Raw genomic sequence first — 102682 nt, 5'->3', positions numbered from 1 at the left:
AATGTATAGATAAATCATAATCCTTCAGTAATTCCAGCCACCTTCTCTGTCTCATGTTCAGCTCCTTCTGAGTGAAAAGATATTTCAAACTTTTATGATCAGTGAATACCTGGCATGTCTCTCCATACAGATAATGTCTCCAGATCTTTAAGGCAAAAACCACAGCTGCAAGCTCAAGATCATGAGTGGGATAATTCTCTTCATAGGGCTTAAGCTGTCGGGAGGCATAAGCAATAACCTTCCCATTTTGCATTAACACACAATCCAAACCCTTCTTGGAAGCATCACTGTAAATGGTAAAATCAGTACCGGTAACTGGTAGGGTCAGAATAGGTGCTGATACTAGACGGTGTTTCAATTTCTTGAAGCTTTTCTCACACTGATCCAACCATTCAAACTTCACTCCTTTGCGAGTGAGTCGAGTCAGGGGTCCGGCAATACTAGAGAAGCCCTCCACAAACCTTCTGTAATAACCGGCTAGTCCAAGGAAGCTGCGAATCTCAGACACATTACTCGGTCTGCTCCAATCAACCACAGCTTCAATCTTCTTTGGGTCAACCATAATTCCTTCCTTAGAGATAACATGCCCCAAAAAAATCACCCTATCCAACCAAAATTCACATTTCTTTAATTTACCATACAACTGATTCTACTTCAGAGTCTCCAAAACAATCTTCAAGTGATGCTCATGCTCTGCCTGACTCCTTGAATATATCAGAATATCATCAATAAATACTATCACAAATTTATCCAGAAAAGGCTTAAACACTCTGTTCATCAGGTCCATAAATGCTCCTGGTGCATTAGTCAAACCAAAAGGCATCACAAGAAACTCATAGTGTCCATATCTGGTACGGAAGGCAGTCTTGGCTATGTCAGACTCCTTTATCCTCAGCTGATGATATCCAGATCGAAGATCAATCTTGGAAAATACTTGAGCACCCTGAAGCTGGTCAAATAAATCATCGATCCGGGGTAGAGGGTACCTATTCTTAATAGTCACTTTATTAATTTTTCGGTAATCAATACACAATCTCATACTACCATCTTTCTTCCTTACAAATAATACTGGGGCACCCCATGGAGAGACACTAGGTCGAATGAAACCCAGATCCAATAACTCCTGTAATTGGTCCTTCAGCTCCTTTAGTTCAGCAGGGGCCATTCTATAAGGAGCTTTAGACAAAGGTGCAGTACTAGGGATTATATCAATAGCAAACTCGACATCTCTATCAGGAGGTAAGCCAGGCAGATCATCAGGAAAGACATCAGGGTACTCACTGACTACTGGTATATCTTCAATTCTCTGTTCAGATTGTTCAGAATCTGCAATTGCGGCCATGAAGATGGGAAACTCCTTTCTAAGAGATCTTATGCCCTGCATAGCAGATACTACCTGAGAAGAGACACCCCAGTCATCACCCATAAAACTGAACTCATCAATATCCGGGATCCGGAAGGTCACCCTCTTCAGAAAACAGTCTATGGTAGCGTGGTATGCAGCCAACCAATCCATACCCAAGATTACATCAAAATCATGCAGATTCATAACAATCTCTACCCTCAACTAGTACTGGGCAGGAAATGCAGATCTGACTAACTGTCATCGTACCCCCAGCTGGAGTACTAATGCATAATTTCCTCTCTAAGGAAGAGTAGTGTAAATCGCACTTATGCACATATGAAGATGAGATAAAAGAATGCGTAGCACCAGAATCAAATAACACATAAGCATAAGTGGAAGATACCAACAGTGTACCTGTCACTACAGTGTTGGATGCCTGAGCATCCTGCTGAGTCAGCGCATAAACTCGTCCCTGGGTACGAGATCCTCCTCTCCTTTGTGGCCTGGGGACAGCTGACTGGGTAGCCTGTACTGGAGTGAAGGAAGTCTGTCGTTGAGGAGCTACAGAACTCGGTGGCCTCTGCGCAGGTCTAGTACGAGGACAACTGGAAATCCTGTGACCCGGCTGACCACACCCGAAACAAACTCCAGAAACAGTCTGAGTCTGAGGGCACTCTGCTATCCGGTGGCCCTGCTAACCACACCTGAAACATGCTCCAATACCAGGCCGTGTCTGAAGACACTCAACAGCTCTATGTCCAATCTGGCCACACCTGAAGCACACTCCTGATATCCCCCTGCGATCCGGTGCAGTCCTTCCATATGGAACTCGCTGCCCTGCTCCTGGACGGAACTGCATAGGTCGGCGCAGATGCCGCTCACCGTCAGAATCAAAGTCCCTGGTCCTCTTCGACTTCCCTTTCTGAGCATCCTGTGTCTCCTTCCAGATGATCTCCATATTTTTAGCTCTGTCAACTAGGTCATCATAATCAGTCGAGTGAACAGCAGCTAAACCCTGACGCAGGCGAGGCCTCAGTCCTTCCTCAAATCTACTCATCCTAGATTTGGGATCTTGGACAAGAGATGGTGCAAAACGGGACAACCGATCAAACTCGGCCTCATAGTCCTCCACAGTCATACTCCCCTGAGAGAGGCTCAGAAACTCCCTCTCCAGCTCCCTGATACGACTGGAAGGAAAATACTTGGAGTAGAAGGCCATGCGGAATCCCGGCCAGGTCACTGATCCTGCATCCTGCATCATGGTCCTCTCCACAGACTCCCACCAATGATGAGCCCGGTCCTGAAGCATATATGTGGCAAATCTGATCTTTTCCTCCTCAGTACAACCCATGCCCCTGAAGGCCTTCTCCATCTCATCTATCCAACATTCGGCCTCTTGGGGATCGGTAGTTCCCTTGAAGGCCGGAGGAGCTAACTTCCTGAACTCCGCTATACTCCTCCCCTGATCTGAAGAACTAGCAGAGGGAAATAGCTGCTGTGGTCCCCTCTGCTGCCGAACTAACCCAACAACCTCTCTGATCAGCTCCATCACCTGGGTCGGTCCTCCCATCCTGCTCTCCTAGCCATGATCTGGTCCATCCAGTACTGTCTGATCAGTCTCGTCCTCCTGGACTCTCTCAGTCAGATGAGAAGTGGCTGGATCACTCCCGATAGTCTCGATCAAGCGGCGAGGTGCCACACGTGCACGGCGGGGCGGCATGCTGATACATACACAAGTAACACAACATCAGGGTTAGATCCATCCACTGTAAGATTTTCTACCCGACTATCATTTCTTCACATGTGTCCCTATATTCCTAAGTTTTTTTTTTTTTTCGAATAACACATCATTAGTGTTAGATCCACCCACCCATAAGATTTTCTACCCCACTCTCATTTCTTCACATGTGTCCCTATATTCCTAAGTTTTTTTTTTAATTTATTTATTTTTTTAATTATTATTAATTATTATTATATTTATTATGATTCTATTATAATGTCCCTAGTGATCTTTAACCTATGCTCTGATACCAATAAATCTGTCACGCCCTGTGGAGTGATTGATTATAACCCTATTTGATTTTGATGAGCTCAAAGCATTTGAGTATATCTTATGTTTACTAATGAATTCAATCTAGTGTTTCAGTGAAAATCTTGTGAATTTATGGTTAAGTGTCTCTAGATTTGGTTCAAGACATTTTGGATAAGTTAAGAAGTCAATTTGAACCAAAGTCTGAGACTCGAGTCGACTCCGAAATATTACGAGTCGACTCCAAGCGTATCAGAAGCACTGGCACAGGCTCGAGTCGACTCTGGAACATTACGAGTCGACTCCGACTGAGAACTGACAGACAAACAGAAAGACCCAACTCAAAACCTGTCAGCGAGTCGACTCCTGAAGTGCGCGAGTCGACTCCGATGCTTACCGAGTCGACTCCGGAGTAGTATGAGTCGACTCCAGGGAGTTACAGACAAAAAGTCAGAGAGCAATTTTCGGACCCTGAGAGCCGAGTCGACTCCTGAGGAACGCGAGTCGACTCCGATGGGTGGCAGGTCGACTCCAAAGAAAGCAAGAGTCGACTCTTAGTGTAATACAAGGCAAAAGTCAGAGAGCAACTTTCGGACACTGAGAGCCGAGTCGACTCCCGCAAAGCCCGAGTCGACTCCGAGACAGCGCGACCCCAAAAAGACAGAAGACAGTATTTTTTGTCTCTGAGACGCGAGTCGACTCCAAGACAGCTCGAGTCGACTCCAAGGCAGCGCTACTCCAAAAGGACAGAAGACTATTTTTCGGATACTGAGAGCCGAGTCGACTCCGGAACAGTTCGAGTCGACTCCAAGACTGCACGAGCAAAAAGACAGAAGATCGGGAGTTCGGGCTCTGAGCGCCGAGTCGACTCCCAGAATTTCCGAGTCGACTCGAGTGAGCAAAGTTGAAGTATAGCTCTATGGATTCCTTGGGATGAGCCGACTCCAAAAGTGTCAGGTCAGCTCCAGATTTTAGCGAGTCGACTCCGGGTTAAGTCGAGTCGACTCCCAGTCGAGAAGACCACTTTAATTCAAATCCGGAACAGTTGCCGAGCCGACTCCAGAAAAGCATGAGTCGACTCCTGCTACAGCCGAGTCGACTCCAGATCGCGCGAGTCGACTCCGATCCCAACGGACACATTGTCAGGATGTGCAGAATGTGCAGAACGGCTAGTAAAGTGTGTCTAACGGCTAGTTTCCGTGGGGAATGGCTTAAATAGCCACAGAGGACTGTAGCAAAGCAGGGTAGTAACATTCCACTCAAAGAAAACAAGAATCCTTCATCTGCAAACTGATTTTCAACGGAAAAGAAGGAAGAGGGCCATTAACTCCATTCAACCAACTCTTCCCAGCATTAAAGAAGTCTCCTCCTGCCTTCTAGTCTTCAAGACATTCAAGAGGAGACCCAAAGTTCGAGAAGCCCTCCTCTACATCATCATAAACTTGTTTGAGGGCTCTTAACTTTTTTCTTAATTATATCGCTGTATATCTGCTTATTTAGAAGCTGCATTTTTCTCTTTGTTCCTTCTTTCCATTTGTTCCTTACTTGATTCAATCAGGGGATTGAATCAAGGGTGTAAAGGTTTGTTGGTGAGCATAGGTTGAAACCAACGTGTGAGGGTTCGATTGTGATCCCGGAAAAACAATCGGGTGGTTCTAGTCGGTGAGCCTGGGAAAACCGACCGAGTTCGTTGTGACCTCGTAAAACAACAAGTTGGGTTGTGAGCTTGTAAAACAACCGGCTGTAATCCGAGGGGTTATAGTGAATTCCCAAGTGAGGCTTGGGGAGTGGACGTAGGAGCAAGGGTTAGCTCCGAACCACTATAAAATCATTGTGTTTGTGATTGCTTGTGTCTCTCTCTTACTTTCATTTCATTCACAGCACATAGCATCTAATTAATCAACTTGCAAAAAGTGTTAATTAGTATTTGACAAATCAAATAATTGTAATAATTATTTTAAAACCCAATTCACCCCCCCCTCTTGGGTTGTCTATCTGGGCAACAAGTGGTATCAGAGCCGGAACTCTTTTACCCAAAGAGTAAAAGATCAAAATGACAACCCCATTTGGATCTTCCCACATTGAGGGCCAGTCCACCCAAAGACCCCCATTCTTTAATGGATCCGACTACTCATATTGGAAGGCTAGGATGAGAATATTTATCCAAGCCCAAGACTATGAGATGTGGACCATTATACTAAATGGACCATACATCCCATCCATTTATGTAGAGGGTGTCACTGTACCCAAACTTGAAAGGGATTGGGATGACAATGACTTTAGGAAGGCACAACTCAATGCCAAAGCAATGAATGTGCTTTACTGTGCATTAGATAGAAATGAATTCAATAGAGACTCTACTTGCAATTCTGCAAAAGAGATTTGGGATAGACTTGAAGTGACCCATGAGGGAACGAATCAAGTCAAAGAATCCAAAATAAATATATTAGTTCATAAGTATGAATTGTTTAAGATGGATTCTAATGAAACAATCACTTGCATGTTCACTAGATTTACTGACATTGTCAATGGCCTAAAAAGCCTTGGCAAAAATTATACTAACAGTGAGCTTGTCAGGAAGATTCTTCGCTGTCTACCAAGGTCATGGGAAGCCAAGGTGACGGCAATCCAAGAAGCCAAGGACTTGAACAAGCTTCCACTTGAGGAGCTTCTTGGATCCCTAATGACGCACGAGCTCACAATGAAACAGCACAGCGAAGAAGAGTCCTCTCACAAGAAAAAGGTAATAGCATTAAAATCTGTTTCAACTAACAAAGACTTATCTTGCAGCAGTAGCAGTGAAGAGGAAGATAATGAGGGAGATGATGATGAGGCTCTCTTTGTAAGAAAATTCAGAAGATTCATCAACCGGAAGAAGTCCTCACATCAAAGGAGAGGCCCCTCAAGTTCCTATCACAAGGATAAAGGTAAGGAAAGGAAAAATGAGGGGATTGGATGTTATGAGTGTAAGAAGCCCGGGCACTTCAGAGCTGAGTGTCCTTTGCTGAAAAAGGGGAGCAAGTACAAGAAGAAGAAAGTCCTCGTCTCCACCCTATCGGACTCCGACACATCATCATCATCATCGGATGAAGAACAAGAAGAAAAGGCCAATCTGTGTTTTATGGCTAACGACAATGAGGTAACATCCGCAACACATTTAGATTTTACTTTCGATGAATTATATGATGCCTTCAATGAATTAATGGACGAGTACAAGACAATAAACCTTAAAAACAAAGAATTAAAACTAACTAACCAAACTCACCTCCGTAAGTATGATACATTAGTTAAAGAAAAAGATATTATTATCAAAGAAAATTCAGAACTCAAGACAAGCAATCAAATCTTAATTCAAAAGACTAATACCTTAACTAAAGATAACGATAGGCTGAACAAAGAAATATTAGAACTTAAAAACAATAATCATATCATAAAAGAGAGTCTCACAAAAGACCTAAATAATCTAAAAACAGAAAAACAAAAATTGACACTAGAACTTGAAAAGTACAAACCTTTTGTAGAAAAATTTACTTATAGCTCAGAAAAATTAGAGATGATACTTAATAGTCAACGAGCTGTATTCAATAGAGCTGGTTTAGGGTATAAACCTAAAAATAAGCAAAAACTCCTTAGTAATTTCTTTGTTAAAGCTGGGAAAAGTAAAACTAAGAAAGTAACATATTTTTGCTGTGGAACATTAGGACATAAAGCAAATGTGTGTGATTATAGAAAAGAAAAAACTAAAAGAAAAATTAAAAGGGTTTGGGTTCCAAAAGGAACCAACATTACTAACCATGAAGGATCCAAGAAAACTTGGGTACCTAAAATTGTATGATTTGCTTGTGTAGGAGTGTCTTGCAGCCAAGGTCGACAAAAATTGTTGGTACTTAGATAGTGGCTGCTCAAGACACATGACGGGTGACAAGGATCAATTCTTCACCCTTGAAGCTAAGAAGGGAGGTGCTGTGACTTTTGGAGACAATAACCAAGGTCACATCATTGGTATAGGTAAAGTACAAATTACCCCTTCAACCTTTATTGATAATGTTCGACATGTTGATGGTCTAAAGCATAATTTACTTAGCATTAGTCAATTGTGTGATAGAGGTTTTGATGTTTTGTTCAAACCATCACTATGCATCATAACCAACTCAAATGACAATAGTTTAGTTTTTAAAGGAATAAGACGTGGGAATGTGTATGTTGTAGACTTTGAGGATCTTGCCAAACATAACCCATGTTTAGTTGTTAATGAAACTAAGGATAATGATGCTAGTTGGTTATGGCACCGTAAGTTAGGTCATGCAAGCATGGACACAATATCAAAACTAGTTAAAAGAGATTCCGTGATAGGTTTGCCAAAACTAAAGTTTGAAAAGAATAAAATATGTGAAGCATGTCAATTTGGCAAACAATCAAGAAACTCCTTTAAATCTATAAATTGTGTCTCTACCTCTAGACCTCTAGAACTACTACACATGGATCTATTCGGACCAACTAGAACCACAAGTCTAGGTGGAAATAAATATGGTCTAGTTATTGTAGATGATTATTCTAGATACACTTGGGTCATGTTCTTAGCTCATAAGGATCAAGCATTTTTAATTTTCAAGAAATTTCATAAAGAAGTAACAAATGCTAGAGATACTTCAGTCATAGCTATTAGAAGTGACCATGGAACCGAATTTGAAAATTATTTATTTGATGAGTTTTGTAGTAAAAAGGGGATAACTCATAATTTTTCTGCACCTAAGACACCACAACAAAATGGAGTTGTGGAAAGAAAAAATAGAACTCTAGAGGAAATGGCTAGAACCATGTTATGTGAAAGTAACCTCCCTAAGTACTTTTGGGGAGAAGCCATCAATACCTCATGTCATATATTAAATAGAGTTTTATTGAGACCCATTATAAAGAAAACACCTTATGAACTTTGGAAAAACAGAAAACCAAAAGTGAACTATTTTCATGTCTTTGGATGTAGGTGTTTTGTTCATAATAATGGAAAAGATAATCTAGAAAAATTTGACTCTAAATCTGATTAGGGTATATTCTTGGGGTACTCTACAACTAGTAAAGCCTATAGAGTCTTTAATAAAAGAATCCTAGTTATAGAAGAATCCATACATGTTGTTTTTGATGATTCTAGTGATATCTCTTCTAGCAAGAGAGTTAATCTTGATGATGATGCTGAAATTCTTGAAGAAAAGATTGATGAGATGACATTACAAGATGATGAACAAAAATTAATTGGAAATGCATCATCAAGCCAAGAGGCTATGGTGGATCATGGGCTGACTAAGGCTTGGAAGTATACTCACGGGCATCCTAAGGAATTAATTTTAGATGATCCATCTCAACCTGTTAGGACTAGAGCTTCTCTTAGGAACTTAAATAATCATCTAGCTTTTGTCTCACATTTTGAGCCCAAACACATAGAAGAAGCTGAAAAAGATGTAAATTAGATAAATGCAATGCAAGAAGAATTAAACCAATTTAGTAGAAACAAGGTATGGAATCTAGTTGAATGACCTTCTGAATATTCAATTATAGGTACCAAATGGATATATAAAAACAAACTTGATGAAAATGGAATTGTAATAAGGAATAAGGCTAGACTAGTAGCAAAGGGGTATAATCAAGAAGAAGGTATAGATTTTGATGAAACTTTTGCACCTGTAGCTAGACTCGAGGCAATTAGATTATTATTAGCATTTGCATGCTCTAAGGATTTCAAATTATTTCAAATGGATGTAAAAAGTGTATTTTTAAATGGGTATATTAATGAGGAAGTGTATGTAGAACAACCTCCTGGTTTTGAGAATCATCAATACCCTAATCATGTGTATAAACTGAACAAAGCACTTTATGGTTTGAAACAAGCACCTAGAGCATGGTATGAAAGGCTTAGCAAATTCTTACTAGAACATGAGTTCTCTAGGGGAAATGTAGATACAACACTGTTTCTAAAGAAGAAAAACAAAGATATGTTATTAGTGCAGATTTATGTTGATGATATTATTTTCGGTGCTACTAACAATCGCCTCTGCGAAGAATTTGCTGACTTGATGCAGAGTGAGTTTGAGATGAGCATGATGGGAGAGCTGAACTATTTCCTCGGGCTTCAAATCAAACAATCTGAAGAAGGGATCTTCATCAATCAAGCTAAATACATCAAGGAGATGCTTAAGAAGTTTGATATGGAGGGAAACAAGTCAATCAGCACACCCATGAGCTCATCTTGCAAATTAGACCAAGATAAATCAGGTAAATCTGTAGATCAAAAGTTGTATAGAGGTATGATAGGATCTTTATTGTATCTCACTGCAAGTAGACCTGATATCATGTTTAGTGTATGCATGTGTGCTAGATATCAGTCTAATCCTAAGAAATCTCATCTAATTGCAGTCAAGAGAATCTTTAAATACCTAATAGGAACAAAGAATATAGGTTTATGGTATTTTAAAGAATCTAGCCTGAACTTAATAGGATACACAGATTCAGACTTTGCTGGTTGTAAACTTGATAGAAAAAGCACCAGCGGGTCATGTCAATTCCTAGAAGAAAATTTAATCTCATGGTTTAGCAAGAAACAAAACTCGGTTGCACTATCTACTGCTGAAGCTGAATATATTGCAGCAGGGAGTTGTTGTGCTCAAATCATGTGGATCAAACAACAATTGAAAGATTATGGAATTAAGCAAGATAAAATTCTTATTAATTGTGATAACACAAGTGCTATTAATCTAACTAAAAATCCAATTCAGCATTCAAGAGCTAAACATATTGAGATAAGACATCACTTCATAAGAGATCATGTATTGAATGGTGATGTGACACTTCAATTTGTTTGCACTGATGATCAATTAGCTGATATCTTCACAAAACCCTTGAGTGAAGAGAGATTTAGTGTGCTTAGGAGAGGATTAGGAGTGATTGATCCATCCTAGTGATATTCTCTTCTAGTTCATTGATTTTGATGATTAGCTTGTGTTAAATATGGAGTTTCTCATCTATAATCATCAAATCAGATAATAACTTAGTGATTGTCCCTTAGTTGGTACGAAATAGCATGATTTTTAGGTGCGTGCCAGAGTTCGAGTCGACTCGAGTAAGTTTCAGAGTCGGCTCATACGGGGGAGTCGACTCGCACATAGACAGGAGTCGACTCGAGATCGATGGCAGCATAAGGGGAGTCGACTCGCCCATAGATGGGAGTCGACTCGAGGTCGATGACAGCATTAGGGGAGTCGACTCGCGCATTTTTGGGAGTCGACTCGAGGTCGAGTCGACTCGCGACTTACTGGAGTCGACTCGCGGTCGGGATCCGAGTTTTTAACCCTAATCCAAGCGTTTAATCAAAACTTCTATTCACCGTCGCCACTGTCCCACATCGTCTCCGACCGTCCTTAGGGTTTTTCCCGTCGATCTTCTTCCGTCCTTTAGGTTTCATTCCTCTTCCCTATGTCAAGAATGCCTCGTAAATCGGTTGTCTCAAGCCGGAAGAGGCCCCAACCCGCGACCGGTGCCGAGCGACGGTCCAAAGCTCGGAACGATCCCGTGAGGCCACAACCTCCGGTTCGTTCCCCGCCGAGGGAGGTTTCCTCGCGACCGTGCGCCGGGAAGGCGGTCTCCACCGGAAGATACGTCAACTTCGACTATCTCTCCCGGGAGGGCTTCACCATAGGAGAGAGGTTGAGGGCCCAAGGTTTAGAGTTCTTTTGTTCCTTAGATCTCCCCACATACCCAGATCTAGTTAGGGAGTTCTATGGAACAGTGCATAGGGGCAATGGGGGGATAGAGGGAACCGTAGCGGGTGTCCCATTATTTATTTCGGAGGATTTCATTGCTCAAATCCTCCATCTTCCCCAAGTAGGGGTATCTCCCACTCATCCCGAGGACAGGACTGAGGCCCTTACGGCCATTTTAGGGAGTCCACCCCAGTCCCCCCAAGATGAGGTGTCCGCTAGCTCACTTTCAGTTGAGATGCGGCTCCTCCTGAGCATTATTTCTAGGACACTATTCCCTAAAACCGGCCGTTTTGACTTTGTGTCTGAGAGGGACCTAGCCCTTATGTTCTACCTCCTTCAGGATACTCCAATAAACTTCCCCAAACTCATTTACAGATACCTATGTGAGCCACTAGACAGACCTAGGCTCACCCTCCCTTATGGGATGCTATACACTCTTATCTTTAGGGAGTCTGAGATCCCCATTCCTGAGGGGGAACCCTCTCGCGCACTGCGATGGACAGATCGCATGGGTGAGGGAATCCTACACAGGATGGGATTTCATAAGGTAGAGGGAAACTGGATTAGGAAACCATCCTCCTCCACACCTACCACTAGACGCTCCCCCAGTCCTGATCTAGATTCAGATTATCCCACCTTTCCCTCCACCTCAGCTCCCACCACCTCAGCCGGACCCTCCTCCTCAGCTCCACCCACTCAGCCGATGGAGGTTCGGATTTCTCCTGAGCAGCTCCGGGAGTTGCGGCAGGAGATTGTTCGGGATCTTCGGGACGACCTGCTGAGGGAGCTCCGAGGTCCAGCCCCTGCACCTTCTTCTGCATTGGTTCCCTCCCTATCAGCCGTGACCGAGATGACGGCTCATCTGAGGGAAGAGATCTTCAATGTCAGAAGCCTGATACAAGCCCAGTTCTCCAACATGAGCGATGTCACAAGCAACACACGGAAGATGCGAGATGACATCCGACACGATATGGGCACTACTAGTCAGGGGGCCGAGCGCTTGGCGAATGTGCTGATCGCCAAGCTGGATACACTTCAGGAGACTCTGACCGAGCTATCCACGACGCACAGTACGGCCACCTCGGCCATCATCACCCAGCTGGAGAACGTCACGGATGGAGTCAGTCTCCTTATGGAGCAATCCAGACTGAGCCGAGGAGCCACATCCTCGAGGAAGCCCTAGCTGATTATGTTTACTTTGACATGTATTTACTGCTTTACTTATTGTATTCACAAATGTACTTACATATACATCAATACAATGAGTAGACAAATTTCTTCAAAATTGTGCACATTGATCTCTGCTTGTTTGTGTGTTCTGCTTTCTTCCTTTTTGATACGATGACAAAAAGGGGGAGAAATATGTAATAGATATGTAAAAGGAATCAATGAAAATCAATAAAAAGAAAAATTTTTAAAACACACAATAATTTGTTCTAAGTGGATTCGATACCTCGAGGCTCATTATCTCTCTGTTGGGGCTCCTAATGGAGTAATCTCCAGAATCTATTCAAGGGATATTCGGAGATTAGTTGAATCCTACTCAAGAACAAATTGACAGATTTTCCCTCTAAAAACCAAAAATTCAGTTCAAAAGCTTCAATGCACTAAAAGAAAATTCAGAGAATCAAAACAAAGTTGAATGCATATGCTGAAGGGGAGAATCTGAATTTTTAAGAAAGCAAAATCATTAAAGATATATAAGCCAAACAATTGATTGCATGACATGAAGGCTTATATAATTCCAAATGAAAGGGGGAGCTTTAACTCCAAAATTTATTGTTTCACACCTTTCAATTCTGGATAAATTGAATAACCAGACACTTGAATTCATTCTAAAATATTATTATAAATTTCCTTGTTTGTTGAGCAATTCACTTTACATATACTCAATGTTTTGTCATCATCAAAAAGGGGGAGATTGTGGAGTGATTGATTATAACCCTATTTGATTTTGATGAGCTCAAAGCATTTGAGTATATCTTATGTTTACTAATGAATTCAATCTAGTGTTTCAGTGAAAATCTTGTGAATTTATGGTTAAGTGTCTCTAGATTTGGTTCAAGACATTTTGGATAAGTTAAGAAGTCAATTTGAACCAAAGTCTGAGACTCGAGTCGACTCCGGGATATTACGAGTCGACTCCAAGCGTATCAGAAGCACTGGCACAGGCTCGAGTCGACTCTGGAACATTACGAGTCGACTCCGACTGAGAACTGACAGACAAACAGAAAGACCCAACTCAAAACCTGTCAGCGAGTCGACTCCTGAAGTGCGCGAGTCGACTCCGATGCTTACCGAGTCGACTCCGGAGTAGTATGAGTCGACTCCAGGGAGTTACAGACAAAAAGTCAGAGAGAAATTTTCGGACCCTGAGAGCCGAGTCGACTCCTGAGGAACGCGAGTCGACTCCGATGGGTGGCAGGTCGACTCCAAAGAAAGCAAGAGTCGACTCTCAGTGTAATACAAGGCAAAAGTCAGAGAGCAACTTTCGGACACTGAGAGCCGAGTCAACTCCCGCAAAGCTCGAGTCGACTCCGAGACAGCGCGACCCCAAAAAGACAGAAGACCGTATTTTTTGTCTCTGAGACGCGAGTCGACTCCAAGACAGCTCGAGTCGACTCCAAGGCAGCGCTACTCCAAAAGGACAGAAGACTGTTTTTCGGATACTGAGAGCCGAGTCGACTTCGGAACAGTTCGAGTCGACTCCAAGACTGCACGAGCAAAAAGACAGAAGATCGGGAGTTCGGGCTCTGAGCGCCGAGTCGACTCCCAGAATTTCCGAGTCGACTCGAGTGAGCAAAGTTGAAGTATAGCTCTATGGATTCCTTGGGATGAGCCGACTCCAAAAGTGCCAGGTCAGCTCCAGATTTTAGCGAGTCGACTCTGGGTTAAGTCGAGTCGACTCCCAGTCGAGAAGACCACTTTAATTCAAATCCGGAACAGTTGCCGAGCCGACTCCAGAAAAGCATGAGTCGACTCCTGCTACAGCCGAGTCGACTCCAGATCGCGCGAGTCGACTCCGATCCCAACGGACACATTGTCAGGATGTGCAGAATGTGCAGAACGGCTAGTAAAGTGTGTCTAACGGCTAGTTTCCGTGGGGAATGGCTTAAATAGCCACAGAGGACTGTAGCAAAGCAGGGTAGTAACATTCCACTCAAAGAAAACAAGAATCCTTCATCTGCAAACTGATTTTCAACGGAAAAGAAGGAAGAGGACCATTAACTCCATTCAACCAACTCTTTCCAGCATTAAAGAAGTCTCCTCCTGCCTTCTAGTCTTCAAGACATTCAAGAGGAGACCCAAAGTTCGAGAAGCCCTCCTCTACATCATCATAAACTTGTTTGAGGGCTCTTAACTTTTCTCTTAATTATATCGCTGTATATCTGCTTATTTAGAAGCTGTATTTTTCTCTTTGTTCCTTCTTTCCATTTGTTCCTTACTTGATTCAATCAGGGGATTGAATCAAGGGTGTAAAGGTTTGTTGGTGAGCCTAGGTTGAAACCAACGTGTGAGGGTTCGATTGTGATCCCGGGAAAACAATCGGGTGGTTCTAGTCGGTGAGCCTGGGAAAACCGACCGAGTTCGTTGTGACCTCGTAAAACAACAAGTTGGGTTGTGAGCTTGTAAAACAACCGGCTGTAATCCGAGGGGTTATAGTGAATTCCCAAGTGAGGCTTGGGGAGTGGACGTAGGAGCAAGGATTAGCTCCGAACCACTATAAAATCATTGTGTTTGTGATTGCTTGTGTCTCTCTCTTACTTTCATTTCATTCACAGCACATAGCATCTAATTAATCAACTTGCAAAAAGTGTTAATTAGTATTTCACAAATCAAATAATTGTAATAATTATTTTAAAACCCAATTCACCCCCCCTCTTGGGTTGTCTATCTGGGCAACACGCCCCGAACCCGGGGCCCGGGGCGCGAACAGACGCCGCGCACCTGCAGGGCGGACCCCGCAGGCACGCAAGGCAGATAAATCAGATCAACCATCAATAACTAATTAAAGATAATTTCTAGTTTCCATATCAAATGTCCATATATATACATAAAAAAAATTGATCTATGTTGTCTTGCTCACCTCCGGTCGTTGACGAGTGGTTCCCCGGCGGCGATGGCGGCTCCGGCGGTGACGGGGCTCCGGCGACGGCAGCGGCAGCGGCTCTCAAGGAAGGGGAAAGAGGAGGAAAAGATGATTTTTTTTGAGGGATGGGCTCTCAGAGAAGAGAAAGAGAGAGAGAGAGAGAGAGAGAAAGAGGGGAAGAGGGAAGAGGGGGGTGATGCGGTGATTTCGCTGGCCGTTCGGCCGGCGTGGTCATCGTGGTCACCCCACGATGACCCAGCTGAAGTCGGCACCCCTTGCCGACTTCAGTTCGTTGGGCCCTAGAACGGGCCCAATTCAAGTCTTCACACCGTGATCAGCCCAAATAGATCCGTGCTGCAGTGTCCCCTAGTCCACATAGGTTATGGGCCGGGTCCGCTCTGATACCATTTGTAACAACCCAGGACCTCATCCAAAATGGCTAGCCGGAAGTTATTATTTGGGTTCCTTGATCCTGTATAAGTACCCAAGATTTACCCAACGAATAACCGATGTGGGACTAAACACACGCCCGCACGGGTCCTCACAATCTCAATGCCTGGGAGTTTCTCATAGGGTCGTTCGATGGAATGGCTACACCAGCGATCGGCCTCATCTCCGGTGGCAGGAGGTGGAGGAGAAGACGAATGCGGTAGAAGAATACATCGCAGTAGAAAAATACATGCATGCCATAAACTAACAAGAAGTCGAAAGCACCCATGAATGCCTTTGTACATACTGGTCATGGAACCCTTTCACATCTGCCTAACTCCGCTGAGGGAGCTGGAAGACACCATATCAAAGGATGAAGGATATGAGTTGCGTGATGCCAAGGAATCCGTTTCTGAGAACACAAGGGCCATATCATCTGCGAGACTGTCATCCCCGTTGAGATATTGGATCACCTGCCTCATGGTAGGCCTGACCTCTGGAATGGACTGAGAACAGACCAGTCCTAGCTTAAGCACCAGCTCAACTTCCTCCCTCACATAGGACTCCCCAAGCTTGGGATCCACAACCTCCAATAGCTGGCCTCTTATTTTGCACTCCCTCACCCAGTCCATCAGAAGTAGCTGTTCCGTTTCAGCAGTGGGCTCGATTGGCCTCCGACCGCACGCCACCTCTAAAAGCAATATACCATAAGCAAAGACATCCGAACTGGCCATGGCTGTTTGCCGGTGCGCGACAGTTCTGGTGCAATGTATCCTAAGGTTCCAACCACACGTGTCGTGTGAGGATTCTTCCCACGCTCGTACAATCTAGCAAGACCGAAGTCGCCCAACCTTCCATTCATTTCAGCATCCAATAGAACATTGCTAGACTTGATGTCTCTGTGGACAACCACTTGCTCCCATTCTTCATGTAGGTAGACGAGTCCCAAAGCAATTCCCTTGAGGATCTTAAACCGTTGATCCCAACTCAACAGCCCACACTTCTCACTTTCGAAGAGGAAGGTGTCAAGGCTGCCATTGGGCATGAACTCATAGACCAGAAGGAGGTCTTCGTTTCGCTTGCACCATCCTTGGAGCTGCACCAAGTTCCTGTGCCTCATGCGGCCCAAGCACGCCACCTCTGCTATGAATTCTCTCACTCCTTGCCTGGAATTACCAGAGATCTTCTTGACTGCAACTTCTTCTCCAGTGCGTGGTAGGGTTCCCTTGTACACAAGGCCGAAGCCACCCGACCCGAGGAGCTCTGTCTCTTTGAATCCTTTGGTTGCCTTGTAAAGGTCCTTATATGGGAACCTATGAGGATAATCTAATTCCCAGTCCTCAAGAGTCTCTGCAAGCTTTGCCCTCTGCCATAAGTGCCAGGAAACAGAGAATGCAACCGCCACCAAGAGAAGGGTAGCAAGAGAAGATATGACCCCAATTTTGATTCCAGAGGCTTTGGAAATAGACGAAGATTTCGCTGGTTGTGGAGGAAGGGGTAGGCGAGATAGATCAAGGGAGCGCGCCACTCCGTTGGTCCGAAAGCTCCATCCCAAGATGTAATGAGAACTTGAGAGCTTCCCCGTCGATGAAGAGAAACCAACATACATGTATTCCTTAAGAATTGAAGACAGATCGATGGCGTATGATATGAGAGGTCGGCTTGGTTTGCCTACAGAGACGGGAGAAATGGCCACATTCAGAATTTTTGCAACACCATCGTAGTCTATCCAGGCCTGAATTGGCTGCCCACTCTCCAGTTCAAAATCTACCATCTTGGAATTACTGGTGTAGTAGGAGGCAGTTTTCGAAACATTGGAAACAAGGCTGTTTATGTCGACACCAACGTGGTTGCCATCGATGTCCTTCAACAGATTAGATGCCTGAACGGTATCAAACTCCACCGCAAAGACATGGTTGGAAGAATTGCCATTGTTCCTGCTATTTGTTGGGGCCAAAACAGGGATATTGCGGAATAAACTAGGGCAAAACCAAAGCCAACTAGAAGCAATATTCACACAGGCAATATATCAAACACCTAAAGAGCAAAAAGAAAAACACACCAAATTTACGTGGAAAAACCCTCCAGTGTAGAGGGAAAAAACCACGGGGCAAATCCAATCAATCCACTATAATAAATATAGAGTTTACAATCCTCAAGTTTATGCCCAAAACTTGAGTTCACAACAAATTGGGAAAACTCCAATATCACCTCCCTAAGAGTAACAATGATCTCATCCAAACCACCACAGTATGATGAACTCAAGAATGTAATGAGATCCCTAGCAATGAATACTATAAACTCCCTATAGCATCCAATACAACTCTTAGATTATAACCCAATTTGTTAAATCTCCATGTGAAAATCACATCCAGAAAAAAAAAAAAAAAGAACAAGAAAAAGAACCTGTTTCTTTTTCCGTAGGGCGTGCGCAAATCTTTGGATTTTTCTCTCGCGCCCTTCTCCTTTTTTTTTTCCTTTTTCTCTGCCGTATTCTCCTTCCTTTCTCTGTTTTCTTTTCCGTGTTTCTCAGCCGCAAGCCCTTCAGTTTTTATGTTTGATGTGCCGCCAGCCTCAGGTTCACACGTCCCTTTATTTCATCACGCGGTCTCCCAAGCGGTCCTACAAAAAAAACAAGGATTAAGCCCTAATGGGCTATTGGGCCTCCTCAAGTGGGCTGGACCCACTTACAATCTCCCCCTCCAGCCCACAGAGGAAGGAGACTGTACTCTAACTTGCTAGTTAGAATCCATGCCGGCCAATCCGGCACAAAGTTTCAGCTTCTCTCTTGTCACAACTTTTGTCATCATGTCAGCTGGATTCTTGTCAGTGTGAATCTTCTGTAGTGATACTAACTGTTCTGCAACTACCTGACGTAGCCAATGATATCTCACATCTATGTGCTTCGTACGTGAATGATATGTGGCATTCTTGCTCAAATCTAATGCACTTTGACTGTCACAATGAACTACGTACTCATCTTGCTTCAAACCCAAATCTTGGAGAAACCGTCTCATCCAAAGCATCTCTTTCCCTGCTTCAGTAGCTGCAATATACTCAGCCTCAGTGGTAGATAAGGCAACACACTTCTGCAGTTTCGACTGCCAAGATACAGCTCCCCCTGCAAAAGTAAACAAATACCCTGAAGTAGATTTTCTTCCATCAAGATCACCTGCCATATCTGAATCTGTATAGCCCTCCAAAATTGGTTTTGAGCCCCCAAAAGTCAAGCACATCTTGGAGCTACCTCTCAAGTATCTGAAGATCCACTTCACTGCTTGCCAGTGATCTTTCCCAGGATTAACAAGGAACCTGCTAACAACTCCAACGGCATGAGCAATGTCTGGGCGTGTGCAAACCATGGCATACATCAAACTTCCAACCGCAGAGGAGTAAGGAACTACTGCCATGCTATCTTTCTCTTCCTTTGTAGAAGGACAAGTCTTCTTACTCAGTCTGAAGTGACTACCAAGAGGTGTACTGACTGGTTTAGCCTGCTTCATGTTAAACCTTTCAAGTACTCGCTCAATATACTTCTCCTGTGATAACCACAGCTTCTTAGCTTTTCTGTCACGAAAAATCTGCATACCCAAAATCTGTTGTGCTGCACCAAGATCTTTCATGTCAAAGTACTTGGATAACTCTACCTTCAAACTGCGAATCAACTGAACATCTTGTCCTACTATCAACATGTCATCTACATATAACAAGAGAATAATGAATTTACCATCAGAAAATTTTCTGACATACACACAATGATCTGCCTCTGTCTTGGTATAGCCATGACCCACCATGAATGAATCAAACTTCTTATACCATTGCCTTGGAGCCTGCTTTAACCCATACAGACTCTTCTTCAACCTGCAAACCATGTGCTCTTTTTCCTTTACTTCAAATCCTTCTGGCTGAACCATGTAGATCTCTTCCTCCAAATCACCATGGAGAAAAGCAGTCTTCACATCTAATTGCTCAAGTTCAAGATCTAAGCTAGCTGCCAAACCTAGAACAACTCGAATGGAACTCATCTTGACAACTGGAGAGAATATCTCATCAAAGTCAATACCTTTCTTCTGCTTGAAGCCTTTTACCACCAATCGAGCTTTGTACCTCACTAACTTTTCACCATCCATCTTTCGCTTGAACACCCATTTGTTTCCTAGAGCCCTTTTACCTTTAGGAAGCTCTACCAACTCATAAGTGTCATTCTTCTGTAGAGAACTCATCTCTTCTTGCATAGCCGTCACCCAGCTCTGCTTGTCCTTATGAGTCTGCACTTCTTGAAAGCTCTCTGGCTCCCCCTCCTCAGTAAGCAAAACAAACTCTGATTCAGGGTATCTAGTTGATGAACGACGCTCCCTGGTAGACCTCCTAACCCGAGGCTCTACCGCAGTAGGCTGCTCCCCCTGCTCATCACTCTCTGGCAGAGTAGACTGCTCCCTCTGCTCAAACAAATCGTCCTCATCAACAACTGGCCCATCACCTTGGTCTTCAACTTGCATCTCTTCTCTATCAGTGGCACTTTCTGGAGGCAAAGAGATAGATGTAAAGTCAGGAACACCTTCAACTGTTTGACTGGGCTTCTCTACTTTTTCAAAATCTGCCAAGGTTTGGTCTTCATGAAAAACCACATCTCTGCTTCTGATGATCTTCTTCTTCTCTAGATCCCATAGCCTGTAGCCAAATTCTGCATCTCCATAACCAACAAATATGTAAGGAATAGCCTTATCATCAAGCTTTGCTCGTTGTTCCTTAGGCACATGTGCAAATGCCTTGCACCCAAATACCTTCAAATGAGAGTAGAAAATATCCTTCCCTGTCCACACTTTTTCAGGAATATCAAAACCTAAAGGAACAGATGGAGACCGGTTGATTAAATAGCACGCAGTAAGTACAGCTTCACCCCAGAATGACTTAGGCAGTTTAGCCATCCTCAACATACATCTGACCTTTTCTATAATGGTGCGATTCATCCTCTCTGCAACACCATTATGCTGTGGGGTACCAGGAACTGTCTTCTCATGTCTAATACCATGCTCTGAACAGTAATTCTCAAACTCATTAGATGTGTACTCACCTCCATTATCTGTACGAAGACACTTCAATTGCTTCTCTGTTTCTCTCTCCACCAAGGCATGAAACTGCTTGAAGCACTGAAATACCTGGTCTTTTGTTCTTAAAACATAAACCCACACTTTTCGTGAAGCATCATCAATAAAGGTAATAAAATATTTACGACCACCTAAGGACTCTACTTCAATGGGACCACATACATCAGAATATACCAAATCCAATATATTGGGTTTTCTACTAGAGGCTTTTTGAAAAGAAATTCTATGATGCTTGCCAAGTAAACAATAATCACAGGGATTCAATGACATACCTGTATGGAAAGGAATGAGGGACTTCCTTCCCAAAATCTGCAATCCCTTCTCACTCATGTGAGCCAGCCGTCTGTGCCACAGATCTGGTAAAGCATCGTCTTCAGTCATATTCACTGTACCACCGCACAACTTTACTTGTGTTTTATAAAGTGTACAGCAAAGCTTTCCTCTAGCAAATACCATGGACCCCTTCGATAGTTTCCATCTCCTGTTGCCAAAATAATTATCATACCCAGCTATATCAAGAGCATTAGTAGAGATCAGATTCAGACGCATATCTGGAACATGTCGCACATCCTTGAGTGTAAAGGAGCATCCAACATTGGTAACAAAACAGATATCACCAATTCCCACAATATCAGCATAACTGTCATTTCCCATCTTCACCCTGCCAAATTTACCTGCTCTATAAGTAGTGAAGAGCTCTCTCCTTGGAGTGATATGACAGGAACATGCCGAGTCAATTACCCACTCCACATCAGGATCTGCAACATGACAACACTGGTCCTCTCCCACACAGAGAACTGCCACTGCTTCATCTGAAACACAAACAGTGGTGTCTTCATTGTTGGCCTTCTTCTGATTCTTTTCCTCTTTCAATTTCTTTTTCCAAGCCTTGCAGTGTTTCTTCATATGACCCTCTTTATTACAGTAGTAGCACTTGATTTTTCCTCTTGTACTAGACCGACTTCTGTAAGTACCGCGCCCCTTGAAATCTCTGCTCTTACCTCTTCCCCTATTTTCTGTAACAAGAGCCTGTGCACTGTCCTTACCCATGTCTCTTCTTCTTGTTTCTTCATTAAACAGACTATCTTTCACCAGAGTAAGTTGTAGCACCCCATCAGGAGCAGAGTTGCTAAGTGACACCACCAAAGTCTCCCAACTCTCGGGCAATGAACTCAACAGTAATAATGCCTGCAACTCATCATCTAGCACTATCTTCATTGTGGTCAACTGATTCACCAAGTCTTGGAACTCACTCAAATGCTCAGCAACAGATTTTTCCTCTTTCAACTTCAAATTCACAAGCCTCCTAATTGCAAAGGCTTTGTTTTGGGCTGTCTTCCTCTCATAGAGACCCTCTAACTTCATCCAAAGACTGTAGGCATCTGTCTCTTGAGATACATGATGGAACACACTGAGATCAATCCACTGTCTGATATACCCAATAGCTTTCCTGTGCATCTTCTTCCAGTCACTATCACTAATGTCCTTTGGCTTAGCATTAGCACCTTCAATGGGCTCATGTAAATCCTTACAGTAAAGGATATCCTCCATCATAGGCTTCCAAATAGAATAATTAGAAGCACTAAGTTTCATCATAGTACCAGAAGAATTCTCCATCTACTTCCACAATATCTCCACACCCACACAACCTCAGCTCTGATACCACTTGTTGGGGCCAAAACAGGGATATTGCGGAATAAACTAGGGCAAAACCAAAGCCAACTAGAAGCAATATTCACACAGGCAATATATCAAACACCTAAAGAGCAAAAAGAAAAACACACCAAATTTACGTGGAAAAACCCTCCAGTGTAGAGGAAAAAAACCACGGGGCAAATCCAATCAATCCACTATAATAAATATAGAGTTTACAATCCTCAAGTTTATGCCCAAAACTTGAGTTCACAACAAATTGGGAAAACTCCAATATCACCTCCCTAAGAGTAACAATGATCTCATCCAAACCACCACAGTATGATGAACTCAAGAATGTAATGAGATCCCTAGCAATGAATACTATAAACTCCCTATAGCATCCAATACAACTCTTAGATTATAACCCAATTTGTTAAATCTCCATATGAAAATCACATCCAGAAAAAAAAAAAAGAACAAGAAAAAGAACCTGTTTCTTTTTCCGTAGGGCGTGCGCAAATCTTTGGATTTTTCTCTCGCGCCCTTCTCCTTTTTTTTTTTCCTTTTTCTCTGCCGTATTCTCCTTCCTTTCTCTGTTTTCTTTTCCGTGTTTCTCAGCCGCAAGCCCTTCAGTTTTTATGTTTGATGTGCCGCCAGCCTCAGGTTCACACGTCCCTTTATTTCATCACGCGGTCTCCCAAGCGGTCCTACAAAAAAAACAAGGATTAAGCCCTAATGGGCTATTGGGCCTCCTCAAGTGGGCTGGACCCACTTACAATCTCCCCCTCCAGCCCACAGAGGAAGGAGACTGTACTCTAACTTGCTAGTTAGAATCCATGCCGGCCAATCCGGCACAAAGTTTCAGCTTCTCTCTTGTCACAACTTTTGTCATCATGTCAGCTGGATTCTTGTCAGTGTGAATCTTCTGTAGTGATACTAACTGTTCTGCAACTACCTGACGTAGCCAATGATATCTCACATCTATGTGCTTCGTACGTGAATGATATGTGGCATTCTTGCTCAAATCTAATGCACTTTGACTGTCACAATGAACTACGTACTCATCTTGCTTCAAACCCAAATCTTGGAGAAACCGTCTCATCCAAAGCATCTCTTTCCCTGCTTCAGTAGCTGCAATATACTCAGCCTCAGTGGTAGATAAGGCAACACACTTCTGCAGTTTCGACTGCCAAGATACAGCTCCCCCTGCAAAAGTAAACAAATACCCTGAAGTAGATTTTCTTCCATCAAGATCACCTGCCATATCTGAATCTGTATAGCCCTCCAAAATTGGTTTTGAGCCCCCAAAAATCAAGCACATCTTGGAGCTACCTCTCAAGTATCTGAAGATCCACTTCACTGCTTGCCAGTGATCTTTCCCAGGATTAACAAGGAACCTGCTAACAACTCCAACGGCATGAGCAATGTCTGGGCGTGTGCAAACCATGGCATACATCAAACTTCCAACTGCAGAGGAGTAAGGAACTACTGCCATGCTATCTTTCTCTTCCTTTGTAGAAGGACAAGTCTTCTTACTCAGTCTGAAGTGACTACCAAGAGGTGTACTGACTGGTTTAGCCTGCTTCATGTTAAACCTTTCAAGTACTCGCTCAATATACTTCTCCTGTGATAACCACAGCTTCTTAGCTTTTCTGTCACGAAAAATCTGCATACCCAAAATCTGTTGTGCTGCACCAAGATCTTTCATGTCAAAGTACTTGGACAACTCTACCTTCAAACTGCGAATCAACTGAACATCTTGTCCTACTATCAACATGTCATCTACATATAACAAGAGAATAATGAATTTACCATCAGAAAATTTTCTGACATACACACAATGATCTGCCTCTGTCTTGGTATAGCCATGACCCACCATGAATGAATCAAACTTCTTATACCATTGCCTTGGAGCCTGCTTTAACCCATACAGACTCTTCTTCAACCTGCAAACCATGTGCTCTTTTTCCTTTACTTCAAATCCTTCTGGCTGAACCATGTAGATCTCTTCCTCCAAATCACCATGGAGAAAAGCAGTCTTCACATCTAATTGCTCAAGTTCAAGATCTAAGCTAGCTGCCAAACCTAGAACAACTCGAATGGAACTCATCTTGACAACTGGAGAGAATATCTCATCAAAGTCAATACCTTTCTTCTGCTTGAAGCCTTTTACCACCAATCGAGCTTTGTACCTCACTAACTTTTCACCATCCATCTTTCGCTTGAACACCCATTTGTTTCCTAGAGCCCTTTTACCTTTAGGAAGCTCTACCAACTCATAAGTGTCATTCTTCTGTAGAGAACTCATCTCTTCTTGCATAGCCGTCACCCAGCTCTGCTTGTCCTTATGAGTCTGCACTTCTTGAAAGCTCTCTGGCTCCCCCTCCTCAGTAAGCAAAACAAACTCTGATTCAGGGTATCTAGTTGATGAACGACGCTCCCTGGTAGACCTCCTAACCCGAGGCTCTACCGCAGTAGGCTGCTCCCCCTGCTCAACACTCTCTGGCAGAGTAGACTGCTCCCTCTGCTCAAACAAATCGTCCTCATCAACAACTGGCCCATCACCTTGGTCTTCAACTTGCATCTCTTCTCTATCAGTGGCACTTTCTGGAGGCAAAGAGATAGATGTAAAGTCAGGAACACCTTCAACTGTTTGACTGGGCTTCTCTACTTTTTCAAAATCTGCCAAGGTTTGGTCTTCATGAAAAACCACATCTCTGCTTCTGATGATCTTCTTCTTCTCTAGATCCCATAGCCTGTAGCCAAATTCTGCATCTCCATAACCAACAAATATGTAAGGAATAGCCTTATCATCAAGCTTTGCTCGTTGTTCCTTAGGCACATGTGCAAATGCCTTGCACCCAAATACCTTCAAATGAGAGTAGAAAATATCCTTCCCTGTCCACACTTTTTCAGGAATATCAAAACCTAAAGGAACAGATGGAGACCGGTTGATTAAATAGCACGCAGTAAGTACAGCTTCACCCCAGAATGACTTAGGCAGTTTAGCCATCCTCAACATACATCTGACCTTTTCTATAATGGTGCGATTCATCCTCTCTGCAACACCATTATGCTGTGGGGTACCAGGAACTGTCTTCTCATGTCTAATACCATGCTCTGAACAGTAATTCTCAAACTCATTAGATGTGTACTCACCTCCATTATCTGTACGAAGACACTTCAATTGCTTCTCTGTTTCTCTCTCCACCAAGGCATGAAACTGCTTGAAGCACTGAAATACCTGGTCTTTTGTTCTTAAAACATAAACCCACACTTTTCGTGAAGCATCATCAATAAAGGTAATAAAATATTTACGACCACCTAAGGACTCTACTTCAATGGGACCACATACATCAGAATATACCAAATCCAATATATTGGGTTTTCTACTAGAGGCTTTTTGAAAAGAAATTCTATGATGCTTGCCAAGTAAACAATAATCACAGGGATTCAATGACATACCTGTATGGAAAGGAATGAGGGACTTCCTTCCCAAAATCTGCAATCCCTTCTCACTCATGTGAGCCAGCCGTCTGTGCCACAGATCTGGTAAAGCATCGTCTTCAGTCATATTCACTGTACCACCGCACAACTTTACTTGTGTTTTATAAAGTGTACAGCAAAGCTTTCCTCTAGCAAATACCATGGACCCCTTCGATAGTTTCCATCTCCTATTGCCAAAATAATTATCATACCCAGCTATATCAAGAGCATTAGTAGAGATCAGATTCAGACGCATATCTGGAACATGTCGCACATCCTTGAGTGTAAAGGAGCATCCAACATTGGTAACAAAACAGATATCACCAATTCCCACAATATCAGCATAACTGTCATTTCCCATCTTCACCCTGCCAAATTTACCTGCTCTATAAGTAGTGAAGAGCTCTCTCCTTGGAGTGATATGACAGGAACATGCCGAGTCAATTACCCACTCCACATCAGGATCTGCAACATGACAACACTGGTCCTCTCCCACACAGAGAACTGCCACTGCTTCATCTGAAACACAAACAGTGGTGTCTTCATTGTTGGCCTTCTTCTGATTCTTTTCCTCTTTCAATTTCTTTTTCCAAGCCTTGCAGTGTTTCTTCATATGACCCTCTTTATTACAGTAGTAGCACTTGATTTTTCCTCTTGTACTAGACCGACTTCTGTAAGTACCGCGCCCCTTGAAATCTCTGCTCTTACCTCTTCCCCTATTTTCTGTAACAAGAGCCTGTGCACTGTCCTTACCCATGTCTCTTCTTCTTGTTTCTTCATTAAACAGACTATCTTTCACCAGAGTAAGTTGTAGCACCCCATCAGGAGCAGAGTTGCTAAGTGACACCACCAAAGTCTCCCAACTCTCGGGCAATGAACTCAACAGTAATAATGCCTGCAACTCATCATCTAGCACTATCTTCATTGTGGTCAACTGATTCACCAAGTCTTGGAACTCACTCAAATGCTCAGCAACAGATTTTCCCTCTTTCAACTTCAAATTCACAAGCCTCCTAATTGCAAAGGCTTTGTTTTGGGCTGTCTTCCTCTCATAGAGACCCTCTAACTTCATCCAAAGACTGTAGGCATCTGTCTCTTGAGATACATGATGGAACACACTGAGATCAATCCACTGTCTGATATACCCAATAGCTTTCCTGTGCATCTTCTTCCAGTCACTATCACTAATGTCCTTTGGCTTAGCATTAGCACCTTCAATGGGCTCATGTAAATCCTTACAGTAAAGGATATCCTCCATCATAGGCTTCCAAATAGAATAATTAGAAGCACTAAGTTTCATCATAGTACCAGAAGAATTCTCCATCTACTTCCACAATATCTCCACACCCACACAACCTCAGCTCTGATACCACTTGTTGGGGCCAAAACAGGGATATTGCGGAATAAACTAGGGCAAAACCAAAGCCAACTAGAAGCAATATTCACACAGGCAATATATCAAACACCTAAAGAGCAAAAAGAAAAACACACCAAATTTACGTGGAAAAACCCTCCAGTGTAGAGGGAAAAAACCACGGGGCAAATCCAATCAATCCACTATAATAAATATAGAGTTTACAATCCTCAAGTTTATGCCCAAAACTTGAGTTCACAACAAATTGGGAAAACTCCAATATCACCTCCCTAAGAGTAACAATGATCTCATCCAAACCACCACAGTATGATGAACTCAAGAATGTAATGAGATCCCTAGCAATGAATACTATAAACTCCCTATAGCATCCAATACAACTCTTAGATTATAACCCAATTTGTTAAATCTCCATGTGAAAATCACATCCAGAAAAAAAAAAAAAAGAACAAGAAAAAGAACCTGTTTCTTTTTCCGTAGGGCGTGCGCAAATCTTTGGATTTTTCTCTCGCGCCCTTCTCCTTTTTTTTTTTCCTTTTTCTCTGCCGTATTCTCCTTCCTTTCTCTGTTTTCTTTTCCGTGTTTCTCAGCCGCAAGCCCTTCAGTTTTTATGTTTGATGTGCCGCCAGCCTCAGGTTCACACGTCCCTTTATTTCATCACGCGGTCTCCCAAGCGGTCCTACAAAAAAAACAAGGATTAAGCCCTAATGGGCTATTGGGCCTCCTCAAGTGGGCTGGACCCACTTACACTATTGAGGAGGCCAAGGTACTGGCAACAACTGCCTTCGAGAGCCTTTGTAGGGGCCACGGCGAAGGCCAAGCCATGGCCGCCTCCGTTCCCAACAGCGATGATGTCGAAGACGAAAGTGGTGCTGAAGGAGTTTGTAGTCGGTGTCATGGAGCGAGTGTTGAGCAGCATTTGAATTGGTGAGGAGAAGAAGGCATGGCCCGTCACTTCTTTGGTGTCATTGGTGAGCTGAAGCACGCCATCGGATGTGATGCGAGCAGAGCCATCTAAGCTCAGATTGGTGGCTGATTTGAAACCATTGCAGGTAAAATCGATACTAACAGAGAGAGAAGAGAAGGCTAAGAGAAGAACGAGGAACGGAAGCACGATGGATGCTTCCATGATGGCTTGAGAAAAAAACCGGGAGAAGATAATGGAAATAGAGGGGCCTTTGCGGTTGACGACCTTGTCTGGAAGTCTTTTCGATTGAGTGCTTTTTCGACTAGGCAGCTTGTATTGGCTTGGCCGTTCTTATCCTTCAGCAAAGGCATCACTAATCAGAAGGTGACAAGCGGAAATGAAGTTTCCCACTAAGACGGCAAAGTGCGGGGTTCAGATGGAAAATAATTGCAGGCCATCAAATACCAGCCAAGACAACTTGTAAGACTTCCACTTGGAAGATAAAAGGTCTTGGAAGACATCTTCGAAGACTCCCTAACCATAAGTAATAATTGCAAGACAACCACGTAGCGGGGCCGTTTCACTCATTCTTTCATTTATTCAAGAGGATTTCTAGTCACTGAGATGGTAGCCTAGTGAGAGCGTGGCCTTACTTCCAATCAAATAGTTTCGAGTTCGAAACGCACGGACGTCAATTAAATTATGGAGACCGAATGCTTCCTGCTCGGACACGGGATCTGTAAGAGCATATCGCTCTGCTAGTAGCCTCGATGGTGCCAGGTGTGACATACTCACATGTGGTATTCGTGCCGAAGTCTTGAGGGGTAATCGAGTCGGACCCACGAGTGGGAAGGGTATGAGTAAAACCGGCCGGGGTGCCCAACACATGGTCATTTCTGCCCGCATCAAACATTCTTCTGGCGGGATGGGGGCCCAGTGGGGGTTGCTATGTGGGGGTGGGCTTGTCCCTTCCTCCCCCCCTCTCCTCTTTGCTTTAGCAAAAAAAAAAAAAAAAAAAAAGGACTTCCATAACAAGCGTGTCCATCGCAGAGAGAGCTAGCCAGCTTGCTGAACCCCACACTTAGCCATCGAAGTTTTTAATTCATTAGATGTCTTTTCCTAGGCTAACAACAATCTTTTGTTTTCATTAGATGCCTTTTTCCTTCAGTTCAGGTTTACAAGGGAATGGAAGCCGTGGAGCATGTTATGAGAGATTTCATGGTGGAAGCATCGGCATCCAGGTATCTCTTCGCTCTTTCATGTCGTGAATTTTCACCCGTCTGCATGTTTATATCTTGTGGAAAACCAAAATCTACAGTTCTACATGCATGTGTCAACAAATTCCATCTATTCATTGTGTAAATGAAACTCGACCTTCGTTGCATGGTTCATCAGATGAGCACTTGACTTTGGCCTACACAGGAATCAGGGGCTGCAGTGATCTGTGCAGTACGTACAAGAGAGAGAGAGAGGAAGTTGAGCCACAATCTCATTAGTGGGATTCATGATCCAAATCTCCTACTGATGCAAATTATGTGATGGACTATCCAAATTTAGAATCCAGATAGTTAATCATGTGTTGGGATATTTGGGAAGATTATGCATCACACGAACACAAAATGATAACTGATGATGATGCCATAACTGGTGATGATTTGGCCTGTTAAAACCAGAAAAGTCATGGTCCTTACACGTTTTGATATTGATGGTTGGGATTCTTGAAGCGTATAGCCACCCATGCTTTTGTTGCCCTGGCTCTTTCACTATTCCATATGATAATGCAATTAATTTGACTTTATTCGTAGTTGCAGTTTCCAAAATTTTCGTATTTAGTGCAGTATTATGACACTTTGCTAGGTGATCAATGTCTAATTCTTCCTGTAATAGTATCTGATTACTGCAAATATAATGAGAGGTTACCTACATAAATCTTTCTGTACTACTTTAGAGTTCATAGTTGAAAGTGATAAAGGTGAAGATGCAATGTTCTTTTTTAAATTTATTCCTCGCAGCTTAATTCTATAACTTCATAAACAACTTTTATGACCCATTATGTTTTTCAGCCGGTCTTACAGGGCCACCAGTTTCACCTAAATTGGTTAAGGTTTTATACTGCTCAGGAGTCAGGACACCCCGAAACATCAATTACTTCCTGAACTACTTACAGATTATCTTCTATTAGTTTCTTTTCTTATTGCCACTTATGTTCAATGATTTTAAGTTGTTAATTATAAATGATATTATATTTCAGTGAATTCTTTAGTGATGTTTGGATGGTATATCCAATGCAGTTTTACTGCATTATAGGTTTTGCCTTTTTTGCAATTTTAAGTTGTTAATAATAATAATAATAATAATAATAATAATATATTATGTTTGGTATATCATTTTTAAATTGAGAAACAAAAACTCTTTCCATGATTATATAAATTAATAAATTAATGAGTAGTAGCATTAATTACAGAAGTTCGTAGGCTAGAGATAGAGAAGGAAGAGATGAGGCAATGCCATCAGACAAAGATACAGTCCTTAAGAGCTCAACTTGATCAGATTATATCTTTATTACAGATATTTATCCCACCTCAGATGAATAACTATATCTATTTTTATATTTTATATAATTATCATGTATATTTTTGTATGGGCTTAATGATTTATAATACATTATGATTTTTGTATTTTCAACTTCTAAAGTTTCTATCTTTTTCTTACAAGTTTGCGATACTTCTAGCAATCATAGAGTTGATGATAATGTTGCTATGAACCACTGATAACCCTTAGACTTTTTTTTTGGCATTTTATATACGGTGTATCTTCTTATGTTTTTTGAGTTGTAATAGGCACTGAATTATGTTTGACAATGTAAATAGTTGCAATTTTTATATATGATACAAATGTTATACATGACTTTATTATATGATACAAGCATTTTTTGAGTTCTTTTATTTGTTTGTTATATGTGACCACTGAAACAAGTGTGTTTTGTATAGGTTTTGCTTCTTTTTTCCTTTTTGTTTAAAAAAAAATTATGCAAGTTGGTGACATTTTAAAGCATCCTGATATTCTAAATTAGATGATGTTTTAAAGCATCATCAAAAGATCCTGTAATGACGCTAATCATCATCATTAATTAGCGATAATGGGAAGCGTTGTTAATTAGCGATGCTAAATAGCAGCGTCGGAAGCCATTCTCATGCCCCCCCACCCCACGCCGTGTTTAACTTCCCAATGCTTAAAAACGTCGTTAGCCTAAAATTAAAATGGGCACGACCAAGAACTCAAGAAGCGTCGTTCCTTTTCTTTTCTACGCTTGCAAAGATGATGTTTCTTCGACACTTGCTGTAGCGTAGCGTCGGGGCTATATAGGTGACTTAAAAGCACCAAAATGTCTTCTTTTTTTTTTGTAGTATTTACACCATCACCCACCTCTTTCTCTATTTTATTAGAGATAGAAGCCGTCGCCCCCTTTAGATGGCTGAGATTTGGAAGCGCATCCATGGGATGTGGATGACATGCAGTCCCGTTCAATTGAATGGAGTGGCGGAAAGAAACCATCCATGGGGTGGTGGGCCCATGTTAGTGCAAGATTATCCCTTCTTTGCCGATTGTTGGTCCGCAAAGCATCCAAATAGCCACCAAGATGGTAGCTTGGTGCTAAAAGGGCTTGGACTCCACTTGAGTTATCCGGATTCGAAACGCACGGACGTCGATTAAATCAGGAGACCACATGCCCCACGCCCGAATGGCTCCGTGTGGATATGCTTTCCTTCCATCAGTGCTGAGGTGGCGCTGGGGTGACGTACCACACGTAGATGGCCTAGTGGGGTTTTTCATGGGTTGGGGAGAGCACGCGGAAACTTGCGACCCGCATCGAATATTTTCTAATAGAAGGGGGCCCAATGGGGGCTGCTACGCGGATGGGGTTCTGCCCCTCCGCCTCCCCTCCTTTCTTTTACCAAAAAAGCATCCAAATACATCCACACACACACACACACACACACACACATATATATATATATATAGACACACACCAATTTGCACATGAGAGAGAATATTTTCCATCAAAAGCAGTGATATCATGCCTTGATCTTTATTAGATATGTTAAATAGACAAAAAGTATCATGGCCAAATGTATGACCATAATGGTGATATTTCAAACACTGATGATGATATATAACAAGTTTAACATTGTGTTCGCTCGAACTTGCACCTTCCATATGCTGCAACAAGCATATAAGATATTTTTTAGCGCATCCTTCTAAAAAATTAAAAGCATCAATAACTAGAATATATGATTTTTCCAAAGAAGAGGATGTGGACTTTGCATGTAAATCAATACATAAAAAGATTAGCTTGTAACTTCCAAGGATCTGATTGAGATAACATTGCATCACCATCAAATTTACAATAGGATTATTGAGCCCCATTAGCATTGTAGTAGAGGTTATACAATACGGAAGCATGATTTTTGGAAGTGTTTGGATCAAAACAAGCACCACCTGGTTGTATAGAGCTACAATCGACCATTGTACATAGGAAAGCTACATCTTTTTCTAAATACAACTCTGAAGCCTGAGGATTTGCAATGCACCATGTCCTTGCCCGATAATTAATAGCTAGACAACTGATAATTTATGATAATATTCTCAATAGCTGGAATTTGTCAAACTTCTCTACATTCTAAAGCTTTCTCTGATCCACATCTCTAATAGTATTTATACTATCTCTTTGTTTGATTGGGGTTAGAGGAAGTTTTCTATCTGGAATTGAAATGTAGGACATAACTGACTGATTCTCCTTTGAATATCTCTAACTGTCTTCTTTAAATCTCAAAATACCTACACCAACCATGCAAGAAAATCATGAAGTCTAGGAGGGAAGATAAAAAGGCATTGCTTTATTCTTGTTGGGCCTTTGGTTGCTTCTCCTTGTTGGGATTGTCATTTTGGAAATCTCTTGAATGATTAGAACTTCTCCATAGCCAATGACTCTTAAGAGGCATTTGGTATAGTGTGATAACCCTAATACTAAGAGTTATGTGAGGAGGAGGCAACAAGAACATCGTGTTTGGTTGCACCATAGTGATTCTATGCGAGAGTGATCTTAAATCACCCCCACTCTTCAAATAACCATCCAACCCAGTGATGAAAACCCTATCCTTGAGGATGGATATCCAAGATCATTCCAAGGCAGTGATCATAGGCTGCAATTTAGGACAAAAATATCCCTCACTCCAATAAAAAATTTAATAATTATATCAATAAAAAATTTAATATCAATAATTCATAATTGATATATTATATCAATAATTTATATTACATTATATTGATATTACGTATATAGTATTTATGATATATTATATTATAGTATATTATTAATCATATTACTCTCATATTATTATTCAACTATTTTTTATAATTAAACAAAAATATAGTATTATATTTTATATTTATGTTATAAAATTATTTAATATTACTTCTATTTACCTTATTTTTTTAATCAAATAAATATTAATATTAAACTAATAATATATTATATGTATAAATAAAATTATTAATTTTATAATAACAATTAATATATTTTATAATATTAATAATTTATATGATTAATAAATATATTATTATGGAATATATTATTAGTCAATATATTAATGAATATATCAATAATTTATTATAATATATTTTTATATGATTAAAAATATATTTTTGTGGAATATATCAGGGATAGTTTTGGTACTATATGTTCAGTGATTTTGGATTTTCATAGAATACCAAACAGTTACTTGTGGATATTCAGCGGCCTTATTCTTTAGAAAACAGTATATCAAACATGGTGATCTTAGATTATTGGGGATCAGATTACTCAAGTGTAAGAATCACCAATGATCGATCTAAGTTCACCTTAGTGATCCCATTTTGTTGACCCCCTAATAGATTTTGATGAATACAAAACACTAGAGTAAAATTCCATTATATCTTAACAATTTAATTGAGGAATTCATGTGTCTTATTAAGAATATTGTTAAGAAATGTCTAGGCAAGTTCCCATAATTTTTATGAATTTATTGAAGAATATTTTGAGTTAAAGAAAATAGATCAGGGACAGCCGAGACGTCTCCGGATAGTTTCAGAGACGTCTCTGGCACAAACAGGAAGAACCGGCACACTTGGAGACGTCCCCGACACCTGCCGAGTCGTCCCCGCATTAGCGGAGTCGACTCTCTCAGTAGCGGAGTCGACTCTCTCAGTGGCGGCAGAAAGGCAGTTTTCAAGAGATATGCGCGAGACGTCCCCACAGTAAGCCGAGTCGTCCCCGCAAGTAAAAAGGAGACTTCCCGAGTCGTCCCCAAGATAGCGGAGACGGCTCTCTCAGGGTTTTCCAGAGAATGGTTTTTTGGGTGATAAGGAAGCGGAGTCGACCCTGAGACAGCGGAGTCGTCCCCATGCATAAAGTGCAGACAACCCGAGACGTCCCCTGAAGGAGCGGAGTCGACTCTATCAGGAAATACCAGAGGACATGTTCTTCGGAGATAAAGAAGAGGAGTCGTCCCCAGATCAGCGGAGTCGTCCCCATTCAAAAAGTGCAAACAAGCCGAGACGTCCCCTGAAAGTGCCGAGTCGACCCCAGACAACGGAAAAAGTAAAATCTTGTAGCCGAGACGTCTCCCGTTGAAGCGGAGACGTCCCCGGAGTGACTGGGACGCGACTGACAGCTTTTCAGGTTTGGTTTGAATTTCAAATCCTTCTTTCTTTGTCTCTAACGGCTATATTTGCTTTTTGGGCTATAAAAGGGACCTCTTAAGTGCTTCTCAACAACACTTCACCAACCCAAAGCTAGATCATTCAAGAGAGAAGTAAGAAAGAAAAGTTCAAGGGAGTGAGTGCATTCAAGTGAAGAAATCAAGTGTTTTCAAGCTTCCCAAGTGATTTCAAGCTCAATCACTCTCGTGCGCTTGAGATTCAAAGCTCACACTCAATCCTACGCGCTCCACATCGGAAGAATCAATATCTCCCATGCTTCCAACGGCAAAAGGATTCTTCCGGGTTCTATTGTTCATAATTGCAATATTTGCTTTTTAGAGCTTTTCCTTTCTTTTGTAAACTCTTTCGTTGTGGTGCTTGTTCCAGTCAAGGGACTTGGAACAAGGGAAAGGCGTCCCAAGCCTAAGTGAAATTGGGGGTTTTAGGGTTTGCTGTGAGCCCGGTGTAAAACAACGAGTTGGGTAGTAAACTCGCAAAACTACCGTACTGTAATCGTGGATTATAGTGGAAATTTCCAAAGGTGATTTAGGGAGTGGATGTAGGAGCAGTGGAAGCTCCGAACCACTATAAAACCTTATGTTTGCGATTGACCTTTCTCATTCCTCCTTCTTTACTTTAGTGCATATATTCGTGTGTTTTATTTTTAATTAGTCAAAAGTTTTTAAAACACCCAATTCACCCCCCTCTTGGGTGACCATCTCTGGACAACAAGTGGTATCAGAGCTGGTGCTCTGTGTATTTCTTGAAAGACCTAACCGTCTTAGCCAAAGATCCAGATGGCAACACCCTTTAACAATGTCCCTGCCGAGGGGCAAGCAACCAATAGACCTCCACTCTTCAATGGGACAAATTATACCTATTGGAAGACTAGAATGAGAATCTTCATTCAAGCACAAGACTATGCCTTGTGGAGGGTTATAGTCAAGGGACCACAAGAACCATCACATGTGGTTAATGGCATTCGAGTTCCCAAACCTGAGGAGGATTGGGATGAGAATGATGATAGGATGGCTCAACTCAATTCTAGAGCCATGAACTCACTATTTTGTTCTTTAGATGTAAATGAGTTCAATAGAGTCTCTACATGTAGTTCCGCTAAGGAAGTATGGGATAGGCTTGAAGTTACCCACGAGGGTACAAATCAAGTCAAAGAGTCCAAAGTGAACATTCTAGTTCACAAATATGAATTGTTTAAGATGGAACCTAATGAAACCATCACATGCATGTTTACACGTTTTACCGAAATTATTAATGGCCTAAAAAGCTTGGGCAAATCTTACACTAACCCCGAACTTGTGAGTAAAATTCTCAGGTCACTGCCAAAAGCATGGGAAGCAAAGGTCACGGCGATTGTAGAAGCCAAAGACCTCAACACTTTGGGGCTAGAACAACTCTTGGGCTCATTGATGACGCATGAGCTCACGATGAAGCAGCATGAAGAAGAGTTGCCAAAGAAAAAGACAATCGCACTCAAGGCTACCTCAAGTGTATGTGAAGAAGAGAGCAGTGAGAGTGAAGAAGAAAGTCAAGATGAGGACTTGGGTTTGATAGTAAGGAAGTTTAAAAAATTCATGAGAAGAAAGAAACCCTTCCCAAGAAAGAAATTTGGAGGGAGAAATGATTGGAAAAAAGAAAAGAAAAAAGAAAGAGACCCAATCGTATGCTATGATTGCAAGAGACCGGGACATATTCGTTCCGAATGCCCTCAACAAAAGAAGTATTTTGGAAAGAAGAAGAAGAAGGCATTGAAGGCAACATGGGATGATAGTGACACATCATCCTCCGAGGAAGAGAAGGAAGAGACCGCCAATCTATGCTTCATGGCGTTCGAAGACGACGAGGTATGTCAAAACCCAACCATAAATTTTACTTTAGAAGAATTATATGAGGCTTTTCAAGAACTTATGGGTGATTGTAGTATGTTAGGAGCAAAGAATAAAGAATTAAAAGCCTCCAATCAAAAACTAAAGGAAAATATTGAAAACTTATTAATTGAAAAGGAGAGCATTAAAAATATTAACACTACTAACCTAGAAATCAAAAATTCAAAACTGAGCATTGAAAATGAAAAGGCAAAAACACTAATTAAGGAATTAAATCTAAAAGTAAAATCCCTACTCGATAATAATACCTCACTTGCACAAAATGTTGAATCTCTTAAAAAGGATAAGGAAGAACTAGTCAAAGAAAATTTGAATCTTAAGAATGAGGTACATAAATACAAACCAATTGTTGAAAAATTTACACAAAGCTCTGAAAAATTAAATCTTATTCTTTCAAATCAAAGAGCTGTTTTTAATAAAGCCGGATTAGGATATAAAACTAATGAGCAACAAAAGTATCTAAAGAATTTCTTTGTAAAAGCAAAAGACGTAAAAACTGAAAAACCAACATACTTTCTTTGTGGAAAGAATGGACATAAAGCCTACTCTTGTATTCAAAGAAAAATCCAAACTAACAAGAATACATTTGTAAAAGCTAAAAGCATAACTAAAGTATGGGTGCCTAAGGGAACCAACTACACTAACCACGAAGGACCCAAGAAAACTTGGGTACCTAAGAGCTTCACATGATCATTTTGCAGGTATGCCTTGCAGCCGGGAATAAAAAGAGAATGTGGTATCTTGATAGTGGTTGCTCAAGGCATATGACCGGTGACAAGAGTCTCTTCGTCACCTTGGAATCAAAAGAAGGAGGAGTAGTCACATTTGGAGATAATGCTAAAGGCCGAATTATTGGTATGGGTAAAATCTCCATATCACCCTCCTCATTTATTAATAATGTATTGTTAGTTAATAGACTAAAACATAATTTATTAAGTATAAGTCAATTTTGTGACAAGGGCTTTAAAGTGTCATTTGAATCATCACTATGCATAATTAGTAGTCCAAATGATAATGAGATCATACTCACAGGACATAGGCATGGAAATGTTTACATGGTAGATCTTGATGATCTCACCATGAAGGATGGCCAATGTCTTGTAGCCATGAATCCCAAAGTCAATGAGACTAGTTGGTTATGGCATCGTAGGTTAGGGCATGCTAGCATGGACTTAATCTCCAAATTAATTACAAAAGATCTAGTCAAAGGACTACCAAAAATAGACTTTGAGAAGAATAAAATTTGCGCTGCATGTCAATTAGGGAAACAAACAAGAAGTTCCTTCAAGTCTAAGAATATAGTCTCAACAACAAAACCCTTAGAACTAATTCACATGGATTTGTTTGGACCCACTAGAACTGCTAGTCTAGGGGGTAAGAAATTTGGTCTTGTAATTGTTGATGATTTTTCACGTTTTACATGGGTTTCATTTCTTGCACATAAAGATGAGTCCTTTCCTGCTTTTATCAAGTTTCATAATAGGGTTTCGAATGAACTCAATCTTAAACTAAAAGCAATTAGGAGTGATCATGGTACCGAGTTTGAAAATCAGCACTTTGAAAAGTTTTGTGACGAAAATGGTATCAATCACAATTTCTCGGCACCTAGGACACCCCAACAAAATGGGGTGGTAGAAAGGAAGAATCGCACACTAGCAGATATGGCTCGTACCATGTTGTGCGAATCGGATCTACCAAAGTATTTTTGGGCTGAAGCAATAAATACTTCATGTTATATCTTAAATCGTGCTTTAGTTAGATCCATCTTAAAGAAAACACCGTATGAGTTGATAAAAGGTAAGAAACCAAATATAAGTTATTTTCATGTTTTCGGTTGTCGATGCTTTATTTTGAACAATGGAAAGGACAATCTCAGTAAATTTAGTGCTAAATCAGATGAGGGGATCTTCTTAGGTTACTCCTCATCTAGTAGAGCATACAGGGTCTTCAACAAGAGAACTCTCGTTGTTGAAGAATCCATTCATGTTGTTTTTGATGAAACTAATGGAGATTCTTCTAGAAAAGAAGTGATGTAGCACCAGTGCGGGGGAAGAGGAGAAGAAGGAAGAACAAGAGAAGGAGAAGGAAGAATAGGTTGTAGAGACGCAGGAAGAATAGAGAAGGAGAGGAGAAGAAGAGAAGAAAGAACGTAGGGAAAAGAAATTCTTAATCATTCATTAAACCCTAATCATGAAAATAGTTCCCTATATATAGGGCCCAAATACACAACTTGCATAAACCCCCCTTACACAGAAATAAATCCTAATGAACCCACAAATAACACAAATAAGCCCTAAAATGCAAATAAGCCCAGAAATAAAATAAACCACAAATAAACCCTAGAATGCAAATAAGCCCAAAAATAAAATAATAAAATAAATATGCAAATAAACGAGTCTGGCTCAATCCGGAGGCTCAGGATCATCTGGATGAAGGGCTCTGATGTCCCCATCAACTCCTCCCGGGTGAGAAAAACTCGACCCCGTCGAGTACAGGTCTGGCCGGCTGTCGTACTGCTCCAGAAGATCGGGGTCAATGCGCTGCAACTGTGCTTTGGAAATCCACGTCACATCAGACTTTGGTCGACCTTTCCACCGAACAAGGTAACGTTGGTAACCACCGTTCCTGCTTGAAATAACCTGCTCATCCAATATATGTTCTATTTGTTCTCTGCGTGCATGAAATTTGGGAGGTGGTGGCTCAACAGCAGGTAATAGGGCAGGGTATCCAACATAGGCAGGTATATCAATAAAGGGGTCAGAAGGCAGGAATATTATCTTTTTGTATGGGACTAAATCTTCAATATTAAATGTCGCACTAATCCCATAGTCATCAGGAAGATCCACAACATATGCATTCGAACTGGTTTTCTTTAAGATTTTGAACTGTTCTGCACTACAAATTTGCAATTTCTTAAACGTTTCCGAAGAAAGTCGTTCAAACCTAATTCTTATCATGATGTAATCTCTTTCACTTAACTCATTATAACGTCTGTGTAAATCAGCAAAGGATTTATATTTTAAGTTATTAAAGTGACTACAGTTGCTGATTTCTCGATGCAATGAATGTGGATGTGATACAATTGATTGTGCAAACTCAAAGACTCTATACTGATGAGACATGAAAAACAGGTCTATGGGTTGCCTAAGTTTGTAATCATGCACTACTTCGAATGGACTCATACCTATGGACTTGTTAACCGAACTATTACATGCAAACTCAACTGTCGGTAACATTAAATTTCAGGTCCTAGCATATGCATTCGGTCTGAGCCTATGATGTAGAAGGTTGGGCAGAGATGCTCCGGGAACTAGATCGATTGCGCGTTGGATATCATGCATTGGAGAAAGTGCATCCGGAAGATCATCAAGGAGTGCATCAGGAAACTCCTCTAGAAGGGAAACTACTACCGGGGAATGTTCAAGGTTGGACTCCGCATGGGTAACTTTAGCTACAAGTGCCAATTCAGATGATTGGCTCTCAATATCTGTCACTACCTCTTCCACAGTTGTGATGTGAAGTGGCTTGGTTGTACTTAGATCACTAGTCTCCCTTTGGGAATCATTTTGGACAAAGTCTAATTCTGTAGGTTCGTCTTCAAAGTCTTCTTCATAGTCTTCTATATTTGGTTCATAGACTTCTTCGACATATTCGGCCTCTTGGTTCCTAACTTCTGGTTCAGTAATCGGGTAGGTCTTAGTGGAACATTGGGGCGCTATATAGCCGAATTGTTGACACCTAGAGTATTGGGTTTGGTGCCTAGGAGAGTAGGGAAGGACTACAGGTGGTGCGACCAAACCGATTTTAGGTTGGGCTGTAACAGGGGTTGGCGATTTAGGGGTCCTAGAATGTTGCACGAGCTCACGGATCTCTTGTCTGAATTCTTTGTATCCAGCCCGTATGGCAACGATCTGTTCTAAGACAGACCTCAAAATGTCGGAATCCATGGTAGCTACAGGGGTTTTAGGTTGACTGAGATAGTACTCCATATCACTACAGGTTGGCATGCAATGATGACACTGGGTGATGATGTGAAATGCAGTGTCACTAATGAAACCTTAATAACTATAATGTAGGACCAAATTTGATGCAGGACAACCTACTAATGCAATCTATTATGATTTCAGAAATCAGCAAGTCTTCACAATAATAACTTAAAATTTAAATGTTGCTGATTTTTACTTCGGTTATTCAGAATTAAGGATTAAGATTATTCAATTTAAGAAGTTAGATTGCAATCAAGTAGTACAGTTGTTCTGATCCTAAATCAATATGATCGAAGAATGTTGAGAAGCATCCAGTTGTTAGGGTGTGCTAATTTAATATTTAGATTTTAACAAGGCAAATAGGATGGGTTTGAAAGTAGGGGTTCTATGTTCTGAATTTTGACAACAATATAAATTTTCAAGTATATGGCTATCATGCAAGAGAACTAGAACATAATTAAATGAACAAGTCCAAGAAAAAGTGGAAACCTATCACCTGTCGTGAAGTAGTCGACCAGAATCGTGTGCTCGTGGACTGGGGCGACGATCGGTGTGCGGCGAGTCGGCTCGTCAGATGGCACGAATCTAGTCGAATCACAGCAACTTGGTGGACCTGATATCAGCAACTTGGGGGCCTAATCAAAGAACTTCGATGGGTCTGATGATGGGCCTCAGGGGCATGGCTTGGGCCTGATGAGTTAGCTGGGCCGCAGGTGGGTTGAGGTTTGATGGGGCTCGGGTGAGTGCAAATACGGGAGTGGGCGGGTGAAATGGGTTGGGGTCCTGGGCGTGTCGTGTGACAGAGGGGAGGGTTTTCGATGGTAGTGGCCTGTGGAGTGAAGGAAGGGTGTCTCGGGTGAGTTACGGCTGAGAGGAGGGGGGAAAATAATGGGGAGATTGGGACCGGCGGCCGACGGAGAAAGAGGAGGCGGTGCGGTAGAGCAGCAGCAGCGGCGGTGATGGAGGCCGCGAGAGCGGCGGCGATGGCTCGAACTCCGGCAGGGAGGTGCGGCAGCTTCGACGATGAGGAGACTGAGCGGCACGGAGGTGGCGACGGCGAAGTGGCGGCGGCGTAGGCGGTGGCGGAGAAGCGACGGTGGAGAAGAGGGGCGGATCGTGGCGGCGGAAAGGGAGAAGATGAACAGGTGCTTCTCTCTCTCTTCTTCTTTTTTTTTTTCTCTTTTTTTTTTCTTCTCTTTTTTTTTTTAACTCGGATCCGTTAGGATCCGGATTATCGGGTTTGACCCGACCCTATACCCGTTACGGGTTTGTCACGTGAAATCACGTGCGTTTTTTTTTTTTTTTTTTTTTTTTTTTGGGGCTACCGGATTCGGCTTAACGGGTTTAGGCCTTACCCGTTAAACCTTTCTTCAACCTCCCGATGGGTTCGGGAGGATACGCCGATCTCGGCGGCGGCGATCGCGAGGCGGGGCGGCAATCACGGGCAGCGGCCGGTCACGAGCTCCGGCTGGTAGCGGCTGCGGACTTTTGGCGACAGACGGCGGCCACGGGCGGCGTCAACAGGCACGGGAACCCGGGCGGCGACGTTTCCGTGGGGATATGGCTCCTCCGACGGCGGGCTCGGACCTTCACTGGGCAGCGGCGGCGGCGAGAACGTCCGAAGGTGGCTCGGCTCTGCTGGCGGCGACTGGTGGCGGCGGTGGGCGCGGGTGAGGTGGTGGAGGCGGTGGCGACGACTGCTGGCGGGAGGATCCGGCGCAGGGCTTCTGTGTGGGAACCGTGAAAGAAGAAAGGGAAAAACAGAAGGTTTTTTTTTTTTTTTTTTTTTTTGCTCTGGTGAAAACACAGACCGAGAGAGAGGAAGGTTTGGATGCGGGTGGCTGTCGATCTGGGTCTTCACAGACTCGGCAGTGACCCCTTTTTTTTTTTTTTTTGAACAGACTGACAGAGGGAAAGAGGCCTGTTCTTGTTGTTGATGGTAACCGAGGGAAAGAAAAAAAAACTGTTGATGGATCGCGGCTTTGGCAATAGAAGCAAAACCGATAGCTCTGATACCAAGTTGATGTAGCACCAGTGCGGGGGAAGAGGAGAAGAAGGAAGAACAAGAGAAGGAGAAGGAAGAATAGGTTGTAGAGACGCAGGAAGAATAGAGAAGGAGAGGAGAAGAAGAGAAGAAAGAACGTAGGGAAAAGAAATTCTTAATCATTCATTAAACCCTAATCATGAAAATAGTTCCCTATATATAGGGCCCAAATACACAACTTGCATAAACCCCCCTTACACAGAAATAAATCCTAATGAACCCACAAATAACACAAATAAGCCCTAAAATGCAAATAAGCCCAGAAATAAAATAAACCACAAATAAACCCTAGAATGCAAATAAGCCCAAAAATAAAATAATAAAATAAATATGCAAATAAACGAGTCTGGCTCAATCCGGGGGCTCAGGATCATCTGGATGAAGGGCTCTGATGTCCCCATCAAGAAGAAGATGGTGATGTAGGTATACTTGAAGACCAAATGAAGGAACTCTCCACTCAAGACAAACAACATGAGGATGAGATCAAAGAAGATACAAATCAGCGAGATGAAGAAGATCAACCTCCATCAAGAAATCAAGATCTTCCTAAAGAATGGAGGTATGCACATGGTCATCCAAAGGATCTAATCCTTGGTGATCCTTCACAAGGTATAAGAACTAGATCCTCTTTAAGAAACACTAGTAATTATCTTGCCTTCGTTTCGCAAATAGAGCCTAAATCACTAGAAGAAGCTGAAAAAGATGATAATTGGATGAATGCTATGCAAGAGGAATTAAACCAATTCGAAAGAAATGAAGTTTGGACTCTAATGAAAAGACCCCCTAATGTTTCAATTATAGGCACCAAGTAGGTGTATAGAAATAAACTAGATGAAGATGGAATAGTAATAAGAAACAAAGCTAGGCTAGTGGCCAAAGGATATAATCAGGAGGAAGGAATAGATTTTGATGAAACTTTTGCTCCTGTTGCTAGGTTAGAGGCTATTAGACTGCTTTTAGCATATGCATGCTTCATGGATTTTAAACTCTATCAAATGGATGTAAAAAGTGCATTCTTAAATGGCTATATAATGGAGGAAGTTTATGTAGGACAACCTCCAGGTTTTGAAAATCACTTACATCCAGATTATGTGTACAAATTGCATAAAGCATTGTATGGACTTAAGCAAGCTCCTAGGGCATGGTATGAAAGATTAAGCAATTTCCTAATTGAGAACAAATTTAAGAGAGAAAATGTAGACAAAACCCTCTTTATTAAAAGAAAAGGAAATGACTTATTGCTTGTACAAATTTATGTGGATAATATAATTTTTGGTGCTACTAATGATAGTCTTTGTCAAGAGTTTGCCAAGCTTATGCAGGGAGAATTTGAAATGAGCATGATGGGTGAGCTCAACTTCTTCCTTGGGCTACAAATAAAACAATCAGAGGAAGGCATCTTCATCAGTCAGTCCAAATACATCAAGGAAATGCTGGAAAAATTCAAGATGAAGGATGCAAAGGAAATCAGCACACCCATGAGCTCAAGTTGCAAGCTTGACAAAGATGAAAAAGGTAAAAGTATAGACTGCAAATTGTACAGAGGTATGATAGGCTCTCTACTTTACCTTACTGCTAGTAGACCAGATATATTATTCAGTGTTTGTATGTGTGCTAGATACCAAGCATGTCCTAAGGAATCACACTTGCAAGCTGTTAAAAGAATATTTAGATATCTAGTAGGGACATCTAATGTAGGTTTATGGTATTCTAAACAATCTGACATAAACTTAATTGCTTATTCCGATGCTGATTTTGCCGGGTGCAAACTCGACAGAAAAAGCACAAGTGGCACATGTCAACTCTTGGGTGCCAATTTGGTTTCTTGGTTTAGCAAGAAACAAAATTCAGTTGCCTTGTCCACAGCTGAGGCTGAGTACATTGCAGCTGGAAGCTGTTGTGCCCAAGTTCTTTGGATTAAGCAACAACTTGAAGACTTCGGTATCAAAATGGATAATATACCAATTAAATGTGATAATACAAGTGCAATTAACTTAACAAAAAATCCTGTCCAACACTCTAAGTCAAAGCATATAGAGATTAGGCATCATTTTATTAGGGATCATGTGCTGAAAAATGATGTGATGATTGAATATGTATATACTGAAAATCAATTAGCTGATATCTTTACAAAACCCCTTTGTAAAGAAAGATTCAATTTCTTAAGGAATGCCTTGAGCTTTTATGATCCTAGCAAATGAGTTGAATTTGTATTGCATTGCTTTGCTACTCAAACTAATAATCAACCTCAAGGTAAACATAAGTGAAAACATGAATTCATCTAAGCTAAATGACGAACTGTTTGACTTTCCGGAGGATGGTTACCCTCCCTTGGACTCTTCATGGAGATATTTTCAGAGCCTATTTCATAGGTATTCGAAATTTGGTCAAACACTCCTCATTTCAATATTAATAATTCAAAAATCATTATCAAATTATTATAGGATGTATCATTAAGGGGGAGGATCACAAACAAATTCACTCTAAGTTTATCAAAAAAATCATGTTGATTAGGGAGATTAAACAAAAATTGGGAGAAGATAGAATTCAGTCTGAAATTTTTCAGTGCCGGAGACGTCTCTGGCAAATCGCAGAGACGTCCCCCCAGGGGAGACGTCTCGCCTTAGTCGCGGAGACGTCTCGGGGACCGAAGGAGGGCTTTTTAAATAGGTCGAAATCGCTCGAGCCGACTCGAGCTTTCTCCTTCATTTCCGACCAAAATGAAAAACCCTAGCCTCCATTTGCTCTCCACCTCAAATCCTAGCCTCCGTTTGCTCTACATCACAAACCCTAGCATCCATGGCACCAAAGAAGGCTAGGACGACCCGTGGAAGGCGACCTAGGGTAGCGGCCGACGGTGAGGAACGACGGGAAGAACCCTCCGCGCCGTCTCCTCCGGTTGCTCCGCCAACCACGACTATTTCCTGTGCAAATCGCACAGTCACGACAGGAAGGTACATAGATTTCTCCTTTTTAGATCATGAGGGGTTCTCTATTGGAGAGAGACTCCGAGCCCAAGGGTGGGAACACTTTTGTACCCTCAATACCTCGACCTACCCCGGCCTAGTTAGAGAACTTTTTAGCAATATGGCCTTAGGGGACCTAGGGTACACTGGATATGTCCAAGGGACATTAGTAGAAGTCAATGAAGATGTCCTATCCACTGTCTTACAAATTCCTAGGGACGGTGAGGCTCCAACCTCACATCCCCAAAGGGAGTCAGCCCTAAATTTACTTTTAGGAAGAGAGGACTGCGGCCCTCTTGATGTTGTCAATTTCCAGGACCTAAATGCAGAGATGAGACTTCTCTTAAGTATTGTCAACCGGGTCCTATTTCCTAAAATCGGTCGCTTCGATTTTGTTTCGGAGCGAGACTTAGTTATAATGCACCACATCCTACTAGGGATCCCTCTAAACCTCCCTAGACTCATGCTAAATTACATTGCCCTATGTCATAGGTATTCTAGGTTTAGTATACCCTATGGCATGATCTTTACCTTAATCTTTAAACACTTCAAGGTTCCCATTCCAACAAATGAACCTGCAAAGCCCTTGAGAAACACCGACTATTACAATGAGGGCACAATGAGAAGAATGGAATTTCATAAGATAGATGGATCGTGGGTCAAGGTACCAAAGAGAAAAACCCAAATCCTAGAGCCTGAGATCCCACATCATGAGTCTGACCATCACTCTCCTCCACCTAGCCACATGGATATCCCTGATATTCCCTCCAGCTCAGCTGGACCTTCCACATCCATGCCACCACCTCCTCCAGTTAGTGGGCCCTCCTTTCTGTCAGAAGATCAGATGCGCACCTTAGCATCTGCCATTTGCCAGCAGATGAGGGAGGAGATGAGATCCATGATCTCCACAGAGTTGGCCCCCATCAGAGCTTCACATGAAGGGCTTCTACAAGAGATGAAGGATATTAGAAGTCAAATTGAAGCTACAACACAAGAAATAATTGGTGTGGGTGCCACCCAAACCATCAGATCATTAGAGCTCAAGGACAGCTTGAAGAGCATTTCCAAGAGTCTTAAAGAGCTAACAAAACCAGATGGCAATGTGAGCACCTTAGTTGCCCAACTCAGAGGAAAAATTGAAATGGCAACTATAGAGTTTGAGGCACTTGTGGCAGGTTTCCACAAGTCACAGGGAGATCAATTTAAGACCCTCATGGATTCCATCAACACATTCATAGATGCAGCTTGTAAGGTTTATGAACAAAATACAGCTGGTAGGGCCCATGAGCAACGTCGCCGATGATGGATATCTTGTAGGATCTTCTTTTTGTAAATCCTAGGCTATTTTTGAAACACTTTTGTATTAGAAATCAATACTTGTAATGATTTCTTCTTTTTGACTATGTACTGACTTCAAAGGTTCACAATGATACATGAATACAATCCCTTTTGAAAACTGTGTACATTGCCAACTCTATGTATGTGTTTCTATGAATGTGAATGTGCCTCTTGATGTGTCATAAGAATCTCATAACATACATTAAGTATTCAGATTTGGCACAACGTATCAAAGCATATGAAACAGGGGGAGCACAACCTGAATATCAAAGGGGGAGTAAAATGAACACTGAATATATTGAATATAGAGATAATTTGTCCCCTTCATTGTTGATGACAAAAAGGGGGAGTAGATATTGAATGTAGAGATAGTGAAAGGGGGGAGCAGTTATATATATGGATATTGAATATGGATGCAAAATTTATAATCATACTCCAAAGTTGATTTAGAAATTGAAGAATATTGACCTTAAGATAATTGCCCTTCTGGAGAAGAAAGGGGGAGTCAAAAAGAATCTAGCTTTCAATTATCCTCAGCATCAATACTTCATTTTAACTTGATTCAAATTCAGTTGATATGCTAAAATCATTTAAGAACTAGAAAGATCAATCTTATGCACAAGGAAAGAACTGAAAATTGAATACTTTGAGTGATGCACATTGTATCTAGTTCTAATCAAAACATTATACTTGTACATCTGATCAAATACTGTGTATATGTTTAAATCTCAAATTTTGCATATACTTAGTGTTTTGTCATCATCAAAAAGGGGGAGATTGTTGACCCCCTAATAGATTTTGATGAATACAAAACACTAGAGTAAAATTCCATTATATCTTAACAATTTAATTGAGGAATTCGTGTGTCTTATTAAGAATATTGTTAAGAAATGTCTAGGCAAGTTCCCATAATTTTTATGAATTTATTGAAGAATATTTTGAGTTAAAGAAAACAGATCAGGGACAGCCGAGACGTCTCCGGATAGTTTCAGAGACGTCTCTGGCACAAACAGGAAGAACCGGCACACTTGGAGACGTCCCCGACACCTGCCGAGTCGTCCCCGCGTTAGCGGAGTCGACTCTCTCAGTAGCGGAGTCGACTCTCTCAGTGGCGGCAGAAAGGCAGTTTTCAAGAGATATGCGCGAGACGTCCCCACAGTAAGCCGAGTCGTCCCCGCAAGTAAAAAGGAGACTTCCCGAGTCGTCCCCAAGATAGCGGAGACGGCTCTCTCAGGATTTTCCAGAGAATGGTTTTTTGGGTGATAAGGAAGCGGAGTCGACCCTGAGACAGCGGAGTCGTCCCCATGCATAAAGTGCAGACAACCCGAGACGTCCCCTGAAGGAGCGGAGTCGACTCTCTCAGGAAATACCAGAGGACATGTTCTTCGGAGATAAAGAAGAGGAGTCGTCCCCAGATCAGCGGAGTCGTCCCCATTCAAAAAGTGCAAACAAGCCGAGACGTCCCCTGAAAGTGCCAAGTCGACCCCAGACAACGGAAAAAGTAAAATCTTGTAGCCGAGACGTCTCCCGTTGAAGCGGAGACGTCCCCGGAGTGACTGGGACGCGACTGACAGCTTTTCAGGTTTGGTTTGAATTTCAAATCCTTCTTTCTTTGTCTCTAACGGCTATATTTGCTTTTTGGGCTATAAAAGGGACCTCTTAAGTGCTTCTCAACAACACTTCACCAACCCAAAGCTAGATCATTCAAGAGAGAAGTAAGAAAGAAAAGTTCAAGGGAGTGAGTGCATTCAAGTGAAGAAATCAAGTGTTTTCAAGCTTCCCAAGTGATTTCAAGCTCAATCACTCTCGTGCGCTTGGGATTCAAAGCTCACACTCAATCCTACGCGCTCCACATCGGAAGAATCAATATCTCCCACGCTTCCAACGGTAAAAGGATTCTTCCGGGTTCTATTGTTCATAATTGCAATATTTGCTTTTTAGAGCTTTTCCTTTCTTTTGTAAACTCTTTCGTTGTGGTGCTTGTTCCAGTCAAGGGACTTGGAACAAGGGAAAGGCGTCCCAAGCCTAAGTGAAATTGGGGGTTTTAGGGTTTGTTGTGAGCCCGGTGTAAAACAACGAGTTGGGTAGTAAACTCGCAAAACTACCGTACTGTAATCGTGGATTATAGTGGAAATTCCCAAAGGTGATTTGGGGAGTGGATGTAGGAGCAGTGGAAGCTTCGAACCACTATAAAACCTTGTGTTTGCGATTGACCTTTCTCATTCCTCCTTCTTTACTTTAGTGCATATATTCGTGTGTTTTATTTTTAATTAGTCAAAAGTTTTTAAAACACCCAATTCACCCCCCTCTTGGGTGACCATCTCTGGGCAACACATTTGGATCACTAATTGCCAGCTTAACATCTAACAAGCTACTGCACGAACACCAAATTTACATGTAGGGATAAGAGATGGATGGTACTGTTGCAAAGTTGGAAGGAACTAGAGCTGAGTATCAAGGGCAGCAAACTATATATTATGCATACACTATACAATGGCGAGGTGAGAAAGGGTGACAAGGAAGAGCTGCGCACAGGCATGCGCATAAATTGCAAGATCTTTTCCTTGTTTTCTTAGGTCAAAGAGATAAAAGAGTCGGCCTTCAGTCTGTAGAGGACATCCAACCAATCTAACTGGACGTGGTAATATTGGTTTGGAGAGCTGTTATAATTCCAATCAAATCCTACGGCTGCAAAGGCTTGTTGAGAGTAGTTGATTGGTTGATGTCTAAAGATTAGGATAGAATAGATATCTGATGTTTTAAGGTATTATTTGAAGGCTTCGATTGTCTCTCGAAAGAAATTATTAGAACTCCTGTATATAGTATTTAAGACCTACGATTTTTGACAACATATTTAAGGAAAAGTTTGGTCAGGCTAGTGAAATCGATCCTAGCCCGATGCAACATGACAAGCGTTACTAGGCCTGATCACAACGAGGTTGGGCTGAGCAAGCATTTTTGTATTGTCGAATTATTACCAAAATCTTGCTCCTTAAACTAGAATTTCTTCTTTGGCATTTAAATAGAAGAAAATTATTATTTTAGGTGAAAGGATCCAGCGATTTTGGATGGATCCTCTATGCGAATGTAGAAGAGTACTGTTCGATCAATACCGGCACCATCTACTTTGCAACTGCACCAGTAATCTGATATTCTGATTTATCTACTTTGCACCATCGCCAGTCTCTTTCTCTAATTTATCAGAGATAGAAGCCATCAACCCTTCAGACGGTCGAGTTTCGGAAGTTCGTCCACACGATGTGGATGACACACGGGCCATGCATTGCCATTCAATCGAACGGAGTGGGTGACAAGAAACCATATGATATATGATGCTAGTATGATGTATGTGGTGTGGTGTGCCCAAGTTAGAACAAGACGATCCCATTTAGCTTCAGTTATGTGTCAGTTCTGGGCCTCCCTGAAGGACCCTTCTTTGTCTGATGTTGGTCCGCATAGCATCCAAACACATGTACATATGCCAATTTGCACATAAGAGAGAATATTTTCCATCGAAAGATGCTCCGACTTTTATTAGATAAGTTGAATGGACAAGGAGTATCATGACCAAAATATGACCATGATGGTAAGCTTTATTTCATCAGATAACACAAGCGGGGAGCCTTATGCATTTCCAAGACTGATGATGATTTATTCCAAGTTTAACATCGCGTTTACTCGAACTTGCACGTTCCATATGCTGCAACAAATATATATGATATCTTTTAGTACATCCTTCTCAAAAATTGAAAGCATCAATAACCGGAAGATAAGATTTTCCCAAAGAAGAGGATGTGGACTTTGCATGTAAATCAATACATGAAGAGATTAGCTTAACTTACAAGGATCTGATAGAGATAGCATGGCATCACCACCAAATTTGCAATAGGATTCTTGAGCCCCATGAGCCTTGTAGTAAAGGTTGAACAACACGGAAGCATGATTCTGGAAAGTGTTTGGATTAAAACAAGCACCGCCGGGTCTTATAGAGCTACAGTCGACATTTGTGCATAGGAAAGCTATATCCCTCTGTAAATTGGTCTTTAGAGACAGAGGATTTGCAATGCACCATGTCCTTGGCTGTAACAGTAAATGCTAGCATCTTAGGAAAAAAAAAACAAAAAATGCAACCAATATAAAGATGTTAGTTTTATCACAACTACATTAGTATACATCCTTTGTTAAATAGTTCTACGCTTAGTTTCTTTTAGGCATTTTCCATTAAAGAAAAGAAGAAAATGAATTCTTTTGTATGGAATAATTAGGAGATTATTGGGTGGATTCAAATATACCATAGTTTGTCAATAATATGAACAAAAAAAAACTTTTTATTTTGTTTGTATTAAAACATTATGAATAATTGTTATTAAGTCATCTGCAGAAAGTGGATAAGTAAACTTACAATATCGCGATCCGTTCCAACGCTTGTTGATACTGCATAAGTGAGACAAATAGTTAATCAAGTTGATGAATGTAGTGATGGAACCAAGAACTCACTTTGGGGGTGGGAGATTGATAAGGTTTTGAAAAACTATTTTAGATTTATAATCGCACATGACTTTATAAGATATATGGAGGAGGACCAACCATACATACACAACAAGAATAATAAAACAACTTCCATTCTAAGAGTAAAATGAGGTAGTCAATAGTTGTAAAAAAGACACAGACATACTGCATGCTCTTCCTATTATATGGTGAAAATATCAAATTAGATAATAAAAAATGTCAGTAAACTTGAATAAATACTAACATTCTACGAAAGAAAACCAAAATAAAGGGCAAAGAAAAAATAAATACTCATAGGATGGTGGTTGGACATCAATTGATCTAGAGCGGGAGAAAATTAGAACATATTATTTACATTTTATTCATAAAATTTAATAAATTAGATGCAAAAACAAAAAATTGTATGTGGAAATAATTGTTGATATTTTTTGCCTTCTCCTCCTCCTTCTTATTAATTATAACATTGTACAAATCCACATTTTTCTTGAATTTGTTTATACTACTTCTGTAGTTGAGAACAATCAAATGAATCACACAAAAAATCAAGGGTTTGCTGGACTACTTCAAATTTAAAAGTACTTCAAGTTGCCTAAAAGTAGAAAATACTTTTTTACAGAAAATAAATCAAATTAAATATTAAATATACAAAGATATTTGATGGAATCTATCTTCTTACCATTGTGATGCGTAACTTCTCTCTATAAGTACGAAGGCTCTACAACATAAGTTAGTGGCATGACATAGCTAAGGGATATGGGTGCCAATCAAATAGCTACATAGATTTTCTTGCATCCATTTTCAAAATCTCAATAAGAATTAGGTTAGTTGAATGGCGTCCCTCTTCTACTAAGAAAAGATACAATAATGAAACTTGGATGGTGGTAGTTCATATTTTCTCAAAAAAAAAAAAAATTGTAGCGAAAAAAGTTCATGCCATGCAAAATAAACAATGCCTTCTCTGTTGCTTTCAACATATGCTCATTATTAGAATATAGAAAACCAAAAATAATTAAAAACACTCTCTTAATTTGGAAGATTATCTATTGATACAAAAACTCTTACATGTATGTGCAAAAGAGCAGGCCAAAATCACAAGCAAGTAACAAAATAACCATATTTTCATTGTTGTCATCTTCTTCTCACTCTTTCTTTAAGTGTCACAGCTTTCTTTGACTACAGCCGGATATGCACCAGTCTATCCATATAAAGGGACTTTATAAAGATCCCTAAAATGGCTGTTTCCAAAAATATCCTCTGAATTTGTAACGTAATACATTTATTTCTAGTGCAATAATTCTTTCTTCAGTATGATCTGAGAGAATATGCAATTAATACACTATATCTTTTCTTGATATTCTAGGATACTTTCCCGTATCTTAAGATTGTGCAGGATCTATTACAGAATCCGTCAATAGATATGCTATCTCATTATGGTAGTATAGGATATCTTGAAGTTGTGTACGATCTTCTAAAGATGATTCTAGTTCATTTTCAATATCATGCAGAGATCTCTAATATGAATAATGCCAAATTGATTTGGAGTCACTTATTTCACCACAACTTAAGGATCAGTGCTAGGTCAAGTTTTACTTAACATCTAGACCATGATATGTACTTAAACCTTGCATACACACAATGATACCTGCTACTATACATTGGTATTACTATTTTATACACACTTCTATTCACCAAGAATTATAAATAAATTAGCTAAAGAAATGAGTGGTTAATAATAACATGCTAGGTCAACAAGGACTGCATGTTAAATGATAGTCTGGCAAAAGGTGAACTTCAATTCTCTTCTTATGGTATCAATCCTTCACCACATGATTGGCCGGCCCATATGCCAAGTAGAATGTCTCCTTCTTTGACTTATGATTGAGTCGATTTTGGTTAGGTTAGCTTTGATTTTTCAAAGGTTTGAAGCAAGAGGTTTGGTTTGATCAATTTTGAGGGTTTTTCTTTTTGAAGTTCTACCCTTGGGATTTAAATTGAGTCACATTAAACTTGGTCAAATAGATCTTGCATCCAGAATCAAATTTGTGCTTGAGCTTTAGTCAGTGCTCTTCTTCAATTCTAATAGAGTTAATGACCTCCATTAGGATTAAGTCACATTGTTTATGACTTAATTGTTATGAGAAAATTGACCGGAGTGAAGAGAATCTGAATCAGTCAAGACATGAATTCATGGATTTGGACATCTAGTCAACTCGACTTCTCTAAGGAGATCCCAGAATTCATGGATTTAGCTACTAATTGGTTTGGAGGGCCGAGATAGGAGTAGGTCCTTCCATGGCATCAGGTAACCGTACGTGGAGGAGGAATTGTGCAGATTTAGCAACTGCACCAACAAATAATAAAGAGGCACACAAAATAGCAAATAAGAAACTGAACACAGAATGTCTGCCATCAACGGGCGTTTCCTAAAATGGGTACTTCCCTTGAAAAGACATGCACATGTGGGAGGAGTGTAAATTGCAATATAAAGCAGGTCACTTCATCCTTCTTTGTGCTTCATGCGCTTCTTATTATGGAGTTGTACCTAGTTTCGGGTCAACGAATGAAATGAAACAACTGCCTCTCCCTTGGGCGCATCTACCAGCCTGCGCATCTGTGAAGGCCCACAGCTGCTACCATGCCGGAAATCCCACCTCCGCCCCACCGGCAAGAAGAAATGAAGTGCCCCCATTTTTTGTTTGCAGAGGAAGAAGTGGTTCTCGAACCGCCCGGTCGGATTCACTTTCCCAGTCAGATCCATCCACGCTAGATTGACGATCGGGAACTCAAAACCCAATCCGCTCTCTTCCCTCTCGGTCTATGACTCGGGGTCCCGTGGATGCCTTCCCAACTGTTCGGGCTACCAAACTATTGATCCACTTCCAACTTCTTTGTCTTTCGCCTATGCTAGTTGACTGCTAGAGCCCTTCCACCATGGCATACTAATGGAACTTGGATGTGGTGAAGCAATCAGGACCGGCATCATTCATTTCATACTCGGCCTCAAAAACATCCCATAGTTCCTTAGCTGATTTGGTGAAGAGAAACACATCATATAGAGAATCAAAAAAGGCACTAAACATTCTACAGCAACAATGAAAATCAATTTCTTCAGGGAGGTTTTAAATTGGAAGATGGAGGATTCTGGTTCTTGGGGACTAAGAGAAGTGGTTGGTTGAGAGGTCGATACAAAACAAACTAACCAACCAAAACTCCATAAAATAGCTTCTCTTGATGATCATAGCGTCATTAAACCTGAAAAGTTTAATGGTTCATTTTATAGAAGGTGGCAGTAGTAATTTTTAGCTGCCACACATCCAAAAATCTAAAAATAAAATTTGCCTCCTCGTGCAGGTCTATGATGAGATCATCCCTAAGATACAATAATCCGGCTCGACCTGATCCTCCTCTCACAAACATGATCACATGAGAGGCTTGACCCAATCGACTCTTCTTCAATTGCTCGGCAAGAAAGCTTAGAAAAAAATGAAAGTAGAAAATAGTAGAAATTTCAGAAAAAAATAAAAAAAAGAAGGCTGATGTGGGCTTTCTCTTTCAAATTTCAAATTCAAATTCGAAATCGAAGTTGATATAAATCAAATTTTAAATTTAAATTGAAGGAGCCATGTGGCAAAATATGCCGACCATACAGGCATGTAAGCATTGAGCATGCCACAGCAAACTACGTGCAGGGCATAGTCGGCCGGCCCAAACCAAGTGCACGCATATAGTCACTAGCCTACCATTCTTCAAGCCCAACTTGACTTCAACGAGCAGGACATCTATAAATATAAAAGTACTTCCATTCATTCATCCGTTGTTGAACTATTAAAATCAAATTTTAAAACTTTTGAATCATTTTTTTTAAAAAAAATAATATTCTATTTAAAAATTTGAATCTCTTAAAATAGGAACTGAAAAAATTCCAACAGCCAGAAGTACAAATTTGAGGGCAATTGGACAAATAAAATAAAAATTTATTACGAATGACCAATTATATCTTCATTAGTTGTGCTTACAGCAACTCACCTGGCTTTGGCTCCTAGAAAATTTTTGAATGTCCAGAAGATGGCTTAATCTTACAAACGACCATCCATTCCATATTTTTGTATCAGTATGCAATTTATCTCATGACTTTTAAGCATTATTTTTCTCCTGTTTTGCGGGAACAGCCACAATTGGAGATTAAGAATGGCTGTGTGTTTATCGGGAAGGCAAAAGAATCTCAACCCTGCAAGGAAAATACTCTGTCTGAGCTATGCTAGAGGGTTGGAGAGAATTGTCTAAATGCTATTCCTTCATGGAACTTATTTTGTCACTGAAAAAACCAGCTCTGAGTGCCACAAACTTTCCATGGCTTTTTGTTATAGAAAAAGCGTAATGCCTTCAGCAAAAAAAAAAAAAAAAAAGCGTAATGCATGCGTATGAGATCGAAATTCAAGTCAGGACCTCTTACCTTTCACTTTTTTATCTGTCTTTTACCTTTCTCATTCTTTCCTGACAAACTAATTTAGCCTAATAGCTTGATGAGCAAAAAGATGGGACTCCAACAAATCACCTTGGAGGACCGATCCAAGGTTTATGAACCAACCGAGCAAGAAACTTTCCCATTGAGAGTCGACCTCATTCCCAACATCCTGAGCTCCTCCCTCCGATTGCTGGCCCTCCGCCAACTCCGGCTATCACCTGCCTCCCATCGGCGGGGTTCCTCTCTCTGGTCCTATCCGGCTCTCCCCGCTCGCCGTGGACGCCGGCGACCAAGGTAACGGCCGCCCACCGCCCGATGGGTGTGTTTTATCCGTTGATTTCAGTGGACGGGAATCCTAACGTCACAAGACCAACGCTCTGGGGACCTACACAGCATCCTCTTTCATCCACGATCTGTCTATGCATAAACATATTTATGCGGTAAGAGTGATCCCATAGAGAAAGATACGCGGACACATGCACCTGGAATGATCTCGTGCATAAAAATATTATGCCGTTTTAAGCACAGAAAATATATGCGTACGTGATGCACAGGGGAGGACTACGCATAACATTCTTATGCGGAAAAACCGCATAGAGAAGGTTGTGGTCCTAGATTCCCATCACTCGCGTAACATATCTATGCGGTAATTGATCAGTACGGTAAGGTGGGGACGTCCGCAGAATATGAGAGGTGCTTCCCCATCCTATACTTCAGCGGTCCATACGTCTGCGATCCCTGCACCATCCTAAACTCCAGTGGTCGCCACCGACGATCTCAATGCCTGGGAGTTTCTCATAGGGTCGTTCGATGGAGTGGCGACGCCGGCGATCGACCTTGTCTCCGGTGGTAGGAGGTGGAGGAGAAGACGAATGTGGTGGGATTCGTTTTTCCTTTATGGGGTCGTTTGGTTCGCAAAAAGCATTTTTACTCCTATGAATATGATTCTTGGGAAGCAAATTCTTAGAAAGAGAATGTCTAGAAAAATATTTTTGGTATGTTTGGTTGACCATGGAAAAGTGACAAATTTTCACGAGCTCCCCATATGATGCATTATATTTATGCTGGATGTTAGTAGGACCGAATTCTCGGAGGCGGTGATCGGATCTCGGCCCCCTTTCCCGGCGCCCAGTGTCGAGCTGAAGCTTTCTAGGCCAGGCTGAAGCTTTCTCCTCCCCAACCTTCCTCTTCTATAAGCCTCCTCTCTTATCTCTTTTATCTCCTTCATTTGGCCTTGCGACCAGCATAAAGATCAAAAGACTGACTTTAGGTTGCTATGGTAATTTTACACTGGATGGATCATCCTCCTCTCTTCTTCTTGTTATTGCTATTGTTGCTTCTTGCTCTTGTTGTCGCCATCAATTTATTTTACTTTTGTAAATATAATCTAGCTTTATTCAATGAATGACTTATTTCTTATTATTATTATTTTCACGTCACCATATTCTTCAAGTTCATTTAACAGATTTGACCAGCAGAACAGAAAAAAGAACATAGAGTCTACATATTCTGCTCGGAAGTTAGCTCCAGGTAGAACAGAGGTAAGCCATTAAGTTACGATTAATTTTTAGTTTGGCCACAGCAACATTTGAATGAGAATGACTGAAGCAAATTGATAGTTCACCGCTATATTTCTACCATCTCTTTTTTTTTCTTATGAATTCCTCAATAGCTACAAAATGTTTTACCCTTGCATTCTATGAGCTGTCCGTCTTCTCCTAGGCTAACAACAATCTTATGTTATCATTTGACGCCTTTTTCCTTCGGTTCAAGTTTACAAGGGAATGGAAGCCGTGGAGCATTTTACGAGAGATTTCATGGTGGAAGCATCAGCATCCAGGTATCTCTTCGCTCTTTCATGTCGTGAATTTTCACCCGTCTGCATGTTTATATCTTGTGGAAAACCAAAATCTACAGTTCTACATGCATATGTCAAGAAATGCCATCTATTTACTGTGTGAATGAAACTTGACCTTCGTTGCATGCTTCATCAGATGAGCACCTGACCTGGGCCTACACAGGAATCAGGAGGTGCAGGAATCTGTGCAGTATGTACAAGAGAGAGAGGAAGTCAAGCCACAATCTCATTGGTGGGATTCGTGATCCGAATCTTACTGATGCAAATTATGGGATGGACCATCCAAATTTAAAATTCAGATAGTTAATCATGTGTTGGGATCATGAGTGACCCAACCCAACCCAGTTCTTTATTCGGTCCTAATTTTGGACCCAAATCCAACTTAATAGAAGATCGGGTTGGATCGGTTCAGATCTACGGCTACAATTTTTAATCCAACGGGCCTTTCGAATCGGATCGGATTTATATATAATCTGGACTCGGCCAAAAAAATTCGGATTTGGGTCCAGTTCCAAAAATTTGATTTTCTAGGTTCTCTATTTTATGGCGATGCTAGAGGACAGCGTGAAGCGGCTCAAGAGCCCGAATGCCTCCCTGGGACCACCCCTCACCAAGCCCCAGGCCAACGCCCTCTACCTCTTTGCCGTCTCTCCCTCCGCACGAATAATTTTACAGATTCAGGTTGAGTTGGAACTGGTCGTAGGATTGAAAATCTAAATTTCAAATGGGTCAAGCCAGGTCTGAATTTAGTAAACTCAGACTTAACTCGAAAAATAGAAAAGATCCAATTTTAGAACCTGAACCGGCCCACGAGTCGTGTTGGATCAAAGCGGGTCGGGTCAGGTTAGGGTCACAGGTCAACCCGACCCATTTGCAGCCTTAGATGAGATCTAGGATAATTATAGATGGTATCAGATTTGGATCTTTAGCTAGTATATGCTCGTCCACTTTCTTGATAAAGGACTCGATGCATTTTCTCTTCCTTGCCGCGGAGACTGAGACATATCAAAAAGATCTACCGGGAACAACTCCTAGGTCAATTAAGGATCAAATGTTGGAACCTCATGGGTAAGGAGAAGGTAATGGAATTGATAGAGAAATTCATAGACCTAGGTGGGATAGGAGAATTGATGTCGTGGCACTTTAATATGTGTTTGGTAAATAAACTAAAAAAGTACTTTTGGTATGACAAAATGACCATAAAAGACATTTCATAGTATTATACAACAGAGCATAATAAAATATAATATATATTAATACATAAATATATGATATAGTATAATATCACTATAATGTAATATAATATTATATACTATAGTATAATAATTTAATATAATATTAAATTATTTAAAATAATATATTAATATAATATAATATAATATAATATAATATAATATTTATAGTATAACACAATAATAATAAAAAAAAAAGATAGCTTAGTCCGTACCGGCTCCTCCTTCCGCACCTGTTCCTCTAGCATCCCGTTCTTTCTAAGAGACCCCTCATATATCCAGCCAGCAACAGAAAAACGCATGCATGCCATAAACTAACAAGAAGTCGAAAGCACCCGTGAAAGCCTTTGTACATACTGGTCATGGAACCCTCTCACATCTGCCCAACTCCGCTGAGGGAGTTGGAAGACACCGGATCAAAGGATGAAGGATATGAGAAGCGTGATGCCAAAGAATCAGTTTCTGAGAACACAAGGGCCATATCATCTGCGAGACTGTCATCCCCGTTGAGATATTGGATCACCTGCCTCATGGTAGGCCTGACCTCTGGAATGGACTGAGAACAAACCAGTCCTAGCTTAAGTACCAGCTCAACTTCCTCCCTCACATAGGACTCCCCAAGCTTGGGATCCACAACCTCCAATAGCTGGCCTCTTAGTTTGCACTCCCTCACCCAGTCCATCAGAAGTAGCTGTTCCGTTTGAGCAGTGGGCTCGATTGGCCTGCGACCGCACGCCACTTCTAAAAGCAATATACCATAAGCAAAGACATCCGAACTGGCCATGGGTTTGCCGGTGCGCGACAGTTCTGGTGCAATGTATCCTAAGGTTCCAACCACACGTGTCGTGTGAGAATTCTTGCCACGCTCGTACAATCTAGCAAGACCGAAGTCGCCCAACCTTCCATTCATGTCAGCATCCAATAGAACATTGCTAGACTTGATGTCTCTGTGGACAACAACTTGCTCCCATTCTTCGTGTAGGTAGACGAGTCCCAAAGCAATTCCCTTGAGGATCTTAAACCGTTGATCCCAACTCAACAGCCCACACTTCTCACTTTCGAAGAGGAAGGTGTCAAGGCTGCCATTGGGCATGAACTCATAGACCAGAAGGAGGTCTTCGTTTCGCTTGCACCATCCTTGGAGCTGCACCAAGTTCCTGTGCCTCATGCGGCCCAAGCACGCCACCTCTGCTATGAATTCTCTCACTCCTTGCCTGGAATTACTAGAGATCTTCTTGACTGCAACTTCTTCTCCAGTGCGTGGTAGGGTTCCCTTGTACACAAGGCCGAAGCCACCCGACCCGAGGAGCCCGGTCTCTTGGAATCCTTTGGTTGCCTTGTAAAGGTCCTTATATGGGATCCTATGAGGATAATCTAATTCCCAGTCCTCAAGAGTCTCTGCAAGCTTTGCCCTCCGCCATGACTGCCAGGAAACAGAGAATGCAACCGCCACCAAGAGAAGGGTGGCAAGAGAAGATATGACCCCAATTTTGATTCCAGAGGCTTTGGAAGTCGACGAAGATTTCGCTGGTTGTGGAGGAAGGGGTAGGTGAGATACATCAAGGGAGCGCGCCACTCCATTGGTCCGAAAGCTCCATCCCAAGATGTAATGAGAACTCGAGAGCTTCCCCGTCGATGCAGAGAAACCAACATACATGTACTCCTTAAGAATTGAAGACAGATCGATGGCGTATGATATGAGAGGTCGTCTTGGTTTGCCTACAGAGATGGGAGAAATGGTCACATTCAAAATTTTTGCAACACCATCGTAGTCTATCCAGGCCTGAATTGGCTGCCCACTCTCCAGTTCAAAATCCACCATCTTGGAATTATTAGTGTAGTACGAGGCAGTTTTCGAAACATTGGAAACAAGGCTGTTTATATCGACACCAACGTGGTTGTCATCGATGTCCTTGAACTGATCAGATCCCTGAACGGTGTCAAACTCCACCGCAAAGACATGGTTGGAAGAATTTCCATTGCTACTCTTATTGAGGAGGCCAAGGTAGTGGCAACAACTGCCTTCGAGAGTCTTTGTAGGGGCCACTGCGAAGGCCAAGCCATGGCCGCCTCCGTTCCCAACAGTGATGATGTCGAAGACGAAGGTGGTGCTGAAGGAGATTGTAGTCGGCGTCATGGAGCGAGTGTTGAGCAGCATTTGAATTGGTGAGGACAAGAAGGCATGGCCCGTCACTTTGCTAGTGTCATTGGTGAGCTGAAGCACGCCATCGGATGTGATGCGAGCATAGCCATCTAAGCTCAGACTGGTGGCTGGTTTGAAACCATTGTAGGTAAAATCGATACCAACAGAGAGGGAAGAGCACGCTAAGAGAAGAACGAGGAACGGAAGCACGATGGATGCTGCCATGATGACTTGAGAAAAAAACCGGGAGAAGATAATGGAAATAGAGGGGCCTTTGCGATGGATGAGCTTGTCTGGAAGTCTTTTCGAATGACTTTTCCGACTAGACTGCTTGTCTTGGCTTGGCCGATCTAACCCTTCAGCAAAGGCATCGTCAGAAGATGACAAGTGGAAATGAAATCGCCCACAAAGACCGCTAGGCGTGAGGTTCAGAAGGAAATAATTGCAGGGCATCAAATACCAGCCAAGACGACTCGGAAGACTTCCACTTGGAAAATAAAAAGTCTTGGAAGCTTCCTGACAATAAATAATAATTGCTAGACATCCTAACAGGGGTGGTGCTTGCTGCACCCCACACTTAGCCATCGAAGTTTTTAATTCATTAGATGTCTTTTCCAAGGCTAACAACAATCTTAGGTTACCATTAGATGCCTTCTTCCTTCGGTTCAGGTTTACGAGGGAATGAAAACCGCGGAGCATTGTATGAGAGATTTCAGGGTGGAAACATCAGCATCCAGGTATCTGTTCGCTCTTTCATGTTGTGATTCTTTCACCCGTCTGCATGTTTTTATCTCGTGGAAAACCAAAATCTACAGTTCTACATGCGTAGGTCAACAAATGCCATCTATTCACTGTCTGAATGAAACTTGACCTTCGTTGCGTGGTTCATCAGATGAGCACTTGACTTGGGCCGACACAGGAATCGGGGCTGCAGTGATCTGTGCACTATGTACGAGAGAGAGAGAGAGAGAGAGAGAGAGAGGAAGTTGAGCCACAATCTCATTTGTGGGATTCATGATCCAAATCCTGCTGACGCAAATTATGTGATGGACTATCCAAATTTAGAATCCAGATATTTGGGAAGCTTATGCATCACACGAACACAAAATGACAACTGACGATGATGCCATATTAAAACCAGAAAAGTTTTGGTCCTTACACGTTTTGATATTGATGGTTGGGATTCTTGAAGCGTATAGCCACCCATGCTTTTGTGACCCTGGCTCTTCCACTATTCCATATGATATTTCAATTAATTTGACTTTATTCGTAGTTGAAGTTTCCAAAATTTTCGAATTTAGTTCATGTGTTTTGAGATCTTTTGTTCATGATCAAGGGTTTTTTATTTATGCCAGCTATTCGCCTTTTGGCATGTTATTAGCACTTTAAATACCAGTTTCACCTGAATTGGTTAGGTTTTATGCTGTTCAGAACACCCAGAAACATCAATTACTTCCTGAACTACTTACAGATTATCTTCTATTAGTTTCTTTTCTTATTGCCCCTTATGTTCAATGATTTAAGTTGTTAATTATAAATGATATTATATTTCAGTGAATTCTTGAGGGATGTTTGGATGAATAATAGGTTTTGCCTCTTTTGCAATTTAAGTTGTTAATAATATATATAGGGTTTTTTGCATGAATAGCCTTCTTAAAAAAAACTTGCATGAATACCCTCTTAAAATTTATATTTATTTATGTACCCTTATAAAATACTATTTTTTTCATAAATGCCCCGAATATAATAGTTCTTCTAACACCATTAATAAAAACCATATTTATTTTAATTAAAAATAAAATAAAATTTGAAATTATTTTTTTGTCTTCCATCGCGATCGCCTTATAAATTATTTTTTTTTTACATATCTACCCATTAAGGATATTTTAGTTATTTTAATTTAAAACCGCTAATTTTTAACGGTGTTAGATGGCGTAGTACATATGCAAAAATAAAAATAAAAAAAGAGTAGAATAGCAAAATAAATGTTGTAAGAGGATATATATGTAAATATCAATTTTGAGAGTGTATTCATACAAAATTCGATATTTAGAAGGATATTCATGCAAAAAAAAAACCATATATATATATATATAATGTTTTGTATATCATTTTTAAATTGAGAGACAAAAACCATCTCCACTATTATATAAATTAATAAATTAATGAATAAAGACTTCAAGAGATTGGGAAATAAGGAGATAAAACATGAAGAATAGACGAAGAGCGTTGATGTTTTTATTTGTTTTTTTAAATTCGAAAGAATCTAGCGGCTTGAAGACGTGGATAAGGGATGGTAGAGATTTTCTTGAAAATAAAAACATCTAGTTTGGGATGCCTTAGGGAAACCTCACAACTAAGAGATAAAGGTGTAAAATAAATATAGATGCACATAGATCATATATCTAACTTCTTGATCGCATTATTTTCACATATATTTATGAAGAGAATAACTAGGAACATTCTGGTATTTGACAGATAATCTGATATGAAATTACCTCTTTCATTAATAATATGGTATAGATACATAAAACAGTAACATATAATTGCAATTACAACCTATAACTAGAATTGCAATCTCTGTTAGAGGCAAGTAAAATTGCAGCAAACCAAACAGCCACTTATCTTATTACCAATTCATTTCCAGGCCTAATCTGATATTGAAATAGCTCAAGGAATGCAATTAGCATGCCATGAATTACATTTAGAAGCTATGTGACATGTCTAGTAAAACACGCATCATATCCTGCATATTTAAATAACTCGAAATTAGTAGTTGTTGTTTTAGTACTTAAAATATTTCATAGTGATTCAGAAGGATTCTCAGACTCGATGTGACCACTTTGACCACTACAAGCAAGGCTGGACAGAATGCAGGAGCGAGATCTGCTACATCGGAAAGTCTAGTCGCAGTCAAACTTTCGGATACGATGTCCGATTCAGATAATCTTTTTTAAAAAAAATCAGATATTTTTTCGAGATCTACAACTAAGATATTGACTTGGGATGAAATTCCACTATTAGGCCCCAAAACGGGCTGGCCAAACTGAAAGTTTTTTTTCGGATAAGATTTTGACCGGACGTAGCTCTCTATCCATGAAGAATCAGGCAGAACGACAGGAGGCAGAGTTAATGTAGAAGTCGAGATCTACCTCCTCGAGATTTTTATCTTTTTTTTACTAGAGATGCCTATTTTAGAAAAAAGAGTCCTACTAAAATTAAGAAAAGGAATCCAACTCAAATTGTGTTAAGGTGGATCTTACATTATAAATAAAGGCTATATACCTCGATTTTTTAAGGACTCATGAAAGAAAATGGGTCTTTAATCCCTACTTTCATGAGTCCTTCCATCTTCTAGTAATCTTTCGAGATATTCGAGTTGAGCTGGTTGAAGAGAATCTTCCTCCCCAATCGGATCAAGTTGATATCAGAGCTCCAGTCCTCTATATCTGTAAGGCCTCTGATCATGGTCCAAATGCATAAGCAATACAATCAATCAGGAAAAGGGCAATCTGTGCTTTAAATACATCGAAGGACAAAGGCGAGTATGGCTATTAGTTCTTCCTCGATAGGTGATGATGAGATAAAAGGATGTCCCTTACAACTAAAGGAGAAAATTGCCCAACTCGCCAAGATCGTCTCAAGATTGGCGATATCTTCAGTAAAAGCACCGACAACTCCTATTACGAAGCTGTCTCCTACGGCTCGAGATGAAGAGCCACTATCCAGCGAGGAAGATAAGGATTAGCGATCTATGGGTTAGAAAAATCTCTCTTCAATCATGTAAAGTTGAGACTCGAATCGAAATCCCTATATATGATGAGGTAGACTAGTTAGAGATATATTTTATTGTCTATGGATACTCAAGTATCCAAAAGGTAGCTTCCGTCCATCTCAAGCTTTCTAGCCATGCTCTTATCTGGTGAAATTTGTACATGAGGAACAACAATGTTTCAAATCTGACATGGAACAAATATAAAAGCCTAATCAAGAAGTAATTCTGCCCACTCGGCCACAAGGAGGATCTGTGGATCAAGTGGCAGTACCTACGATAGACCAGTATGTCTAGAACTACAGCACCGAGTTTTACAAACAAACGATCTCACTCGAAATCTCCATCAATGATCATGCAGTTTTTATAAAGTACATCGGAAGTTTCCACAAGAGTATCCGAAAGAAGCTGAAACTCTTTGAAGTTGAAGACATCAGCAAAGCCAGCATGAAGGCTACGGGAATTGAGAAGAAAAATCAGCCTAGAAAAGGTAAAAAGGGCGACAAGTTCAAGAAAAACAGCAAAAATCCATGTCAAGAGAGAGAGCAAGGAAAAAAGCACGCCAATGCGACCCAAAAAATTTATTATGATCATTATAACCTCTGTGAACACACCAAGGAGAAGTGTTGTAAACTTCATCCCGAGCTATGGCCGAAGAGGAAGACACAGGAAGAAGAGAATTCTAAGAAGAGAAAGGCAGTTCTTAATACTATAGAAGTTAAGAAGCTGCCTGAACTTGAGCAAACAGACTTCAAATTAAGCCTGATGGCGAGAAAACCTGAGATAGCAACTGAAACAAATTTATAGGTGCGAGAAGAACTTTTCCGCCTGGAGATCCCGTTGAAGCAGAGCATTGTTGAGACTAGTGTAGATCCTAAAAGCCAAAAGAACCTCATCTGTGAAAATCTAGTTCAAAAGCAAGGGTTGCGGACTAAACCTCGTCCACATCCCTACTCTCTTGGTTGGATTTAGAAGATCGTTGAATTGAAAATTACTAAGTAATGTACCTTCAAATTTGTTATAACTAAGAGGTATATCGACTAGGTAATTTATTAAGTTGCTCCTTTCGATGTTTGCCCGGTTATTCTTGGAAGCTCATATCTTTGAGATCGAGACACAGTCTTTTACCGACATCTAAAGAAGTATCGATTCATAAAGGATGGAAAGAAGTTTATAATCAATGCCTCCAAAACACTAGAAAACAGACCTTACAATTGCTGCCTAAGTGAAGCAACTTGTTAATGCCTACAACAAGTTCATGATGATAGTATGAAAATTTGATATTACTAACGAGAAACTAAGCTTTCGTTCTTTGGTTCCATTGACTGATATACCGAGATCAAGATTGAGGAGTCGCGATAGTCGCCATCAACGAGAAAGGACAGCAAGGAGCGTCCCTACCACAAAGTACAAATATAGGAGCAAAGCAAGTGGTTTACTGAGACTCAAGAGTAAAGAAAAATCAGGCCAGAAACCATCTCCAAGCAAAGCTAGATGGTTCAACCGCAAGATAGGGAAGCGAGAGTTTCCCCACCTTCAATTCGGATTTAGTAGAAGCTAAATCTCCTAAACAGAAAGAGCCCTAATCCAAAGGATCCTCAGACTCGATGTGACCGCTACGAGTAAGGTTGGACAGAGTGCAGGAACGAGATCCACCACATCAAGAAGCCGAATCGCAACTAAACTTTCAGAGGCCATGGCTTGGACATAAGTGCCCAATTGAGTGATCTTTTTTAAAAAAATTAAGTATCTTTTCGAAATCTACAATTAGAATATTGAATTGAAATAAAATTTCTCTGTTAAACTCCGAAATGGGCTGATCAAATTAAAAGTTTTCATTTCATATAAGACTTTGACCAGACATAGCTCTCGATCCGAAAAGAATCAGACAGAGCGACAAAAAACAGAGTTGATATCGAAACAAGATGTACCTAATTAAGAATTTTAGCTTTTTTTATTAGAAATGTTTGTTTTAGAAAAAAGTATCCTACTAAGATTAGAAAGAACAATCCAACCCAAATTTTTGTTAGAACGGATCTTACATTATAAATAAAGTTATGTACCTTGATTTTAAGGATTAATGAAAGAAAAGAAGACTTTAAGCCCCACTTTCGTAATTCCTACTACTTTTTTAAAAAAAAATTCAAGTTGAGCAAGTTGAAAAAAAAATTTCTTCTCTCCAATCGGATCTCATAGATATAACCTTACTTTCATAAAAAAGAAAAAAACTTATTTTATTCTCATTTCTGATCTAGTAGCTTAATCGTCTGGAGCAATTAGTGAAAAGAAATTTTCAACCACTAATACTCAACCACCAAACTTCATGAGCAACGTTGTGCACCTATAATGCAAGCATACAAATGCATCCATACTGTGAATGGAATCGAGTAGACATGAAGATAAGGAATGGATATTTGACACAAAAATTTTAATCCCACAATCATCATAGAAGTAAAAACATATGTTCGAAATATACATCATGTTCAGTCCTTTTTGTTTCTTCTACCTATCATGCAACTAGTTTCGGAATGATTGGTTTTGAATACCAGACTGAAGCATGGATTGGAAACCTGCATGGAACCCCTGTGTATATGCTGCATTCTTCATACTCATCTGCAATAATATTGCAGTCGGTTAGTTGTGAGCTATTGAAAGTAAAGGGAAAATACGGTGTTCATAGTTGCACTTTTCATAGTTTATATATGGTGGTTACCATATGAGGCTCGCCCTCAGTTACATACTCAACAAGGTTGACTCTATAAATTGAGATCACAGATTATGTAGTTCAATACTGGATGTTCTCGGTGTTTTCCTTTCCTGCTCGTTTCATGCAAGTATCATCCACCACTCCAGTCACAACATCCTATGAACTACTTTAACTTCTCGAATTAAATTATTATCACCAAATGATTGGAAAATAATTTTTAAAAATACTGACATCACATACAGCATCTCATGATTCCTTCATGAAATAGCCAAGAATTATTAAAGTAATAATACTATTTGTTGATGTACTTGCCTTTTTCCCATGTTTGCAGGTTCATGTACGACCTAGCATAAACTATTTTTATCTTAGAATCTATATTTTAAATTCTGACATCACTTTTGGCTAATGTTTATATTTTTCCTGAATATTAAACTTCCTCTCCCAAACAAATTTCCAAATAGCAGATTTATATATGGACAATTGCTTTTCCCTCTATGCTGACACTAATACCCCAGTTTAGATCCTTTCAAGAACTAGAGTCCAATATAATCTCCTACCATCGTCCATGGATCAATAAATAGTAGGCGATTGAACAAGGCAGGTAAATATGATGAGACCTGCTTGCAATTATGTCTCACTCTTTTCAAGCACTTGCTGTTGATTGATGCACAGCAGGTGATTGAATTAGACTTTACAGTTCATTTTACAAGCTGGAAAGTATCCTAATCCCAAATACAATACCCTTTATTCCAATGTACTTGAAAGAAAGAGAGTTTTACTGTAACTTAACTAGGCATTGTATGTGTTAGTATTTCACCATGTTATTTTCTGGTTCACTTACCGCTTAATCAAATGACAAATATACCCTTATCTTTATGCAAGTATACATGAAAACACACGAGTAAAGGAGAGGGATATTCGTGTCCTTAGGTACCATGTATAAAATTTGCTCTTTCCACCCTTTTTGTATCATAGCTCTCCAAATATTATAAATTATGTCCATGAAGATCACTTTACTGTTCCCAAGGTATAATTTCACAGATTAGAGGCTAAAGTCAATTGTCTTCTACATATATCAAAACACATGCAAGGCAGCTCAGTGCATGAGGCTTCCGTCACTGTAGAGTTTGAGAGGGTCAGATGTACACAGCCTTACCTCCATTTGCGGAGAAGCTTTTTCCGAATTTTGAACTCGCGACCTTCAGGTCACAAAAAAGCAACTTTACCATTGCACCAAGGCTCACAATGGAGCAAAAAGAAACTCAAGTAGTTCGGATACTTCTAAATCATAAAGTAAATGATTTGCTCTGTTTTAAAAAAAAATGTTCATTTGGTGATCTCATAATGCATGCATACTAAGTTTCAGAAACATTAGGAATCTAGGTTTTGGGCATTCATGACAATGTATCTGATGGTGAACAGTCTGGGCTATCTATATTATGTCTCATCAATTAATGACTATAGGGCATAACTGAGTTGGTTATATCTCGTGAACATTAGTCATTAGATGTGTGTTCGTGTGTATGTCTATAAATATATGTTTGTGTGTATGCCTGCATGTATCAACAAGAAATGGCCACCGTCACCATATGTCAAAACAGAAAGTACAAATCCAACATATCATACTTACAGTCATGTTCTCCAAATCAGACACAACCCGCTTTCTGATTCCATCCAATACTGAACGTCCACGAAGTTCCATCTGTTGAACATTTGAATTCTTAGACACCTAAAAATTTAGTCAACCAAGGAAACATCAAATTCCAATAGAAAGAAAAGATGGTAAGATGGTAAAGAAAGTGATGTGCATGGTAACTTCAATTACCTCTGATAAAAAGGCTGTGGATATTTTATCTATAATTTCATTTACAAATTTTCCCACATCAGAAGCTTCAGCCAATGCGTCTACTCTGTTTTGAGTCTTCTCCACTGCATTTTTCGGAAGATCCGGCCGACTATTAGCTTGTCCTTAACATGGGAAAGAAAAGCATGTTTCAATGGATGTGTGCATTAAGCAGTATTGGAGAAGACATCAGAATAAATACGAATATTAGCAAACAAACATTTAATAGACAAAATAAAGTACATGTTCAATGGGTGCTAAAGCAGTGGTAGTGACTTTCTATAAAATATGCTCTGCTAGGAAGCCTGATTGATCTGACTGGTGTTTCTTCTGAGAGTTTTGAGTTTACAAAAAATATGTTGTGCTGTGCTGCTTATATTTTTCTTATAAGTTTAGGCACAGGTATTATTGATTTTTCCTTAGATTTTAAATCCTGCTTAAGGACCCCTTGGGAAATATGAAATGCTCATTAAAAGTTCAAGTACTCGCATGGGCTTGCTTAAAATCTTGAACCAAAAAGTTTTGGGAAAGGGATGCAAGCTGTCTGTCCGCATAAATCCAATGGTCATCGCTAATTGCTTCAGGAACAAATTGACAACATGGGGTATATTTTAGCCCTTCTATTTCAGATCCTGTAAAAAGTAAATCTTTTTTCTACCCATGACAAGAAAATCCCAGAGCCAGCAGGCAACCCATTTCCCCTCCAGCCCTCCGTATTTGGCCTCTAATTCATGCCTCACATATGAACATAAAAATTAGGTAAATAGAACAGCTGTACCCACTCTGCTTAAATTAGCATTGTACCTTTACTTTTATTCAATGTTTTAATATATGGCTGTGGTATATGGATGGCATGGACCGCATAATGCATAAGGTCACATATGCAAGCACATATACGATTACTAATTTAAATATTTAAACAAAATCAGATACATTCTATAATAATGGCAATAATTTTATAAGTCATAGCAATATTAATAATGCTAATATCTAGCAAAGAGTTATTAGTACTTGATTCTTATTAGTGATAATTATAGCACAATTACCGCATCTATATTGTTAATATACATGTACCTAGCTCCCTTAAAACCTACATCCAACCCAACTATTAGCTTGAACCCACCTTACTCGCATGGGCTTACATGAGAGTGGTCATATATGTGGTCGCACAATGCTAAAAGAGCTGCATATGCGGTCACAAAATGATAACTAGGCTGCAAGTCTACCAATTTTTTTTTGGATGAGGTCTTGGGTTGTTACCAATAGTATCAAAGCAGATCCAACCCAAAGCCCATGTGAACTAGAAGATACTGCAATATTGGTTGTTTTGCAATTAACCACAAGTTGTTTGTAGTGCTTGTCATTGAATTTGATTGGATTTGGACCTTAAGCCCAGCAAGGACACCAAGGCCTAAAAAATGGAGGGATATGAGGACCAATGAGTGTATGTTTAGTCCTACATTGGTTCTATACTAGGTGAATTTATGGCACTTATATAGGGCTGAGGAACCCAAACAATACCTTCTAGCTAGCCTTTTTGGGTGAAGACCTGATCATTACATAAGTAAATCATCTTTTCAGCCCATATATGGCCCAACTGCATGTAGTAGCTGCCTATAGGGTATACAGTGCAGACAATGGAACATATATGCATATGCAGATACATATGTGGCCTTATAGACTACATTTTAAAACAGCGCTTTTATTGCAAAGGGAATTGCATTTTTCCAAGTTAATGTGGGACATAAAAGCATCAAGAAAAAGTGCATCACACGGCTAACAATGACGCATTTGATGCCCAATCAAATGACAAGGATACTCTCATTTCTTTCAAGTGCATGTGAATATAGTAAGCATTCAGATGATACAAGAGGTGCTTGAAAACCTTTCTCATCTGTCCTATTTGTATTACAAATTGTACTAACATATGTCCAAATGAGTCTAGTGGATAGAGCTTGGAAAGAGGAAAGATTAGTCAAATAGTAGTTTGACTGTATGAGAGCAATTAAGCAACTAGACTTTTCTTTAAACATTTACAGTGACATTTCATCAAAACGTAATTTCTTATGAAAAAAAGTTTTACATACTAAAAGATAATGGCAATTTTCTGGTGAAAATATAAATAAAACCCAGACTCAACTAGTTCCTTTCTATATCTGTATGGGACATAAACATTTACGCATGTGTGATAGTGCATCTATATTTATGTGTACGGCATGTGTGCACTTATGTATGCACACAACAAAAATTAAAAGCTCCAATAAGTAGTGATACTCAAATATGCGAAGAAAAATGTAGGGGGAGAGAAAAACCAAAAGTCACACGAATTGAAGTCATGAAAGTGGATTTGAAAAAATTGCACTCGTCATGATTTTAGCACCGATTCTTAGAAGTAAGGCTTCAAGTTGACAACCAATTGTAAAATCTAATCGATCCTTTAACGGAGACCTCTCAACTTAGTTGTGCCCTGTGGTGGACGATGTTATAAAGGAAAAGGTTAGCATGATGACAAAATGTAAATCCTTTCTTATGGAAAAAAGCTTTATTCAGGGTGTTTGATATTGTGAGAATGCTGTTCAAGACTTTTGTGTCTTTAAACAAATATCTCATACATTCCTCTCTAACTTGGAAATTTTGGAATTCCTCAATGATTTCTAAGAAAATGATGTTTTGCTGCAGAGCAACAGGAATCACTAACAATATAGCATCTACTTTTTTACTTGGATTAAACATTTGCAGTTCCAATGTATGAAGGATTTTACAATTTGTAAGAACATAAGTAATTGTTGTGAGAATAAAGCTAAATTCAGCATTTGTCTGCGATTTCGCAAAGCACATCCAAACAGACAAATTGATCAATTAAAAACCATATAAAAATGCCATTAACAAGATCTGGGTGTATGTTAAAAATACCATCTAAATTAGAAGCTATAACTAAATCCAGCTTTATTTTAGGATAGAAAAAAAATAATGCTTTACATTCCAGCAGGTATCTTGAAGCATACCTAGACTGAGTTTTGCTGGGCTGCTTTTTTCAGGCGGGGGGTGGGGGCAGGAGGGAGGGGGTGCTGATAACAATAAGCTAAATAAGAATAATTCTAAAAATAGCTGATTGTGCTGGTAGCCTATTTGGCAATCTTAGTCTTTGGCTTATTGGTATTTAGCTTATTTAGAATTATTATTTTTAGAATTGGTTAAAGAGAAGGTAAGAAAGAGATCTAAAAATAACAAAGACTGCCAAATAAGCTAAATAATCAAGGACAATATGAATTCTAAATAATCATCCAAGTGTATGATTTTGCATACCACCAGATCTTAGTTATTTTTAAGTTAGAAATTTAGAATTCATATTGCTCTTTAGAATTCATACACTTGGATGCAAAATCATTTTGTTTATCAGCAAGGTACTTCAAACAAAATGGTCTACTTCGGAGTGCCTTCGAATTAAACATCAGTTGCCTAAATGCTGTACATTTTGTTTATCAGCAAGATATTTTAAACATTGTTATAAGACATGCATCTCACTTCTTAGCAGCTTGTGTTGTGATTGTTCAACATTTCATCATTGATAAATTTCTTTTTCACATTAGCTTGTTTTACATTTAAACATCGTTTGTAAAGAAATATTGTTGTTTTTCTTAGCTTGACGTATCATACTGTACTAAAATAGGCTCTCAAATAAGTTTGTAAACTTAAAAAACTTTTTGTCTAGATTTTTAACTCAATTCTAATTTCTCACTTATTTTAATCTATGATAAGCAATTTTATTCTAATATTTTAGATACTCTGACACACCAACATCAAATGTCTGCGAATAAGCTGGTATACTGCACATGCACAATGTTGTACCATAGCCGCTTGCATATGCCAGCCACTTCTTAGATACTTGAACATATATCAATTAGACAATCTCTTTTAATTTTTCATAAATCTTATTATTAATACTCTTTCTAACAAAATTTACCAACTAAAAGAAGGCTTTCTCTCTGCAATCAATACCTAAACACAACAATTAGAAATATGGTGTCATATCATGCATAAAGAATCTCAGTGGAGATAATATGAGAGATGGTCATTGCAACAACTTCACCATAGATGATGTATTAAAATTTGAAATGGTGATTTGAAATATCAAGATTCATTAAGGAGCACCCAAAGGCCTGTAAGCACAATAATATCTCAAAAAACTAAAGTTAAGTCCAGAGTTGATATTCGAGTTAAATTCATATAACTGATTATGATCATATGCTACCAGCACAATCAGGCAATCAGCTATTAAATCATAATGTCATTTCTCCTATCTCTTTATATGCCAGCATGTTAGATTGAACATTGTTTATTAAATATTGTTATAGCCCTTGTAACAATTATGAATTGTTAAAACGATTACATCTGGTCATTTCTTTTAGAAAATTAGTTGATTAGGGTAAAACCTACAAACAATAAATTCTGGTATTGGCATGTCTAGATTCAGATTATGACCATATTGATAATTAATGTCGGAAACTCAAAGCACAAGCCAATAACTTTAAGAGTTTCAATGCTTAAATCAAGTATTGAAAAGATTGTGATTCTTGTACAAGTACATTAGTAATTTGGCTGAAGGTTTCCATTCACCAGAATTACCACATATTCCTAAACCACTGACTATTTATCAAGCAATATTATAGTGATTAAATAAAGCAAAAAAAAATACTATGGAAAGGGAGTGATAAATAATGAAGAAAGTTGCACCAAACAGTATTATCATACATGCACTATATATTGCATATGTATTGTAAAAGCATGAACATTGACAAAGGTTAACCTGCACAATCTGTTGATTTCTCCTTGGACACATCATTTTGAGCAGGAACTGCCTTAATTGTGTCTCCTGTCAAAGTAGGAACCCCAGATGGAACAAGCGATGCAAGATCAGGTGGATTGTCCTTTCCTACCAATGGAGAAGCCTACTAAAAAGTAACCAACATCACTCAAACCCTCCAAAGGAGATTGATGTCAACTTGTCAATTCACTAAAATTAAATCACCTCCAAGTCCACATAAGTTGGCTGTCTTCCAATTGAAGTCAGAAACTTGTTGAGGTCGCTTGCACTGAGAGCTGATGAAAACATATCTCAGGCATGATGGATATAATAGAATGAAAGAGTTGAAGAAAAAAAGAAGCTCGCTAAAGTTTACTTAGTGCATATATGCATAAGTTGCTAATTTGTGCACCCATACAAAGCTGCTGATCTTTTATCTCAGATAAACCCACCAAATCCCCTTAGGCCACGTTTGATTTGTTGGAATGAGAACGGGAAATGAGTATAAGTTTCCTATTCGAGGTTTTCATTTAGTCAAGATCTCGGTTTGTGTCGATATCAAACCCCACAAATATGTCATATAATTGATCTTGGTCACTATCTCAGCAAATATTTTTCAATCACTATTTTAGTGGCCTACATAGATGTTTTAGTTTTTATTAATATAATTCATAATTTAATATATTTGCTAATTCTGGATTTACTATATCGAATGAGATTCCAAAATCTCAACCAAGATATCAGCAATTATAGAATGTTCCCATATTTTCCTACTTTCCAGTTTCACATGAGATTATCCAAGATCTCTGTTCATCTTAGACTTGAATCACCCGCCAAGTCAATTGATATCTCAACTTTTAAAACCTTGTTCCTATTCTAGCCCATTCCCATGTTTGGTAACTCATTTAACCACATAAATACTAATTCTAGTGAGTATCAAACTCCCATAAACTAGGATAAAAAACACGCCCTGCCGCGCAGGAGAGCGGAAAGCTTAGATATCATTTTCCCTTGTTTGTTAATGTGCCCAAGGAATAAGAAAAACAAGTTTCATACATTATAAATTATTTATAATTTGAAATATATTAAAATAATATATACAATTTATTTTATAAAGTAACATAATATTATATGTCATAATTATTAATTGATTATAATATTAAATTATGCTATATTATATAATTCTATGAACTACATAAATTACAATCATAGTATAATACTATGTACTTTTATATTATAACATATTATACATAATGATAGATATTTAATAGATTCACTATAATATTTTAAAGACTAGAATACAATATGTTAATCCAATATTATACATGCATACAATATAACCATCCTATGATTAATAGCAATAATATTCTTGCGATGATATATTTATAAAAAAGAATTACATTATATTATTATCACAATATTGTAACGTAATATATTATATTATTATATATTGTAATGTAATACTATAATGTAATATGTAATGTAATACTATAATGTAATTTTGTAGTGTAATATTGTAATGCATATTATATTATTTAGCATATGTTAATAAAATTATATTTTATCTTATTACATCTACATGGATATTGTATCATACTAATACATTAAATAAGGACTATAATTAAAAATATATAATTAATTACTTTAATTATAAATTTTATAAAATTATAAAACTATATTATACATGTTTTGGAAGAGTATATATTAGAATATAATAGTAAAAATACAATATCTTATAATAGTAACTTATTATATTTATAAAAAAAGAAATATATTATATAAGTATGATGGTGTTTGAGTGTAATATGTTATTAATTACCTATTGCATTCTATATCATATAAGAATATAATTATAATACATTATATATTATTATGTAAACATAAATATCATATAATACTAATATATTAAATGCTGATGTTCACCATAATAATTTTCATTCATACAATGAATAGTTACATTAACTATATAGATTTAAAAGTAATAGTGACAATTTGTGATATTCTTTTAATATGTAGAGTAGATATTATAAAACAAAAGATACCTTAATAATAATTCTAGTACACCATTGTATTTTAATATTATAACATGCATCATAATATAATTTCATATTATTGACATTCATAATTATATCATGTCATATCACACTATAACATCATATATTGTACTGTATCATATTTTTATAATGATTACATGATATCTTACTGCAAACCAGAATATGCTACTGCATAATTATTTTCACAAGGTTTGCTTCATTTACTTGGATTTACCTGGACTTATCCAAACAGAGGATTCGCAAGCAGTCATTTCTGATGATTCCTATTATATCAATTGGTGACAAGCGAATGTGGCCTCAAGGTAATACTTGGCCTTCCTGAGCAAATGGACATGATCAAAGTTTGTTTGACATTGTATAATGATAAAATCTAAGACAATGCCATAACAACCAACCTAGGAGTCCAAGGTATCATATTTTTGTCATTTAATGAGATTCTTACTCTATTGAGTTAAGAGAACTTCTACCCCTTGTTTAAAATATTATATTCAAGGGTTTCTCTCTGCCTTGAAGAGCTTCTTTGACCTGCTATCAAACACAAAAAATAAAAAAGAAGACCTTCATTGGTCTGATCCTCCAATTCAAACTCTCTTCATGGAGGGCAGCAATAATACTTTATCGGAGATCAGGTTCATTTCTACTTGATGAGGAAGATTGCTCAGCTCGGCTTATGGTGACCAGGCCAGGCATGCCATTTTCTTGGAAATCTCTCACCAAGAGTCTGCCAGCATCCAAATGAGAGGAATATGTCCACCAGATCGTCACTTAATGATTGACTGGGCCAATCGTGTATCTTTTCTCTTCTCTATTTCTGTTTAAAACTTTTTATTTTCCCTATTTAGTTCTCTTTTAGTTGTTCTGTTCTACTCATGCCTTGTACTTCATTTCTTTGTCTCACGAAATGAATTGATCAGTTTACCCCCATCTTTCTCTTTATATATACATATACATACATACATATATATATATATATATAAACACAAGATTGAGGAGGTCAAAAAGTGGCAACTCCATCCATACTTGCTTCTCATCTCTCACTGCCCTCATCATCTCCCACTTTCATTGTCATCACCATCATCAACAACCTCATTATCACCATCATCATCTGTCCCATCACTATTTCTTCCTCTACCTCACCTACTACCTCTCAATATGGAAACCCACATATGTTTTACTGAGTATCTACTTCATTATCGGCTACTGCCTCTCATCTCCCACCTTCATCGTCATCACCATCATCATCAATCTCATTATCACGATCATAATCTGTCTCATCACTATTTCCTTTTCTACTTCACCCACTACCTCTCAATATGGGAACCCAAGTATGTTTTACTGATTATCTATGTCCCTATCGTAACCCATCCTTCACTTACTCCTCATTAAGATGGTCCAATCCTAGCAAGTCGTAAGACCAATTTCACGTCCACTTTTATTCATCTCCACACCTGCTTCAGTGTCTGCTTCGAGCACCACTTTGATCATGCATCCCTCCTTGCTGTCTTGTTTGTCCATATCTTCACCCTTACCTACCAATGAAACATCCAATCCACATTGCAACTCACCGAACCTTCCCAAGGTGGAAGATATCCCCTGGCATCATTGATATAAAGAAAAAACCTATTTCACAGCATGAAATTCAAATGTCATCATCTATGGTGGATATCTCACAACAAAAGTGGCTTTGACACAAATATCATCAAACATTACAAGATAATATTTTAAAAAAAACAAAATCTACATGTATTGTTGACTTCCATGCTTGTGATCCAATTCCACTTCATTCACAGTTTTTGTTTACTCAAATTATGGAAGCCTTTTTGACTCGAATTCATCTTTTTAATTTGAGCAGAGGCAGGAGAATCATCCAGCATAGGTGTTTTTGCATGTATACATCAAAATATTGGTTACCTATACCACACAATGAAATTATCAGAGCATTTATGTAAGTTTTGGCTTCATGACTAGCTAGCAAGTCTAAGAGAGCTAATCAAGCAAAACTTCAGGCTACAGTTCATTTCAGGATGTCTATTGCAATGTCAGCACATCTCTCTTGCCTCTCCAATGTCCCTATGGCATGATATCATGGATGGGGCCCTCAAGTCCAACATCACCACCATTGCTACTGTACCACTCCTATGATTGAGAAACTGATCTTTCTCTCATGAATTATTTGTAAGATCTTCTACCCAAAATGGTTTATCTCCGACTTCAAGTATGCCATCTAGCCATGAAGCCCTTCGACATCCAAGCTCTCCATAAGCTTTGCCAAATGATGATAGCTGTGTAGCAACTTAAGAATATGCTGAAATCCAACACAGGAGCGACCAATATTTTTCCTTCTTCTTTCTTTGGTAGAAGAGCAACAGAGGTTGTATAGGATCTAGGTGCCAGCAAGTGTAATTTTGCCCAAAAATGAACCACTAGCCATTATTGTAATATTTTGTGGATGCTAGAGAGAAGTAAATAAAAGGGGAGAAATAAAATCTTCAGATCAAAACAAACGGTTGATTTGCTAACAAGAAAAAGTATGGAAATTTTCAAATAATAAAAAAATAAAAGTGTTTTTATAAATCGTTCCCCTGATTATCTATTACCTTTGGTAGAATGAAGGAAGAAAAGGCCAGACAGGATATTAATGATCAGAAAAAAAAAAATTGTTTTGCAAGGTAAAGAATGGACAAATAATAATCCATACTCTTAAAAAACCAATATGCTGAAGAACTGAAACCTATATGTTGAACAAAATGTATTCAAGGTAAAAATATTCCATAAACAAATGCAACAACCATTTGAGCTATAATCATGAGAGTGGGCAACGTGAATTTGGGCAAGTGCAAGGCAAACTATGTTTGGTGGATGATGCTCCAAAGATAAATAGTGCCTCATACAAGGTGCCTTCCTACAATAACAAAAACAGACTTTTGGCAACTAAAAAATTGCACTATTTCTAAGAATTACAAATGCCTGGAGTGCAAAGACTTTCTTTGGCAATATAATGGCTAAGAACTAAAATATATTTATGATAAAAATATATCTTTTACCATGTCAAAGGCATAGTTTGATTAATGAGACAAGATGTTCCTTTGATGTCTCATCTTGTATATCCAAGTAAGAATTTTGGGGGAGAATATATTTTGGTATTTGATAATCAACATTGTCTATTGCCAGTGATTCTGAACAAAATAATACATGCACAAATCATGCAGCCAAACTTGATATGCAATATGAACCTTTTCTGTTACGAAAAAAAAAAATCAACCTCGAAGACAAGGTACCAACCTTTTCGGTAGATAACTTCATAGTTATACAACAAGCAACAAAAGAAAAGAGCCTCACTTACAAATAGTTGTCTCGTTTGTGAGAGGGTGAAAATAGCAGCACTTTTGAGCCTTGAAACCTTGATCCAACAACAATGAAACAGCACTTCATGAAAAGAACAGGAACAATTGTGTAAGAACATTCACCAACCAGTTTTAAAGAAATGCATGTTTGTAGCATAAAAAGATGTAAAATGTACAACATCAAGAACATGTTCATACTGGTACAGAGTCGAGGACATCTTCATCCAGTAAAAACTTGATTCTCAGAATTCGCAGCAATAGGTATTATAGAACAAAACATTAGAAGCTTATTGCTAACAAACAATATAAACAAGAGATGTCATTCATCTGTACTTGATTTGCTTTTAATTCCTTGTTTTTTGGTACTTTTTCAAATAGTATTTTACAATCCAGATTTTTTTTTGACAATTCATCTTCCTCCAAACTTTTCACTCAAATATGAGCCCCTAATTCTAATGCAGCAATCCCAGTACTTTCATCTGTAACCTATTCAGTATGATCTAAAGTTGTGATGATTAGCAGCACTCCATAAGCACATTCTCATGGGCACACCAATAATTTTAAAAATGTCATTGTTTTTCACCCAATTCTGCAATATGCAAGATTAGAGATACAGCAGTGTAGTCTATGTCTAGTCAAACATATTATATAGGGATGCCACATAAAAGTGTACAGGTTCTGCAACTTCAATATGAATGTTATTTTAGGGTCCACAAGAGGCATAAAATCATAAATGTCAGACTTCCAATGAGCATGAACCTGGAGGGATTCCTAAATTGGGCAATCAGCTACAACCACTTCTAATATGGAGATAGCTTCAGAAGGCTAATCAAAGAATCAGATGCAGTGAGATCTATAGTTGGGTTGAGATGAGAGAGCGTTTTCAAAGCCAGTTCTTGCCAACTGAATGCATGCAACAAGTGTATGTCAGATTCCAGCAGCTTAAGCAGAGGAAAAATCAAGATGGCCTACAGAGCATTTCTACAACCTGGCCACCCATGGTGGCATCAAAAAGGTAGAGGCATTCATTCAACACAACATTGGGCAGGACTCCAAATGGAGATTCTGGATAGACTGGTGCAAAAAACAAGTTTTCAGATTCGACATACAATACATTGCTCTGCAGATCAAAGACAAGTTATGCAGAGGGCTAATCAACCACAAACCAATTACCAGAAAAGCAATTTGAGACAGCTGCAACTGCTCCAAAGGTGCCTCCAATGGCTTCTAAAGATCAAACAAAAGACTCCCACTTTGGGGCCCCAAACATGGTCAAACCACAAATATGTCTCGTGTTTAAGACATATGTTCTTTCTGCTGAAGAATGATCCGAGAAGCATGAATCCGAAGGAAAAGAAATCTTAGAGATGACACTTGGGAAGATTTAGTAGGCAAACATTGTATCTACATCAGGTGATGCATGTACAAAAGCAAATATCAAGCTTAGATTGACAAAGGATAAGGATAATCAGAACCCCCATACGACTTGCCAAGATAAGTTACACTATTGAAGGACTTGGACTGAACGACACAATCCATATCATAATTATTCAATCCCTCATCCAGCTGCTAGGAGCGTCAAAGGATCTTATTAAAGCATCAAAGCCATTTGAAAATCCAAATCATTTATGTATTGAGTCTATACTTGTTTAGCATTTTACTAGTGTCTTGGCTTTTAACTTAGACTCAAGTTACTTGGTCCACAATTTCCTTGGGGTCTTTAATTTATTGGTCAATTGGTTCTTAAGCTAGTATAGGCATACATATATACATACATATAGACACATATATGTGTGTATAATAAAGCTCAGAAGATAGACTTTAGCTGTATTGCGATACGAGTTCTAGAATTAAGAATGAAATTGTTCTCTCCCTTGACTCCCTATCACTCTCTCTCCAGTGCCTTCTATTCCCCTCTCCCTCTTATCTATCAATTCCTTTATTTCCTCTTTTTTTCCCCCATCTTATCTCTCTTTATGTTTGATTGCTTAAATTATATTTCAAGTGAAGAACAAACATTCTACTTTAACCCTATATCCAAACAACACTATCCCCTAAAAACCTCAGGGTAGACCTAGAAATCTTGCCTCTTTCTTTTAATCCACCAAATTGTTTTGCTTCTATCCTGTTTTCTAACATTGGACAGCAAGCATCCAACAAATCAAAACCCTATTCCTAACCCATTAGGTTGACCAACGCATAAGAAAGTCATCCCCAAGTTATCCCACATCATATATGGTGTAATTATTACAGCAAAAGATGGAGAATGTGACATCTTCAAAGCTCGTGGAAAAGCTAAACATGAAGATGCAGCTAAAAAGGAGAGGAAAAGAAAAAGGAAAAAAAACCTGCATCAGCTACGATGGCTAAACAACTACAAAAGGGATGTTGTGAAGCAGCAGTATTAGATGCAAGGTTCGCCGTACCGATTGTACCGACATACCGGTGGGCGTTGGTACCAGTACAGTACTAAACCGAACCGATATTGTACCGACGAAGACCAAAAGAAAAAAAAACCCGCGCGGACACACCCGCACATAAATGCCACTCTGTGGCATTGAATATCCTGCACGGGCTGGGAACAGCGCGTGGGTGTGGTTTCCAACTCACGGGTGTGGTTCCCTGTGCAGGGAACCGCACGAGTGCAGGGCCCCGCGCCCGCGCGGGGCGCCCGCGCTTTGGCTGGTGCGAACCGGCCTGGTTCGCACTGACTTGGCTCCGTACGTGTACCGATGTGAACCAACTCGGACCGATGCATACCCGTACCGGTGTATTGTAAGTTGTAAGTGTTATTTTTGAAGATGTCTGCTGTGGACTACAGAACAACATCATGTAGGACCTCATATAACACTTACAATAGAAAGGTTGAGCATATAACACTTACAACTTCATCTTCAAAAATAAGACCATGAAACTGCAAACAATGCCTCCAAAGATTCTTCCACAAGCACAAAGAAATCTGATCTAGCTCAGCTAATGATGCAGTGCAACAGAGAAGGATCTTTGGGACCACCAAGCGGATGGCAACCAGTTCGGCCATGTCAGCCAAGCAAACGAGCTGAACAGCAAGCTGACATGGAGCAAGCAAATTCATATGGCTCTCTATTCAACAACGATCTACCAAATAATACTTCAGTCTAAAGACTGTTGTTCAGACCCTTATCATCCCATACCAATCATATCATACCGTGCTAGTAAGGTATGGTACCATACCAAGGTTCAGTTCAGTTTGTTAGCTGAACCAGTCCGAACTGGGCAGAACCACCCCATATCACCCGGGTTCGGGCGCTACTATTGCTAGGAGTGGAAGAAAAAAAAGCGTTGAAAGCCTGTCTCGGTACGGGATGCCTACTAGACCATACTTGATCGTACTATTCCATACCAGTAATATACTGGTGTGGTTCCTTGTACCAGTTTTGCAAATCGTGCTTCAGTCAATCAACACCTGGACAACAAGGGATTGACTAGGTATTACTTGCCCCAAGTTATCTTAGCTTGAGTATCATCTAGTTACAAATTATTTCAGATTTGTTTAGGTTTCAGTTGTGATATGATATCTCCCTATTTGATTAGTTACTTTCTTATTCTGAATCCTGGTTCAATTAGAACTCTTAAAGAAAGTTGAGTCCCTTGACTAAGAAGTTGTTTGAGTCCTATGAGAGCTCTAGATCAGAAAAGGAAGGCCAAGGAAGTCTATGCTATAAAGCTATTGTTCACACAAGTTATAGGCAGGGTTTTGGATGTTTTTTTCTCATTTACATATACATACATACAAATAAATATGCTATATATACATACATATGTAGACATATACTATATATATGTATATATATAAACATACATATAGTGCATATGTACATACAGATATACACACATATATGAGAAAAAAGGATGCATGCACTTCTTCTTATCTCACACTTTTGCCCTTTCCTATTTCTCAAACACTAGGCCCTCCCTCCTTTCCTACTTCTTACTATTTTCTATCATGCAATTTAATTACTGTTGTTTTCAGCGGAAATCAAACTTGAAAAAAAAACAGATCCAATCTTATCTCTGCAAATAAACCATACACAGAAATCTTATTCTCTTTCCAAGAGCTGCATCAATAATTCTAAAATATTTAGAATTTCAAAAGTCAAACAATAGTACAAACATAGAATGAAAAGCAATCTCTTAAATAATTGATCATACCTGACTACAGGTTATTTCCAAAAATTACCTAAGATTTTCATATAATGCAAAAGAAAGGCTCCAAGACCAAGTTACTAAAAGAAAACGTGAAGGAAAAATCCAAAAAATGCAAAAGTATCCTAAAATGGTCGGGTGCGTAAAATATGGTGCTGGTACATAGTGTATCATACCAATTCAGTACAGTAGTTAGTGCAAAGCATAACAGCAGGCACCAATTTCTTTTAATTTTTAAAGGTATCGGTACCAAGGGTGTCCCTGGTACCAGTCCTTCACCAATCTAGTTCAATATGAATACAGATCACTTCTTAAATTCTTGGTAAAATTCAAATCCCGTGTGGGATAACCATGGTGAAAAGTATGACAAGAAAACAGAAAGAAATAGTGGGAGCATCTAATATGAAGTGAAATGTGCATTACCAAAAACTTAGGCACACTAGATTTTGCAGCATTAACAGCTTTAAAAGTGCCAAAAGTGAACACTTCTATTTCAAAGCAAGATAAAGAAGATGATAATTAAGCAAAAGATATACCTTGCAGAATCATTAATTAATGCAAATGGAGTAACACATCCCATTGGCACCTGGCAAAAACATAGAACTTATCACTGTATGTACATAAGCATTTGTGAATATAGGTATACATGCATGTACATATGTGCATGAGTGTATTTATATATATGTGTGTGAATATTTGCTTCATATCACTTAAATGAATAGCACAGATCAGAACAATTTTATTTTAAAGATAGAAAAATATAATTTAAGAAAACATAATATTGTCTAAGCCCATATCTTTTCACAATATTATAGGAGAATTTACTGGTGTATTCAGGAAGATGTACCATAATATTGATGAAAAGGAAATAAAATAAATATTAAATTAAACTTATGGAGAAAAAGTTTAGAGAACAATGGCTTTAAAAATCAGTAAAACAAAGAAAAAGCATATGGAATGTAAAGTTAGTGAGAATGTGAATGGAGATATGATCCCGAATAAGATTGTTGGACAAAAGATACCACAAAGTGATTGATTTCGTTATTTAGGACCTATTGTACAAAATAATGGGAAGATAGATGAAAATATATTTAAGATAATTAGAGTTTGTTGGATAAAGTGCAGGGAGGTATCTGGAATATTATGGGATAGGCATATGTTTTGAAGACTTAAGGAAAAATTTTATAGAACAACAATAAGTTTGCAATATTGTATGGCAGAGTGCTGGAGCTAGACAATAAAATAGGTACCCAAAAAAAAGTTAAATGTAGCAAAAAAATGAGTATGTTAAGATGAACATGTGGTAAAGCTAGAAATAATAGATTGATGAATGGACATAGTAAAAGAGCTATAGCAGTTGCGCAAATTAAGGAAAAAGTGATGGGAAATCGATTGTCACAATACAGAGACATGTACAATGAAAAATGAGGAGACTTCAATAAGGAGGGATACTTTAGTTATGTTAAAAGTTAAGAGGCGAAGACCTAAGATAACATGGATGGAGATTTTAAGGAAAGATATGGATAACATTCAAATAACATCAAAGATGGCCTGATCCATAAAGCCAATCCCGTATAGTTAGGAAAAAGCAGGAAGGTTGTGGTTGTGGTTATAATATTGCTTCAAGTTTGCCAAGGAATTATGAATAAGATTGCATGTTAGCCAAGAATTACAAGAATACAACTTAAGTAGTAAAGCAAAACTGAAACCAATCTACAGTTGAAAACATAATAAATCAATAACAAGATTATGTGTCAAGATTACAGGGCAACAGCAATTTTCTCAATTACTACATTAAAGGGTATAAGTATGCATTATAACTCAAAGTCCTTTCGTCTTTACTATAATTCTAACCAACTTTCTGATAAAAAACAACCTTTGCAAAGAAAAACATATAGATGACATTATGACAATAATTTAACAAAATAAGAAATGCGAAACAAGCAGCTAAATAGAATAGTCTCTTTGGCCTAAGGAACTAAATGCAAAATCTCAATTTTCTCGAGGAGCAATAACCCTTTAATGATATAGGAAGCAAGTAAATTATTCCACATGCTCCAGATGAAAAGCTTTTATTTCAGAAAAAAAAAAATCTGTGCCTATACTTTCAGACCGCCTACCAAACCACATGTTGCAACATGGCTTTCCATAAATTTGGATGCAAATAAAAATGACGGCACACTCAAGTAATAACATTCTTATGAAAAACAAACTGACTTAGAGAAGCGGCAGACTCCCCAGCATGGAGTAATCTTTCTCTTAGACAGAGAAATTACAATATCTAAACTAACATTTTGCTTTCATTGTGATATTCTTATACTTTTAAAAAAATATTGAACAGCATCCCTTCTTTCACAGTCTCATGACCACAACCAACTTTTCTAGTAGAGGAATTGATATAATAGAATATATGCCAAGATCCAATCCACGGAACGAGGACTCTCTCATTGCACTTCTCAAGTGCAATAGATCTTCAAATTCGAGACCAAAAAAGAATTATATTCTATGATGAATGCTTAGGAAAAGCTTCTTTGGATGTGCCCAAGATCTTTGGAATTCATTTATTTCTCTCAAAGGTCGCTTGCTTTGGCTTTGGCACATTTCATGTAACTGGTTTATATGGTCTTGCAATATGGGTGTCCACTCCTTACAGACCAACTTGAAAAATACAATCTACAAATCCAGAATGGGATGCAAAAGGTATTGATCCTTTTGTTCCGAAACGAATAGCCAATTCTCCCAAAGAATTTATGCCTTAAAACAATCCTTTAAGATCAACATCTTACAAAATTTTATTGTACCTTGTTAGAGTTAACACTTTTGACAACCTATCAACATAGCTTTCTCCCATGTGCAAACCCACCATCAAGCCAACCTTCTTCCTTTAACAGCAGCTGACCCCACCTAAAAAGTAGAGTATATCTAGGACTACATTATAGGAAACAAAGAAAATAAAGATTATGAATCATATTTTCTCCGACAGCCTAAAGAAATGAAAATAAGAAAGAAATGAAGACTATTTGATCAGCTACCATAATCTTTATTCTCTTCATGAGGGAAAAAATGACTCCTCAGCAACTTTGGGCCTAGATTACCTTTGATTTTGTCCCCTTTGTTGCCCAAATATAGTACACATGAAGATAACTACACACCCACATACTCCATTGCAACTAGTTGTGCCAAATAAAACCTTAAAATCGCAATTTGCCACCTATTTCAGTTAAATAGAGCAGTAAGTTAGTTTGACCACATATAAAGACCTATTTAGTAGTCATCTCTACAGTCACAATTATTGAAGACCCTTTAACAACTTTTTTCCTTAATTTCCTATTATTGGAACAAAGTCAATGGTTGGTCGTTTCTCACTCGGCTAATCCACCGCCTATTTCACTAGTGTCGGCACTATTAGAGGTGTCAACCAAACTCTAGACTTCCACACCCACAAGACAATACACTTATAACCAGAATCAACTCTTCTACTGCATGTCCTACAGCCATCATTCTAAACACCTTTAATTAAACAACTTGATCTTATAATAAAAGCCAGCCAACCTTATCTAATTTTATTATGGTTGATTCATATATCCTTTTGCCTTTCACCAGCACATCTCCATAAGCAATCTTGTTAAATATCACTACCAAAATATCCATCAAGGTCTTCTTATGTCTTCACTCATATTTCCTAACCCTTCAGCACAAATTCAATCCACATTTATCAATGTTTCATCTAGTTCTTGTAGGTCCTCCCCTCCTCTTTTCCAACCAAAAACATCATTAGCAAAAGGGATGATCTCCTTAACCTCTTAGCTCAACTCTTGGGCATTTACAACATCAGTTGTTTCAAGTTACCAAGGTGGAAGGTAAAACTTGTCTTAAAATCAACAGCTATTATAATAGGCTATAACTATGATTAAACTCAAATGCTGCAAAAAGTCAATTGTAACAGGAATCTTATACAAGAAGTCAGTGCTAGGAATACAAACCTGAAGTATTTCTTGCAAAGCTTCTTCAGGAGCCATTCGCAAACCTCCTTTTCCCAAACCAAGCCGTTGGGACAAAACTATTTTTATAAAGCATAATCCAATACCGCAGAAACCCAAGAAAACAGGATATCCAGATACGTGAGTTACGAAGAACTCTTTCAAGGGAAAAGAATGAAGCCAGCCATTTTATGATGCTATTAATAATGGAGAGCTTAGAGCAATAAAAAGAAAAAATAAATGCACCTTTCATGTCAATATTTGTTCCTGCGAGAGCTGAAACAACATAAAACCTATTCTTCTTGTCCTGCAAGTGACAAGCTTCAAGATCAGTTAAAGAAGACAAACTGGTAGGCGCACTTTGTAAATATCTTCAACATATTTATAGGGGGGGGGGAATGAAATCTCAACTAGTTTCTGGAATTTACCTTTAACAGCAAATTTTTACTTAATGCACCTCCCAAATGAGCAACGTGCTTTGCCTAACAGAAATCCAGAAGTTGTTCAAACCATGCCTATAATTGTCTAACAAAACAAAAAGGAAGCAATTTTTTATTTACCAACCTGTGCTTCAACTGTCAATACAGCAGGATGATCATAGCAAATGAAATCGATCTGGAGTTCCTACATGCAGAAAGCAATGAAGTCATAAGTTAGTGAACAGATTAGTGAAAGTTAGCAAAGCCATAGGCATTCTCTGAGGATGTCTAGTTGCTGGAGGGACAAATAAATCTACATTTCTCACATATCTCTTTCTACTCACTTCTTTCATATATCCAACCCTAGCTCTTTCCAATTGCCAAGAGGCAATATCAAACGTCTTGATCAATAACATAAAAAGAAGGCATAATGAATGACCCACCAAAGACTGTTAAGTTTGCAGGATAGTATCATGAATCAACAAAAAAAGAACCTGCTGATAAACAAAAATTTATCTCCTTGTCTGCATATTGGTCAATATGCATTGTTCTTCACAAGAGACAGCATCAACTCATATGGTCCAATAGTATATCAGGGAATATCTTTAGGAGGGAACATGATAAAATATTTGTGCATGTACATATAATTACCTACTTGAACAGACACACATATAGACTTAAGTGCCACTCAGCATGACAAGGCATGAGATAATATGTACTGTGCATACCAGCATGAAACACGGCCATTGTACCAGCTGTGTGACAGTACTTGGCATGCTCTAATGCCAATGCATAACAAGCACTGACAGGCTTGACACAGGGCATGGCACATTCTGTATTGGCGTCAAGCCAACACACCACCTGTGCAGAAAACTTCAATCCTTGGTGTGTGCACACAAAACATGCAAATATACGCACATATAGCTAGCATCCTTATGTCCATATGACGTGATACAATCAGAAGAATGAATTTGACGTTGGATAAAGGCTCATGACAGGCCACATTCGGACTTCTCTTATAGTACATGACAGGCTGAAAGGTTTAAAATCAGTGCTTGCCATAGTTGATCCAAAAAATAACTTTGTTGGGACATATTAAGTATCCAGTGGATTTTAACTGCAACAATATGAAGAGGGTAAATAGGAATCACTGGCAAATCAAAAGATTTAGCTTCTGATACACCTTATCTTTCAATCAGAGTTCTGTGAACTTCAGTATAAGTGGCCAAGCCATCTATCCTATAAAGATGGACAGAAGGATATCCAATTGAAACAAATTTTGGCAAATGAAATCCAATTCGACTGCACAATTTATCTATGCCGCTTTTTCTCCTTTCCATTTTCCATGCATTATTTCCCTTCATTTTCTCTAAGTTAAATCATCAGTGTCAGAGCTTCATCCAGATATGGGCAAGTTGTCTACCACATCCAGCATTAACAACCATTCAAACCTTTCATTCAATATCAACCCAAACAGATCAAAAACCCAACTAAAAACCTAAAAAATGAAGAATTTCAGTCTCCTCCTGTTCCTTTTACTGTCATTTACCTGATCCGGCATCTTAACTGCTTATCCATCTTATTACCCTATTTGTCGCCACACTGGTTACTTCAAAAAATTCATGATATAATTTTAGTTTCTGTTTTCTTCCTCCAAGTCCAAATCAAGCACCATGGCAAGCACCAATTAAGTCTTAACAAAATCGAACAAAAAATGAAAGTACTAAAAGAAAATAGATGATCTTTTGAATTTAATGCATTGTCAAGTTGTTCAATTTATAGCTAACAAGTGGGTCACTGTTTTCCCTTCAAATGTCCAGTGACTGTCACAAATTCATAGATGTTGCAAGGAACAAAAGAATTTCAATGTGTATGACTATGTCTTGTGATGAGATGCCTTGTTCCTCCCAGTTTTATTCATGTATCCAAGATTATTGAAGATTCACAAAGAAGAATATTTTGACAGCAAGGATCATAAGGAGTGTCCTAAAATTGCAGTAAGCAGTCCACATCATGTCCACCTTACAAGAAAAAAGGGATCAATAGCATCAAAACACAATCAAGGCATAGACATGAGGAGAAAAGTAAGAAACTCTGTACAATCAGGCTATGGGCATGAGGAGGGAACTTTGTGAATTCATGAATAATGGTGGTAATCTGGCGAACTTTGTCTCAACAGAATTAGTTGAAAAGCTCTCGATCTTATAAGAGAACAATCAGACTAGCACCACAACTATAACAGCTAAATTGACAAACAAATATACAAGTTGGAGATAATGCAAGATCAAGCTGTCTACTTGCCTTTTAGGAAATACAATGCAAGAGTTTATGCGTGGAAAGAGAAGGGCATGACAGGAACTAATATGGACGGAATTTCTAAGTAAAGCTTTAGAAAAGTGCGACATAAAACCAGAAGTTGTTCTTGAATCAGCATTCGTAAACCAACACCAAATAGTCAGAACAAGAACTGATGGTGATAATTATCACAGCCAGTAATTTTCTCATAAATTAACAACATCCTTCAAGGCATCCTATTGATCCATACTCCTGCAAGCCAACAAAATTTTGCTACCAAAAAATTTAAAGATTTTACAAAAAATTATATGAAAAAAGGGCTTCATCATACATGTTGCTCGGTCCAGTTCATTTTTCTTCTCGGGGTTTTTGGAAACGAAAACAGAAAACAAAAGCAATGCAAAACGGACCCTAAATTAAGAACAGGTTATAGTCTTCCGTTTTTTGTTTTAGCATCTAACTGAATGGCCATCGTAGATTTAGAAAAGCGCACTTATCAATTCTACGCAAAACAGACTCAAAAATAAAAACTAACAGAAATTTAAGCAAAGGAGAGAGGAAGAGAATAACAGAAGACAAGGTCTGCGGATTGAAGCCAAATAAAATCTTTAGCGGATTGAAGCCAAATAAAATCGAATCTGCAGGATAAATTATGTTGTGGGTGTGGAAAGAGAAGAATATGGATGGAAGGGGAGAAGAAATAATACTCGTAGGCGAGCAAGCAGCTGGTCTTTTGTGTATCCCATCTCGCCGCGGAGCTGCTAAGCCGGCGCAGGGGCAGCAGAAGGGTTGAAGGATGTGGCGATGCGTTTCAGGCCGCCTCGGTCGGCGGAGTGGGAAGGATTTTGTTAGGGTGTGTTGCCTGGAGACCGCCGTCAAATCCCCAAGCAATCTCGTTAGGGTGGCTATTTTGGACCCAACCAATTGAAACTTGCGTATATGGAATGGGTAGGGTTGCCACCGGGTCAGGTTGGGTCCATGTGCCTGGTGACCCGGATTCTGGCTCATTTTAGGACTCGTTTGGTTTGCAAAAAAATAATAAAAAAAAAGTATGATCAGCAGGAAAGTAATAAGATGCATCTTATTTGATTCGAGTTTTCAAATGAAAGAGACAGAAAAGTTGTATTCTCATGAAAATATAATTCACATGTTTCATGGAAAAGTCTTTCTCATAAGAAATATAAGACAGTTATTTTTCCGTGAACCGAAAATCACTCCATTTTTATTTTTTTCTAAAAAAAACCTTCAGCATTAAAGAGGCATTAAACATCTAATTTTTATTAAAGGTATAATAGTGGATGGTCAACAAAACATAAGCACTCTTAAAATCTGTCAATTTTTCATTGTCAACTAAACATGCCAAAAGTATTTTTCCAGATATTCTCTTTCTAGAAATCTGCTTTTCAGGAATCATATTCTTAAGAGGAAAAATGCTTTCCGCGAACCAAACGAGCCCTTAGACTTGGGTCTTTAACTTTGAGCCAAGTGCTATACTTCATCTAATGATAAGGTCAGATCTGGTCCCTGGATTTGAGGTTTTGGCATGGCATCGTCCAAATTTGATGGCATGATTCTAGATCAGCTACGTCTTGAAAGCTTGTCTCGACGTGGTAGTTGAGAAGTTTGGCATCATGTGTTCCCTTCGAAATTTGCCACACCCATCTAGAATAGGTAGGTAAGGCTGCTATGCCTTGAATTAACCTAGTTCCCATTTAGTTCGGAGTAAGTCCAGTCCATGAATCAGGTTTGGATTTTGGATTCAGAAACATGAATCATTTCGAATATTGTTAACAACCTGAGAGGTATTTTTCTTGCCACAAATAAATGAAAATGTGATGCTTTAGTATATTGTATTTAGCTGCATTGCAAATATTATGTTACATATACTAGTAATATTAATTTGGAAGAGTGGCATAAAACCGCATCTCAAAGAGCATCATTGCTGTATGGGTTGACATAATTCTTCATGGATGTGCATTGCACTTAATTTTAGCTTGAACATATCACTATGGAAGGTTTATTTCTTCAATTTTTGCTTCCCTTAAACTTTGGAGATAATAATTGCAATCTAGAAAGAATTTAATTGAAGAATCAGAAAAAAACATCTAAATGGTCGAATCAATATCTCAAATTACCATACTTTGATATTTGGGAGATCTATTTTAGCATGTAAAAGGAGATACTGTTTTCTCATGAAATTAATTGATCTCCACATATATTTTTTTTAAAAAAAAAAGAATATGAACAAATTCATGAGTTTATACATGAATCTAAAGGAGATTGTCGAGGCATGGATACTCTGATCATTCTTGTACCGGTCATATCTTCATTAACTTTCAAAATTCCCACGTGTTGTGTTCTAAGTGAATTGTTGAAAGACTCAACTTTGCCACCATGCAAAGGGGATGGCTACAAAATGGATGGGATACAAGGACATGGGGGGAAAAAAATCTTAAATATAAAAAATTATTGAAATGGGTGGGATCTATGAAGAATTTTGAATGGATATCCAGAATATGCCAAAAAGCATAAAAACAATGAGCATGAAAGAAGGGACTGATCATTTAAATTGAAGGAGGTATACAAAGAGATGTAGATTTAGCAGAAGGACAAGCATAATTTAACATACCTGCACCAAATTATCCATGCCATGACTAGTATTAGTATGATATAAAAAGGAAGGTGTATGTTGAGGATGGAGACATGAACGTCTGTATTGTAGCAGAATAGGGAGCAGATGGAAATGATAATAATGATGATAATAATAATAAGAAAAGAGAGAAAAACATAGGGTAATTCACTCATAAAACCCTACCAATATAGGCTTTAATGGCATGCAACTAGTCTCCAAATAACTTATCAATTCATTCAATCATTTTGAACAGCTCAATCTAAAGGCAGTTGACAAAATCCTAACTAATTTTATTGCTAGAAGCAAGCTTATCAATTAAGTCATGCCACTTGTATAAACAGGGTGATCTTCTGGATTTGCCACCTATAATATAAGAGGGCAAGTTTGGTTCACAACAATAATACAATTCATCTATTTCTTATACACAATCAATAAACACATAAAAATGAGTACTTAGTCTGTTTCTTTTACTTATAGCAAAACAGAACGTATTAATTAATGGCACCAAAATCACATATAGAAAAGGGACAAACTTCTCATTCCCATATACTTGCACACGGTTGATACATAGAGCTAGAAATTTACGTATATTTGGATACAGAAATCCCACGGAACCGCCTTAAAACATGTAGCTCCGTGGGGGTTTCTCCTTGCTTAGAAAGAAATCGAATAAATTATGACCAATGCGGTCGCTTACAGTCAGTAGCTTCCCCTCCTAGTTTCACCTTAAAGGAGAAGAAGATCATGGAACAAGATTAGCAGAAGCTCCAAAGGTTAATGTCGCCTTCCTCGTCCCACTCCTCCGCTTGAGAAGGAGCAAAGAAGGCGCATGGATTGAGCATATAGTCCATGCACTTTGGCGATTGGAAGGCGGCCTCAAAGTCGATCGAGAAATCAGTTGGATCATATGCAGTGGGCCACCCTTCTTCTACTAGGCTCGACATGCTGCTTTGCGAGCTCATCACCAACGTGTCGTCATTGGCGACATCAGAGGAAGGTGACGGCGATGGCAATGACGAGGGGAGGGAGGGTGGTGGGAGGGTCTCAGGGTGTGCGAAAGCGGTGGTGTCATTGGCGGCGGCGGCGGCCGCTCTTTGGATGGACTTCGGGGACATGAGGGTGGTGGGGAGGTGGAGGGGTTTGGAGGTGGGGAAATTGAGGTTGGCGGAGGAGCCCTTGAGGCAAAGGAGGGCTGCGTCGTAGGCCCGGGCTGCGGCCTCCGGTGTTGAGTAGGAGCCCAGCCATATCCTGGTCTTCTGGTTTGGTGCTCTGATCTCGGAGACCCAAGAGCCCCAACTCCTCATTCTCACACCCTTGTACTGCTTCTTCCCATTACTGCCTAGCTTTGGTGGGATGCTATTGTGGTTGGGGTCATTATAGACTCCGATGGAGCCATTTGGAGTGTCAGGGACCCTGCTGCTGCTCTTCACCATGGATGGATGGATGGATGGATGGATGGTGTTGAGTGTTGTATCCCTTTACTCTCTCTCTCTCTCTCTCTCTCTCTCCTTCCGGGCTCAAGCTATGGCTATCTTCTTTGAACGAGGGAGGAAGGAACGAGGATGGCTGGCTCATTTATAGACGAGAGTACGACACATGCCATTAAAAAGGGAAAACCAGGGAAGAAAGAGTAAAAGTTAGCTTCGAAGAAGTGATGGTTAGCTCTAGCAAAAAAAAGTGGTGGTTATCACTTATTAAAAGTTCAGGTGGCGCAAAATTTAAGAATATTTACTGTCCCTTCATATCATGTGGTTTTGTATATACGTACGTACATAATCATTTTATATATTGTTAGTTGGATTCAAGTTTCCACGCCTTTTTAGTTTCATGTGCTCACAATACTTTTCACTTCCCCTTCGGTCCGAGGTCATACATGACTTAAGAATAAAAGAATAAAATATATGATATGACCAAAAAAATAATAAATAAGGGCAACCTTCCCTTACACCAAATCTGCAGGTTGTGTAGACATGTATCATTTAAATCTAATCGGATAGTTGCATGCATTTGTCATGGAGAGATGCAACCTATAACGTTCAAGTTGCTGAGAATACAATTATATAACAAGTTTGGATAGCATCTTTAGATTGATTTAATTTCAAGCTGTAGTTCCTACTATGAACTTTTATTAGTCCACTTAGTAATAGAATACAAAATTCTGAGCAGACTTTTGCGTTCTTCTTCTTTGGTTTCTTGGATTTTGCACATGCATATCTATTTCTAAATCAGAGAGCCATGGATTTATAATTTTGATACCACGAACAAGAAGACTTCCTTTGCTTTTTCTACTAACAACCATCAATTAAATGGTGGCTTCTATGTACCAAAAAAGAATGGAGGCTTCTAAATAGCATCACCCTTTAGGTGCAGTCTTAGAAAATACGCAAAAAATTTCAATCAAATTTGGAAATTCCTATATCTCTCTCTCTCTCATGAACAAAATTAAGGAGAGCACGGAAGAAGAACCGACCTCAATGTTTAGGACTTCAAAAAAAAAAAGATAATCCAAACACTTGCATGATCCACAAACCAATTGACATGTCATTAGCCACATCTGACATGGAAGGCTTAATTGCATGGTGAATATGGCTTCGGAATGATGCACGTAGTGATGATTCTGGCTCGATGTTGGTCTAAAGGATTCAATAAGATGGTTGGGGCCATGCTCAGAGTTTTAACAATGGTCATCACCATATTTTTCTTGGGGATGTTCATACTGTGTAAACTATCATTAAACAAACAAACAAATGACCATTCCAGCGGAAGCTGTAGATCCACTTTCCTTTCAGTAATCCAGTAAACCGCTATCATCTAAAAACTTACCAAAGTGAAAATAGTCAACAGCAGCAGCACAGTGATTTAAATAATTCACAGCCGACCAGTTGACTGGCCGGTCTAGGTTGACCCGCCACCTGTCGGTTACATGCACCATCGTCCATCAAAGGTGTGGTACCGTCGTACATGGAACGCATGTGGGAATATCCCCTTTATCTCATCTTTATGAAAACAAAAAAGTGGAATGTACCCGGAAAAAAAAAAATCGCTTCATTAAAGTAAAGCAAATGCAGGTCCTTTCATCTCCGTGTGAGCTTTTTCTTCTTCTTCTTCTTTTTTTTTTTTCTGTGGGTGCAAAGGCATTGGTTCCATATCTCCCTAAGAAAAATAAAATATCAAGTGCAACTCTGACAATAGAAAAAACTTGAATGAGCTCGGTTTATCTCTAGATTGGCATGTTATGTAATCTAATCAAAACCCTATTTAACTCTAGATTGCAATATATGATTTTAATTTGAAATTTAATCAATGTGAGCTCTGGCGAGCTAGGTCTGGGAGCAGCTCGACTTAAGCAAGCTTAAAATGCATTTAAACATAAATTGCTTCGGAAGAAGCAGCAGTGGAGCCTCATTGATGCGTACCAAGCTCGCAAGGGAGCTTCGCGGATATGAGGGTGGGGACGGAGGGGAAGCAGCGGGGATGTGGAGGGATGGGGCCGCGCGCTGGCCAGATCTCCGCAACCCAACCACCGCTGCGTGCGTACTGGGTCCCTCACCAGCTTCTTTCGCACATAGCTGGATCTCATCTGTCTCCCAGAGCATAACCGCGTTATGACTCAGCACCCCAAAAAAAGGAATGTGATTAAAAGTCCCAACTGCCTCGTCCTCGAGCTCGCTTAAACGCGTTGGACTCTTGACTTGGGAGCCCAATGTCCCTTTCAGCCTGCGATCCTGCGTTTTTGTCTAAAGATTATATTATCGCTTATTTAAGAGGTTGGAAGTGATGTCAATTCAGGATTCTTGTAAGCTAGTGCTGAGGCTTTCAATAGCTTCTTCTGAGAGTATGGTACGGCTGCTGAGATTCCCTTCGTAGAGCGGGGATACCTCCATGGGTACTTTTCTTGTGGCGTGCCAAGACCAATGTGGGGGGGGGGTGGTGGGGTCCCTCCTTGACCACTTCCGAGCTCCGCCATATGACCTCGCCGGGGGCTTAGTTCAGCTCCTTTGTCGCATGTGGAGATGTCAAAATCCTATATGCGTGTATGCACTCATCCAACCATGGTTCCTTTCTTCAACATCAATTGTGCACTTCCAGGCGTACAAAAATGGGAAGCATAAAACTAGTGTTACAGTCAATTGGAACACTTGTGTTTTTTGTTAAAGCATTCAAAAATAAATATATTTATAAAAATTAGAAATTAAAATATCAAAAAATCAAGCAGAAAGATTTGAAGTATATACTTGCTTCATGCATGTGACTTGAATTTAGCATATTGATTTCTTCGACTGGAAAAAGAAACAAATTTGTTACATTAACCAACATTTCATTAAAAGAAAGAAATGATGCAAGGCGCAAAAAGCCCTCAAAATACAAAATACAGGGGAAAAAAATAAGCCCAGCTGATCCCATCTTCAGGTGATCAGAATGCAGTCCAAGCCCATGCATGCAGTGAGCTGGGCCGGTTTAACAAGCTAGGCTCAGGCATCCGTTAAATGACATGCAAGCTGTGTATAGTTGGCTCCACTCCACATTAATTATAACTCTTCACAAGTCGAGTTGGGACCATGTCTTCTCCATGGTAATCTTTTGCTTGTTCTACTGACAAGGGATTTGTTTCAAGCTTCATCGTATTGAAGTCCTCTTGTGCTGCTTCAAGTTTGATTCCATTATGTGCATCTTCCTCAGCATATCAAAAGAAAGAGAAACAAAATAGAGCGTAATGAGCAAGTGAGGACAAAAATTGAAAGAAAAACAATCTCACTCCCCGTTTATTCGAAGATAATGAACAAATTTAGTTTGGATATTATTATAGACTTGAAAAACCTAGGGATAGTGTAGACAAACAACTTAAAGAAAGACTATCTCATAATGTTTCTCTATTTTCACTAACATCAATATATATGTGTGGTTGTTTGTTTCCATTACAGCTATGAACAATTCCCTTCATTTTGTTCTAATTCCAATTGGATGTAGTTACGTATAGAGGAACCTGTCATTTATCAAATTATTTCAACTAGCTGAAATCATTTGTTTAATTTTGTGTAATTAAATATCCAGTGTGTATTTGTAACTATGCAGTAATTTAATTTACAACCAAACTCATCGTAGTACGAGCCAAAGTAATTGAGAGTGTGAAAATTGCTACTTCAAAACAAAATATATCTATTGCAATAATATTATGTTAAATAGTAATATATAAATAAAGCTTGTTATATAATAAAATGATATTACAATAATGTTGTAATATATCAAATGGAAGTCCGCTATGGATGATTGGTAACCAAATAAAGCTTTACTTTAATGAGTTTAGGTTTCATCATTTATTTTTATCTCCTTTATAAAGTAAATATGATAATTTAGATTTTACAGCCAGATCAAGTTTTTACCAAACTGAAAAGCAAAAGCCATTTCTTTTGGTGATTTTAACAAATTAACATTCTGCCTCCTATTATTAATTGTTAGGTATGTATTTAACTGGAACACGATAGGACACCAACTCCTTTGCATGTTTATACGTTGCATCAGTGGAATGCATTTTCTGGAGCTGTTTCTTCTTAGGATCTTCAAGTTTCCACGCAACGTTACCACAATGACATTTTGTAACGACGCAACTACATCTGAATTGCTCTTTATTTCGTATGCTCTGAAAAGAAACTCTAATAAAGCTTAGAAAATATAGCAACAAGAAATAACGTGAAGTTGTTTTGGTACTTTTATTGCAACCAATATGGTAGGAATGAAAACTCAAGGCCAACAATGGTGTCTCCTCTTTAATTCCCAACCGACCCATGTTTGCATTCAAATGAAGTTAAAACTTCACTAGAAGCATTATTTTTTAAATATTCTATTGCTGCCAGAATCCAAACTGGACCACTGGGATCAAATGAAATATGAAGTAAAGCGACAAGGTCGGTTGATCGGGCTCGAAGCTGAACAGTTAAGCTGGAGAAAATGTTGACACTTCAGCAAAGGATACTGTGTGAGAGCATATGAAAGCATATCTGAAGATTTTCCGGTGGCCCCTTATGTAGACAGGGGTTGATGTCCGCCACCAAATGAGGCATAAATGAGCCTTAATTGCTCGATAACGATGTTCTCCACATTATGCATGTGGTGGATCTGAGCCATATTGATCATACAATAATAGCTGATCCGCTCAAGATGAGCTATATACCGCCTCTCAATTAGCAGAATTGTGATCATACCTTTAATGGTCATTAACTACTTTGAATACTCTTAAATTGGAAATATGTGGCTTATTGCAGCTAGTCGGCCAATCCGCTCTCATTGGCATGATAGTTCAAGTCGGTACCTCAGCTATACGGAAGTCAATAGTTTGGCCGACTACCATGGTTGCTAGCTCCATTAGCTGCTAAGACTAGCAGCTCAGTTGATACTGAAAGATTCATCATTTTGGTCAATTGCCAAAATCAGGTTTGTTAGCGAATACATCCCACATCAGATTCACAGTCCAAATTCACGTGTGGAAGCTGCTCCATGATTGGAGAAGCAAATTAATATAAGATCCGAGACAGTAGCAAAGAGAGATTCCACGAGCCTTCCCTTCACGCCACAAAGTCTATCGACATGCAATATCATGAGCAGGATAACGTAGCCATCACCGATTCACACTCTGTCTGCTTCTTCCGGAGCTTCTTAAGAAATGTATATTGCTCAACAGCTCATCTGCCCCCACTTCTGAACCATATTAGAAACTTCACAAAATGCCTCCAGCTGGTAAAATTTAATGTGCAAAGAGAAAGGTTTCACATCGTAGCTCTACATGAATTTATTTGGGGAAAGAAGAAAGACCGTTACAGTGACCGTTATCAGTTATAATAACTAGAAACAACTTCATATTTAATGCCTTTCCTTCCATCCATTCTATTTTACTCAAGAATTGCTCAGATATAAAAATTAATCACATCCTAAAATTAAATTATAGAAAATGAAAATATTATCAAGAATCCATTGCATGGGAGACTGATGGCTACGTGTTCATTTTCATCTCAATAACGCAAATTGATGATGACCACAAGATTTTTCGGGTTGGATAATATTGGGTACTTGACCATGACCAAATACACCTAACCTAATAGCTGGCTCTTTCGAATCCAGTATGTACTGAATTTTTATATATAATTTTGGCATGTGCAAGTATAAGACTAGCTCTAAGGGAAGGTTTTTTTCATCAATGATTACAAAATATCAGGATAGAAGGGGCGGAAGGCTTCCTCCTTGCCTTACCCAAACTGGCTCTTTGATGATAAGATAAAATAAAATAAAACATCTTAAGCTTTCATAAAGAAAAAAGAAAAAAATCTACAAGCACATTTAATTTTCAAGTACTGGAGATTACAAGGACATATGACTATTAGGGTCCTGTGTGCATACATCATAAGAGAGTCCTGACGAAATTCTTTTGAATGGTCAGAAAAGCTGGTACTCAATATATTGCATGTCACGCGTTTTAACAGCTTGGAATCCCAGATCCCAGCAGGAAAATATGGAGAGGAGCCAGCTGTAATCCAATTGCTTTGAGTCTTAAATTGATGGGAGGAAAGTGGTCGGAGTTCGGTGATCTAGACTGACGTAATTCAGGCCAAGGAGATTCCACCAAAATAGTAACCATGATTGCAGAGTTTGATGATTTCATGATATAACACAGTTGGAAGTAGTTGAAGTCAAGTTCTATAGAGGATGAATCTTCTTAGGAGTTGTCAGCAAAATAATATATGGTTCTTAGGCAACTCTTTGGGATATCATGAAGCTTCCTTTTTTTTTTTTTTTTTTTTATTCCGCTGGAATCAGGAGGGATTTGTATTCTATTCTTATCCACAAATTCTAACAAGGGTAAAATTGAGAAAACTGAGAGAACCAGTTTAATCAATTGACTAAATTAATTAATTTAAAAATCTGTCTCAAAGTTATTATCCTGTCATGTCCTATCGGTCAAATTTCTCATATTCTTGGTCGATGCGCATGCCGGTTTCGCCATTGAAAAACGAAAATTGGCGGCGACCAACTTGTACGTCTTCAGTCCCATCCACCAACTTTGGCAATACCCACCAAAAGATAGGGAAGACAATGAAAGAAAACCCAAAAATCAAATTTGAATGGAACTTCTACTACAAATGATCGGTCTGATGATTTTAAAAAATAAATAAAAAGAAAAAAAATCACGTGCATGAAAAAAAGGTAGAGGCCATCCGTCCACATCCTCTCTTCTTTCTCATCAAGCCTTTTTCATCCATCTTCTTCCTCATCAAGCCGTTTCTTCCATCCATGAGACTCTTCTTTTTCTTTCCGAGCCCCTTTCTCCTCCTCCAAATCTTTTTTTTTTTTTTCAGGATTAAAAAAATTTACAGTATGTATCAAGAAGTCGATCACCTAGCCATGTAATGTATATTGGTGAACACCATTCTGGTAATTATATATCGATTTAATTAGAGATATGTAATATATGTGTATCACCTGATTATATAATGTATACCGACGAACACTATATTTTAGAAACTATGTAACGATTTATCTGGAGATGTGTATTGGGATGCTAGACGACTATTTTCTTAGGTATGTATCATCAGCCATATACAAATACTGGTGAGCATCATATCGTGGAAAATATGTATCACTTTATCTAGAGAAGATATATATTGGATCGTTGCTAGGTGTGTATCAAAGAAATTTATATGTGTATTTGAAAGCCCACAAGTATAATCACATGGCATGTACCATGTATTGTTGAATACTGTGTTCTGAAAATTATATATTGATTTACCTAAATATGCGTTTTAGGATGCTAGATGACTATTTTGCTAGGTGTGTATCATCTAGTCATATAATGTATACCGGTAAATATCATATTCTGGAAAGTATATATTATTTACCTAGAGATGTGGATTTGGTTGTTGGATGACTATTTCGCAAAATATATATCACCTAGCCATATAGTGTATACTAGTGAACATCGTGTTCTAAAAAATGTATATTAATTTACCTGGAGGTGTATATTTGGATGCTAAATAACTATGTTGCTAGGTGCGTATCAGCTGACCATATACTGTATACTGATGAACACTCTATTCTAAATGCCTTCACGAAGAAGAAGATTTACAGGAGGAAAAAATAACACAGAGATTAGGAGAAAGACCTTACAAGGAACAAGAGAGAATGTGGGCAGATGGACTCTCTTCATGCATGCATTTTTCTTTTTTTTCATTTTTTTTTAAGTGATGGGATTAACAGACACCGTTGGTAAAATGAATCCTATCCCGATTTGATTTTTAAGCTTCATCTTTAAGATGGACGCTA

General features: G+C 39.3%; 3 protein-coding genes, 2 long non-coding RNA genes and 3 pseudogenes across 11 annotated transcripts; all 8 read right to left on the bottom strand.

The window, feature by feature from the left end:
- Positions 1–2039: 2039 nt before the first annotated feature.
- Positions 2040–2894, bottom strand: LOC120113332 (uncharacterized). The gene has a single exon (XM_039134480.1). The coding sequence runs from the start codon at positions 2892–2894 to the stop codon at positions 2040–2042; it is 855 nt and encodes a 284-aa protein (XP_038990408.1).
- A 13025-nt stretch (positions 2895–15919) lies between these two features.
- LOC120113262 (L-type lectin-domain containing receptor kinase S.4 pseudogene) lies at positions 15920–17600 on the bottom strand (annotated as a pseudogene).
- Positions 17601–27315: 9715 nt separating this feature from the next.
- LOC148699911 (L-type lectin-domain containing receptor kinase IV.3-like) lies at positions 27316–28374 on the bottom strand. Its single transcript, XM_088711429.1, has 2 exons — positions 27994–28374; positions 27316–27339 (listed from the first exon to the last, which is right to left on the bottom strand). The coding sequence occupies exons 1-2, from the start codon at positions 28372–28374 to the stop codon at positions 27316–27318; spliced, it is 405 nt and encodes a 134-aa protein (XP_088567555.1).
- Positions 28375–50624: 22250 nt separating this feature from the next.
- Positions 50625–51109, bottom strand: LOC148699910 (uncharacterized). The gene is made up of 2 exons (XR_015973719.1): positions 50974–51109; positions 50625–50831 (listed from the first exon to the last, which is right to left on the bottom strand). It is a non-coding gene; the product is annotated as an uncharacterized LOC148699910 (long non-coding RNA).
- A 9-nt stretch (positions 51110–51118) lies between these two features.
- On the bottom strand, positions 51119–52793 carry LOC103712525 (uncharacterized). Its single transcript, XR_015973718.1, has 3 exons — positions 52703–52793; positions 51534–51565; positions 51119–51211 (listed from the first exon to the last, which is right to left on the bottom strand). It is a non-coding gene; the product is annotated as an uncharacterized LOC103712525 (long non-coding RNA).
- Positions 52794–59520: 6727 nt separating this feature from the next.
- Positions 59521–62121, bottom strand: LOC103698999 (L-type lectin-domain containing receptor kinase S.4 pseudogene; annotated as a pseudogene).
- A 5377-nt stretch (positions 62122–67498) lies between these two features.
- LOC103712526 (YbaK/aminoacyl-tRNA synthetase-associated domain-containing protein) lies at positions 67499–91663 on the bottom strand. Of its 7 annotated transcripts, none has more exons than XM_088711850.2 (13): positions 91449–91650; positions 88592–88651; positions 88456–88509; positions 88274–88334; positions 88031–88107; positions 84584–84633; positions 79862–79944; positions 74690–74760; positions 74468–74609; positions 69643–69785; positions 69448–69519; positions 68974–69016; positions 67499–67723 (listed from the first exon to the last, which is right to left on the bottom strand). In XM_088711850.2, exons 1-13 carry the CDS (start codon positions 91485–91487, stop codon positions 67620–67622), a joined length of 999 nt encoding a protein of 332 aa, XP_088567976.1. In that variant the 5' UTR covers positions 91488–91650; the 3' UTR covers positions 67499–67619. The 7 variants fall into 7 exon arrangements, with proteins under 7 accessions (XP_088567976.1, XP_088567975.1, XP_088567977.1 ...); XM_088711849.2 differs by having other exon boundaries at positions 69448–69546; positions 91449–91639; XM_088711851.2 differs by having other exon boundaries at positions 69448–69546; positions 69643–69746; positions 91449–91639.
- A 2225-nt stretch (positions 91664–93888) lies between these two features.
- On the bottom strand, positions 93889–94942 carry LOC103712528 (ethylene-responsive transcription factor ERF014 pseudogene; annotated as a pseudogene).
- Positions 94943–102682: the final 7740 nt, after the last annotated feature.

This window comes from Phoenix dactylifera, chromosome 15, assembly GCF_051530095.1.
Source record: "Phoenix dactylifera cultivar Ajwa chromosome 15, Ajwa_hap1_PhDact_Kaust_v1.1, whole genome shotgun sequence".
NCBI lineage: Eukaryota > Viridiplantae > Streptophyta > Magnoliopsida > Arecales > Arecaceae > Phoenix > Phoenix dactylifera.
Note: the sequence above shows the minus strand (reverse complement) of the source record. Positions and strands in the feature narration are given on the sequence as shown.

What these genes read in the sequence shown, in the direction of transcription:
- LOC120113332 (XM_039134480.1), bottom strand. Translation starts at nt 2,894, where the DNA reads ATGGAGCTGATCAGAGAGGTTGTTGGGTTAGTTCGGCAGCAGAGGGGA.
- LOC148699911 (XM_088711429.1), bottom strand. Translation starts at nt 28,374, where the DNA reads ATGGAAGCATCCATCGTGCTTCCGTTCCTCGTTCTTCTCTTAGCCTTC. An exon ending in ACCTTGGCCTCCTCAATAGT is followed by an intron (nt 27,340 to 27,993) that starts GTAAGTGGGTCC and finishes TTTGCTCTTTAG; the next exon opens with GTGTTTGATATATTGCCTGT.
- LOC103712526 (XM_088711849.2), bottom strand. Translation starts at nt 91,487, where the DNA reads ATGGGATACACAAAAGACCAGCTGCTTGCTCGCCTACGA. An exon ending in AGCTGCTTGCTCGCCTACGA is followed by an intron (nt 88,652 to 91,448) that starts GTATTATTTCTT and finishes TTCTGCATGTAG; the next exon opens with GAACTCCAGATCGATTTCAT. An exon ending in TATTGACAGTTGAAGCACAG is followed by an intron (nt 88,510 to 88,591) that starts GTTGGTAAATAA and finishes GATTTCTGTTAG; the next exon opens with GCAAAGCACGTTGCTCATTT.